The sequence below is a fragment of the Tachypleus tridentatus genome, chromosome 11, assembly GCF_004210375.1.
Source record: "Tachypleus tridentatus isolate NWPU-2018 chromosome 11, ASM421037v1, whole genome shotgun sequence".
Classification (NCBI taxonomy): Eukaryota; Metazoa; Arthropoda; class Merostomata; order Xiphosura; family Limulidae; genus Tachypleus; species Tachypleus tridentatus.
The window spans coordinates 53,336,009-53,480,187 of NC_134835.1; the positions used below are offsets into that span (position 1 = coordinate 53,336,009).

Below are 144,179 nucleotides of genomic sequence, written 5' to 3' on the forward strand. Positions count from 1 at the left end.
TGGATTTATTTTTTCTATTCCAAAACTAGAATTTAAGAAAAACGATTATTTATTCTAGTTTTCTCTTATCACTAATTTACTCGTTTTCTTTCAAAATTCAATTTTTTTTGTATGGTTGGAATATTTGTTTCACTAAATCATCAATCCAGTTAAAATGAACATTATATGTTTAATGTTACTCGTTACATTTTGTACTACATTAGTGTATGTGTGCTATCTTGTTTCACCGAAGTGTGTTTGTTTTACTTCTATCTCGCAATTTATTTATTTACCTACTCTAATTATTATTAAACATTCTTTGGGTCATTAAATTAAATATTCATCTTAAACTATCCGGGTTAAATATGACGGATTCCGATATGTTATTTTACGCATGTTGATATATTAGTGCTCTTTAAATCGTTTGATTTGAGATTCATTTTATATTCAACTCAAGTTGTTAGGTTAATGGTCTTTGTTTAAGAGGCCAAAGTGAAGTGAAATATTTTTCTGAGTATATTTTGCTTACTTTATTTTTTTAATTTTGATTTATTCAGATTTTTTCACCTACTCAAGATTGAAAATTAATTCTGCAAATTTACGTATACACATTAATTAATTATAAATCTATGACATGAACAGAATTTTTCAAACTGAACATGTCTAGTTATTCACTTCACCTGCACGATACTATTCGCTATTTATTTAAACAATGCTTTTGGTTTAATGCTTTTGTTCTCTTTTCTTTATTATTACTTCGTTACAGCTTGACATGTTCTAATTTTGCAACCTAGTAAACTATCTCTACGGTTACACTGATACGGATGAAATAGGTAGATTATTTATTATTATTTTGAATAAACATATTTATTTCTTCTGTATTCTTTGAGCTTATTTTTACTTCAACATTTGTAGACAAAACAAGTGCCAAATTTTAAATATCAAGAACAGAATATGATATTTTAACCTAAAAGTCATAAATCATAAAATCGTATTGACACTGACGAATTTCAAGTGATACATTGCAAATTTATTGCTCTATATCCTAATGTTCGGAACTTGCCCAATCGTTAATCAAACTATAATTCATGTAAAACCAAAAGCAATTTTGTCCATCATTCAATATACACTTAATTTATTTGATTAAAATACAAATAATTATCAAAATTAGTCAAAAAGGTTTAATTTTGAATATTTTGAAAACAGGACAATAATTTTCATTTTTTTACAAGCAAGTAGATTGAATATTCATTCAGAACAACTAGGTGATGCTACTGCCTCAGGTAACTACTTAACGTCGACAAGAAACTAAATATTCTTTTTCACCAATTTAAGGTTATGATAAATGTATTAAATATAACTAAAATTCTGAAAGAATTTTTATGAAATTATAGTTATTCTGAAGTGATTTTTTTCTAAAAAAATTACATTGATATCACTGACGTCTAACATTCAAAGTTGTCGCAATTATTAGTTTGTATAGCAAAGTCATATCGAGCTATAGATTATGCCCACCGAGGAAAATCGAACCCCCTGATTTTAGAGTTGTAAATCCGAAGACTTACCGCTGTTCAAGCGGCGGGGAACTTGCACATTTTCTCTGTTTATTTGCAAAAATCTATGTTTTGTTTTAATGTATATTAGATTTATTGTGTTTTAATTATATATCTAAATCGTTTCTCATGTATTCACATAAGGGCTAGAATACTTCTAAAAATATTAACTGTATTTTTCTGTAACAACTATAGATCGTTGAATATCGAAATATATATATGTTTATCAGTTTATATAAAATGATACTATTAACTTTATTTAATAATCTAAGTTTATTTATATTGAAATGTTGTGTAAAATAATTCCTTGGAAAAACGATGAAAATGTGTTTGAGAATTTTACTGCGGGAATTATGAAGGCTATCTACGCCACAAAGAAATATATGTTCAATAAGAAAATACATGTTTGCTTAAAAGTAGACACACAACCTTTTGTGGAGCAGATTTTTATAGTTCATCTATCTGTTTATACTTAACCAAATCTTTCTTCTAGGAAATGTGTTCGGTTTGAAGTTTGGAATAACAACTTAAAAAATTTTGATGATGTTTATCAAACTTTCTCTGTTCAGCAGAGTCGGTAGCTAAATTACATAATTTTGCAAAAAAAAGCAAGTATCAAAATCAATAACAATGTCAGCAGCTCGCTTTCAGACTGTAGAAAGTTCCCAGAGGGATTTGCATGTCAGTTATGTCTTTTCGATGTGCATGAATAACTTTCTTACGTGTTTAGAAATTAACCTTTTATAGTACAATTATGTATCTTGCGTAAAAATAAGCCAGTGTATGATATAAAAAGCATATTAAAGAAAACAAGTTATTATTACTCTGAAAAAAAACTTATTTATAAATCATCTCTACATAAAGGCTATCATAGACGTTAGAACATACTGTCTTGTGCGCTGAGTTAGTTGTTTTAGCACATACGGAAAGTGTGAGGAGAAAAACAATAATTTTCCTTTGTTGGTTTCTGAAACAACTCAAAGAAATTAGACAAAGATACTACGTGTCTGGCTTTATTGTGTTTTCGAATGACTTAATAGTTATAATTCGATCATAATAGGCCTGGCATGGCCTATCGCGTTAAGGCGTGCGCTTCGTAATCTGAGGGTTGCGGGTTCGCGCCCGAGTCGCGCCAAACATGCTCGCCCTCCCAGCCGTGGGGGCGTTATACTGTGACGGTCAATCCCACTTTTAGTTTGTGAAAGAGTAGATCAAGAGTTGGCGGTGGGTGGTGATGACTAGCTGCCTTCCCTCTAGTCTTACACTGCTAAATTAGGGACGGCTAGCACAGATAGCCCTCGAGTAGCTTTGTGCGAAATTCCAAAACAAACAAACAAACAATCAATCATAATAAGCTATGTACTTAGAGCAAAATTAAATCCACGTAGCCATCAGTATAAATAATTTATTACATTCTATTACACATTTATTTACAAAGATTGGAATCCATTTTTTATCAGTTATGTACCCACGCTCTTAAATATTTTGGGCCATAAATCCAATAATATCTCACGAGATTCATCCAGCTTAGTAGATTTAGATCAGCCTTAAATACAAATTCTAAGCTGTAAATGCAAAATAATATTTATAATAAAAATATCACAAACAACAAATTAAAATAAAAAGCAGTTACATTCAATATATTAACTAGTGTAAGCAACATTATCAATAAAAAGAATATCAAATAAACAAAAGAGTACACTTTAGTTTATGAATTATCAAACACTAGTTCTTGTTTTTAATCATGGTCGCTGATGTTGTTGTTTTGAATTAAGCACAAAGCTACACATTGGGCTATCTGTGCTCTGCTCACCACGGGTATCGAAACCCGGTTTTTAGCGTTGTAAGTCCGCAGGTCGCTGATGTGTAGTTCTATGGAAACCGGCTCTCTGTACAGCTCTGCACTTCAATAAATATTTTCATAACAACACATTTACTATGTAACGTCCTAACTGTGACAGTTAATGACATATCTTTTACTAAAAAGTTTTCTGGTTTGTATACATAAATTTTCTATAGCACAAATAAAAGACAAAGTCCAGAAAGGTAAAAATAAATAAATAATATCTGATCTGACTATTATTAATATAACAATGTTAAATATAACGATTAGTTAAACTTAATATGCAGTTTGTTTAAAAACCTTTTGCTATCAGTCTTAACGTACTTACCCTCTTTTGCCTTCACTCATGGATTCTTAGAAGTACTTAACTATTTCTTCTACAAAACACATAAAAGCGGATGCAGAAAATAATGAAAAAGCACTGAATACTCTCCAGAAGTCGAAAATATAATATAATATAATAACTATCTAGAATTATGAGAGTTCTATAAAAAGCAACTCATTGTATGTACAAATACACGAGATGTAATGTGACAAATAATGTAAATATAAAAATTAATCTGACTGAACTAGTCACGTGGTGTCTTACTTTGCTAATATTAACCATACAAAGTAAGATTTGTTTGTTTGTTTTGGAATTTCGCACAAAACTACTCGAGAACTATCTGCGCTAGCCGTCCCTAATTTAGCAGTGTAAGACTAGAGAGAAGGCAGCTAGTCATCACCACCCACCGCCAACTCTTGGGCTACTCTTTTACCAACGAAAAGTGGGATTGACCGTCACATTATAACGTCCCCACGGCTGGGAGGGCGAGCATGTTTGGCGCGACCGGGATGCGAACCCGCGACCCTCAGATTATGAGTCACACGCCTTAACACGCTTGTCCATGCCGGGCCTACAAAGTAAGAACTAGAACTAAAGGTTGCAGAACCATTGGTCGTGAATACACGAATTAGCTGTTTACTTTTTACTCTGAACAATATTCCAAGGAATCAGAGCGTAGACATCAATAATTTTATGAGTCTATGATATGAACGAAGCTATAAAACGCCTCGCGCCCCCCCCCCATTAGTACAGCGGTATGTCTAAGTATTTACAACGTTGGGGTTCGATTCCACTCGGTGGGCTGAGCAGATAGCCCGATGTGGCTTTGTTATAAGAAAATAATCGCATTAAAATGCTTCGTATGTAGCAAAATATTGTTGAATTTTCGATAAAATTGGATGAATTTTGTATTTAAGTCTTGCAATGATTATAAAAAAAAAGCGAGTTTACGAGCGCTGTCTACAAAATCTTGCAATGAAGAATAAATTGTATTATATCTAATAAGTTGAGAATAGTTAACGTTGTAAAACAACTTATTTAAAATATTCTTTTTTAAATATGTAAGGTTTATATCTTCAAAGTAGAAAATGCCTGTTTTATATAAAACTAAAATTGAATGTGCGATTCGTAATGATATCTGAACCTAGATAATTTGCCTTTTTGGTAATGTAAAAGTTTTCTTTAACTAAAATGAGAGTTTCCTGCTGGTTCAGCGGTAAGTCTACTGATTAACAAAGCTAAAATCCGAGGCTTGATTCCCCTCGGTGTACCCAGCAAATAACCTGATGTGTCTTTCTTGAAAGAAAACACATACCAAAGTAAACTCTGGTGAATAAAGTTTTAAAACAGTATCCGGGAAGCATTGATAATTTGGTACTATAATATCATTTATGTGTCTAAAAGTGCAATTGATGTGTAAAGCTTTACTATAATCTATCCTAGTAATGATTTTAAAATTGGTAGCTTCTACTCCCATTAAATATTGATCTGGAACTTGGGAGTTAAAGTTACCTTTCACTGTAATTCCTCGTAAGATACGTTTGAAAACACGTTGGCCAAATTGGCCAAATATATTATCACGTAAAAAAAAATCATGGTCAGTAAAAATTAACTTAATGTGAACGAATGGTAATAAGGTTAGAAAGAAGACGATCTTTGATCTCCAGGTAATAAGAAAAACTTTTCTGCCAATGTTTCACAAATGTCAGCTTCATCAGGGCAGGTAATACGTAGAAAGTGTATTGTGCTGTTAAACCTAACGAAGCCGCAATGGTAAAACGTTAGCAGAAATAAAAGATTTTTATGGCTGTCTTCAGAGTAAATTTCGGAGGGAAGAAACGAAATGTAACAACAGTAATTTTTGTTAGAGACATTGTCATAGAAAACCCTGTGATAAATTATGCAGGAAAATCAGTTATCTAAACTGTTAAACGAAACTGAAATTGCTAATGAAAAACGTGTAAAGTTTCCTGAAACCAAAACTTTTTATTGTTACAGTTTCAAAGCCTTTGATTTTTCTTTTCACTGAAGTTTTACTGAAGTTCTTGTTTAAAGATAAGCACAAAGCTACACAATGAGCTATGTGTATATTCTGTCTACCATGGGTATCGAAACCAGGTTTCTAGCGTTTGAAGTGCGAATACGTGCCTCTGTACCGCTATTGGGGATGATATTTTTTACTTAACATTACATTTGCTCAAATCGGGCAGCATATATTTCACTACATACAGAAAATACGTGTGGGTAGCAGTAACTTTAGCCTACAATTGCCGTATTAAATTTCTTCGAATTTCAATGTTCATTCATTACAAATCATAATAAGAAAAACTCTAATAAAGTTGTTCACATAAGTCGTACGTGTAGATATGATGATGATATTCTTGATGACGAGAAACCCACTTGAAATAAAAATGCATCTCAGAACGGCTGGTATGAGTATTAACACTTTTACTAATAAAACAAGGAACAAAGTTTCGACCTTCCCAGGTCGTCATCAGGTTAACAAAGAAAGAGTTTGCAATTGACCGTTGCCGAGTTAGGCATGATTTAGGGACGAGAGTATAACGGGTACGAAATTGTAAGTGACATTGACTTTAGTTGTTGTAAAAGTAGGATTTCTTTGATTTTGCGTTTGTTTATATTTGTTAAGAAAAAGAAGCCCGAATCGCATCCAACAAAATCACGTAGACAACCACAGTACAGAAAATCACGTAGACAACCACAGTACAGAAAATCACGTAGACAACCACAGTACAGAAAATCACGTAGACAACCACAGTACAGAAAATCTAGGAGACAACCACAGTACAGAAAATCACGTAGACAACCACAGTACAGAAAATCACGTAGACAACCACAGTACAGAAAATCACGTAGACAACCACAGTACAGAAAATCACGTAGACAACCACAGTACAGAAAATCACGTAGACAACCACAGTACAGAAAATCACGTAGACAACCACAGTACAGAAAATCTAGGAGACAACCACAGTACAGAAAATCACGTAGACAACCACAGTACAGAAAATCACGTAGACAACCACAGTACAGAAAATCTAGGAGACAACCACAGTACAGAAAATCTAGGAGACCCGAACTTCATCTCCGCCACTAACAAGGCGTGATGCCTTTACCTCAACCGACAGCCTTCACCTAACACCCCAAGAAACCTAGGCAAGAATCGTCAAGTAAAACCATGTAATCCAGACAGACAACGACACCAAAATGCTCACCAGATTCACCTCAAGAGTTCAACTAACCGAAGCCCAGTCAGCCGAACCTGAGCGCGTTACGAACTCATGGGAATTTTTAACCTTCAACGGGAAATAATTTATTCGCCAGATCAGACCAGATCCGTCAACAGTCGATACTGCTCCTGACTCATCCAGCTTCACAGCGGCCTTAATTCCGTCAAGTTTATTTTAAATCTAAGTTCTCGTATCTATTTACTCTTGTATACAAATCATTGTTCGTTTTTCTCCCATACAGCTGATTCCGGGAACAGTCAGAGTAATTTTATTTGGCGTCCTAGCCGTGAAAGTGTGTTTTCTCGGGTACTTCCGTCCCCTCCACACAACAAAATTTCCTTGATTGGATCCATAGATCCCAACCCTGAAAAGGACCATGTCTAGTAAACATAAACTTAACTGTTAATTCAAGTAAGTACAATCTTAATCTTGTGATCTTAAACAGCAGTCTGCTGATCATTTATGTATTTTGAATATCCTCTACTGCTTTTTGTAACTAAACAGGAGCGAACATACACAGACAGTCTGCTCACCTCGTCTCGACATGTTCTTGTCGGTCTATCTTCAGACTCACATCGAGATTCCCCTTCAGCTCTCCTCCCAGTCCCTCCAGGTCGGCTTTGCAGCTTTTCCCTCTTCTCCTTTTGTAGTTGATGAACTTAAACCAAGGAAATCTATCACTACCATCGCCAATTTCGAAGAATAAATTAAACCTTAAAGTTTCGTGCCCTATAACTATTAGTCGCGTGTGGGGTGAAGAGAAACAAAAGTTTCTGACCGTCCCTGGTTATTTTTCGTTCCCCTTCGGGGGAACGAAACAACAGTTTAATCTAAATATCTTCCAAGGCTTTGGCTTTTTCACTGCTCAAAGAACACCGCTTCACGCTGATTTTCTGTCTCAAGGGAGTGAGACAGGGGTGACGTCAGCAGAAATGACACGTCATAGTTTCAATATTTGTGTAATTTTTATAATAAAGAAGAGTTTAATTATCTGTGTAAAGTGAATATAAAACAGAATATATTATTATAAAATTATTATAGCAACCAATGTTTTTGTTACAAACACTGAATTGTTATAAAAACTTTAATCACTTTATTCTTGGACTAACTGTGTAATATTGTGAAATGTATTAGTTCATTATAGACATATTTGAGTTGTAATCTCATTCAAACATCTTATATTAAATAATGTTTTTGACAATTAATTACATCACTGAAAATCTTTAAAAACTTATTGATAATTAAAATAGTAAGTTTTAATTAGGATATCGAGCTTTTAGGACAAAAACTTTAATTAACAGATAAATTAGCATTAATTATTCTTTTAATGAATTAATGATAAGCGTCATTTTTATTATGATATAATTAAAATCAATTAATTAACTAATTATACATGATTTAATTAATTAGTCTTAAGTGTTCTTTCTGGCATGATAAATAATATATGATTTAATTAATTATCTATAAATTATTTAATGAATTAGTGTTAAGCGTCCTTTTCAGGACGAATTATAAATTAATTAACGTTAAAGGTCATTTTTAGAATGATTTAATTAATTCATTAATGATTAATTATTGGCATGATGAGACATATATTATAAGGCCCAACATGGCCAGGTGGGTAGGGCACTTGACTCGTGATATGAGGGTCGTGGGTTCGATTTCTCGTCGCATCAAACATGCTCACCCTCTCAGCCGTGGAGGCGTTATAATGTTTCAATCAATCCCATTAGTTGTTGGTAAAAGAGTAGCCCAAGAATTGGCGGTGGGTGATGATGACTAGCTACTTTCCCTCAAGTAAGTCTAGTCTTACAATGCTGAATTAGGAACGACTAGCGCAGATAGCCTTCGTGTCGCTTTGCGCGAAATTCAAAACAAAAAAACATGTATTATGGTGAGTCCATAAAGACGGGACCTCTTGTGGTAATTGTTGGACCTATGACCTCGTTGTCTTTTGATTATATCATTCCCTTTCTCCTCTCACGTAAGGCAGCTGATCAACATGAGGCGGGCTTTGTTACTAATCGATATTTTTTGTTCTACTGGATCAGTAATCACAATATTTTACTTTCCGAATAATAAACTAATTAGCTTAGATGGATTTTTCATGCTTATTTGTAATACTTATTGTTTTGTTTTTTCACTTATATTTAGGGTTATTTTCGAATAATTTTACAGTTTCTTGTCTTACGAGCTCCCTTGCTACCCACCCGATTTTCCAGGTGTGTTTTTGTAATTAAAACTAAATAAATATCTCTTTATTACATACCCATATCAAACATATAAGTAAATTGTGATATAAGTAATGCTGTAGATCTGGGAGAATTAATAAATCTATCTTTTAGCGACATAACCATTAATTTTGCACTGGCAGACTAGAGAGAAGGCATCTAGACCACAACGCCAACCGCCGGCGCATAGGTTACTGTTGTCTAGCAAAACATCGCACCTGCAGCTCGAAAGTTCTGGGCATGTACATAAGGCAAGGGATCGCGAACCATGGATACATTGATTCCGAGTCTGAGCACACTAACCACTGTCTACAACTGGCTCTTTAATAAATTATGAATGTAACTAATTAAGGTCTTTATGTATTGTAAACTTGTTTGCTTTTTTTTAACAGCCGCCAAAATCTGTAGACGTAACTTTTACTTTATATTCCTTTTAAAAACAAAAAAGGAACTTCGAATAAAGAGCTAAGCTGACTTTCTTTTCTTGTGTTTTTACACCCAATCAATCATAAGGGAATTTGTTTCAAAATCGTTGGAGAGCAAGGTTATTCTGGCAACACTTAATTTGGTACGTGTCCTTGAGCACTCATCTTTTTGTGGCAATGCCTTTTCCCTCTTGTTGTTCATAATGAAATAGTCAACTAGTAGTCTTTTCTCTTTCGTTTTACGGTTAGGACTTGATTTTCTAACCTTCAAGTACTAAACAATGTTTGGTCTGAGTTGTATTTCTAGTGCATTATAACATCACATATAAATTGTAACATTTCTGCTAGGTACTAATGAGATACGCGTAAATTGCATTTATTAAATTAGTTGGCATATGATATAAACAATGATGACAACAGCGTCGATTTCTCTGAAAAATAGAAGCTAATGTGCAACAATAATATTGTGTTTTGTAACGTCACATTTTTATAACTTTTTGTAATATTAAATATTATTGTAATATATGCCTTCTGTTCGAATTCACATATAAATGCGTGTGACAAAACCTTGCAACATGACACGAATATTTTTTATCCTTTAGTGCGCGCTTTTGTCCAAACAGACTGATATAACTTTTAATAGAAAGAAAAACTGGCATAAAATAGATGATTAAATGTATTTCTAAAAATACGACGGCTATTAAAATAACCGTAACTAGTGTACCAAAAAATTACTTAACAAAAATATTTTTCATATCTTTGTGTGGTTACATAGAACATGAATCAATACACCTGACGTTCACTGTAATCCTCTAGATATTAATACTTCCCTTGTTGACGTGTTCGAGATCGTCCTACAAAACTTCTCAGCATTCTAGTCATATCGTGGGCGTGAATTATTTAACTGAATACCACATATACTGTTGGCCAAAATCTTCAGGCCAATGAACATAGAAAAAAAAAATATGCGTTTTGCGTTGTTAGACTCAACCACTTATTTGAGTAGAGCTTCGAAAGATGAAAATAAGGAAAGGGAAAATAAAAATAAAAACTTTTTTAGTATTTAATAGGGAAAATATGAACACTGTGAAATTAGCCTAAATACCAGCTGGTCAAAAGTTTAAAACCTTACTGAAAAGAAGCGTTAATCGATAAACACGTAACGAAATTTAGTCATTTATGTTCGAGCATTAGCGTTGTCAACATCTCCCACTGACATCTCCTGTGTTACTTTGGGTAAAAACATGGCAAAGGCTAAAAGTTGATAGAGTTTGAACGTGGCAGAATTGTCGAGCTGCAAAAGCAAGATCTCTCTCAACGTGCCATCGCTGGTGAGATTGGGCGTAGTAAAACTGTTGTTGCAATTTTCTTAAAAGACCCTAAGAGATACGGAACGAGAATTTCAAGTGGTCGGCCCAAGAAAATTTCGCCGGTGTTGAACAGTAGGATTCGATAGGTTGTCCAACAAGACACCAGCCGATCGTCGAACCAAATTTAGACCTTAACGGACCCAGAATGCAGCTCAAGAACAATAAGACGGCATCTACGAGAGAAAGGCTTTAAAAACCGTAAACGTCTTCAAAGGCCACGCCTCCTTCCACACCAAGAAACAACTCGGTTAAATCTTGTTTAGAAGCACAAAACATGGGACGTAGCAAAGTGGAAGAAGGTTTTGTTCTCTGATGAAAAATAAAATAACCTGAATGGTCCAGATGGCTCTTAACGTTAGTGGCATGATAATGATATCCCACCGGAGATATTTCCTACATGACAGTGCAGGAGGTTCCATCCTGATCTGGGGTGCTTTCTCCTTCCATGGAACAATGGGACTTCAGGTTATACAGAGGCGTCAAACAGCAGCTGGCTACATTAGCATGTTGGAGAGAGCGTCCTTATTGACTGAAGGCCCTCACTTGTCTGGAAATGACTGGACCATCCAGCAGGACAACGCTTGAATTCACACTGCCCCAAAAACAAAGGACTTTTTCGTGACGAATAACATGATTCTTTTGGACCATCCAGCGTGTTTGCCCAAACAGAACCCCATTGAAAATGTTTGTGAGTGGATAACAATAAAAGTGGACGTAAATTCCAAACAATGCATGATCTTCGTGAAGCCATCTTCACCACTTGGAATAACATTCCAGCCAGCCTTCTGCAAACGCTTATATCGGCCATGCCAAAGCGAATGTTTGAAGTTAATCGCAATGACGGCCGTGCAACTCACTACTGAGACCTCTTGTTGAGCATTTCCTACTTTGTTTAGGACTTTTTTTTGGTTTGGTCTTAAAATTTTGACCAGCTTGTTTTCGGCTAATTTCATAGTGTTCACATTTTCCCTATTAAATGCTAACAAGGTTTTTTATTTTTTTTTCCTTTTTCTTATTTTCATCTTTCGAGGCTCTACTCAAATAAGTGGTTAAGTCTAACAACGCAAAATGCATATTTTTTCTTTATGTTCTTTGGCCCCATGATTTTGGCCAGCAGTGTATGATGATAAGTAATGTTAATTTGTTAGAAACGAAAACAGGATGAAAACATGAGTCTGGCTTTTAGTATGAGCTCATTGGGTGTGATAAAAATAATCCTTTTCATAAACGTACAAAAACTGAACATGGTAGTGACTAACTTTATTATATGCATATTTTTGTATTCTCAAGTTTTTAAATAGTCTAAATATTTTAAATTTTCTCTTGGAGCTACACAAAGGCAATCTGCGCGTACCCATCCCTAACTTTGCACTGGTAGATTAGGAGGAGGTTATCAAGACAATAGCACCCACCGACAGTTCATGTGTATCTGTTGCCTGACAACAGAATGGAATTTTAACAGTTCTGTTACTACGAACTCCTAGATTCAAAGTGCAAAGATTACTTTTCCAGAAATGGTTCATGCAGCATAAATATCCCACTTCGTAGTCCAGGCACAGTAACTACAATTTACCAAAACTGTCACAAGATGTATGTTTATATATAAGTGTGTGTGTGTGTGTGTGAATAATATCTATGAAGGTCAAGTGCATATTAAAACGACTTTGTTTTGTGTGAGGTAAATATATGTATATATATATTTTTTACAAACATATAAAGTTAATCTCAGTATAACACTGATAATATTCTGCATCTGTTCAAGTATTTACCGATCACAACGCATATACGATTAGTGATATAAAAAATGATAAGCTGAGTGAACAACAACTTAACAAAGATAACTTCTATGATAAGCTGGAATTTTAGTAGTGTGAACACAATGCCATATCTCATTTACTCAGGTTAGTACTTGGAACTTTTCATTCGTTTCATATTTAATGATTTTTCGAAAGTGTCCATTTGTTTCAAACTTTTCCTGCACAAGGGCCTATCTGTGAATTGCTGTTTTTTTTTTATTTTGAAGTATCAGAAAAGAGTGAAAGCTATTAGTAAACAACGCTCACCACTAATTCATGGGTTACTTCTGTCTGATCAAATAGTGACATTTGACTGTCTCTCGCTCCCCCTCCTCTCTAATGGCATAGCGGTAAGTTTGACAGTTCAGACAGTTTATACTGCTAAAATTGAGTTTCTATTCCTGCAGTCGATACAGCATAGATATACAACCGTGTAGCTTTGTGTTTAAAAGCAAAAGAAAGAAATGATCATATGTGTTGTAGTGCACCAAAAGCTTGTGTAGCTTTGTGGTTAAAAACAAAAGAAAAAAATGATTATCTGTGTTATAGTGCTCCAAAAGCCCCAAATTGTAGAGTGCGATTCTGCGGTAATGAGATGTGCAAGTTGAACCATTTGATCCACAATCAGAACCTACTAACCTCTTGACCACGGCCGATTTAATTAATTTTGTTTCGAAGTCGACAGACAAGTTAAACTTTAATTGGCGTTAAAAACATATTTAGTAGACAGATTTACACTTAATAAATGTGAGTGGAACGAAATTTAAACTATTTCATGAGGAATCATATATGTTTAAACATCATAATGGCAAAATTTCTTAATCTGAAGGTGAATATGAAAAATTTTGGTGTATAGATTGACCCACTGGATAGAAAACACAGGCTTATTAATACGTAGTATAATAAATGAAAGGTAATGCACGTGGGTTATCATAGACTGAATTATAAGATTAATTTTGATTGAATTAACCTTAATAGTGTTATGAAAGAAAATAGTTGCTCAATCTCTTGAAACATCCAAGCAATGAAATGTTGCTCGTAATAAGGCAAATAAGATCTCAGGTTGTATCTACAGAAATGATAAAAACAAGCTGAAAAGGCTAGCAAATTTGGTATGACAGGGATTGGAACTCGGTACCCTCAGATTACGAGTTGAGCGCCTCTAACTAGTAGATTTGTATTTTATTGCTAAGAATACTTTTATAAATGTGTTGTTGTTACTGAACGAGTCGTACTTCTTAACAAAAGACCTGAAAGAGACTGTGTTTCTTCTTATTTATTTTTTATGTTGGATAATCTTTCAAACAGTAATAGCTGGTTAGAACCAGCTCATAGACGTGAAAGTTAATTTTAAGTACTGGATTGTATTACATTTAGTTCTTAGCTTTGTTTTTGTTTAAAACAAAAAGTACATAAATTATTTTGTTAATTCTTATTAACATACATTTACACATCCTAAAACATGACCGAACACTCGTGACCCTAGCGTTGTTGCGACACTTTCAAATTGGCACACAACCATCATGAAAAACGGTTTTAAACATCAACTCACGAGAAACGTTAATACTAATGAACCAACCACAAACAAACTAACACTGTAGTTAACCACTTATTCCTGAAGTCAGTTCAGAAATAACTCGCATGTGGGCAAAACTTGCCAATAAACATAAACTTCCTGTTGACTTTAAAATCACTCAATAGCTCAATCCTAACTTAAAATAAGTACTAAATATAAATTATGCAGAATCACACAACAGTGACGTTATCTTTTAGAATAACGAGCGGTAACTGCTCAAAATTCTTCTTCGGAAAGGATGGAAGATCAGCAAAAACCAGCTTCACTGAACAAAATGAACCTCGACTCATATTTACTGTCGTTACTAATATAAATAATAATAATATATCTATTAAAAACTGTAACTTTAAACAAAGAGCCAGGCCCGGCATGACCAAGCGTGTTAAAGCGTGTGACTCGTTATCTGAGGGTCGCGGGTTCGCATCCCCGTCGCGCCAAACATGCTCGCCCTTTCAGCCGTGGGGGCGTTATAATGTAACGGTTACTCCCACTATTCGTTGGTAAAAGAGTAGCCCAAGAGTTGGCGGTGGGTGGTGATGACTAGCTGCTTTCCGTCTAGTCTTACACTGCTAAATTAGGGACGGCTAGCACAGATAGCCCTCGAGTAGCTTTGTGCGAAATTCAAAAACAAACAAACAAACAAAGAGCCGAACATCAAGAAACACACACAAAAAAAGAAGCAGCACTAATTGAACAACACAGTACCACTCTAAACCAGCACAGTGTGGTGCCAAGGGACTTTTACCAAGCCCGTAAGTAATTTCCGGTTATATGGCTTCTTTGTTTCATAACACACACACATGTATATATTTCTGTGCAATAAACTGCTTGTACACGATGATGATAAAACCTTGTCGTGACATTTGTTATTGTGTTAAGCGTTTAATAAAGTTTTCTTAGTTACCCATTCAAGCTGTTACTAAATATTGTTTTAACAAAATTGTGCATGAGTCGAATTAATAGAGAATTGTATTTTATAAAACTACATTAAATTTAGAATAAAAAAAGAGAAAGAAGGCTGTTATGTATATTAATCAGGTTGGTTTCACATATATCAAAATGGCAAACGTTACTTGCGTTAACCTTTGCGAAGAATGTTATTAAAGTGTATTGCGCTATTGCTGTTTAATAAATGCTTAATAAAGTTATGGCTCAGCGTAAATAATGGTGAAAATTTCGGTGGAGAAATAATGTACTTTATTAGGCACTTTATCGTGTATATATGTGATAATAACTACTACAATGATAATCATCACTATGTTTTCTACAATGATAATCGGATCTATGTTTGTGACGATGTCGAAATTACAAAACATATTTGTCAGCTTTAAAGAAATAATCCTTTAATATATAACTTATCTGTGCAGAGATGAGATTGGACCGCAAAGAACCTAAGTCATGCGAGGAATAACTGATAAATAATGGGTTCAAAGTCAAGTCATATTAGTATCTTGAAGTAATCCCAGCTTATCTTCATTATGTAACACAGATTATTAGGCACACGCTATTACGTTTAGCCCTGAGGATTCAGTTCCATTCTAAGTTACCAAAGTAATAAAACTTCTTATATATTTTGATCCTAGTGCATTCGCTTGATTACATTATATATCATTACTCGCTCTTCTCCTATCCATTTCAGTTATGATCAGTTCTGAAAAAGGCTTTTAGGTGAACGCATGTTCATTTAAGGTCGATTCATTTTAAATTGTTAAGGTTTTAATGAACGTGTAAGGCAATTAAGAATGTAACAGAATGATAATAATCAGTTGTAATCATAATTACAAGCTCAGCAGGGCGAATTTTTCTAACGAGCTGGTGCAGCAATAAGACTTTATTATCAATTATGAAAACTCATCTGCTTGTAACTATCAAGTTGCCAGGAAATATCTGAACACGTATATCTCATATTGTCTTTCTGCGTGTTTGTCATTTCAATGTATGAAATTATAATTACATAATCACGTGAATTTTTTGGTTAGCACGAATTCAAAGAAAAATGATTTTATTTTTCAATCTTCTAGGCTTTGCTGTTATTGAGAACCATAAACTTAGTATCATACAGTTACAGTTCTTCATACTTATGGTGCAGTGGACCGTATATGTGTGACCCACCTGCTCACATTGGTATTACTGATTTATTTTAAGACCCACACAGTGAAATATATAATGAAATCAATAAGTATTATTATCAATAGATTGATCAACGGAGTTCCAAACAATGGAAAACATTCATATAATGGAATCATTTTTAAACTGTCGTACAAAATTACATGTACTATTTCGATAATGTTTGTACCAGACTACTGAATTATTACTATTAAAATTTCAATATTAGGCAACAGATACGACCATAGTGTGCAATTTCCATCAAAAGCGAAGTAAGTCATCAAAACGACTTTGTATGCGCTATATCGAGTTAAAACTTTATCAAGAAAACAAATATGATGTGTTAATCTGTTCGCTGTCTTTCGCTCCAACGAAAGCCATAATTTGATAAATATGGACTTTCGCTGTTTACAACTCATTAGCTCAAGTGAAAATATGTTGCTAATGCAATCACGCTTCGCTACCTCACTAACACATTAACTCTTTAGACAATAAGAATTATATTTTTGTTCCAAGTTATGCTTTGATGACGTATTTAGATTGTTTTGTAACAACGTATTTAAATACCAAGGAAGCAAATATAGATGCGCCTTGTTCCAGTGGCTAGGAAAGAAAATTCTTCCTTTCAGATGTATTTGAATAGAAATATGAGTTGTGTCTAAATACAAGTTGTCGAACAGTTTGACGTTGATTACTGATAAATGTATTATTGTTGTTAAAATTCTAAATTAATCATTTTACTTTATTTGGGATATAATATATGAACTTCAGTCACTGTAATTATTAATTATTGAAAAATCTCTTGTTTATTTACTAAAATTAGATGAATTAGTGTGATGATTATTGTAGTTATTGTTGGTTGAGTCACTCGACTTACGTGTTAATAAAATTAACACACTTTTAAAAGAGTAGAAACTAACTCTCACTTATTTAGAAAGAAAGTTTTAACCTGGATGCTCCAGATAGCTTCCAACGTTAATAGCACGATAAGGATATCCCACCGGAGACATTTCCAACACGACACAGTGCAGGAGCTTCCATCATGATCTGGGGTGCTTTGTTCTTCCATGGAACAATGGAGCTTCAGGTTATACAGGGGCGTCAAACAGCAGCTGGCTACATTGGCATGTTAGAGAGAGTGTCCTTATTGACTGAAGGCCCTCGCTTGTATGAAAATGACTGGACCTTTCAGCAGAACAACGCTTGAATCCACACTGCCCCAAGGACAAAGGACTTTTTTATGCCAAATAACGTGATTCTTTTGGACCATCCAGCGTGTTTGCCCGAACTGAACCCCGTTGAAAATGTTTGTGGGTGGATGGCAATATAAATGGCCGTCAATTCCAAACAGTGCATGATCTTCGTGAAGTCATCTTCACCACTTGGAATAACATTCCAGCCAGCCTTCTGCAAACATTTACATCGACCATGCCAAAGCGAATGTTTGAAGTTATTCTCAATGACGGCCGTGCAACTCACTACTGAGACCTCTTGTTGAACATTTTCTACCCTGTTTAAGACTTCTTTTTGGTACGGTCTTAAACTTTTGACCAGCTAGAATTTAGACTAATGTCAGTGCTCACATTTTCATATTAAATGCTAAAAAAAGTTTTTTTTTATTTTCCTTTTTTCTTATTTTCATCTTTCGAAGCTCTACTCAAATAAGTGTTTAAGTTTAACAACGCAAAATGTAGATTTTTTCTTTATGTTCATTGGCCTTAAGATTTTGGCCATGCTGTTTAAACAGGCTGTTTAAACACCTATCAACAAGGCAAAAGGATAATCTGCAGGCAAATCAGAAGCCTGCAGAAAGGTGACCAACTCCTGATGAACGTATAATGGGAATGAGCGTCATATTGTAAAGCCCCAACAGATAAAATGGCTGTTTTGTTGGAGGGGAATTCGAACTCACAATCCTCAGATTGCTATTCGAGCGCCCTAATCATCTGGGCATGGAATCTGAATAGGGAGACGGGTAAATTATGTGTCATTCTTTGTGCTTGAAAGACATTATCAGAGTTTTCTTAACACAATAAGCATGATACATTAGTAACATAAACCAGCATGTCTAAACATCAAATTTCGTGCATCTCAGAAACTGGCCCGGCATGGCCAAGCGTGTTAAGGCGTGCGACTCGTAATCTGAGGGTCGCGGTTTCGCATCCCCGTAGCGCCAAACATGCTCGTCCTTTCAGCCGTGGGTGCGTTATAATGTGACGGTCAATTTTACTATTCGTTGGTAAAAGAGTAGCCAAAGAGTTGGCGGTGGGTAGTGATGACTAGCTGCGTTCCCTCTAGTCTTACACTGCTAAATTAGGGACGGTTAGTGCAGATAGCCCTCGAGTAGCTTTGTGCGAAATTCAAAAACAAACACACAAACAAGCATCTCAGAAACAAATGGCGTGATTTAATAATTAAGTTCTAAGAATGTTAATATCACGGAAGTACAAATGACTTCAGTTAAAAAAAAAAAGAGTCCAATGTTGATATTGACAAAAATCAATTACAAGTAAGATAAAACAAATAAAAATGACTGTCGAAATTTTTCATCGTCGCTTAACTTACAACACTCTATCTTGCTGTTTGAAAGAAACTGAAATGCTTATAAACGTTTAGTGTGAGCATAGTACTTTCAATATTATGTAATATTCAAGTAGATTATACAGTAATGATTCATTTTTGTTTTTTTGTTCACTGTTGTGTATAATGCTACACCAACAGGATATCTGTGGTGTGCTCACCATGAGTATCGTTATCCGATATTTGGTCTTATGAGTCTTCAGACTCAGAGAGGTAAAAGTTTATTACGTATTTACGTTAAAACGTACGAATGAGCCACTGGTGAGCAAGTCAAAATCAACTAATAATCAAATTATCTTTGTTATTAGTTAGATACTTTTAATTCCTTATGTGATAGTAAACACTTGCAAAGTTTAAGGACCAAACTGCATCAGTGAATATAGAAAATGAAGTAAGTGATTTCATTCATACTAAGAGAGGCATAAGGCAAGGCCCTGTCTTTTAACCTAGCTTCTTTAAGTTGTACAGTGCGAAACTCCAGAGAGAAATAGAGGATTTACCAGGTAGACAGAATTTGAATAACTTTCTCTACGCTAATGACACAGTTTTAATAGTTGATTCAGACGTTAAGCTGCAAAAAATGTTGGATAACGTTTTCAGCAAGAGTAGGAATATGGGCTTTAATATAACTATAGGAAAACAGAAATTATGGTACATACTAAAAGTGGATTATGCCAACGAATAGTGGGATTTATCGCACATTATAATGTTATCACGGCTGAAAGGGCGAGCATGTTTGGTATGACGGAGATTCTAACTCATGTCCCTAAGATTAGGAATCAGGCTCCCCCTTTCAGCCATGGTGGAGTTATAACGTCGATCAATCCCACTATTCGTTGGTAAAAGAGTAGTCCAGGAATTGGCGGTGCGTAGTGATGACTAGCTGTCTTCGCTCTAGTCTTACACTGCTAAATTAGGGACAGTTAGCGCAGATAGTCCTCCTGTAGCTTTACGCGATATTTCTTGAACACACTAAAGGTGTGGCGACACAGGTATACGATACGAATGACATATCGTTAAGTCATGATGCAATTACATCGATACATCGTCCAATACCATACGAATTATGTATGTTTACGAAGCTTTTAGTAAATATTATAAGTCTTTTGTATAGAACAAATCAGGTTTCATAATAGAATATTTATAGTAAAAATCGACAATTCAATAAACGAAGATGGGTAATGAGTAGTAAATGTTGTCTTCATTTCTTTTATCAAAAAACATTACATATAAAGGATGAACATAACAAATTACCAATAACAAAATAGAGAGACAAATATTAACATTTATTTATTTTACCTTTATTGCCAGCTGCCATTTAGTTGGTCAAACCTGAGAATCTGGAAGAGCACTAAATAAGACAATGTTAGTAATATAGATAGTAAAGTACAGACGAGACTATCAAATGCTGTAACAAACCATTGGCCAGACTTCTGTATATTTTATAACTACGTTTTGTATCGCAGCATCAGCATGTAGATACGTATTGTACCAACAACTATGATGAGATACGCACTCCAAGTAATTACAAAGAAGAATATTATTAATTTATTATTATTTATCAAGTCAAATAGTGCTATCTAGAAATGTTGTAAAGAATAACAGCTTCATAAGCACAAATTCACTAAAAGAAAAAACAGAAATTTACAAAATTTGAAAATGATTACTCCGACTAGTTTGTACCAACGTCGTATGTCATTCTCAAAGCTATATTGTGTGTGTACAACGACATCTAGAGAGTGTTGTTTTCTTTGTCTTATTTCTTAATAAATATTCCAGTTGAAAAATATTTTCCATGACGATTCACTTGAATGCCCATATCATTGTTTATGAGTCTGTCTCCAATCTTGTGTATTTCAATAGCTTTTCTATTATTTATTTGGCGAAAATATTTAGGTTCTGCAATGAATTTCGTTTCTCTGGATTTGACTATGTAATGACTTTAGTATACATGAGCGGTGAAGACTGAGATTTCTATTTTCAACCTAATAAACCTAACGTTCTTTTTATTACGTTCAACGACCGTTTAGTTTAACTTATGTTTACTTTGTTACATGAACATTGGATCGAATGTATTTCTTGTTTCTAAAATCTACTGATGGGTTTTTCCCTTTATTTAGTTTAGTTAAAAGTTTTCCAATAGGTCTGGAGATTGGTTTGATTTGTTCAACAATAACCATGAAAAACGTAACATTGTAGCTCTAAACTCTAAAGAAACTCTATCAGGTTTTACCAGTAAATACTAATGGTAATCTAATCTTTTTTTCATGTGGATTATGCGTGTTATCCAGACCGCCACCATGTAACCACCACGAAGAAAAGAGATCTTTCATAGATACCTGGGTTATCAAAAAAGTTGAAAAAACAGTCGAGTGTTGATAGCAGTTAATGAGAATATACGATATTTTTAATTTTCCTGTCACATCTAGAAATCGTTTTCAGAACTGTATTGATGAATTTCTTAAAATAAAGCAGAAAAGTTCAAATTGATGCTCTAACTGTGTAGCATCGAAGGATAAACAAGATTATGTTGTTCAGTATACGAGACGATAGAAAGTAATGTTGTGAGACTAAAGGGTTTACCCTAAATTTTATCGACAGAGAACAGTTAAACTTTTCAATAATGAAATCTAAGATACCAGATATATTCATTCCTATTCAGCCTCTAACAACTGTGACTAATCATAAGAAAATTTGAAGAGATTTAAAAACTCAGACCATTAACAACAAAGAAGAAAAGAATAATTATCATTCAATTTACAATAAACAACACATCCTTCAAGACTTTAACACCCTTCTGCTTGAATACTGATTGTTTTCATTGACTGGAACTAGCTCCTATGGACTAAAAAAGGAATTTACAGGACCTTGTAGGAAAATCCCAAGTGAATTCGAACATGATCTATATAAGGTGAGTCCCATTTCACTATTTTGTTTCATTATAATTCGAAATGAATAACAGTCTACAACATCTTTTTATGTGTTTAGTATCAGGTCCAACAGGAAGTGGTAAACCACACTTGGTACGCAAAGTTTCAACTTATTATCATGAAGCTATCTATCCTATTCCTCAAAATATCATGTGATTTTAAGATAAATTTCAACCCCTATATACAAAATTAATGCAAAATATTTCCAACATTCAATTTCTCAAAGGATTACATGCAAAATTTATTATTATTTATGGTTTGATGAGGCAAATCATTCTATCATTAATGATTTTATGAATGTAACCAGAGAAAGTAATCAAGTATTTAAACTTCTTACAAGCAGAATTCACTGTTTGAGCCCTCCAGTGGCACAGTAGGATGTCTACGGATACATGTAGCGAGCAGAGCACAGATGACCAATTGTCTGGCTTTGTGCTTAATTGGAAAACAAGCACCATTTAATTTTATCAGTGTTTTGTATTCTACAGCATCTACTTCACCAGAGTAGGAAAAATATGCGTAATACTAGTTTAAATTCTTAATATTCTATTTTGTTAGAAAATGTCAGAGACAAATCTCAGATGAATGTTTTAGCGAAACAGATGTTTCCAACACGTGTTAAATATTTTAAAGAAGCTTATCAAGATGCAGTAAGACAAGTATATGGTTTACTTGGTTTGGTGAAAGACTAGGTGAAAGGCAGCTAGTCGTCACCGCCCACCGCTAACTCTTGGGCTACTCTTTTACAAATAAATAGCGGAATTAATCATCACAATAACATCTATATGGCTTAAAGGGTGAGCATGTTTGGTGAAACAGGGATTAAAACCCGCATATGGTTACTTACGCGTCCATTTGAAACTGCAAAAGCCTGAAAAGTTCGGCCTTGGGATGGGACATTTTACTGAAGATAAAGGTATAGTGTATATACCAAAGTAAGTTAAAACTAATTTTATATTCATTTGTTATCATGACTATGGCAATGGCAGAACCAGAAGGATTTTATTTGAAGGATGAAATAAGTGTAATTAAAGAGCTTCTATTTAAATGTTTAGTCGCTGGATATATGCGTGTGTTTTGTTTAAACAACTGTTTTCAAGTAAATATCTTTCAGATAATGGTTGACACGGCACATTTATCTCATTGTGTGGAAAACCAGTAATGTCAACTATCCCTACTTGTAAAGGGAGGCTAAGCTGTTGAGAGAGAACCTTACCACCATTTATACAAAGGGAAGAAAGAAACCCAGATATTGAAAAGTCTATTGGAAATTCCTTGTTATAATCTACAATTGCTTGGATACTCCAGAGATAACCAACTTCCAAAATTGATTCTATTCTGTGTATATCATATTAACATTTATAGTTACTATAGTGTAAAAAAAGCATATACTACATCTAAATGGATGTATAAATAAACATGTTTTTATATATTGTAACTATAATTTTTTTATTCATTATAACAACATCAAGAACGACTCCTTTCTTTACCTAAAGAACATGTAAACAGGAAAAAGTAATAATTGTCGGAGATACAAATTGATTTATTGTATGTATATGTGAGCACACTTTAAATGTTTTGTAGAGTAATGTTTCGATGACAAACATACAAAAGCAGAAACTTAGATGATACAGATAATTATTGAGACACTTGGCTGTCAAGTAAGAATCATTTAAACAGTAAAGACACTTGCTAATACAGAAATGAGGATTTTTACCACTATTCATACCACTAATGCATTTATTACTTAGTAGTTTGGCAGATGGGCTATTGGTAAGGCTGTTATATTCTAAAATATTTTAAACAAATAGATTTCATACCTTAAAAACCAGTACGTAGTGTATTAAACACTATAGATAATGATATGAATTCAGCCACATAAAATGGTATGTTACTCATGGATGATGAAGCAAAGATGATAAATCAGCCGCAACAACATCATCAAACCTTTCATTCACAAGTCATGGAGCCCATTAGCATTAAAATGAATCGTCAAGAAATTAGAGATAGTCAATAGTGTTCCTCAGAAATACATAAATAAAACTAAAATCCCATTACACTTGATACATTTCAGTGGGGGTCTATAATGGAATAGTCCTGAGAAGTAGGGATTAATTGAGGATCTGTAACAAACAGTAACATAATCAATCTAAGCAACGACATACTACGAGAACAAGAAAATTTTAACTCTATGGGATAGAAAGAATTTGCAAGAAATTATTGGAAATTTAGACAAATAGAAGTATATGAAACAAGATAAGTGTGTTAAAATACCTAAATGTACTGTATCTAAAGGGGATCATTTTTAATAAACTATTATTGTATTATTCGTTCATGTGTGTTTTGAGTGTAGTCATGAGTTGCTGCTAACATTTTAAGTTTAGTAATATCTTGAGTCAAATAAGAATTAATATCATCTGTTGTAAAAGTCAAATCATTACTAATGTTGAAGACAAAGCTGATGTAAAAACTAAATAAAAATAGATGGGGTAGAAAATAATGTCTAATAAAACTCCACAATATATCTGTTACAATCCTACGCATCTTGCTAGTTTTGGCGGATACAACCTTTATTCAAATCTGTGAAATTGCTTGGTAAATACATTACTCTAAAACAGTTTAAAGAGTGGCCAAGTCATCAGAATACATACACTCTACACAAACCAGTAGGATACATGTTTTCATGGAATTGAGTAGCCATTTCAAGGAGCGATGAACAATAGCAGGATCTATCTAATCTAAGTCAATAAAACAATCAGTTTAAGTATTTACTCAAATGTATCGAAGTGTTTTGTAAATATACAGAGATTGTTCCACTCAAGGAAAAAAAGCTGCAACACTTGTAAAATCTTTGAAACAGATTTTGAAACAGAGTCATAAACTCTGTAAATTTCAAACCGGTGCTGGAAAAGAATTTACTAGTCTCAAAAAACAAAACACTCACTTCTTTATTACTCGTGATAAAGAGGTATATGTTATAGAAAGATTTAATTGCACTCTGAAAACTAAAATGTACTTAACTTATTGTAAAACTTATAAATATATCACTGTGTTGAAACATTTGGTCAGAGTCTATAACCAATCGTATCATCTCAGCGTTAAAATTACACCCGTAGACGTTAATTTCTGCAATTAGTCTGTATTGTGGAAAGCATTCTACTAACCACCCACTGAAGTGATATTTCAGTTTAAAGTAGGCAATCGCGTACTTATTAGCAAAGCGAACTATCAATTTATAAAATGTCACATATCCAAATGTAGAGACAAAATATTTACGATTTACCCTAGAATAGAAAGAAATCGAGAGTGTGCAAACTGTAAAATTATCTCGGATAAAGATTAAATGGAACATTTTACGAATCTGAACTAAAAAAATTATAAAGTCTCCCAGTGACGTCTAAGCTGTAGAAAAAAATATTACGTGGGTGAGAAGGGGATAAAATAGATATTGTTTTATAAAATGTAAAGGATATCCTGGTAAATTTAATAGCTGGATCTTTCAACCAGATCTGAATCACCTGCCATCATAAAATAATATGCATAATTCTATCACTCGTTATTCGATATAGATTAGTTGTACGTCACGTTACCTAGTAACAGTTCTATGAATTATTTTGCTACTAATACCCTACTAACCTATATCACTCTTCTTCCGAGAAGTGGTCTTAGTTGAATTACAGTATTCACATAGCTGGCATAATGTGTTTTATTTTCAGACTAACTCTACTACTATAATAAATTATACTAGACCAGATAATTACAACGAACGCAAAGATTTAATTAGAATCTTAAGCCAAGTAGAATAAACACTTCCTAAATCCAACAATGAGCTTATATTCCCTCATGATTCATTCCCCCCGGAATTTAATAGTAATTACATAATAACAGAGCCCACTATACCCTCATACACTGTTAATATGCATGGCGGATTTTATTCACTATGTATTTACTCAGATATTATGGAACCTGTAATTGTTGGTGATGTCTTTGCACCACTAATGCGAATCGCTCAAGTTAAAGGTTGGGCTGGAAACATAATCACTTAAACCTTTACAAGTCTTCAATACAGATATGTTTCTAAACAAAATGTTCAGACTGAAGAGGTCGATATAAATTTCGACATTAGTCTATCTATTTTAACAGGAAAGTTATTCTAATGCTCTATCCTCGCAGTCATGAGAGCATCTTACTGCCAAGAACAAGCCACATATGACGTCCATTACGATTATCAAGTGGGAAACGATTTACCTTATTATACTGATAGCCAGCGACAATAGAGATACAAATTGGAGACGTTTCGGTAACTTGTTTCGTTTGGCTGTACTATTTCTGAAAAAAGAAGCATTAGTCTTAAGAAAACAAGCCGTTCAGTCAGGCATAAATTTAGCATCAGATGTCATACAAGGGAAACCTTTTATTGAGGCTGGAAAATGACGAGCAATACAAGGAGCTCAGAACATGACTCGAGTTTATCTATCTAATAAAAAGATGAAACAGGAGGGCCCTGTGTTCAAAATAACTAAAAAAAGAGACGAAAAAATCGAATCCAAACGTTTTTGACAAGTAAACATGACTCTTATACTAAATGAAATGTTATGTAAGTGTATAAAGTCTGAGCGAGCCTTCTTTTCTCTCCCCTACGCAAAAAGTAATTGAGGAGGGTCAGTGGACTGAATATTGTCCTCTGTCTTCAGTGACCAACAGAAGATCCATCAAATTTTGTATATTGGGATAAGGAGATGAATATGTAAATTCAGCACAACATATCTTCATGTAATGGCAGAGATTGTAAAGTCTGATGGAACTGACATAGAAAAGGATGAAGATATCCCAGGACTCGTCACTCTCTTTTTTCATTCTCTATTTTCTCAAGTGGATATACACATGAATGGCCAGCTCGTTTCTTCACTTCACAATCTTTACATCTATAAAGCCTACATACTTTAATGAATTAAAATAGGGAAGCTAAGAGAAGTCATATGACACCATTCATGTGGATAAAAGGCACGGTAAGTAGTTCTAATTATCTAAATTTTAATGATGGTAAGGTCGATGGAACCAAAGATCGACATATAGATACACGTGGTAGTCGAACAGTCAACACAATTGGTTGTCTACATTCTGATATTTTTTTACAAACTCTTGACTGATGGTGTAACATTTAAACTCCGACTCATACAAAGTAAAGAGTTGCTTTGTATTACGTTAAATGATGAAAATATATAATGTGTAAATCGCTTTCATCTCCCCAAGGAAACTTATAAGCATCTATCTATAATGATTTTTTTTTATTTCAAGTATTTACACATTTTGTTATAGGCTGTGTTGATAATTATGGATCTTGGAAGAAATATTTTTACAATTTTAAACACTAGAATATCAACTTCATGACAATAAACGTACATGAAAAACAGATTCGTTCTCAATTTTTTCCGTCAAGTTTTGTTGCTGAATTGTATGTATGAAGCTATGAAACATGATCTAGCGGAACTGGAAAACAGTTTCAATATCAAGGAATCAATATTGGAAATGAGGTAAGCTTTGGAGGATGCACACCATTTTTCTTTGATTTTACACGTGATCAGTTTGCTAGAGATTCACGTTTCAACATGGAAAAACAGGGAAATTTACAAATTGAAATATGTCTTGGCAGTGTCTTACCAAATACTTTTAATATTCTAGCTTATGGAGAATTTCAATTTAACAAAGTGATCAGTATATAACCGTCATATCTGATATTTAAGGAGCTATGAGTACTTTAGAAATTTATTCAATAGTTTCACAGGATATGTGTGTGTGTGAAAGAAGTGTATTTGTCAGAGTCCAACTATTTGATTATGCAGGAAAAAACCAATTGAACATTGTAAATCTGGATCCGAGTAACAACTCTAATAGTTAATGGGTCTGTGTCTGTATGAAAAATTAGAATATTTTGATCCATTAGAACTGCCTTAAAATAACCTCAACATAAGAATATTTATAACAAAAAAACTTCCAAACATGAATTCAAAATCCTATTCGTTTGTGTGTAGACAGTAGACAATATTGTATAGATTATGCTTATTACCATTGTCGACATGTGTTGAAACAAAAACTGTTACCTATTTGTGTATCTCACAAGGATATTAATGATATATTTGTTCGAGATTTTGTTGCAAAACGTTTTCAAGTAAATACATTCTTAATAGATAAGATTGCAATTTTTTTTACTGTGATAAAGTGTTAAAAAGAAATATTGTGTCTAGAATTTTTTTATTATGTTAAATCAATAAGATGTAAACATGTAATTAAGAAGTATTCTGTGTATGTTAACTTTAAACATCCCTGGAAATACAATACAGTTCAAGATCTTTCATTTGTAGCATATATTTGACAAGTGTGTTAGGTGAACACGCATACATCTCAATAAGAAATGTAATATTTTGTACCAAAATTGACAGAGGTCAAAAATAGAACAATCAACAACGTAGAAAATCCATGTTTGTCAGTAGAGATTTTTTTTCTCTAAAAATTTAATAAGCACGAAATCCATTCTAGTTTAGCTTACTTCAAGCCCTTGGTCAAAGTATAAGAAACATTGATCTGTCTGTTTTTTTACGTAGATACCTGTGATAGTAGTTTATTAAACGTCTACACTTATCCATTCTTTGGAAAAATACATGTAGTAATAATAATAATATATACTTTTTTTTTGTTCATTTCCAACTATTGGACTTGATATAAACTACTTACAACTCAACTATTTTACTCCATGGTATAAACATACGAAGTTAAGACAAGCAGTTTGTATACTCAGAAATCTTTGCTGTCAACATTCAAATTCATATTTGCTTATTTGGTGAACAATCATGTAATTGAAAGTAGATTTTTATTCCCCGTAGCAAAAAAGAGATAAAATAAAATAATGACTTCTGCCATACACATATAAAAGCTAGAGTAAAATCATATATTCTAAAATTATTATTTATCAGTGCTTTCTAGAATTGTATTGACAATCACTGTCATTGACTCGGCTTTGCTTTTAAAGTACGTATTATTTTTCAGAAAAGACTGAAGTTTGTTTGTAGTTAACCACAAAGCTACACAAAGAATCATCTGTGTTCTTTCTACCACTGGTATCAAAACACGATTTCTAACGTTACAAGTTTGCAGATATTCTGCTGTGCTACTGGGATGGTCAAAAACTGACATAAGAATACATTTACAACTTTTTCTCACAGCAGATAAATGTACCTATAAATGTACCTATGCACCTGCGGCTTTCAACATTACGTTTTCGCATTGTTTGGCAACGTGTAAGTATTGTGATGGTACTAAAACATTGATCCGTTTTGGAAAGGATATATAAAAACCCTTTCCTAGAAAAAATATTTAAACACATGAATTAGATCGGGAATTTATGATTCCCATATGAGGATATTCCTTGTTCCAAATGACATTCAAAAGCAAAAAAACTGTATATTAATAAATAATTAAAATAACTACCCTTATTTATTTTAGGATATATAGAGTATAATATTCATGGTTACCTCGTTTCACCAGCTTAAACTGGATTCATCAGGTACAATTACAAGTGGTGAAAACTATTATTATATAGATCTATATATCAGACGATAAAGAACACACCAAGGGAACTACTCAACATCATCAAATAAATTTTCAGCTGCTAAAGCGAAACAAGCCATACGTACGCAAGTTGCATCTCTAACAAATCCGTTAACCTGTCGCTAAATAAGGTATATATATACATATATCTACGTGTCATATCTGAACAGAAAGTTGATGGATATGGTCTTCCTTATATCTCTTCTTCTCCAGGCATAAAGAATTTTCAATGTGGATACATACATTCGTCCATTTAGGTAGACTCTCGACGTAAGTCAATTTTTTGAATTCCAAAGTCCCTACTTCCTTCAATATTTTCAAGTACAACTAGACTTTTAGTTTATTTTTTCTTCATTACTTGTCTGAAAAACTCCAACTGTCTTTTACTAATGTGAGTCAGTGGCTTCCTCCTATAACCCGCTCTTGACAAAAGATTTTAATTTGATGTGTAACTTGTTCAACATACCTTCATAGTGCATCTTAAGAACCTCAACTAACTTGCTTCAATTTTCTTTTCGGTACTTGGTGATATTGTTGGATTCATACTTGTATAATATGTAAATACAAAATTCTTAGCTTTGCCCCAAAGAAATTTTACTGATTGTATTTTTTTTCCATTTTCAGAAATAAGTATTTTACCATCCCTATTCTTTGAATGATTTATTTTACTTAAAACAATTTAAATGTTATGATGACGATTAACCTTCATCAAAATATACACATTTCAGTACACCTGGGGTCCATACGGATCCCGCATATGTTTAGTGATCATAATGTTGAAGCTGTGTGTGTATATGTTTTTCTTATAGCAAAGCCACATCGGGCTATCTAATTAGCCCAGCGAGGGGATCGAACCCCTGATTTTAGCGTTGTAATTCCCTAGTCTAACCGCTGAACTAGCGGGGCGTGATGTTGAAGTTATGACTTACGAAATTTACTTATATCCATTTACACATATTTAGGCAACAAATTGTCATCATAGACATATATTTTGATAATATAGGGCCTCTTCTTCTCTAATTGACATCTCACAATTAAAACTAATAAAATACTGAATGAAGAAACGGATTCCTCTAATATGTAACAAAAAATAACAAATTGTACAAAAATGTGCTTGGGGTCGAACTACATCAAACTTTGTTTCACTGCTAAACTAATGCCAAATTTTGGACAACATGTAAGCAAAACTTACTCTGAGTGAACATAAAGTGTTTCTCATATCTCTTACCAGTCATTTTACATACACTCATTACACCTTACACTGGGTGTGGGGTGATCAGTGCAGATATTGTTTCCACATGCTGTACAGGTTTGATGGACTTTTCTGTTCACGATTCTTGGGCAAAGATAACATCGTTTTTTTGTTGCTGGAACACCTTGACCTTGTGCCAAGCAATCCTAGATCTACAAAGGCAGATTTGACGCCTTTCTGCATTGCAACAGGATTCTGGAGACGTTTCTGAAGTAGGTTGTGCACATTACTTCACTTCAGGAGAGATCTAAATATGTAATCACTGTTTATCACAATGGATAGCCTCTGTGAGTCCATACATGCATACAAACGCCCTTTCAGCCGTGAGGACGTTATAAAGTGTCGGTCAATTCCACTATTCGTTGATAAAAGAGTAGTCCAAGTAGTAGTTGGCGGAGAGTGGTGATGACTAGCTGCCTTCCATCTAGTCTTACGATGCTAAATTAGAGGCAGGTAGAGCAGGTAGCCAATGTGTTGCTTCATGCGAGATTAAAAAATAAACAAACCTAACGGTGTACATGTTGATGTCTATATCACATTTATCATAGTTAAAGAAAAAGAGACGATACAATATTTTATTTTTTAATTACTTAAGAAAAATATATCCCGCGAACTTTCATTTAAAGTAAAATTTCTTCCTTCTTCATTTATTTTCTGTTTTACTAATACGGTTTTTGATAAAAGTCCATATTACTTTTACACCTATAACTCTATAGTTCACTTGGCATGGTAACATGAAAAAAATGCCAGTTACCCAAATAAAAATTGTCAGATTAATAATTAAACATAATTTATCTTTATAACCGATACTAAAATAGATATTTGCATATAAAACTAGAAATAAATAAATGCATATATGAAAAAACACAAAAGATTGTTAAACTAAGTTATTTTAGAAACTTGCAGAAATGGCTGTTTGAATAAAGTTAAATAAAATTGACCTTGTCTAAAAGGCATTTTTCTGCAAAGTACTACGCGGAAAATGTTCGGATTGTGCTAGTTAGTCATACGCAACTTGTTTCTTTTTTGAATTTCGCGCAAAGCTACACGAGGGCTATCTGCACTAACCGTCCCTAATTTAGCAGTGTAAGATTAGAGGAAAGGCAACTAGTCATCATCACCCACTGCCAACTATTGGGCTACTCTTTTACCAACGAATAGTGGGATTGACCGTTATATTATAACGTCCCCACAGCTGAAGGAACGAGTATATTTGGTGTGACGAAGATTCCAACCCGCGATCCTCAGATTACAAGTCGAGCGTCCTATGGAAAATTCTACTGATTACTAAAAATCAATGCCGACCACAGAACTGTTACAGAACATGTTAGTGTATATGATACTCAACATCTTTAGCTATTTATTGAAAACAGATTTTATCCAATTTACGAAAGAGTTTTTAAGAAAGACTTAATATTACTAGTTCACTTTTAACAGACATCCAATTAGTAACGACGGATGTAGGATCATTGAAATTAACCTTCTAACCTATTTTACCACCACTTTCCAACCTAATCTGCAAACTATCCAAAGAAATCATGTCTTACCGAGAAGATCTAAAGATATATGTATAATATCTTTTGACAGCCAGTCCATCCTAGTTGATCATAAGGTTTAAAACGTTTTGAGTTTATTTTCTTGTAAGCAACTACTTTATAAAACATGCAAGTCAATGCAAAAGATTTCACTCGTCATAACCTTTACAGTAAGAAAGTATTTCGACTGAAATGTCAGATTATATATACATATACACCAAAAAACAAAACATTGTTTACTGTTTGTATGGTTGTGTATGAGAAAAAAAAAATGTTATTACATAGAGAATGTATTTAGTTCTCACATTAGTAAACAGTATTCACACATAAGACTTAAATATTCTTATCTTTCTAATAATCAAAAGAAAACTAGTAATAGAATGTAATTGTTTTCTTCACATTCATCTTAATTATCTCATGCGGATTTCAACTCAAAGGCGTGAAAATAATATTTTAAATCTAAATTTGGTTTGCGAAACAGATAAGCATTCAGAACAAAGTAGGCGAGAGTGAAGCAAGTTACATATTCTCAGCAATCTACAGTGAGCAGTATGAATTGTTGAATTCAAAGCAGATAAATCGCTTATACAATCAGGGAAAACAGATAACTATGAAAGAATGTGCTTTTGTTTAAGCCAAGATATCACTAGAAAAAATGCACATGATATGAGTTACAAAGTAATGAGAATGAAAAAGAAGACAGCAAAAGTGGCGTTTAAAAATTATAATTGTACCAAAATCAGAAAAAGCATGTCTTGGTAATCCTCATACAGTAAAAGGTCAACTGGTGTGTCATGAGATAAAGAGTGAAGTAGCGCAGCACATGATGTACCGGCTGAGAAACAGGAAAAGAAAGAACCCTTGTCAGCTGAAGATACAAAATAAATGTTTTGTGTAAATTCTACCTGCGCTAAACCTAAATATCGAAAATCGTCTCTTCCACGACGGCTTCTTGGGTATCGCAGTTTTCACTCAAATCATTAAAGAGGTCGACGATATCCAATGATCCCTGACACAGCGTAATTGGAGTATCATCTGCAGATATGTTACCAAAGACACTTACCCAGTCTTGCAGACATCCCGCAAGACAGAGTGATGAGAATCAACCAATATTTACTATTATGGAGTACATATCTGTAAATATTATGCCCATCAAACCTGACTGTGGGACATTGCCAGCTCTCTTCACCGTAACAGAAAACTCTTGAAGGCGGGAACATAGTCTTTTGATTCTGTCTTTGCATCTCCACCGCCCTACTTCACCACTCCGGAAAAATTTCTGCGAAGGTTAATGAATTTTAATATAACGTTACTTGAAGCACTGAGAGGTTAGTTAGATGCTGAGTAAGAAGATAGTCAAGGAGATATTAGATGGGATTATTTCAATAAAAGAAAGTTATTTCAACTTCGAAAGTGAAGCAGTCTATTCTACCCTTTGCTGTTACATTGAACTAGCAAGTTGATTTGTTCTACAATATTTAACGTCAATTGTAGTGTCGGCTAATAGCAATTTATGGTAGCGTACAAGTGTTTATATTTATAAAAATGTTTAAGGAATAATTAAATTAGCTTTTTATCGTTACATGGAATAGAAGTTAAATTACTCTCACCAACTAATTTAAAATAACTCTTTAGCGAAAGAACTACCTACTACACGGGTGTCAGAATGGTGACATTATTTTTGTAAAAAATAAATTATAGTTTTGACTAAACATCAATTTTTAACAATTAAAAGCAATATAACGTTAAAATCTTATACAACAAATAATTATTAAAAGAAGAAACTTGTCCTAAGAAAACTCTACATATATTTCAGTGCCTATATAACACATTTAAGAGTAACATTGTAATTGAGGTTTAGACTTATAACGTCACCTAGATTGAAACTATTCAGAGTTATAGCACATCTGTCCAGAACTTTATTATTTCCGTACCTGGGCCAGCTTCCTTGTCTGTTATATATATTTTTTTTAATTTCAATTCTTTGTATTATTTTGTTAAATTACATATTTTTGTATATAAGTCTTGAACAAACTCTCATGTTATCTACTTTACATGTTCCTTCTAACATTGTACATGTTAACATTTTTTTAATTTACTGATGTGTTAATGAGCTATAAATAATTTTAAGGGTATAACCCCTATTTATGGCTACATGTTTTAAAAAAATTTAACTATGTTTTCACATCATAATCGTAAGTGCATATTTTTAAGGTTCTAAACACAAATGTGGAAAAGGCAGATGGTTTTTGTGACTATGGTTAACACTGAATAGAAATGGATAACACACTATTGTCTCGTTTGACGGTCATACCTAAAAACTTTTAGCTGACCCTCTCTTTCCATCTCTAACAGTAGGACTTATTGAATCTGTTTTCTTCTTCATCGAGACTCTGTCCATTTTTTGGACCAGGGAGGGTGAAATTCAGAGTTGACTTATTCCTCATTTCAGGAATTATTATTTTGTTTGCACTGTTAATGAACCCTATGTAATAACACTTGTTAACCTTGTTTCATTACTCACAATTTTGTACATTGTTTTAATTAACATACCCTTTATGTGCCATATCCAATTAAAGAAATAATACTAACTAGTATATATTAAAAAGATAATATTAACTAGTATACTTTTATTAGCTTTATTTATACATGATCGCACTGTTAGTACATGTTCGCAATACGGTTACCCTTAGTAGTCACACACCCACACACATACAAATACTTCTATCTTCACATAGAAAGCTCTTTTAAAATAGAGCTACATTCTTGTTTAGGAATAAGTTAACCTAGCCCTGTTTGGACTGTAAGATTTTTATTTATGATGTTTAGAGGGGAGAGGTACTTATGACTTGGTTCATCATGAATTATGAGACTCTATATGCTTTTGTTAAAATATAGTTTTGAAATAGTTATAGTTTGTTGATATGCATTTTTGATATATTTATTTATGTTATATTCTAAGACTTGTCTTATGTATGTTCTGTAAATATTTAATATGTTTTCTAGTGAAGCTCCTTGTTTGTTGCCGCTCAGACTCATAATGTAGCTTGTTTGTTTTCAGATTCTGGTTTTTATGCTATACATGTATGGCACCCTGATTAATTTTGAGTGAAATGTAATCACTAAAATTTTTTACTGATGTAGCTATTTTTAAGAAAGTTCCATCTAGATATAACTGTGGTACTAATTTGTTTCTTTTCTACAATTTTGTAAATAATATAACTTGTGTCTTGTTTGCATTAATTTTAATTCTCCATTTATTGCAATACAAGTCTATTTCGTTTAGTAATGGTTGTATATTGTATGTTGCTATTGTTGGGTTAAAAGAACTCTTCTAGATTGCAACATAATCTAGAAACTGTTGGCTAAAAAGTGCGGTTTGAGTCTTTAAGAGGCATTGTCGCTTACATATAATGGAGGGCTAAGTACTTCTTTATTAGGAACACTCGCCTCCGTAGTATAAAATCAGATTTGGTTTTGTTAGTTTTTTTTATAATTTCTCTCAAAACTATTCGAGAGCTATCTGCATTAACTGCCCCTAATTTAGAAGTGATAGACTAGATGAAAGGCAGTTAGTAAACGTTACTCATCGCCAACTCTTAGACTACTCTTTTACCAACGAACAATGGGAATGACTATTACATTATAACCCTCCACCACTTAATGAGTGAGCATGTTTAGTTACAGGAATTAGAACCCGCAACTCACAGGTTGCAAGTTGAACGCCCTAATCATCAAGTCATACAAAGCCAACAAGATTACAATAAAAAAGAAGACTAAAGTTAAAAGAATGATACAGAAAATTTAGAGAAAATCAAGATAAAAATATAAAAAAAACTAAGAATAAGTTTATAAAACATTAAAAGTGGACCAAGTAGAAGGAGATAGAAAAGGAAAAGAAAAGGGAAGGAATATAAGAGAAGAATTAAAATATTAGACATAAAAAGCAAAAATTAATTTCATCCAAGACAGGACTGACAAGACTATTGATGACATAAAGAGGAATTACAGCAACAAGTTTAAAAAAGTGCAAAATGACATAAAAGAAGTACACAAAATGTTTTGATGATAAAAATTAAGATGTACAAAAACATAAGTGAACTAAAGAAAGACATCAATAAAATAGAAAAGTACAGAAATAAGATAGAGAAGAACATCAGTGAATTTGAAAATAAGATTTGTGACAAAATAAAATATCTGGAAAAGGAATTATTAAATGCAAAAATAAAACCATCTACACCTCTTTCTGCACGAGCTCAGGAGTTCCAGTTTGAAACATTATCTAGAACAATTTATAGAAGACAAAAAATGATTTGGTCTACATCTATTATCACTACTTCTGTGACAAGTTATTCAAAAACTTTCTGGACTACTCTAGAAATGAGAGAACCAAATCCAGTTCCAGAACATAATTGGTCATTTTAACATCGGGTAGTATAGAAACCAATGAACTATGATGATAAAATACTATAAGAATCATACCAATCTCAGTTTGAAATCATTTCATGAGTGAACGGGTGGAATAGCAACCAAAAAGCCACCTATTGTATGGCCAATCTAAAAGAACAAGCTTTTACAACATTAAGTGACCTCTTAATTGAGAGTTCTAACAAAATTACGAATTGGCAGTTGCCTTATTCAACAGGTTTGAAATGTCTGACCAGAAAAAAGTATCAAGGGCAAAGTTACAGAAGAAGATATGTAGGAAGGAATAGAACTTAGCTGAACATGTGGAAGATTTGTGAAGGTGTGTCCAATTACCTTATCTACACGTTCGTCACAAAATAACAAATAATTGGCATATGGTCAATTTATATATACCATGACGATGAGGATTTGAGAATTAATCTGAAACAAAGCGAGAGTATTTCTTTTAAAAAGCTCTTTAGTTAGCAGTGTAACTAAATTTCTTTATGCTTGAGGAAAAAATACTAAAGGCATCATCTAAAAATTATCAAAATATTAGAATCTCTAGTACTGAAACATAAACTCCATTTACAATGGTTAAGAATAAATTGGACAGTTAGTTATAAAAAAGGACATAAATCACAAAAAATAAGTGTTTCACGTGCCAGTTGAAAGGAAATATTGCAAAGCCAGTTTGAAATTAGAACTCTCAAAATAATCCTGAAAAAATAACCGTTGCATTTGTGAGAAATCTCACCAGTATAGCAGTGAAACTAAGAAATAAACATATTTTATTAAGCCAAGAAAACTAAGCCTATTCAGATCAAAGGAAAATCATAGAGCAAATGAAATATAAACAACACAGAGTTTGTTGAATTTGTGAGGTGTAGTTCTAATGAAAATACGATATCTATCATAAATGAAAATAAAAAAGTCTTTACTTGAAGAAAATCGTCCACGAATTCATGGGCTTACTGGTTGAACAGTTCTCGTCGCATAAGGACAAACTTTAAAGTTAAATAGAAGTTTGGAGAGGAGACACTTCAAGCCAAAGATAACCTACCATGATTGTTCTCAGAAGTACGTCAGTGTTAGATATACACGACTGTTTCTATTTTAGCTTAATGCAATTTTTATGGTTCAGATAGCGCCATTGCTAAATTTTGTTTTTACTAAAGGCAGCAGTTATTCGCAAGTTTGTTTGTGTAATTGTTTATGCATCATATATTGTGTAGTTCAATAGCTGTGAATTGGTGATTGTCATATTATTGCATCATGTTACAAGAAACTTTTAAGTTCCTCTCGTTGTTTCAATTGAATATTGTTGCATCATAATGTGTAGCAGTGTATAGAAAATTGCAAACCTCTGTCAGGGTATGAATACCCGTCGAAACTTTTGTTTGACAGATAGACCAAGATTGCATGATAGCCAGTTTACCTATGAAGAATGTATAGTAGGTGGCAACTTTAGTAGTTTCACTACCACAGATCGTATTGCAATAACAGATTATATTGTCAGTTTTGTTCTAAAATAATTGAAACAGCTTGTGTGGAGTTTGGTGACAAAAAGAGACATTTATTTAAACCTATGGATACAACTGTGTTAACAAACAGTTATAGAAGTGATTTTAAGGTCAATTTATTATATACTGTACTGTAATAAAAGATTCAATTTGCGCTATGATGTCACTATATCAGCCTGTGTAGACTCTAATAAAAACGAGAGACAATGATGTAAAACTCTGAATAAATTGTGATAACAACAGTGTAACAAACGTTTATATATACGTTCGACTTATTTCAATACATTAATTTAAAGCAAGTGGAGTATGTGCTGTTTGTTCATTGTTGACCTTTATCATCAAAACGTATCAAACACATATTTGGCCAATACCTTAAAATTGACAGTCAGTGAAAAAGCGACCAACTAGGTTATTCCAGAGAAGAACTTATCAGCAAAACTTCAACATGTGAAGGATTCTGGCATTCCTGATGATACTATTTCCAAAGGATCATTTAGGTTGGAGCCGTAAACGGATTTATCCACTTATTTACCCAGGGAAATCTTTTTCAGTAACAGACTCGCCAGTAATAACAGAGGATAAATCTGATTCATGTGCCTTTGTGAATGCAGTAGTTTAATATTTTATTATATAAAGGATTTCACAACTCAGGATGGGAGCAATTTTATAAGCTATATTAAATTAATATCAAAATTAAAATATTGTTTTAGTAAGTTTCATTGCACTCCAGTATATGTGTTGTTTCATATTAAAAGCTAGTTGGCATTACAGATGACAGTGATAAAAACAAAACTTTATCATGAATCAAATTAATAATAATATCATACATTGTTTTTGTTTTTGAATTTCACACAAAGCTACTCGAGGGCTATCTGACTAGAGGGAAGGCAGCTAGTCATCACCATTTACCGCCAACTTTGGGCTACTCTTTTACTAACGAATAGTGGGATTGACCGTCACATTTTAACGCTACCACCGCTGAAAGGACGAGCATTACGAGTTGCACGCCTTAACACGCTTGGCCATGCCGGGCCAATTGTTAACGAAATCTTAACATTATAAATCATGTTTTGCCTAGTTCAAGAAAATGTGAATAGAGAAGCATTATACTATAAGTACTAAAATTTTAAAATATTAAAAGATCATGTAGATGATAACCCAGTCATAAGCCTAGTGTACAATAAACAGTTTCAGATCATGTCGATTGTTTGATCCTTGTGTCTTATTTATATTCAATTGTGTTATTGACGGATTCTAAAGGTGGTGTAAAAATATACTATTGTAAATGTTATTATATTTCAAAACCATTTTATTAAAAGTCGCTTACCTTTTGTTAATATATATCACATAATATCAAGACTGAAACACCATTAAATAACTTTTTAACATTAATAAAGAAATTGAAAATTAATATTTAATGTGTAGCTTCACCAGATTTTTCATTCTTCAACAGAAATACACCTTGTATGAAGTAGTTTCAATTAGATAAAAGTTAATTGATTCGTTAATAATTTTTACATTTGTTAAAGTTTGTTTGGCAAATGAGGTCTCCGAAGAGAATCATCTATTAATATTTATTTACATTTGTTTATAGCTTACATTTTAAATTATAGAGGCCGCTCTATTCAAAGTGATGATACCCGCTCTAAATTGAAAGGTAGTAGTGTAAGAATTAGGAGAGATGTATACTTACTTTAGTACGAAGTATAATATTAACACTAATAGTGAAGGTAAGCACCACAGATAATGACAAAAATCAAACGACTGTGATTACTTGCAAATTTTTATAGATAGTGAAACTTTTTCGAATTGTGGTATTAATGTTTAAAATTGTAATTTGACCAGAGTAAAGAGAATATGGCCAATATTTCTATTAACACATAGTGAGGATATTTACTGAGTTAGTACTATATTAATATGACGGTATATAGCAATACTACTATATAATACTAACTCAATAACATACGTTTATTAGTTTTGTAGTAACAAGATAATTAAAAAATGTTAATTTGGAAAAGCGAATACAGATCGTCGAAAAGGTACAGAAACAAACAAGTTGAATCAAAATGCAAAGATTACATTTCCTCCAACTAGGGACTCAAACTAATTAGGCTAAATATAATGTATGTACTATTTTGTTTAGCTACATATCCCTATTTTCACCCCATACAACACTTGCCAATTTTAGTTGAGTCAAACTCAAAATAGTCCCTAGTTGTAGGTTTGGAAATATTTTTTGATTTAACTTGTTTTTGCATTTTTGGTGATGATCTCTATCTTTTTTAAATTAACAATTTTTAATTTTATTTTTTGTAAGTTTTTCTTTCCATTGATGGAAAATAAATTTTAAGCTACCTACATGCATTCAATTCAATGTTGTGTGCTTTTCAACAATTTACTGCTGCATGGGCATTTTTTCCATCCAATCATTATTTACTGAGCCTTTTCTTCAATAGTTCATATTATGGCTGGATATTGTCTAATATTATATATTGGTAAGTCTATCAGTATGCTGCAAAATCCCACACTTTCTAGAATGAAAGTCATAATCCTTTGACTATAATGCACATTACTGTGACACAAGTAAAGCTTAAAAATTCAATGTTTTGATGTGACATTATAGACCTAGACTTGCACTACACCCATTCTGATGAAATATACAATCTTTCCTTCAATCCATTTGGATAGGTGTGCAGAATTAGTAGATTAACTCAGTCTGTTTTAAAGACTTAAACTGATTTGAACATAGTGGTATCATGTGAGATAAGATATAGATAGGTGATAGGCTTTGGAAGATGACATCATATTAGGATATGGATTATAAGGTCTAAGATTTCAGCTGACATTATGCTGTTGAACAAATATACTGAACTTTCAGCTGTGTGCTTGTTATAAAGGTGATAGTTATTCCTGTTATTCAGTTAAGGGCAGCAGTCTAGGTGGTGGTTGATACTGACTGGTTTCTCTTTATTCATTTCTGCCCAGCAGTTTTAAATCGGCTGTGGATATTCCTGAACATTGCAATGTTTTACTTGGCTGTTTAGCTTGCTTGTTGCATAAACTATCATTCTGGTTGAAAATACCACAAATTTTTAAACTAACTCTGCCAATATTGTCTAAAACTAAAATTTATTTTAAGATTTTTTAAATATTTTTGTAGTTTAGTAAGTTATACTGTACTATTTACTTTTGTCATTTTAAGTAAAAAGTACCTGGCATTCCAATAGACAGTGATAAAAATTTTTTTCACTTGTCAATTTAATAAGTAAAGCCATAAACTGTTCAATAGACTTTTGACATTATGAATGATATATAGTGTGTTTCAAGCATAACAGAAACTGAAAACTGAATGACAGAAGTACTATATTTTAAATGATAAATTCAAGGTAGGCATGATAGCTTAATGTGTTGAGAAGCTAATGTGTATATATTACACTCTACAGCAGTTGCTTGTACTATATGGTATGCACTGGTGTTTATCTAATAAACCTAAGACATACAGGTTAGCATAATTGAAACAGTTCTATTATAACTTGCTGAAAAACATAGATACAATTTTTTTACTTTGAAATTAATACTGCATGTGGCATTTAAAATTAATTTAGCTATAGAAATTGTATCCCATTGTAATTGTTTTATTATATTGTTAATGTAATAACAGTTGATTTGGTTAACCCTTGTTAATATAATTACATAAATAACAATTCATATCCTTCAGTATGTTGAATACAAGCAACATAAGTTCAGCTTATGAGAAAAGTTTGATTATTAAAATTTTACACAGGAATATGACATAACATTTTTGTTACTGCAAAACATTATTTGATAAGCAATAGTTATAACTGATTATTTGGCACATTAAATAAAAGCATAAATAGTGAGAAATGTGATAGTGTAATAAATGTAAGTAGCTCAGTTATTGAAAGTGTATTAGTAGAAGCCACAGCCATATAAAGAAAATTTTAACATGAAATTTTACTACATTTTTTTCCAAGCCTGACTTGGGTCTCAGGGTCATCCTGTACATTTTTTTGGAGTGTCAAATTTTTGCAAATTTCCTAATTTTTCTTCAGAATTTGTCATTTTCTGTGATTTAAAAAAATATCTAGTAAAAAAATATGAGGGGGGCTATGCTACCATAATGTTCCATGTGCTTACAGTGTTTTGTAAATAAAAGGTCCAACATATAATTACAATGGGGTCATTCCATGTCAAATCATCCAGATTTTGGAAAATTTTCCAGGTGACCCCCTCAGACTACCTTGAAAAAATTCACATGTGCTTATCTACTTATATAATGAAAAACTACCAAAGATTAGATCAATATCTAATAGTTTCTGATTTACATACCTGTATATTTTAGTTATTTTTTTTTATTTTTGGCGAATTCATTTTTGGGCAACTTTGGCTGCTTAAAGCTGCAAGAGTAATGGTGGTAGAAGGCTGAAAATTGCATCACTGACTGAATTAATCTTACAGAATTCAAAAATGGTCTCAAACCAAGTTTATCTCTCTTAGGATTTGCATAGTGAGGTTGTAAAATCACCTGAAAACCCAAAATCGTGTAAAAAACATTGGTTTATTTAATAAGCCATAGCTCCAAGACTTAATGATACAAAGTTGAATATTGTTTTCAAATTTTCTATAACATATCAGTTGATAAACCAGCAATTGTTGTAATTAAAAGTCTTAGATCTCCTGTAAAAAAACTTAGTTGTATGCAACTTTTTATGATTTAACTAAAAATAGCCTTACTTCAGGCCACAGTTTGACCATGTCACCAGTTATTCAGCCTTTTCAGTTTTTTACCATATATTCTTACATTTCTGAATATGATCTACAAACAAAATCAGGATGGTGTTCAACCCACTTTTTGAGTTATAATTATTTAAAGCATCCTCTGACCATACGTTTTTTATTTAAAAAAAATTCAGTTCAGGTGTGTTACTGTGTGCAAATATATCAATACAATTTTATGAATCCCATTGAAATATTCTAACCAGCCTTTCACAATGTTAAAAAATGAAGTTGTAAGAAACAAGAAAGAATTAATTCATTTCTGAACAAATTTATTGGCATAACTAGTTAGATCACATGGCAATGCAAATATATTGTGTATGCATTACAGTTATGCAGATACATCTGAGTTTAAGATTCATAATATAATAAATACAAAGGTAAATCAGACATAAAAAGCACAGTGCTACAACAGGGAATAACTGAGAAAGATTATAGTTATACCAAACTGCAATAATCATGACAATGAAATGTTTCAAAAACTGCTTTGGCAATAAATTAGCCTTAACAACATCAAATAAACATTGCTTTGTTCAGACAGCTTGGGTAAATTTCTGAAATTCGAGTCTGATTATGTTGAAATCACTTTGAATTAGAACACAGTGGCAAGCACTACTGCCTTGCATGGTAGGTGCACTTATCAGACAAAGAATATGTTGGAAAGGAATCCAGCTTTCATCTTTACGTGACCTTGCAGGCCATGAGAACAGTTCGTTTCTTGATTTTTCCATAAATGACACCAACACATCGGAATGTTCATCTGATCTATCTTTTATGTTTCCCACATACAATTCATGATCGTATATGTATGCCACATATTTTCATGGCTGATAATTATCATTGCTATCATTAGACCCTATTTGAGCTGCTGCAGCATCACTTTCACTTCTACTACCAACAGTTACAACTGTGTACACATCATCATCTGATAGCCTTCTCATATAAGATTTGTTGGTAGGGTGGGGAATAAAGCTATGATGTGACCTAATACCTGCCGCAGTTTTGCATTTTTCAAAGTGCTCAAGTAGATCTAACTTTACACAATTCTGCAGAACTGATTCCTGATTGACAAGAAAGAATTGAATGCCCTGAATGTGGTCGTTTGCCCAATGGTACATATCAGAGACACTAAAATTTGATAAGTTATTATTTTTCACAACGTTGAATTTTTTGAAGATCATGTTCAGAGATGTAAGAATATATGGTAAGGCTGATTAGAATATTTCAATGGGATTCATAAATTATTTCAAATTTGTATGTATATATTTGCACACAGTAACACACCTGAACTGAATTTTTTTTTAAATAAAAAACATATGGTTAGAGGATACTTTAAAAAATTATAACTCAAGAAATAGATTGAACACCATCCTGATTTCTTTTGTAGATCATATTCAGACATGTAAGAATGTATGGTTAAAATTTGAAAAGGCTGAATAACTGGTGACATGGTCAAACTGTGGCCTGAAGTAGGGCTATTTTTAGCTAAATCATAAAAAGTTGCATGCAACTAAATTTTTTTACAGGAGATCAATTAGACTTTTAACACTCCTACGAAAAGATGTTTCTAGTCCTCATTTCTCCAAGCCCATTCCCCTGGCTGTGGTTTCGCTAGACAGTAGATAGGGACAGTGGGAATCTTGTTAATCCGTTCATTAATGGATTTAAATGGCAATTTCATTTAAATACAAAATTATTAGCCTAATATTAATAACATTTCAAGTTGCTCTGGGGCCTATTAGGCCCCACTTTTCATAGGAGTGTTAATTACAATTGCTGATTTATCAACTGATATGTTATAGGAAATTTGAAAACTATATTCAGCTTTGTATCATATTAAGTCTTAGAGCTATGGCTTTTTAAATAAACCAATGTTTTATACGAGTTTGGGTTTTCAGGTGATTTTACAACCTATCTATGCAAATCCTAAGAGAGATAAACTTGGTTTGAGACCATTTTTGAATTCTCTGAGATTAATTAAGTCAGTGTAGCAAATTTCAGCCTTCTACCACCATTACTCTTTCAGCTTTAAACAGCCAAAGTTGCCCAAAAATGAAGTTGCCAAAAATAAAAAAAACACTAAAATTTATAGGTCTGTAAATCAGAAACTATTAGAGATATTGATCTAATCTGTGGCAGTTTTTTATTATATGGGTAAATGAATGTGAATTTTTCAAGGTATTCCGAGGGGGTCACCTGGAAAATTTTCCAAACTCTGAATGATTTGACATGGAATGATCCTTCACCATATGTGGACAACTGACTTCTTTTAACTCTATCCCAACTGGACTCCTTTGACCATACACTTATTCTTCAGGAGGTGGCTTGACTGTGTTGGCTGGCTCAGCTAGAGGACTCTCATCTCACATCCACCCAGTATCTGAATTATTTGGGTGTGTTTTTCAAATCCATCTTGGTAGAGTACACCCTTTTTTGCTGCATATGTGGGCTCTGAAGAGTTAGGTTCCTACAGCTGTATCTTCTCTTGCATGAGAGATTCTCTCTTTCTCTTGGGCACTTGAGTTTCCCTGGAACCTTTTGTTCTCTCAGATTATACTTAAATGCATCTTTTACAGTAGACTGTACATGGTGAGTGAACCTTTCTTGGGATCCTTTTCCCTTCTCCATATGATAACAGGACAGATAATATGAATGGTGTTTTTCTTCATTCATGTTTGATCTCTGCTTTTTTACAAATGTTTCCATTGATAGACTAAGAACTTGTCTCAACTATTGCAACTTTTTCTATTCTTGGAAGCAGGATAAATTAACTCTTTATATCAACCTTTTCTAGTTTTGAATGGTTTGTCAGGCTTTGGTTCATTTTCTTCCAGTTGTACATGACTATCTGCTGATGATTTACTTGGTAAATTCAACTATCACATCATATATCAGTTGCCAGTGGGGAGCATTTGGTTTCACTCTGATTTTCCAAACCCTACGAGTCTCTCTGGTTCCAGATGCCTTGAATTTTTGTCTCAGATCATTTTTGAGACGCAAACAGATAATTCCCATGAAGAGTTCCATTAATACATGTTATTTTTTATGATGTTTCTAGCATCTTGGCACTACTCAGATATACTTTTCCTACTTACAACAATGCCAAACTTCCCCTATTCTGGTTTCCTGTTTAACATCCATCATTGGTTGTGGATCCATTTAGCCAAAATTGGTCTAATTTCTTCTTTTTTGTTCTCCATCTATTCATCTCCTCCCTCATTTGGGATACTGTTGACTCCTTCTGGTAATACACTACCAGCTGGTTATGTTGTGGTTTTCTCTGCTTAACCTCTTTTACCACTTTTCTGCTTCCTTCTTCATCTTTGTACTGCTCTCCAATTCAACCATGTTGTCACTCTAATTTCTTGAATAGAAATTTTTCTGTTCCTGTCAGGACTCTCTTTGTATGTAACATTCTTCCCGTTTCACTCTGTTTGCTCATTTTTCTTAGAAGTTTATCAGCAAAAGTCACATATTTATCACTGATGGTCTCTGCATTTACCCTTCTCACCTTCTTTTACATCCATTTCCCATTTGTACAAGTTTCTCACATGGCTTTTTAGCCAGAGATTGTCTATTTCAACTATTGCTGGTTACCAGGCAGCTCTTTGGCTGCCTTTTACTTTCCTTATTTCCATTAGGTTTCTCCTCTCCAAACCTCCATCTTATTTTTCATTTCTTTCACCTACGTTGCTCTCCCTATTTTTCTAGTCCACTTAACTGGGATCTTAATGTTCTTCATGCTCTTGCCCTACTTCCCTTTTAACCTTTGGCTTTATCTTCCTTGTATCATTGGTCCTAATCTTAAAAAACAGGCAGGAATTTCGAAAAGAACAATCTGACAATTAGCATTGAAAAAATTTCAGTCACAAAACAGTAAATATTTGGGGTGCTCGAAGATAGATTGATCTTCCTTCATCCCACTAGAAGAATTAATGTTTATCTAAAATTTAAGTATATTAACTGTAGTGGAGTAATAATTTTGATCACCATAAGTATGAAATTTTAATGTACAAGATAGGTAAGATAGATATGGAGTGAAGTGAAAAAGGCAAATTTTCCAGCAATGTTGAGGGGAAGAGTGGATAAGGAGAAATAGTAAAACATTAAAACCCAAACTCTCAACAAATGGACCTTTTTAGGGCCTATCATAAATCTGTAAAACCAAATGCTCTAAGATTTATATATCCAGTGCCTAGTGTGGGAGAGGAAATGGGTCATGCTTAATCAACTACCTTCAAACTTAAAAAAAACTAATAGCAATTACAATTAATCATTTGATGGAGTAATCAGAAACTAATTGTGATTTCTGGATTATTTTTGTTATATTAATATTTATTTGTGATTTCCATTCATGTCATGGAGCATTTATTAAAGCAATTGCTGCTCACAAATAATCAGTTTTATCAATTAGCTATAATTTTATATAAAAAAATGACAGTTTAGAACAAGTTTTTTGCAGCTTCTTTTGTAATTCCAAAACTTTGATGAAATTTTTCCATATGTTTTTACCTTTAAGTAGAAGGTACATGTAGGATTCATTGACACAGCATAGATGATACTACATATTTATTAAATTCACTACTTAGTTGAGGAAATTAAAGATTTGTTGATCATTAAAATATTTTCTTTTGCTAACTTAAAATGTTAAATTCTTCCCTTTTCAAAAACCAGTATTGTTTGAATTACCCCTTGGTGTGTGTTTCTGTACATGGTGAGGGGACTTCCCAGAGAATGTTCTTTCCTTTCAGTTTACCTCCACTGAGATCTAAATATCTACCCATATGTTTGCCATGAGTGGTGATCCATGAAGGAAAGGATCCTGATCATTGAGGGGTCCAACCCTAATACACCACTTTGGCATTGAATATCTGTAGATGAACAGCCTTGAGGCACCCCCAGGGTCAGTTGGCTGGTCCACATTGGCTAGGGTCAACCAAGTGCCAGTATTGGATGTTCTCAATGTATATTGTGGACATTGTATCTAATGCTGGTGTATGGGTATAGTGCTCACAAAACCATGGCATTGTTAAAATGTCTTTGTTCAGCATTGTAATGCATCCATTTGTAGGGCTGGATTTCTTTATTATTGATCCCCCTAATCAAATTTAAAAACAAATAGTGAAAAACAGAGCATTGGTAAATGACCATATCTTGAAGATTCTGAACAGCAATGTTCAACTTCTTCAACATATGTATTTCATTTTCTGATATAACACTCTATCAGACAAATCTGAATGATTTCTGTTTCTTATTCAGAAGGGACTTGCTAGCACTCCTAAGTCACTCAAAAAGCTTCTTTCTGGTGACATTGTTGAAAACATCCACTCCTAAACACAGTGAACTCTTGCATTCAAAGGCCATTTGGGATGTATCCATTGAGGTTACTCCTCATTCTACTTTGAATTCGTCATGAGTAGTTATTGTTGAGAGGGACTTGAAAAACATCCCTGAATCAGAAATCCTCGCTGGTTTCTCCACATCTCAACATAGTGAACTCCTCTTGAATTCAAAGGCAATTAGGGATTTACCTATGAGGTTACACCTCATGCTACTTTGAATTCTTCACAAGGAGTTATTGTTGAGAGGGATTTCAAGAACATCCCCGAGTCAAAGATTCTCGCTGGTTTCTCCACTCAAGGAGTTTCTGCAGTGAGGCATATCTTCACTCACAAAGATGGAGTTACATTGCTGACCAATATTCTTGTTCTCACATTTACATCACCACGTGCACCTGCCACCATCAAGGCAGGTTATCTTAATTGCAGGGCATGGCTGTACATTTCAAACCCTCTCCAATGTTTCCAGTGTCAGAGGTTCGGTCACTCAAAAACGTCATGTCGTGGTTCCCTGACATGCACTTGTGTTGGCAAGGGACATGCTGCTTATGAGTGTGAAATAGACCCACATTGTGTCATTTGCAATGGCTCTCACCCATCGTACTTTCATTCTTGCCCTAAATAGTTGGAAGAAAAAGAGGTGCAGTGTTTGAAAATGATTCATAACTACTTATCCTGAGGCTTGAAAATTGCTGTCCACCACTTTCTCTCAGACGTATGCTGCTGCACTTTGTTCCACAACTACAGTGGGAGTGCAGACAGATCTCTGTGCCTCCAAGAGAAATGTTCTCAAACCAAATGAAAAACCTTTTTACCTCCGTTGTTAAAAAGTTGAATCAATTTTTACACTCATCACTGTCCTTTCAATACATTCTAACAAACCCCAAGATCTACATCCTTTGGTTCCAGGTATAGGCATTTTTTTGGATACATCTTCTTCTTCCACCCCAAGATACAAAACAATCATTTGTTCATGCCCTCAGTCACTGGATTCCCCTTCCAACAACAAAGACGCACCCAATCAATCCAGGGCAGGATCCATGGATGTCGATTGACCTCCCTTGAATAAGGACAATAAGGAAAAAAGATGTGGTCATAAACAGAAGGGTTCTCCAACCAATTCACCTACACATCATTAAAAATGGCCACCTTCATACAATGGAACTGTTGAGTTTTATGTTCTAATCTGAATGACATCAAAACAGTGATCACTTCCTACCATCCTGTATCTTTCCTTATAGGAAACATTTCTGAAACCTGCCGATACAGGCAGTTTTCTTTGCACAGAAATGACAGACTGTGTGATGGATGAGTACATGGAGGGGTGGCATTGTTGGTTGCTCAGCATGTGCCTACCCTGTCTTTGTCACTCAACACACCCTTGGAGGCCATAACCATCCGTGTTTCCTTGGGTCATACCATTACTGTTTGTCCTCTCTACAAGTCACATGGAGAGACATATGATCAATTAGACCTTGATGCTCTCGTTGAACAGTTGCTGTCTCCCTTTCTAATCCTGGGGAACTTTAATGGACATCATCCTCTTTGGGAAAGTGCTGTTATAGATAGGAGGAGTCGCTCTGTAGAGCGTATGCTCTCTGATCACAACCTTTCTCTTTTAAATACTGGTTCTTCCACTTATTTTCATGTACCTAGTCAGTCCTTTACTGCTATTGATCTCTCAGTTTGCTCTCCTTCATTGTTCTCCCATTTTTTGTGGAGGGTTGACAGTAATCCACTAGGCAATTATCATTTTCCTATACTTTTGAGAGAGACTGGTTATTGTCGATGCTACCCTACCTGCATGCCCTGGTGGAAGCTGGATCAGGCAGACTGATTCACTTGCACTGCTCTTGCAGATCTTGATCCTGCCATCATCTGTCAGCCATTAGTAGACGACTGTGTGGCAGCAGTAACTGACTGTATTATACAAGCAGCCACTCAATGTATTCCTAAAACCTTGACACGTTTTCCACTGTATCCTCGTCCATGGTGGAATCCTGCCTGCCACATGACATGGAAGGCTTGAAAACGGGCTGGGGATACTTTCCATAGATATCCCACACTTTCAAACTGCATCGCTTTTCATCAGGCCTGTGCACATGCTAAGTGGGTGAGCTGTCAAAGCGAGAAAGAATCTTGGATTAAGTTCACAACTAGTGTATCTTTTACCACCAGTTCCAAGGTCATATAGGACAGGGTTCGAAAGGTCAGTGGGCACTAGAACTTTGTCCCCCTCTCGATTTTACTCTCTGATGGCCACACAGTAACTGATGTCTGGAGCATCGCCAATACTCTAGGTGAAAACTTTTGCCAGGTATCTAGCACTTTTGCTTGTTCCTCCACCTTCATGACTATCAAGACTTGGGTAGAGCATTCCCCTCTTTCTGAAACTGAAACTAGCCCTTCATCGTTCTAGCAGTACATTTATTGGACCAGATGATGTACACTATGACATGCTGTGCCCTCCATCTTCTGCTTCTTTTGATATTCTTCTCATTGATTTTAACCACGTCTGGCAGGAGAATGTTTTTCCAACTGCTTGGTGCCAAGCTATTGTCTGTTCTTTTCAACAGGAACTTGTAGTCCCTCAGAGCTGTGTTTTGAGTGTCACATTTTTCAGTATAAAGATTAATGCCATCACTGAATAATTCCCTCTCACTGTTGCAAACAGGCTCTATGTCAACAACTTTCAAATCTCATGTTAGTTGTCAAACTTGAGGTATATTGAGCGGCAGCTACAAACTGCCCTCAGTCGTATACTGAAGTGGACCATGGCAAGCAGCTTTAATTTCTCTCTCTCTAAAACTGTTTGCATGCACTTTTGCCACCAACGAGGGGTATTCACCCTGATCCTGAACTCTGTATCAGTGATGTTTCACTGCTTGTGGTCCATGATACCAAGTTCTTGAGGCTTATCTTTGACTGTAAGCTGACCTTTATACCACACTTAAAGCAGCTAGGGTAAAATGCACAAGAACATCATACCCTCTCTACCACCAGTTGGGGAGTGGATCGATGTTCCATTTTAAAGATATATCATGCTCTTATTCGATCGAAACTCGAACATGGATCACTGGTCTATGGCTCTGCCAGACCCTTGGCCTTAAAGCTGCTGGACCCATTCATCATCAAGGACTTCAACTCTGCACTGGAGCTTTCTGCACCTCCTCAGTTCAGAACTTATACTAGAATCTCATGAACCTTCTCTGCACTTTTGCTGTTTGCAACTGTCTTTACTATATTTTTCGAAACTTTGTTCCTTGCCAAAGCATCCCGCCACGGGATGTGTTTTCCTTCCTTGTTGGCCATACCATTTCAGAACAGACGATCTGCCATTCCTCCTTTTGTCCTTCACGTCCAGGTGCAATTGGATGAATTGTCTCTGTTCTTGGATAACATTGCAGAATCCACTGGTCAGCCCATCCCACCATGGCTTATTACAGTCCCCAAATGTGATCTTTCTTTAAGTCATCTGAAAAACCAGATACTCCCGATTGGAAGTATTGTCTTTTATTTACTGAACATCTTTCGAACAATCTTTCCATTCCAATTTATACAGATGGTTCCAAATGAGGTGACTCTGTGGGCTCTGCCATGGTTTGTTGCAGTTTGGTGGTTGTGCACAGAATCCCCTCTATGGCTTCTGTGTTCACTGCTGAACTGTATGCCATTTCTCTTGCTCTGGATCATATTGAAGCTAAGTAGTATTCCAACTGCACTATTTATACTGACTCACTTAGTTCTCTACTGGCCTTGGAATTGCTTCACATTGGCTCACACTTTGTTCTCACTGATATTCAAAACCAACTGGCCCATTTCTCATTAACATCTACTTCTATCCAGTTTTTCTGGATACCAGGCCATGTTGGTATCACGGGAACGAGCTTGCAGACACGGCAGCTAAATCTATCTGCTCTGGCACTATCGCCACTGTGCCTATTCCATACGTGGGCGATGGTCCTGTATTCAAGGCTCAGCTCCGTGCTAGCTGGTAGTCAACTTGGAGCGAGCAACGCAACAACAAGCTTTTCCAAATAAAACCCTATATTGAACTTTGGCTGTTTAGCTTCCATAAGGTTTGGAAGGAGGAAGTTGTTCTAACTAGACTATGCATTGGTCACAGTGTTTATACTAATTGTTTTTTTTTATCTGGAACTGATGCTTCAGTGTGTAGTTTGTGTAACACTCAGATCACTGTAAGCCACATTTTACTTTCTTGCCATCGTTACAACTCTCAATGACAGCACTATTTTAAACATGTTCTGTCCCATTAGACAGTGTTATTGGTGACGGTGACACTGTCCACCTTGATAAAGTTTTTAGTTTTTTAAGAGCCATTGATCTTTTTAATGTCATTTAAGTGTTTGATATTTATTCATTACATCTTCTTAATTGTTGTTCCCTTTTAAGAATCACAATCTCTCTAGTTCGATTTGAAATTGGAAAATGGCCATGACATTAAATAACTCAACACCAGGACTGGAAAGACCAACTTCAGGTGACTAATACTGCTGTTTGAACTGTCCGTTTGAACTACCTGTTAGTCATCCTGGCGAGTTATTATTACAATTTTGCTGCATGTCTTTTAACACTTTTATTACTTTACTTTTTGATCCTGCCATAATGACACATAACCTGGAACCAGGACTGGAAAGGCCAACTTCAGGTGACTGATGGTGTTTCTTGTACTTACCTGTTAGTCTTCCTTGCATGTTATGATCATTACCATTATGCTACAAAAAGTCCTTTACAACTTCTATTACTGTAGTTTCTTTCTTAACATTGTAGACTGGATGTCAACATTGGTTTTATGCCATTTATGTTTTTAATTGTTTTTACCTTCATTTTCTTTTATGAATTTTACTACATTTACTTTTCTTTTACCTTTTTACCAGACATTTGGCAAATTATTATTACAGTTTTGCTACATGTCTTTTAAAACTTTTATTACTTTACCTTTTTATAATAGCTGTATTGACAGATGACAAGGAACTGGAACTGGTAAGGCCGACTTTAGGTGACTGACGGTGGTTCTTGTACTTACCTTTTAGTCTTCCTGGTGGGTATGATAATTACCATTATGCTACAGAAAGTCTTTTACAACTTCTCTTACTCTGGTCTCTCTCTTAACATTGTAGACAAGATTCCAACATTGGTTTTATTCTTTTTCTGTTTTTCAATGCCGTTTTGTTTTACCTTCGTTTCCTTTTATGAATTTTACTACATTTACTTTATTTTTACCGGACGTTTGGCACAGACAGCCTAGCTGCTTGGTGCCATGAAACAATCAACCAACCAACCAATCTATGTCAATGACTTTTCACATCTCATGTCAGTTGTTGAACTTGAGGTATATTGAGCAGCAGCTACAATCTGCTCTCAGTTGTGTACTGAAGTGGACCACTGCAAATGGCTTTAATTTCTCTCTCTCTAAAACTGTTTGCTTGCACTTTTGCCACCAATGGAGTATTCACCCAGATCCTGAACTCCGTATCAGTGAAGTTGTGCTGCCTGTGGTCCCTGAGACCAAGCTCTTGGGACTTATCTTTGACCATAAGCTGATCTTTATACCACACATTATGCAGCTATGGGTCAAATGTACAAGAGCACTGACCATTCTTTGTGCTCTCTCTACCACCACTTGAGGAATGGATTGAGGTTCTATGCTAAAAATATATCGTGCTCATATTCCATTGAAACTCAACTATGGATTACTGGTCTGTAGCTCTGCCAGACCCTTGGGCTTAAAGATGCTGGACCCCATTCATCATCAAGAACTTTGACTCCGCATTTGGGCTTTCTGCACCTCTCCAGTTTAGAGCTTATACATAGAGTCTCATGAACCTTCTTTGCACCTTCGCTGTTTGCAATTGTCTTTACTATATGCTTCAAAACTTCGTTCCTCATCAAAGCATCCTTCCTGGGGTTGTGTTTTCCATCCTTGTTTGGCCATACTTTTTCAAAACAGATGATCTGCCATTGCTCTCCAGGAGCAGTTGGATATATTGGGGCAGTCCTTGGATAACGTTGTAGTATCCACTGGTCAGCCCATTTCACTATAGCTTATTACAGTCCCCAAATGTGACCTTTCTTTCAGTCATCTGAGAAAAGCAGATACTCCTGATTGGAAGTACCATCTTTTATTTACTGAAAATCTTTCACGCAACATTTCCATTACTATTTATACGGATGATTCAAAATCAGGTAACTCTGTGGGCTCTGTCATGGTTTGTTGCAGTGCAGTGGTTGCGTGCAGAATCCTCTCTATGGCTTCTGTGTTTACTGCTGAACTGTACAGCATTTTTCTTGCCCTGGATCACATAGAAGCTAAGCAATACTCTAAATGCAATGTTTATACTGACTTGCTTAGTTCTCTACTGGCCCTGGATTTGCTTCACTTTGGTTCACATCCTGTTCTCACCAATATTTTAAACAGACTGGCCCATTTCTCTTTAACATCTACTTCTATCCAGATTTTCTGTATACCAGGCCAAGTTGGTATTCACGGGAACACGCTTGCAGACCCCACAGCTAAATCTATCTGTTCTGGCACTATCACTGCTGTACCTATTCCATACATGTACTATGGTCCTGTATTCAAGGCTCAGCTCTGTGCCAGCTGGCAGTCGACTTGGAGTGAGCAACGTGAAAACAAGCTTTTCCAAATAAAACCCCATATTGAACTTTGGCCGTTTTGCTTCTGTAAGGATCAGAAGGAGCTAGTTGTTCTAACTAGACTATGCATTGGTCACAGTTTTTTTAACCCATCATTTTCTTTTATTTGGAACTGATGCACCAGTGTGTAATCTGTGTAACACTCAAATCACAATAAGCCACATTTTACTTTCTTGCCATCATTTCGTCTCTCAACGACAGCACATTTTAGACATCTTTTGTCCCAAGGTGTACTCCTGTCATTGACAATGGTGACACTGTTTACCTTACAAATGTTTTTTTTTTTATTTTTTAAGGGCTGTTGGCCTTTTTAACACTATTTAAATTTTTAATTCAAAGTTTAGACTGTTTTGTTTTGACATGATTTCTTATCATGAATTTTAATAATTTTACCTTTTTTACAGATAACAGAGTTGTTTTGTGAATAAAATTCCAACCAATCAATCATTTGAACAATATTATAATTACATTGCTAGGGAGCATGTGGACTTTTCATTAGAAAGTATATTAATATATATGTATAAAGATTGTATGAAAGTCCCAGAACTTTAAATGCCAACACATGAATATACTTTAAGTTCTAAAGTATATTTCATTGTAATATTTTGAATAAGCAATTGTATTTTGAAATCTGAATCATATTCTTAAAAATAGTTTTAAATACTTGATTTTAGAATTTATATTTCATGTTATAAATTTATGGTTTTGAACCATCTATAAAGAAAGTATTGTTAAGTTTAATTGAATTATTGATTTCAAACTGCCATGTCAAATGACCTCTTGCTTTCTTCCCTAAAAGGTGAGCAAAGTTATTTATATTAATGAATCTTAAAATCACCAAAGAGGTTTTTTACACAGTGTTTTTAAGTGTTTTCAGATATCAGAGCATATTTTCACAGTTTAGTGTAAATTTACTGGTTTAATTTTACAACTATCTCTTCTGAAATTAGTTTTTCCATTTAAATAGAAATGTTTTTATTTGCTTTCAGTAGTATTTAAAAGTGGTTAAAACAATCAGTATAAAACATTTGTATGATTATTTCACTTTTTAGTTAAAGGAGGTTAAGTTTTAGAATAACTGGAATCTGACACCATAGTGCATCAGTTTTATGATAGTAATTCAATAAAATGATTTATACTCTAATATTTAACGAGAAGCTTAATTGTAACAGATGATGTGAAAAATATTTCTGAGCAGAAGGATATTCAGTTTAATGTTTTAAAAGTTAATTAGTACTAATTCATACCTCCACTTGTTTCTAGTTCTTATTGTTCTGTAAAAATGAAGCGTGTTACATCACCAAAAGCAAACTCTTCTAAGAGACCAAAGAAGAGTCAAGAACCACAGAAGGTCCCTACAATTGACTCTGTCCATGAAGCACTGGACTTTCTGGAGTCAGGTATGTATGATTTCAAAAGAAAAGGGAAGAGTATTATAAATGTGATGCATTTAAATTATTTTGTAAAGTGTGTTCATGATATATTTTGATATAGTGTCAAAGAGCCAGCATGGTTTTACTAAAGGAAAGTATTGTTCAACAAATGTTTTGATATTTTTTAAGGATATTACTGTAAGAGTTGATAAAGGAGATACTATGGATTTGGTTTACCTTGATTTTCTAAAAATTTTTGATAAAGACTTGTAAAAATTAAACCTGTGGGAAATTAAGGAAATGTTATTAAATGGAATAGAAAAGTGACTGGAGAGTGGAAAGCATAGTAATAATAAGTGGAGTTAGATCTGTTTGAATCACAATTACCATCTAGGTGCCCACTGGATGGTATTATCTCAGTATTGTGGATTATCATGGGTAAAGCTAAAGTAGATCCTGCCAGTCCATGCCAATCTTCAGTTTGAATGAAATGGGATCACATTGCTGTTAAAAATGTAGGGAATGTGGTTGGTTAATTGCACATCTTTCAGAGCTTTCATAATCCTGGCTCCGAGTTGACACAAAACTTTCTGTTTATGAGTGCATGGCCCTTCTCTTTGATCAATGTCAATTTTGTATATTGTTCGTGGAAGGAGATCCAATATCTCCTCATAATTCTAAACATGAAGTGGTCCAATCCTAAGTCCTTGGTTGAACACAGGTTGCACATCCTTTCAATAATTCCAGGGGTAAGCTCACTCTGGCTCAGCTATCTTCTATTTTGCTCACTGCTATGGAGTAGGATGCCACTCTTACTCACCTTTCCTTCTTCCACTATGCAGATGGTTCTTTCTCTTCTGGAAATGTGGGCATCACTTGAATCCTTTGTGCCTTTAGGATGATATTACAAACCAATTATTGGTCCGTAACCAATCAGGAATCATATACATCTATGTACTGGATTCTGCAGTTTCCTTAGTCAAGAATATTCTTTGATCTCAAGAGGATAATTGGTGTGGTACAACAAATTGTGTTCCTCTATTTCAACCTCTTCCCCCAGAATTTCATTCTTTCCAAGACATTCTAAATGTCTTGTTTCATGGATAATGTACATATACCAATGGTCAGAATTCTAGAATATACACGGACAACTTGAATTTCCTACATAATGTTTTTGTGGTTCTTTCTCTTCAACAACCAACATCTCATGGTTTGGGCTTCATTCTGATCATTCTACAGTGATGTCTTATGTATCTCATCAAGAAGGTGTGTGGGTTAGCACTCCTTATTCTTGAATTTTGGTCCTCCTTTCTCAGGACTAGTTTTTGTCTTGTTACTCTTCCAGATTATCATGTTTTATGGGTGATGTATGTAGTAACAGGTTTATTGTCTCAATTCAGACAGACTCTCCTAAGAGAATTAATGTTGCATTGCAAAGTTCAGTTGGACATCACCAAGCAAAGCAATTTGCACTTTTTGTCCACAGACCACTTTCACACTTGATGTTCTCAGACCAGTTTTTCTTACCTGATACCATAAACAGGGTTCAGTCCTTTTTTTAAAATCTGCTCACTCATTTTATGTCCAATCAGATTTTGATCTTAGTCATGTTCAATGAGGTTCATGAAGGTTTTGTTGCCTGCACTTATACCTTTATTCTGGGTTCTCTTTGAAGACAAGGTACCTTCTGTGAGTCACATATTATAATAATTCTCTTTTCTATGTCCTTAGCAGCTCAGTCATATTGTCTGTTGGAGGTCACTATGTGAACTAGTATGTCTCCTCAATACCTGAATCTCACATTATTTGCCTAATCTGGCAGTCTCTTCATCTAAAGGCTTTTGTCTATCCCCTGTAGCTATCTAAACTATTTCTGCTAGATTATCTGGAGGGATAAGTATTTTTATTTCTACCTTTCAGAGTCCCTTACCTTATTTTTATAGGATCTCACTCAGAAGGTACTGTTGCCCAGAAGTGTGCTTTTATCAAACCAGTTCTGCACTATCAACCACTATTTCACCATAACTATTACTGATTGCAGCAGGCTGGATGGAAATGAAATGTTTTATAACACCATCAAGAAGCTCACTCGGTAGTATTGCCATAGTATGCTGGAACATCACTTCTGAGTACCATGATTAAAGCTAAAATTGATCCTTCATGTCCCTGATTATCTTCAGATTGAATAAATCAGAGTCATTTTTCTTTTAAAAATTTCTGAACTTTATTTACCTGTTGCACTCTTTCCAAAGTACTGTTCTTCATGAATTCCCAATGTGCATTACCTTCTACTAGTGAACCTATTAAGTCTTTAGTACACCTAGTTTCTAGTCACTGACTTGGTGGGTAGAGGCTTTTCCTCCACTCTTGGAGAAGAGAGTGAAATTGGGGGGCCCTCATATCTGAGTCCCTCAATTTCTCCCCAAATGTCAGAAGGTGTGGCACCAGTCCACACAGGAGCTTGTTTATAATACCACTTCAGATCTGATGCTTAGCTCTCTGTATGGGTGGCCCTTTTTGATCAGTTCAGTATATTGTTCATGGAAGGGTTTCACAATCTCCTCATTTGAAATGTGGAGAAGTCTCATTCTGGGTCTTTGGTTGAGCACAGATATCACATTCTCTTCATAATTCAAGGGGCAAGCAGAATATTACTTGTCCATTTAGTGGGGAGTTAGGATGAATGTTCATAATTTTGGATCAGATGAGTTTTGTATTTTTGTACTCTGGTTGAGTACAATGTACACAATCCCATCATTTCAAGCCTAAAGTGATTTCAACCCAAATTTGTGGAACCTCAACTGGAATGGTTGAGGCTACCCTGTCATGCTGATTACTTATATAATTCCTCTCTTCATACAGAAACAAAGTTCAGGGTGAAGAACATGTCTGTTCTGGATATAGTGTAATTTCTCCACTCAGGTACCATTCTTATCACAGTATACCCAGGATTTATGCAGTTCTGGATATAGTGTAATTCCTCCACTCAGGTTCCATTCTTATCATAGTATACCCAGGATTTATGCAGGTGCTTTCTGTGTGGATAATACCCTTACTGGCCCCTCTACCTTTTCAGATGTGGTGTTCTAGCTATAAGTGTCAGTAGAGGTGAATATGTTTTGTCAGTTAATATTTTTCTAAACTGAAAATATATTTCTAATAATACCACTAACTCTCTCCCAACCTTCCTCTTTACTGAGAGCTGGTGTTTAAAGACCAGGATGGAATCAGCCTTGAAAAAGTGCTAAAATTATCTGAATAAGGGAATTATTTACTGTACCAAGATAAAGGGTGCATTGATGTAGGTGGGACAGTATCACGAGAAATATCACCAAGAGCAATTGAATGGGGTGTAAAAGGCTGGAGCAAGCAAGAAAAAATTCAGACTCATGCTTAGAAGGGCAAAGAAGAACACCCATGCCTGGCAGTTAAATCAGAGTCTGGCAGTTAAATAGTAGCTATAAGTGTTAATGGAGGAATAGTAGTATTGGAAATATAATTTCTAATTCAGGAGAATTTTAAATTTTTTTGGAAAGTCAGAATGTAGTATTTTGATCTCTGGTTATATTCTTTTTTTTTTTCTCTACTTCTTAATCCTAACCCTAACTTATTTCTTTTCCCTTTCCTAAACCATTTTATTTTTCTTCCCCTTTCCTCTCTGAGTCTTACATCCTTGATTTTAGTGTTTCTCCAACCACTTTTGCATTTCTTACATTTGGGTGAGGACTATAGATGTTGGTTTCACTCTCTAGTACCCACTACTCCTGTCTTTACCTGATTCATTTTTATCACACTTCTTACCACTCTTCTCTACATCTTTAGTCTAAAGCACTCCACAGAGCCACAGTGAAATTTTCAAGTGATGATTATTCCTTTCACTCTTCCACTAAGGCCATTCTCTTCTAATTCATCTCCTTATTCCTATAGGTTGTTGGATAAGGATAGTTTCTCACCTTACATTTCACATCTTTATTTTCTTTTCTTAGCCCTTTTCTTTGCACTGAAGTTTGGTGGTATTCCTGATTTAATTCAGTCACAAGCTAGGGCTGGCTGTCATCAATCCCCACTCTCATATATTGTTTCCACACTGTCCCCAACTCTACCTTCACTTTTGTACTTCATCTCAGTCCCTAGTTTTCTGTCTTTTGATTCCCTGTGTCAGACTCATTGAGCTCATTTGTACTGTTTCTATTTTATTTGATCCTGTTGCTGTCAAGCTGTCAAAGTTTGAGCTTTTGTGACTATACTTTTAATTTTTGCTACCTTCACTTTTGTACTTCATCTCAGTCCCTGGTTTCTGTCTTTTGATTCCTAACTTTCTTTCACTTAGTGTCAAACTCATTGAGCTCATCTGTACTGTTTCTATTTTATTTGATCCTGTTGCTGTCAAACTGTCAAAGTTTGAGCTTTTGTGACTATACTTTTATGTTCACACTCTTTTGTTTTTTTGCTTTCTGCCCACAAATATTTTCTCCCTTTTTTTTTTCTGTTTCCTGCATTCAGGCTAAATAGCTGCATTCTCATTAACTTTCACTTATTACAGAAGTCATTTGGCTGATTATATGATTCACTTGCTATTTTTGGTATGGATGAAAAGAGGTGTTGTCTGTAGAGTACTTTATCATAATGTGTGTGTTGGTTTCTCCCCTAGAAGTAGTTTATTAAAATGCTTACATATAACTTAATTATATTAACTTTATGATAAGTATGGGAGAAACAAAATTGCAAGAAATTCATCTCTGAAATTTCCTTATTGATTTTTCCAGTCAGAACTTTTGCATGCTCTATGACTTTTGTGTTTCTCTTAGATAACTTGAGCATTTCTGTGCTGTTAAGAAACCCCTATTTACAAATCTAAGGGTGTTTAAAATTTATAATTTTTTTACTACATATAACCAGAAAAAAGTGATACTCTTGCATTTTATAAATACTTCTGCATTTGCCCTAGACAAAAATACACCCTGTATGCTGAAGTTCCATGAGAGGGTTTTGCCCTTTGGAAGTTGATAGAAGACTGATGATGCCTCAGCTGGTACTTTTTTCATCTCCATTTGCTCATCCTTGTAATACCATTGAAAATGTATTGGAGCAGAACTGCCATTCTCACTAAGTTTTTCATCTTCAAGCAAGACTGGGATTATAGTGAATCTATTCTTATTTCTTCATTGCTTTATTTTTTGGTGTTCCCATTGCACTGACTTTGGGATGTTGAGCCCATCTTTGAGGCCTTCTTGGGTCTTGACTTGGTTCTCATTAAGTACCCACTAATTTAGCTGATCGTGTAACTCATTAGCCATTTTTGATACAGATGATAAGAGGCAATTGCTTCTGGAATATGCTTTTTCATAATGTGTCTGGGCTTCTCCAAGAAACTTCTACTACAGGTGCAGGATATAATATTTATGCCACTACCTGTGTCCTATAGTTGACTCCTTGGGATTGATATGCCATTAAATTTCACAAAGTAGACACTTTTTCTGAAATTGAGGGATGTCATGTGTAAAATAGTACCCTGCCTAAAAGAATTTCTGAATGTCCTCTAGGTCCAGTCTTTTTATAAGACTGGTCCCTTCAATCCTTCATCAAATCCAGTTTTGTAAAATGTTTTCAGATTATGGATTGTATTCTGACTCTGATTGACTGCATATTCCTTTTAATTTAATTATTATTTTCCTATCTATAGCTTGTAGTGAGTTTCACATTTTTAATTTTTTATATTCATCTGTTCTATCCTTCTTTAGGATATGAGTATTCTGACTTTTAGTATTTCAGAGCTAAGCATACATGTTTTGAATTTTAAAGTTTTTTGGAAGTAAATGAATTTTAAACAGGTACATTAGAATCTCAATTAATGATACCTTGTCATTAAGGGCAGACCTTTCCATTCTTTCTTTTTTTTTTACTATTTGTAACCAAAATATATTTTGCACCTCCATATTCTGTATAAAGGGCAATATCTTTAGTCTTGTTCTCTATACAGGCACTTGATAAAACAAGCAGTTAATTCTTTTGCTGTGGACAGATTAAAGTGCACATGCCATGATCTTTTAGTTATTTTCAAATAGTATTGAATAACTATTATTAGTCATAACACTGTAAGTACTTTGAAATTTTTGTTTCATTTATTTTTGTATGTTTTAATAAAAAAAAATTTAAGCATTTGGGAATAAAGAGTATTTATTGGTTCATGAACACATTTGAAATGGAAATAGAATTTGACAAATGTGTGCAAAATAAATATATTTGTATGCTTGTACAGAATACTGCTAAATTCCAAATATCCCAGGAAGATGACCAATATTCAAACACTTGTGATATTTATATATTATTGGATTGGTTCCAAACCATATACTGTAATAAATGTTTTCACAGATCCAAAGTGCAATCTTATTATTCTGTGGAATTTTCATTGTAAACACTGTTGAATACTCAAGCTGGTAAAGTCCACATTGAGTTCTCTGAACAGGTGTCGAGTCAACTTGTTTCTGTGCATGTGCTTTATTGCTCTCTGGAGGATTATTTACAGTGTCACATAAAGAGTCCAATGAAACAAGTAATAACCTGTATATCTTGCCTCCCCACTATTAAATTTTGTATCATAACTGGATATTATGTCAATAAAACAGAACCCACAACACTTCTGCAGTGAGTCACCTGGAAGATAGAGAAGTGGAAAACTAGGTAATTGGTGCCTGCTCTGTAATGACTAAAAGACATTTGGAAAATTTTATAGTTATATGATTTATGGAAAGCATGAGTTGAAACTCAACAAGGATAGACTTTCCAAATTTTATAGTTAAGTACCTGTTTGAAATACATTTTAAAATTATAAATGTAAACAATTGGTGGGATTATTGTTTGATATAAATCTGGCTTTCAACATTTGTTTTATACTTTGGAAAGCTCAATGATTAATTGCAGTTTTGTCAAATTTAACAATCTATCATAAATGATTAGTCAGTTCCTTAAATATTATAATATATTTGTTACCATAGAAAGCATCAATGAGTATGCAAATCTTTCTAAAACTGAGTATTTTATTACACTTGCTTGTATATGAATTAGTCATTAGTTTTATGATTATTACAGAAAGCACAGAATTGCAAAAAAAATTAATCATTAAAACTTTGTTTATGAAAAACAGGTATGAAAAAAAAATTACATATGAATATAACGACACTAGTCCCATGCTGTTTCTTCTTGTGTTTTTTTTTTATTTATGGTCTACATAATTAATTACATGCTGAAATGAGGTTTTTGAAACAATGCTGCTGCAAATATACAAACTATATTCCTCAAAAGATTGATAATTTTGCATGTGGAACTATAGTATATTTTATGTTTGATCCAGACATGTCATAGAGCTGCAAGATTAATTTCTATACATAGTAAACTGAACAAACTAGAATATTTCTTAAATTACTAATCTTCTTTTTTAATTCAGCAACATTTTACAGTTACTTTCAGATATTTCATGTGTTTTTTGTAGCATTCATAATTTATTTTGTATTCACTTTTTGAACCCAGTTCCATGGTAATCTGATGTCTGAAGTTTTTTGAGAAGGTTCAATAATACTTTTAACAAACAATATTGTAAAGATTAAACTACATAGTAAATTGTTTTAAGAGCTTTTGTTTCTGTTGATAGCCACAAAAACACGAAGTTTACCTGTTCAGTTGAGTGTGAATTTAATACAGAGAACAGCAAGAAGTGAAGGTCTACCTGGTGATATTTTAATTAAATTAATTGCTGTCATTGGAAGAAAGAAGTTTTGTAAGTACATGTTACATTTAAATGTATGTAATACACAGTTATATCATCAAATTTACTGTATATCAGCCTGTATAACTAACATCAGTAATGGCTATTAAAAAACTATAGACAGTATTAAATACAATTGAATAGAATATACTGAATATATGAGTAATAGAAAAAAACATTCTGGAATAAAAAATGCAGTAAATTTTAAGTATAATACACGCTACTTTGAGTGTGACTTTAGTCCATAAAGAGTAACAGAGAAAGTTGAATATTTTTATTAATTGAAAATGTTGACTTTATAGTGGTTTACAAGTTATAACAACATTGTTAATAGCATTTAGTTCCAGATTAATCCCATTTTGATGACAGTATATCATGAATGAATGGTCATCAGTACATTGTATAATTAGAGAAAATTTGTATGAAAAAAATATCTTTATTAAAAATTAGTATGTAAAGTAACCAGAACATCTTTACAACAACTATAAGCAAATGTGGATGAAATATTAGTTATATGCATTTAAATATAATGTATGATATTCTGGTTTTGGTAAACTTTAGCTGAAGCAGTCTGCCGTCGATTGATCAGGAGTTTACTCCCATTTGATGTGGTACCTGTTATTGCAGTTTTGAAAACTATTTCATGGATGGGTGTTGGAAACATATCCATTGCACTCCAAGTAGGAATTTATTATGTAATGATTTTTATTTTTCAGTAAGGTGATCTATAAGTATAACCATCAGTTATTAAAAAAATAATAACTTATTAAACATAAAGATATATCAGTTCATTCATAGGTGTACATTTACAATAAGTTGTACTTTTCCATGAAAATCAAATTATGTTGTATTACCTCAGCTCTTTCTTTACCATGATCACATGGATGTTCCCTTTTATAAAACTGTTACATGAGTTTGGAAGATTGTAATGCAAAAAATAAAGTATGTTTTCTTTCAAAGTTTCACAAGTTTACCAATATTTAAGCTTCAAGTAAATAATTAAATACTAAAATATGCATATTTTGTTTCTTATTTCATAGATAACACTAAACTTTGTAAACGTTATCTATAAAATTGACAGTCAGAGTAACAATTACAAAAAATGACATGTTATGGCACAATAATTACAATTATTTAATATAACTTAGAGCCAACTATTTTTGGTTAACATTATCATCATCATCAGGGCAAAATTCTACTTTTAGATTGCTTAGTTTACCAAAACAATTCACTATTCCAACCAAAGTAAAGATTGAAAATTGTTTTAAAATCAAACCATCTAGTATTACTTTACTTCTTTGTGTACTTCTTATTGCAGAATTTATTTCATTTTGGATATATTTTATAACACATCTACAAATAACAAACAATCTACTTTAATTTTTTCCTGTTTTTTGGATGGAAAACCTAATGCCAATTTAGCCTTTCCCACTTTTCTATAGCATTATTTTAAACTGTATAATTCTTGTTTTTGATATCTAAAGTTCTTAAATTGAATAATGCCAGATATCAGCCTTGGATGATTGTTACTGTGTTATGTATAATTAAACATAAGAAGACACTATAATCATATTAAATATACAGATAATTGTTTGACTTTCAATAAATATTTGGAATTTAAGGTGGTTGTTTAGCATAAAGATGCCAATAAAAAATTTTTAGAGTTCTTTCCAGAATGAAGACTTTTTATGTATTGGTATCCATTAACAAACAACAATTAGTACAAAGGAAAGTAATGCCAAGATTAATTATATTAATAATAACAGATTTTTGTGTCACTGACCTTGCTGGTATTGCTAATATATTTGATGATTATTTTTCTAGTCAGGCTATGTCTAGAACTCAATCTATTTATCTTGCACTTGTAACTGTGGCTGAAATTCGTGCAACTATTAAAACACAGTAGCTATCTTGCTGGATTGGTTGATAATTTATCATCAGTGATTACATATGTTGGCAATACAGTTATTGAACCATTAACTATACTTATTAGTATAGTATGTATTACTGGTAAATTTCCTGAGATTCTTCAAACTGGTAAGGTTGTATCCATCTATATGGATGGTGATCCTGATCATGTGGAAAAGTATCAGCCTATTTCTATCTTTTTTTCATACACTTGTATTATTGAGTGTATACTTTACAATAAAAATGTTTTTTCAAAAAAAATGAGATTTTATGTACCTTGCTGTTTGGTTTCAGTAATCACTGCAACAGGTGGGCTGTGTCAGTCACAACTAATTGGTATTAAATTGAGATATGTAGTTGAGAAAGAAACACACAAATCACCAACTTGAGGAAGTTTATGGTTAGAATAAATAATTTGACTTAGACTTAGGTTGAGAATACACTTCAATGTTTAGTGTAACAATTTCTGAATGAGCTTACACTTTCCAATTTCATAATTCACTTCAGTAACACTCTTTAAATGTTACTATTCTAAGCTCAAACAATGACACTTCTGAGTTTCTATATGTTTCATATCAGTTTTTAATTATGTTTTTTGATTCAAGACAGATAGCATTGATTATTTACTTGAAGCTCAAGCAATGCACTTTTTCCAAATCATGCAGAAGAAACACTGGCATAGCTGTTTTATACATTATAGTTTGGGTTACCAACTTTTTCAGGAGACTGGAAGCAGTTTTCATTGGCAGATAAATATTTGATCTTAGCAGCTATGGCAACACAGAATGAACTCCATGTCTGTTAACTATCTGGCCAAAAACCTGGGTTCTTATATCAGTTCTATTTGGTATTCTTGCAGCTTCAAAAATACTTTACATATCCATCCACAAGTGGATCTGTCACTTAGTTGGTTGATTTTTTTTGCAGCTCATCATAATTCTCAGAATAAAAGACAAAACTTCACAAGTGGCTAAACTAGAAAATGATAAATCAGCTGCCTGTTTTCATGTATCTATCCTCATCTTTTGGTAATCAATCCTAATTCAAATGTTCTGTCCAACCCCTCATTCAAAGTTTTCCAAGTAATGTTATCTCTCATAGTTTTCTACGTACTGTGTTAGTCTGTCAACATCATTCTCAAGTTTAAGTAAACAATCTGTTGTGTCAGCATTAGTCTGAAAATAACATAAATTTCTATTTCTTACCGTTGACTTCAATACAGCTTTGGTTTACCCATGACCTACTTTCTTCTTGGTTAGTCATCATCACCACATTCAAATGCATAAGCTAATTATTACATAAATTTTATCATACTGGGTTATACATGAAGCACTGTAAATAACTAAAAGTGACAATGATTCATCACAAATCTACTAAAATGTGTTTATTGGCTGTTGCTACAAAGCATATTAAAGTTTTTGAGGCCAAACAACCTGTTTCAATTTGTGTTTTAGATATTGCCAAGACATTTGGCAGCATTAATTGTGCAATTTTGCTTTATAAATTTTATTATTGTCTATGTGGTAATATTTATGACGTTCTTAAAAAAAAACTTGATAAATAGTATTTAGTTGCACTTTTTGTTCTTCATGTACTACTGGCCTCTTTATGCTCTTTCTTAACAGGAATCACCCTGTCATAATCACCAGTTCCTTCTCAAAGCTACTCATGTAGGCTGGTTGATCAACTTGGCAAAGTCCTTCCTTTGTCCTACCTGGTTCCTTGTTTGTTTAGTTGTTTTCTTTGACATCCATCTCGATTAACCTTATCTTCTTTGGCTTTGGTCTGTGGCATAAGCTGTTTGGAAAGCCCTCTTTGCTCCCTCACTTTCTACTTGCAAAGACCTATCACTTCTGGGGATGTGGTCTTTTCTGATTCTTTTCATACCCCTTGGTTGGGCTTGTATGAGTTTCCTTGTTTGGAATCCTTTGGCTTATCCCAACACTCTTCCTTTCTACCTTATGGTTGGTCTTCTTTGATGGTAAGCCACAACTCATCCTTTGGTGAGTGCCTTGCTTCCTCCTCCCTGGCACAATTTACATCTGTTCATGGATGCATCCTTTCAGGGTTGAAGTGCATGGGTTGACCACTGTGTGGCTCAGATTTTATTGGCCTTTTGTGGAATGCTCTCTTCCTATCAAATTCCTCAAACTCCTTGCTGTTCATTAAGCTTAGGAACATTTCTTTTGTTTCCCAGAGATCATTTGGTCAAGATTCACTCTGTCAATTCTCCAGGGGAGGCACATATTTTTTCCAAGGGTGCACCTAGTCAAGATCCCTGTGTTCTGTTTCTCCCTTTGGATCATCTTCTTGGGTCTTTTGTCATAATCTTCATTTGATGGTGTGTTGCATATTGGGTTCTTTCACCTGGTTGACTGGTTCCTTCATCCCCATGTTTTTGGTGGCTTTGCAACTGGTAGTGTATCCCTCATATCATTACATTTACTGCTTACTTCATTCAGCAGATACTTTTGTTTTGGATATGGCTGCCTTTATTCAGGTTGAACCAGTTTCCTTTGTAAATCTTCCTATTCCATTACTTCTTCAGGTGGTTTCTTTCATGCATACAACTCCATGGATGGTCCTTGTGATTACTCCAACTGGCCTGCTTAACTGCAGTTTCTTTGCATGTCCAATTGTGATTGTTCCTCCCCTCTTCTTTTAGTCACTGACTTCCTTCATCAACTATAGTTGCCAGTTCTGCTTCCTGCACATCACATCCTCTATCTTCACACCTGGCTTTTTGTCTGATTCCTGGCAGGGAGGTCTGGTTTCTCATTTCAGTGCTGTTTCCTTTACCTCACTTCTTCACTACCACATGGTTTTATCTTTTCTTAACATTCTTTCCAAATACATCAGCCACATCTGCATTCTGTACTTCCAGATCAGGACATACCATTGTTTGAATGCACTGCTTCATGTTCTTTGTTTTGTCTTTCCTATAAAGAGTATTTCTTTCCCTCTTGACCTGTGGGGGGCAGTGATCATGTATATATTTACTACAGCTGTCCTTCATACACTGTACCACTCTACATGACTTCTTCCTTCCTTCAGTTGACCTGTGTGACTGTTCAGGGTAACTCACCTATTTTTCCCATTTTCCTTCCTGCTCTCTTTCATTTTATCCTCATCCAGCTAGAGTTCTATGCCCTGTGCATGCTCTTTGTTATTATATTGCCCACATGGTTCCTTAATGGTTTCCTGTTCCAGGCTATTTATTCCTGGGCTACTCTCTTTCTCTTTAAATCTTTCTCCCTTTACCCAGTTGGAATCATCATTTCCTTCTGATGGCTTATTCCTCTTGTCCCCTTCTTTTCTTCTGTTCTACTTACAGTCCTCTTCACCTTTTCCTATCCTTCTTACCTCTGTTAGCATTTGGAAGAGATTTTGTAATTGGGCAGTGTTGGCCACCAAATTATGTTCATCTCCCATTATCTACATTGCATCATTGGGGTATTGCCTACCACCTGTGATTTACTTCACACTTCAATGCAGCTCTGAAACTAGATAAATCTATATTCATGGTTTCTTTTCTTATGGGGGCCTTTGCTTTGATTTTCTCTTGGATTGTGCTTTGTGACGAGTGATGCCTGGTCAGATGTTCTTTAACAACAAAATCTGCAATGTTGACCATGCACTCTTGTCCTTGGCTCTGCATTGTCACCATAGAAAAAGGTGTTCCATAAGATCACTAGGTTTTTTTACCTCATGATAATTGTTTCATATACATGTCTGTTTTGGACTGTACCACCTATGGATGGCATTGGTAAAACAAAGGGGGATAGCTGCTCATTCCTGCCAAAGCTTGAGTGAAGAATTCTGTGTGGTCTGCTTTTCAAAATAGGGTTATGTGGTCACCCATTGCACTGTCTCCAGTGTCCTCCAAACTCTACAACTCATTGTTCCTCCCTTCCTTGAGTTTACACATGCATACTGTTACATATTTCATAACATCTGGTGTTGATCCATTGAACATGCAGTTTCAACCCTTTGATTGGGTGTCCTCATCCTACCCTTGTGGGATATCAGTTCCCCATGGAGAAAGTTTGGATTAGAGTGCACAAGTTAAATCCATCTGTCCAAGCTATATGACAAGTCCCAGATTACTTTAGAATGTAGATTCTTGTGTAATTCCCAGTTATTGGTGTGGATCTTGATCTCCACTTCTTGGGTTGGAGGTGAATATGGTATGGTCCTTATCCTACCCTCACAAGATGTTGATGGCCAGTAGAGAAGGTTTTGGATGCAGTTAACCTACCAGATACAGTTCAATGCATCCTAGCTGCTCTGCATCTCACTTTTTTGCCCTTGTATTTACCAGATTATTCACAATGTCTTGCTCCTCCTACTAAACTTTAAAGTGGGGTGTAAAGGGAGCCACATGCATTTCATGAGCATGTCTTTCTCCTATTGTTTAATTAGAGATGCTTGATGATCTGCATGAGATGCATGTTCAATCTCCCAATTGCAACAGCAGGGAGCAGAAGGCTTGTGGCAGGTATAAAAGAAAAGTGCATATAGAGGGCAGTACTGGACAAGGAAAGTGCCAATTGGAAATACATTTTCAATGCAGGAAAATTATATCTTTCTAGGAAAAATCCTTTATCAAATCAATTGTCATATTCTACAGTTAAATGACTTTAAGTTTATGAGGCTCACTTTAGTATGATAAGCCCAATATGGCTGTTGCCAAAGAGAGAGTTGAGACTTGCACCTTTTTTCATAGAGCATTTGTTTGTAACAGATTTAGGGAATTAGGACTTTTAACTATTTATTAGGTCATGTTTACTGCTTCGTATTGTTTTGTTGAAGATATCATTTTGTTTAATCTTGAATTGAATTTGTTAATCTCTAGAGAAAGTTTATATTGCTTTCATCACAGAAATATCTATTTTTTTTCAAGAAGTATTTAAGCTTTGAGTTCTTAAGTTTTTATTATTTATTTCCAGCTATTTTAAATCACTTAAACTGATCATATGACCAATGTCCATTAATAAAACTACACTTGTATTTGCTTCTGAAGGAATCACCTTTTGAAAGCACTTGGGTTACAGGGTTTTTATTCATTTCTATCAAGACTTCTTGAACCTATGTTTTTCTGACATCTTGAATGTATATAAGTTTATAATGGTCAAATTCATAATATTTTGTTGAAACTATTTCAACTCCATCAAGGTATTCATGAGTGTTGTTGTATGTTTAGATAAAATTCAAAGGATTCAGAAATATTAACACACTTGTTTGGAAGATGCTGAAATCAACCCAGATTCAAAATGTTTAAAAAATTATCTATACAATTAAATAACTTTTTAGTTAATAAATTTTATCTCTAAAAATGTTTGTCTTAAAGAAGTATTACAAGTTTATTCTTTTAATATTCTTAATTCTGTGCTGTAATTTTGCCCTATGACAAGGAGTGAACCTGCTAGATCTTCTTCAGAATAATATCTTTCATCAGTAGCAAACTACTTTCATGCTGATAACTTTCAGATTTTCTGTTTGTCATTAAATATAAAGATAATTGTGAAGCAATTGAAGGCTTGAGTTGAATATATGAAGGAAGCATTGCAAATTGGTTCTTATGTTTCTTACAAAGGATCTCCACTTGTGGTGGCTGAAACAAAGTTTTTTTGACTAATTCTTGAAAGTAAGTTGAATTCTATTTCACACATACAGCATTTTAAGTTTAAATGTATAAGAGTTTAACATCTTGCAGGTTCTGGGTTTATTATGGCCTAATCTTCTCAAATCTAAATGAATTTTGTCTAGTTTTAACCAGTGATTTTGTATTACAAAAACTCAATGTTGTATAGCATTAGGGTCTAAAACTCTGCACAATTATTTTGAAATTTTCCAGACCAGTGTTTGTGTACTGAGTCTTTTGAACTACCACTTCAACTTTGATATATGAAATTATTTTTGGAGAATACTGCATACTTTCATCAGTTTTATTCTTATCATTGTGTTCTCATATTTTGATGGACCATGATTTCTGCATGATGTCTAGGCATTTATTGATTAATTATTCTGCTGCAGCTGGCCACTGTTCTCACTTTGAATTGCTGTAAGATTTTGGATCTGTCTAAAAATTATAATTCATTTTCTATTAATGCTGTTGAAATTGTTTTTTTTTTTCAGAGGGTATCACCTCATAACCTTTGATTCAGTCATGGTTTGTGTGTGTCTGTGATTACCTACATGACATCTTTTGTGGTTTCTGTTTCTACTGAATAGTTAAATGTAATATTTTTTGCAATAACTGACTTTGAGACTATGCATTACAGCCATTTTTCCACTTGCATCAACTTGCATAGCTCCTAGATAGTTCAGAAAACAGAAACTAGTAATACCTCTCATGTTCTTTCCTAATCTTTAAGAAACTAGCTTCTGAATCTTATTTTGACTATTTAGCTTTATTGGATTCTTGAATGTGTTAATATTAGAGGAATGATTTGCTTGGTAGATTAAAATCATTCTTTTCTGTTGCCATTGATCTTTTTATCCATACAGGAAGGGATTTCTTACTCTTGACAGAAGTAAAGTAGCTTGCATAATGATTGTAGAGTAGTTTGGTAAGGTTCCACATCAGGCATTGCTTTTTGAGCTACGCAGTATATTTGATAATGATAATTCACTGTGTGAGCAATGTGATACTGACGTGAATAATACCCATCTTAACACACTTTTGCTGCTACTTTGACAATTATCAGTAACAATGTTCCAGACATATTGATTTACATTTTGGCATAAAGACAGTGAAAATTAACCATGTTTTTAAAATTGTATATTATTGTATTTTATGTAGATTTTTCTTCCTGTAATTTAACAATTGTTTGTTTTCATTTTACTGTTTTTACTTTTTATTTAAATCTTGTTGAGTATGAACAGCTTTAGGTCCTTGCACTTTAAAATTTGAAACCTGATCATTTTTTTTCATTTTTTTGCCTATTTCTACTCTGCTTCACAAGTCCTAAATTGATATTCAAAGTTATATATCTTATATTTTGGTTTAAAGCTAACTAGTTATAAAATTTACTAAATTAGCTCAAAGATTCTACATTTGTAACATATCACAGTAATATAATTTTCACTGAGTGCAAGAGATGTAATTATATGTTTTGCAGTAACTCTTGATTTAGAAATTAAATTAGCTATTGTAAAAAAATAATAGACCCAGTAAAATATGATTTAAAATTTTAAATTAAACAGTTTTAAAATAATTTCAATAAGCATAAATGTTACTTTTTTACATTTTCCCAAAAAGTTGTATATTAGTGAATTTAACCTTAGAAATTGGATATTGTTTTGGTTTAGTTACAGTGTAAGTTCTAATTTACCAATACTTTGTCAGGCAGATCTGATGAGGTGGATAGTAGCAGTGTATGATCATATAGATAAGAAAGATGACCTACATTCTATTTATGGCATAATTTTCCATTATATCGAATGTGATATTATAGTAAGTATGAACTGTTTTATAGAAGTAGAATATTGAAGACAAATCTAAAAAAACGTATTTAATTTTGTTTTGTGTTCTTATTTACTTGCTTGTTATTTTAATCATATTCATGTATTTTTGTTTGATAATAAATTTTTATGTATATATTAAATAACACTTTTTGAACATGGTGGTGCCATCATAATATACTTTGAAAGTTGTTGTATTTAAAAGTAGATATATCTCAGTAAAACCTATTTATAAAGTACTTATGAAAGACATTCTGTCTTCAAGTGTGTATTAGGAGTGTATGGAAAAGCTTAAAGTTTGCTAACATATCTTCAATGACATTGTGGAAGTGTTTTTATTATGGTTTGGAAAAATATTACTGATCATTCGTGATGAAATGACAATGTGGAAGTGTTTTTATATGGTTTGAAAAAAGATTACTGAAAATTTGTGATGACAGGAAACCTACTTGAAGTAAAAATGTATATTAGAGTGGCTGGTATGGGTATTAACATTTACCAAAATAAAGCAGAGAACTTTATATGCAAAAACGGCTCGTTTGGGTTGAGAAAATATTTTTTTTACATAGAAGAGCGAACAACGTTTCGACCTTCTTCGGTCATCGTCAGGTTCACCAAGAAAGAGGTAACTGAACGGAAGCTGACCACATGTTTGAAAGGGGTTGTGTAACTGTGTGTTGAAATGTAGAGGGCGGTATTAGATGTTTGAATATATAATTTTATTTATTTTATTATATTAATATAGGTATAAAGGTGTTCCTTTATATTGGTTTATTTTGGGTTTAAATTGTTGTATAAGTAAGGTTTCTTTAATTTTGCGTTTGTTTATGTTTGTTTCTTTATTTAGACACAACTGAACAAATTACTACTACAAATGAAAAAAGCCAACACAATTTCACAAACACTTTATTCCTACCTACGTAAAACTGACTCACGCACACCTCAAATATACGGCATCCCCAAACCTCATAAACCAGATTGTCCATTACGACCAATAATGTCCACATATGAATCGTTTAATTACAATCTTGGTAAATACATAGCATGGGCATTCTCCAAATATGTAACATCAGCCAGCTCATTCATCAAAGACTCTTTTAATTTCAAGTCTAATCTAAATGAACTTAATCATAAAGCCTTAATGGCCAGTTTTGATGTTATATCCCTCTTTACAGAAGTTCCAACCACTGAAGCCTGCAAGATAGCCTTAGAACTCTATATCCGAGACCCTAACCCAACTATAGAAATTCCCAGTAACCAGTTAGCAACCCTCATAGAATTCACCACGATAAAGACAAACTTCATGTTCAACAACCTAAACTATATACCAACAAATGGCCTAAGCATGGCCAACCCAGTATCACCAGTTCTAGTCAATATTTTTATGACACAAGTTGAAACACAAGCAATTAACACAGCATTACATCCACCACTATACTGGTACAGATATGTAGATGACACGGTTGCAGGATTCAAATCTACAGAACACATACTTAATTTTTTCAATCGCATTAACTCTATACATCCCAACATTAACTTCACATGTGAACAGGAAGAAAGCAATTAAATATCATTTCTTAACCTCAAAGTTACAAGAACTGACACACAATTCAAAACAGAAATCTACCGAAAAATCACCCATACTGGACTATACATTCCTTGGGACTCAGCACATGAAACAAAACAAAAACTCAACATACTAAGAAACCAAATAAACACAGCCATAAAACTATGCTCACCAGATAAAATTAACGATGAATTAGACAAAATAAAACAATACTTCATCAACATCAATAAGTTTCCTCCACAAACCGTAGAAAACATTATAATGCACACACCTAGACAAAAAGCAAAATCAACCACCAACTAAAGTAAATACAGCTCACGAATCAAAACCACGAAACCATATACTGCTGTATACCATATATTCCTGACATCAGCAAACAAATAACCAACATTTGGCAAAATTAGTAACAAAATATGACATTCCAGTTAATACCAAATTTATTCAAAACCAGGCACAAAACTGAGGTCTATACTATGTAAAACTACACTGACAAACACCACACCAACATTATTTATAAAATACAATGTGATAACTGCCACGACTTCTATATTGGAGAAACAAGTAGAAAATGGAAACCAGATTCAAAGAACATAAAAAGTCACCTTCACACATTTTCGAACACTGCAAGTCAAATAAACACAACATAACCATAGAAAACACTCAAATACTAAATAAAGAAACAAACATAAACAAACGCAAAATTAAAGAAGCCTTACTTATACAACAACTTAAACCCAAAATAAACCAATATAAAGGAACGCCTTTATACCTATATTAATATAATAAAATAAATAAAATTATATATTCAAACATCTAATACTGCCCTCTACATTTCGACACACAGTTACACAACCCATTTCAAACATGTGGTCAGCTTCCGGTCAGTTACCTCTTTCTTTGTGAACCTGACGATGACCGAAGAAGGTCAAAACGTTGTTCGCTCTTCTATGTAAAATATTTTCTCAACCCAAACGAGCTGTTTTTGCATATAAAAGGAAAAAAGAAAGTACCCAAAATAGAAATTAATGACAAAAAGGAGAGAATTAAAGAAATATTTTAAAGAAGTTATTCTTATGTACTTTGTTTACATTTCAGTTTTGAGAAAAAGTTAGATTCTATCTTCATAATATTGTGCGGCTTTGAAAGAGTTTACAAAGCTATAAAGATATTTGAACAGTTGAATTGATTAGCATTTAAATAACATTTTTGTTCAATTAAATGTAATTCAAATGCTACTATTTTCTAGATTTTAATATTGATAATATTAATAATACATGATTAAATCCAGATTGTTTAATTTTCTTTATTTAACCCCTTGACTGCTGGTTTGCCATATATGGTGTGGTATACTTTCAGCAGTTGAATACAAGTGTGCTGTAGGCAGTAGATAACTCACAAAATTTCCACATATATTGAAAGTAACTTTAGTCAAAGGATTAAAACATTTGTTGCAAAAGTGTCCAGCTATGGTTCGTTTGATGGGTGTAGTAGTTTTATTGCATCGTTGTTTCAAGTCTTTCATTGGACATTATTCTCATGCATTTTTGATCCCCCAAGGTTAAAGTAAAGAATAAGGAATAGTGCTCAAATGTGTGAGTCTCTATAGATTTTTTAAAATTTTATATTAAGAAATGTATTGTTAAAAAATGCATCTAGAATCTTTATGTTAAAAAATATGAATTTGAAATAATTCTAGAAATTCATTCAGCTGACTGTTTCTATTAAGAGCAGGAATTGTTTTTGTTAGTATTTTGCAAGTAATTGATTTGTTTTAGTTTGGAGGCTGCTATGACTGTTGGGACACCAAGGATGCTGATGCATCGTTGACGATTTTCAGGCAGATTTACCTGGTAATTCCCATCTCTCTAGGTTGCTGTCCCTATTTTAACATTGAAATAATAGTAAAGGCAGTTAGTCAATACCACTCACCACTGACTCTTAAGCTGCTATTTTACCAATGAATAGTGAGATTGACCATCTCATTATAGTGCCCCACAACTGAATGGGTGATTATGTTCAATGATGGGGATTTAAATTCTCAACTCAGATTGCAAGTCAAACATCCTAACGACCAAACCATGTCAGACCTAAGTTTGTTTCAAGCACTGTAATGACATCATGTGAGAAAAATGTGTATGAGTGTAAGCAAACTATTGAACTAATATGTCCTGTACCTATATAGCACTGCAGTTTTATATTCTATAAACTTGGGAGAAACAAAATTAAATTGATCCTATGTATATTATTTCTTTTTTAGTCACGTTCCTCATAGTTTTTTTCATGATACTTATAATTGCTTTATTCTCATAGTAAAATTATTAGTTTTCGTGCAGTAAATCTGTAAATAAGGTTATATTTAACTTTTTAAAGCTTCAAAATTGTGATTTAATTTTTCATACATAAAACCTTATTAGAAAATTTACAGGTTTTCTCCTCATTTAAGTAAAAATATAGAAAATTATTTATAGATAATAAGAGTCAGAAATCTACACTTAATTTTTCCGACATGTTTTTTTTTTATATGTGGAGTACGTGAAAAGGAGTAATAATTGTTCATCTAAGGAATAAACAGGAACATAAATTTCAAAGATTAAGTATCGTGTCGTTTGATTTAAAGTTTTTATGCTATTGGCACATCCATCTTAATGAAATCAGTCTTTCTAACAATATAATAATACTTGTAGTTTAATTTTTAGATTAATTTTCACACATACAAACAAAGTTTATTTCTTTTTGCTCCTGAATTAATAGTAGAATATTAAAGTTAGGGATATTATAAACATGTATATATGTCTTCCATGAAAATTATAATGCAGAAAGTTGTAACTCCTAAGAGTTTATGCTGCTGTTTCATTTCTCAGAGCCCTTTTGCATGTCATCTTCTCTACCTGTTAACTCGGAAAGAGGATGTTCTGCCTTTTAGAGTTCGACGTGTTATAGCATTGCAGAGTAAAGTGGTGAGTGATTTGTTTTGGCATTTTTTTTATATTATATATTTTTTTTTAATGAAAAGTACTTTTAATTGTATTTTGTTCAATGACAGTTGTGATGGTAGTTGTACTAGTTATCATCTAATCCTTCTTTATTTTTAAATGTTAGTAATAATATAAAAATAATATGGCATTTTGTGAGATTTCCACTTATTTTGGTTGCATGGCCATTTGCCAATTTGTATTAAACTTTTTTTTAATGGGCAAGCAATTCCAAGTTCTTGTGGGTTTACCAATTGGTGTGGATTCCTGTATGTGGTGAGAGGTGAGTGAAGGTACTGTTCTTTCAGTTTACCTCCTCTGGGATCTAAACATCCATCCACGTGTTTGCCATTTGTGTCAACCCGTGAAGGGGAGGAGAGGATTCTGGTGGTTGAGGGGTTGCACCCTAACACACCACTTTGGCTTTGAATTCTATAGATGGGCAGCCTTTGGGTGGCCCCTTTTGGGTCAATCAGCTAGTCCACTTGTGTTAGGGTCAACCAAGTACCAGTGTTGGAAGTTCTCAGCAGTTGTTGTGGACATTGTGTCTGATGCTGGTGTTTGGGTATAGTGATCATGAAACCCTGGCGTTGCTGCAGTATCCTTGCTTGATGTTGTATTGTGTCCCCTCATAGGGCTCCATGGTGGGTGGGGTCAGTGGGAACAGAAATTCTTTTATCCTATGGATTCTCCTAATAAAAATTTAAATAAAATAGTGAAAAAACAGTCAATAGGTAAATGACCACATCTTGAAGACTGATCAGCAATCTTCAACACCTGTACCACCAGTTGTGCCTCATATTCTCATCCTACATTCTCTTTCAGAGGGACTGGAGGGACTTGTTCGCTCTCCAAAGTCAGTAAAGAAGCTTTGATCTGGAGACATATTGGTTGAAACATCCACATTCCAACACAGTGAACTCCTTGGATTCAAAGGCAATTGGGGATATACCTATTGAGGTTTGAATGAATCATGAGGAGTTATTATTGAGAGGGATTTGAAGAATGTCCCTAAGTCAGAGATTCTCGCTGGATTCTCCACTCAATAAGTTTCAGCAGCAAGGAGCATCTCCACTCGCAAAGATGGAGTTATTCTGCCGACAAATATCTTTGTTTTGACATTCACATCACCATGTGCACCTCCCACCATCAAAGCAGGTTATCTAAATTGCAGAGTACGGCCGTACATTCCAAACCCTCTCCAATGTTTCTAGTGTCAGAGGTTTGGTCACTCAAAAATGTCATGTCATGGTTCCCTGACATGTGCTTGTTGTGGTGACAAGAACCACAATGCTAATGAGTGTGAAACAGGCCCACATTGTGTCAACTGCAATGGTTCTCACCCTTCCCACTTTCATTCTTGCCTTAAGTGGTTGGAGGAAAAAGAGGTGCAACATTTGAAAACGACTCATTACTTATCCTGAGGCTCGGAAATTGCTGTTATCCATTTCATCTCAGACACATGCTGCTGCACTTCATTCCACAACTACAGTAGGAGTGCAGACAGATCTCTCTGTGCCTTCAAGAGAATTGTTCTCAAAACAAATGAAAAGCCTTTTTACCTCCATGGTTAAAAAAGTTGATGAATCAACTTGTACACTCATCTCTGTTCCTCCCATACATTCTAACAAACCCCATGATGTACATCCTTTGGTTCCAGGAATAGGCATTTTTTTGGATACATCTTCTTCTTCCACCCCAAGATGCAAAACAATCATTTGTTTGTGCCCTCAGTCACTGGATTCCCCTTCCGACAACAAAGACTTACCCAATCAATCCAGGGCAGGATCCATGGATGCCGATTGACCTCCCTCGAATAAGGAAAAAAAGATGTGGTCGTAAACAGAAGGGTTCTTCAACCAATTCACCTACACGTCATTAGAAATAGCCACCTTGATACAATGGAACTGTCGAGGTTTACGTTTTAATCTGGATGACATCAAAACACTGATTGCTTCCTACCATCCTGTATGTCTTTCCTTTCAAGAAACATTTCTGAAACCTGCCGATACAGTTATTTTTTGGCAGTTTTCTCTGTACTGAAATGACAGGCTGTGTGATGGATGAGTACTTGGAGGGGTGGCACTGTTGGTTGATCAGCATGTGCCCATCCTGTCTTTGTCACTCAACACACCCTTGGAGGCTGTAGTTATCTGTGTTTCCTTGGGTCATACCATCACTGTTTGTTCTCTCTATCTGTCTCTGGACAGACATATGAACAATCAGACCTTGCTGCTCTCATTGAACAGTTACCGTCTCCCTTTCTTATCCTAGGGGACTTTAATGGACATCATCCCTTCTGGGGAAGTGCTGTTATTGATAGGATGAGTAGCTCTGTAGAGCATATGCTGTCTGATCACAACCTTTCTCTTTTCAATACTGGTTCTTCCATTTATATTCATGCACCTAGTCAGTCCTTTACTGCTATTAATCTTTCAGTTTGCTCCCCTTCATTATTCTCCCAATTTCATAGAGAGTTGACAATAATTCACGAGGCAGTGATCATTTTGCTATACTTTTGAGAGAGACTGGTTGTGGTCAATGTTACCCAACCTGCATGCCCCAGTGGAAGCTGGATCAGGCAGATTGGTTCACTTTCACTACTCTTGCAGAACTTGATCCTGCTGTCATCTTTCAGCCATCTGTGTGGAAGCAGTAATTGACAAGCAGCTGCTCAATGTATTCCTAACACCTTGACACATTTTCCACTATATCCTCTTCCATGGTGGAATCCTGCCTGCCACATGGGATGGAAGGCTCAAAAACAAGCCTGGGATACTTTCTGTAGATATCCCACACTTTCAAACCTCATCGATTTCCAGCAGGCCCATGCACATGCTAGGTGGGTAAGACATCAAAGCCAGAAGGAATCATGGATTAAGTTCACAACTGGCATATCTTCTACCACCAGTTCCAAAGTCATATAGGACAGGGTTCAAAAGGTCAGTGGGCACTACAATTCTGTCCCCTCTCGATCTTACTCTCTGATGGCCAAGAAGTAGCTGATATCCGGAGCATCACTGATACTCTAGGTGAAAGCTTTTCCTGGGTATCTAGCACTTCTGCTTGTTCCTCCACCTTTTTTGCCATCAAGACTTGGGCAGAGTGTTCACCTCTCTCCTTTCAAACTGACTGTCTCTATGACTATAATTGTCTCTTTACACTGGTGGAACTGGATCTGGCCCTTCATCGGTCTCACAGTACATCTGTTGGACCAGATGATGTACACTATGACATGCTGTGCCCTCCATCTACTGCTTCTTTTGATATTCTTCTAATTGTTTTTAACAGGATCTGGCACGAGAATATTTTTCCTAATGCCTGGCACCAGTCTATTATCTTACCTTTCTCTAAGTCTGAGAAAGATCCCAAGATTCTTTCAAACTACTATCCAATTGCTTTGACGAACTGTCTCTGTAAGACCTTAGAGAGGATGGTTGATGCTCATCTTGTTTGGTTCCTCGAATCACCCAATGTGGGCTCCGACGACAGCACTCCACCATGGACAACCTGATTCGACTTGAAACATCAATCAGAGAAGCCTTTCTCAAACAACAACATCTTGTATCAATATTCTTTGACATTGAGAAGGCTTATGACACAACATTGAGGTATAGCATTTTGCAAGACTTCCATACATTTGGATTACATGGCAATTTTTTAACGGTCAGGAAATTCCAATTTCATGTTGGTTCGATACTTTCCCATACTTTTCTAACAGGAACTTGGAGTCCTTCAGGGCTGCGTTTTGAGTGTCACACTTTTCAGTATAAAGATAAATGCCATCACAGAACAACTCCCTCTCACTGTTGCAAACGGGCTGTATGTCAATGACTTTCACATCTCGTGTCAGTTGTCAAATATGAGATATATTGAGCAGCAAGTACAAACTGCCCTCGATCATGTACTGAAGAGGATCACGGCAAACAACTTTAATATCTCTCTCTCTAAAACCATTTGCATGCACTTTTGCCACCAAAGGGGTATTTACCCTGATCCCAAACTTCGTATTGGTGAAGTTTTGCTGCCTGTGGTCCCTGAGACCAAGTTCTTGGGGCTTATCTTTGACCTAAGCTGACCTTTATACCACACATTAAGCAGCTACAGGTCAAATGCACAAAAGTTCTGAACATCCGTGTCCTCTCTATCACCAGTTGGGGAGCAGATCAATGTTCTATGTTAAAGATATATCGTGCTCTTAATCGATAGAAACTCTACTATGGATCACTGTTCTATGACTCTGCCAGACGTCAACATTAAACATACTGGACCCCATTCATCATCAAGGACTTTGATTCTGTACTGGGGCTTTCTGCACCTCCCCAGTTCAGAGCTTATACATAGAATCTCATGAACCTTCTTTGCACCTTCGCCATTTGCGAAGTTGAGGAACTTCGTTCCTTACCAAAGCATCCCACCTGGGATTGTGTTTTCCTTTCTTGGTGGGCCATACTTTTTCAGAACAGACAATCTGCCATTGCTCCTTTTGGTCTTTGCATCCAGTCACAATTAGATGTATTGGGTCTGTTCTTGGATAACATTGCAGAATCCACTGCCAGCCAATCCCACCATGGCTTAATACAGTCCCCAAATGTGATCTTTCTTTAAGTCATCTGAGAAAAGCAGATACTCCTGATTGGATGTACCGTCTTTTATTTACTGAACATCTTTTGAACAATCTTTCCATTCCAAATTATACTGATGGTTCCAAATGAGGTGACTCTGTGGGCTCTGCCATGGTTTGTTTGCAGTTCGGTTGTTGCGTGCAGAATCCCCTCTACAGCTGCTGTGTTCGCTGCTGAACTGTTTGCCATTTCTGTTGCCCTGGATCATATTGAAGCTGAGCAGTACTCCAACTGCACTATTTATACTGATTCACTTAGTTCTCTACTAGCCCTGGAATTGCTTCACATTGGTTCACACCCTGTTCTCACTGATATTCAGAACCAACTGGCCCATTTCTCATTAACATCTACTTCTATCCAGTTTTTCTGGATACAATAGCAAAATGCACATTAATGCATTGTCTTCCTTCCTAGTTTGACATCATAATGATGTGGATGATGTGATGTTACATGCATAACATCATGCCTGATCTGGTCATGGAAACTCCTTTGAGATTTTATATAGCAGAAAAATGCCCAAATTTAGGAACCATTTATGCCTGTGTTAGCAATTAAATCCAACTAAAGTGGAAACAGTCAGTAAAAAGAGGAAATGTGGAATTAAACTTGCGCAACTTACGAAATTAGGAGAAATTGAGCATAATGGACTTCATTCTTATGGTTATGATTATCTATATTTCTTCAGTGAGTGGTTTATTAATCAAATGGGTGTCAAATCTAAATTATGTCATTAAGTTTGACTTTTTCATTTAGGAAAGGCCATTTTTTTTGCAACTGGAAAACTTTTTCTGGCATAACTTGACAATTTAACAAAGATATGTTTACAAATTGTGAAAAAGGTGCAATTGTTTTACAGTTTAGTTCAAGTATGTCATTAATTTTCAATAATGTTGTAGATTACTTTTTTCTACTTTATGAGAAGCCAAACTAAGTTATTTAACAACTTGCTATGACATCAGGGCATGACCAAGAGACAAACTGACACATAATGTTTTATAGTATTAGATAAGCAGTACAAATAATATTATCAAACTACTGGAATCCTGTTTTGTTTTTTAACTGTATCATAACTGGTGAGCACCTTTTGTGTTTCAAATGCATGCTTGTGTATAAAATGTTAAAATAATTATTCTGTTTTTATTTTGACAACTTTATGTTGAAAAATAGTTTAAAATATTTCTCATTTTGTAACATTTATTTAGTGTAACTTGCAAATAAAAATTTAAGAAATCTTTAAACTTACCTTTTTGCACAACTCTAAGGAATCTCACCTATAAATAACACACATACTGGTTTGTTTAGAATATTTCTCCACATCCTATGAAGTATATTTTTATTTGCTAGTAAAGTATAATCCCATGAGAATACAATAAACTAAATTCTATTTTTCTTATGCTTTCCTTCTTTTTGTGAAAATTTATTATTATCAGATTTTTTTTCACATCACATGCTGAAGATAAAAGGGTGGGAATTACTAATGAAGAACAACTTTAAAAACATCTATTGGCAAATCAAATAATAAAACTAATAATTAGGAAGTATAATGTCCAAGGCATTTTGCAAAGTAATCGATTTGTTATTTTAACAAAAATTTGTTCTCTAACAGTATAATCTGCAAATATGACAAGCATTTTAGATTAGTATGAATGAGTAGAAGTGTTCCAGTTTTTCTTCATATTTTTTCCTACAACACAATTCCAAGTTATTTCAATGTCACTTTCAGAGGATGTAAAATATGTTTTGAATTAGTTATTTTAAAATATCATAAACAGATATATAAATGATAAAATTAAATACTTGGATGTTTTTTATGGAAAGACAGAGTCCTTTCCTTGGACAAATTGTATGACTGACAGAAGTGACAGCCACTTGTTTAATAAATTAATATTAAGCAAATAATATGTACTTTAACCTTCTAAACACTGGTTAGTCAAAGTGCATTTTTCATATTGTTTTTCTCTATGGAGTTACGTTGGAAGTTTAAACTAATTACCAAATATATTGCATTTAACAAAATTTATAGTTAATAAAGCAAATGTTAATATTATATAAGTTTTATTATCATAATTTCAAAAGGAAAGGTTTGAATAACCTCTCACTTTTCATTTCTCTGTATCACATAAATGTTTGCTCCAAAGTGTCCACTTTAGAACTTTTTACTACCACTGACATGTCCTGAGTTTACTGTAAATTACACATTTATAGCATAGATATTGCTGAGACTAAATCTAAATTTGCAACTTGTAATCTTGCTTTACAGAAATATAAACCAGGAAGTCAAATCTATGTGACATATCCTCCAATCAGATTCTATCTTTCAAAAAGTGTTAGTAATATTCTCTACATTTATACTTTTAGGAAAAAAAGAATTCTGCTCACTGGCTTTTGTATAAGACTAACTCGTTCTTATGGCAGTTTTTTAATTACTTAGCCTGACAAGTAAATTATTTTAATCCACTTGTAGTTTAATTAGAAATCCAACTATAACATTTTTAGGTCCTTGTATTTTTTGTGCTAATATTTTGTTTTCTTAATTGCATATTGGAAATGATTGTTTTGAATACTACCACCATCATTACAAAAAACTGCTTAAGTACTGTGGGAGTTGAGCAAAAATGAGGGGTCAAGCATGAGTACTAAATTCCTCATTTTCATGTATATTTTTTATTTATTTTGAAAGTAACTAAAATGTAAAATATAAAAAATTACTTAGGTTAGATAGGAAAAACTCAACTAGAAAAACATTTAAATATAATATGAGTGCAAGCTGCTCATGTGTAACATAATTCAATACTTTGTTTCTAAACTTGAGCCATGCATTTGCTGGTTGATTTATAGCTTTGTTACCTGGGTTTAGTGTTTAGAGATTATTCAGATAACAATAAACAGTAATATTAAATGGAGAGATGTAAACTCATTAAAATCTGAGACAGTTTAGGATTAATAGAGATAAATTTCTGTTACAGTTTATATTTTAATTTTTTTATAATATCTTCAAGTTCACTCAGTTTTTATCTGTTTTAATATTACTATTTATTTGTTTTAAAAGTTATGTCAAAAATTCAGAAAATAGAAATTTGATTTCTGTGTAAAATAAAAAAGTCTTAAAAATATTAATAGTATGGGTACCCCACTGATGAAACAATGCATTCTAATCATTAATCTTTATAAGTAGGAACATGAAAGTATAATTACGTAGCTTCACTTATTACTAGTTGAGTTTTATGTTTTGCTGTTATTATTATTATTTTTTTAAATGTTGATAAATAAGGTATTTGTATGTGTATTTTATTATTAATAAATTATTTATTGAACAGAGTTTATAGGTGGTTCACCCTACATACCATTATTGGAAAACTGATATCATTGTTATTTTCACACAGAGCGCTTCTCAACACTTAAAAAGCTGTGAGCAACTGTAATGAGTGAATGATTTTTTAATAATGCAGTCAGTAGAGTTAGGCAAAATACTGTAAAATGTTGTTGAAACTCTTAATCCATTCCTTGCATATCAGTACAAGTTGCTTGCGATTGGAGTTCTAAATATTTTTCTATGAGTCAAACATGTAAAAGAAAAATTTTGAAAGTAAAGTCCTTTACTATAACTTTTGAGAATTCTACAGGGAGCATTTAGTTTAATAAATTAATATTGAAATCTAGTAGTTAATTAAAAAGTTATTTGATATACATAAATTTGTAAATCTTAATTTTAATGTTAATTTATGATACAAATTTTGTTTATATTTCATTTTTACACAGGGAGCACAGCCATACCTAACAGGACTTCTGACACTGTACAAAACATATAGACCTGATCTTGTAACAGTTCAACCAAAACAGAAAGTATGGAAATATAGAAGTTCAACTCTTGTAATTTTTTTTAGATTTACATAATATTTACATAATCATAATTTATAATTTCATAGCTAAGATCAAGCAAGTCTCTTGTTATAAAATGCCTGTCATTTCTTTCATATTATGTCATGGAAATCATGAATTTGATGATTAAATATCATTTTATATGAGAATTATTGGTCATTCATCCTATACCATACATAGTTGATCACTATACTCTATAATGAAGTGAATCCTAAAGGTTTAAAACCATCTTTACCAAATGCTTATCCACAAGTGTAAGTTGAATAAGTCATCATTTGAGTTTTTTGGCCACAGGTACTTGATTTGCATAAAAAGTAATTGAAGGGGTTATTTTATAATGATAACTTTACATGATTATAATAAAATTTAAAATATTTAAATTTGAAAGTTAAGTTTAATTAAGAAATTAACTTAGATATAATATTAAAGTTTGAATTATAATCTACAAGTTGATACAAAACTTATTGACATAAATTCATAAAATAGTAGTTCAATAAAGTTTTGAATGCAAGTGAACAATCATGATGACATGGCCTTTGACCCTTAACCTGCTTGAAAGGGTTAATAGTTAATATTTTAATATGCAGTGAAAAGGATATGTTCATAGAATCTGAAGTAGATGGTATTTTGAATCGCTGGTTTACATTTTAAGAATGGGTGATACGCCAACACTATTTAAGTTTATATGTTATTATGAAAATGGATTATCCAAAATTAAAAAGTGAGTCAGTTATAACCTATATCATAAAAAAAACAGATTTATGGGCATGATAATGCACACATATAAAACGTCTTGAGTGTATATCAATTATAATTATAGCATTTGTGTATATTTTAAATTATTGATCAGAAAATATTTGATATTATTTTAACCTCATATTATGTGTTTTTATATTCATTTTGTAAATATTCTTGATTCTTTAGAAGTATGTGTTATTCTGTCAGTGTTTCAGAGTAACAAGTTCTCAGTCATATATTACATTTTGTGTAAATTTATTTTTATTTTTATATGTAGATTGTAAGTAAAATAAACTTAAGAACCAGACTTCAAAAAACGGTTTAAAATTATTTTCAAAAATCTGAAGAGATTTGTTTTTGGACAGTTTATTTAATAATTGATGTTATTACGTACTTTATTTTTAAAGACTAATTACTCTGACATGTTGTAAAGATAAATATATACTCAATGCAGCAAAAGTTTTTCCGTTCTCTTGGAGGATGGGATTCCTTGATTAAAGAAGTAAAGAGTCGGACCCTCCATATTTTAACCCCAAGTGTACCAGAAATACAATATACAATGGTACATCAGGAAGAGGTAATTAGTTTTTCTTTTCTTATATTCTCTTTATCTCTACTTAATGTTTTATCAGGCCCCGCACGACCAGGTGATTAAGGCACTCAACTCGTAACCAGAGGGTCACAAGTTCGTATCCCCATCACACCAAACATGCTCATCCTTTCAGTCGTGAAGACATTAAATAGTGGTAGTCAATCCCACTATTTGTTGGTAAAAGAGTAGCCCAAAAGTTGGCAGTGGGTAGTGATGACTAACTGTCCTCCCTCTAGGTCTTGCACTACTAAACTAGGGACGGGTAGTGCAAATAACCCTTGTGTAGCTTTGTGCAAAATTGAAAAACAAATATTTTATCAACTCACTCTAATATATATACACACACATTGTGAGAAGAACTTATTCTAACTTCAGACTTGATTCAAGTACACTTTATGCTATTACTATGTACATAAACCACTTTTATGAACATATTTCAGCTCTTAATGTATTTAACAAAGAGCAAGTACAGTCTTTTCATTATTTGCAGTTAACACCTAATCTACCAATGTCTTAAAATAATTGGAGGTAGGGCCTGATATACCCTGATGGTGGTTAGGGTGTTCAATGTGTATTTTGCAGGTCATGGGCTCATATTCCCATCACCCAGCATGCCTACTCATTCAGCCATGGAGGCATTATGATGTGGCTGTTAAGCACACAATTTATTGATAAAATAGTAGCCCAAGAATTTGCAGCAGGTGATCTTTCCTTTAGTCTATCATTGCTAAATTAGGGGGATGACTAGCAAAATAACCCTCAAGTCGTTTTGCATAAAATTCAAAAAACAAACCAAACAATTTTCTTATAAATTGTTTGACTAACATTTAATCAGTGTAGTGTGTAGGCATAAAGGCAGCAAAAAGCTATAAAACAAAAACGTTTATATTCTTAAAGAAAATCTAAGTGTACTTTCTAATAGTAAAATGAATGTGTCACTAACCCTTAAACAGCAGCCATCATCAGTTGATGGTGCTGTCTACAGCATTCCCACTGTTTAAGGATTAATAGGGTCATAGCATAAATATATTAATTCTTGTATATTGCTTTCAAATCTAAACCTTATGTTTTATTAGTCATTATTGTTCGTTTATTTGTTAGAAATGAAAGAAGAAAAAATTACAAGATATCTTTTTGACAACTAGGCTTGAGCAAGTAATTTTAATGCAATATCTGATAGCCAGTCTTTTGTTAAGAATTTTTCAGTAGTTTTTTTTTAGCTTTGAAATGGTTTGAAATTACCAATAATAACAGTGGCAAACATTCAACCTTATTTTGCACAATTACACCTGACTGCATTTCCAAAGAATTTCATATATTATTGATATTTATGTTAAAGCTTCATATATCCTTTGGTTATTTGATTATTTTGCTGTTTCATGATTGCTCAAAATTTGGGTAGTGTTTTCTTATAACCGTGTGACAGTATATGTTACTATTATTAGCCTGAGGTTCTTCACAATAGCATAAGTAGTCAGAGCTGTTAAAATACCAGAAGCCCATCATTGACAGTGACAGCTTACAATGGGGTGATCAGTTTCTTTATGGGAAGGCTGCAGACAAGTTATCGGACAGTCTATAAACTGTACATTCTAATTTAAGTCATGAAAGGTCACTATGCTACATAATGCCCACTGCCAGTACAACATGACTGTTTGGTACAGTGGGTTCTTGTTATACATTGCATCTCTTTGCATTGTTTCATTATTACAGCATTGACCAGTTACTGCCCAAGTATCAAAAAATGTTGCTTTGTTTCATTACTAAAGCAGATTAATATTGTCAGCTACTTTTCTAGGTGTAGTGTTTACCAATTACTAACAGTATGTTTCATTGCTAATATTAATTCTCTCTGACAAGGCATTCCTTAATGAAGATGGCACAAAGCTATTGCTGAGTTAAATTCAAAATTTAATTAAACTACTTTTTGTTCATGTTATATCAATTCGTATATCATAACATTGTAGCTAATAATGTGCACTTTAACAGTATATAAGTTTTAAGTTCTAAATTTTATAAAATAATATTTTTTTTTTAAATTCTGAATTTCCTTTAGTGTGTAAAAAATATGAAACAACATAAATTACTCACTATAATTCTATAATCACTGCATAATTTTATAAGTCTTTAATCTTGTTTGTTTACAAGTTTTGTTCCCACAGGAAAGATCACATAGTTGGTCAATTCAACTAAGTCCCAAGTAATTTACCAATACTGTACTACCAATATGTGTGTATGAAGCAGCGTTTCTTTGTCAAGACAGCAGAGGACAAACATATTGTATTTGAATGCATGTGTTGTATAGCACATGGTAGTTAGAGAAGCCATGATACTCCCTTAAAAAGGTCATTCAAGAGTGGATCAAAATTTTTCAGGAATGCATTCATATATACATCTCACTTTTTAGGAATGCATCATGATGTATAATGGGAACTTGCTGTATTACTGTTTTATTGCTGATGAACTACATATGGTCCTTGCCACCATGCATTATCAAAGAGTTTGGCATTGCACTGAATAAGAAATAAGACAGGATTCACATTGTTGTTTGTTAATTAATCAGACCTATAAATACAGTAACTACTTTAGTGTCAGAAGGGTTCATACTCATTATTATTGAGAATATCTTTTTTTTAATTGCCAGAAATATTATAAATATAAAATAAAATAAAAATATCTGTTTTTTTTTATTTTGTTTTTATTGCCAGAGTGACTTCAAATTATAAAAGTGAGTAAAATTATTTATCTTAAAGGGCTTTAGGCCCTCTAACTTTTCACAAATACTTTAGTTTAATTCTATTACTCTTTGAGCCACTTCTAACTATCTTAACAATCAATAAATTACTGGGTAGTGTGGTGCAATAAACAAGTAGATCAGATTACGTCATGCATTTATAACTGGTTGTGTGTTGCTCGACAGGTGCTGTTAAAAGTATTCTTTGTTTTATTTTTCATTTAAATCTTGTTATCTAACATAATTTTTTTTTAATATTGCATTTGTTTCTTTTAAAAGTTAAATATTAATAAATAAGAAAATGTACATAAAAATAAGAAACCTACCATGTACTTCAGTAAGAACTTTTTCACACTGTTGATTGTCCAAACATTCATATAACTCAGAAATATGCACATCAAAACAGAAACAGTAATCCAGTCATTAAAATAGAATGCTGCAAAGCTACTTTAATGTATCTAGCTTTCTGTGCAACCTATAAATAGACTAAAGAAATCTCATTACCTAATAGATCACTTATTTCTGTCTACAAATAATAAAAGCTGCTTGAAAAATGGTACCTTTTACCAAGATAAAGTAATATACAGTCATTGTAATCATGGAGTATGACAAAATAGTCCTTCAATTACTTTTAAACATGTTCCATTGAAAAGTAGGCATGGAAAATAAGTGATTTGAAAAGTGCAGAGCTGGAAGGAACTTCTATGGTGAATGTAGCAAATTTATTGATATCTCATAAAATAAAAAAGTTGGGAGGTTCTTATTTCAAATTCTTGCCTGTTAATATTCAATAATTGGTGTATCTAATTGTGGTGGACATTGGTGAAACCTATATAAGAGAAGAAAGAAAATCTAAAGAGAGTAATTCAGAGCAGAAATATCACATGGAATAAAGAAGTGAAGTTTTGATAATTAAATATTTACTTTTAAAGTTAAGAAATTCAAATTTGAATTATAAACTATATTTTGATTTTGAATGTAACTGTGAAAAGACTGTGGCATTGTATACTTTGACATTCCATTATACACACCAAGTCAAACCATAAATCTCCTATTTTGAGGAGATTCATGTTCCACAAGTTGTAATTAGTAATGTGTTTTTAATGAAACTGGTTCATTGAATGTTTGGTGCTCCTGAAATAACTATTGTTTCACTCAATTGTTCATTTGGATCAACAATTTAAAATCCTACATCCCATAATTTCTTAGAGTAGTTTGTTTTTATTAAAAGTTTGTTATTCAGTTTTGTCAGAAAAGAAAAAAAACAATAAGTAATTGATTTACATTTGTTTTTACTATATAGATGACACATTGACTGTAACAGCAAAGTTAATACTGTATGTTGTTAGCAATTCTATATACATCTGTGTAAATTTTCAAAATAGAACTTAACACTTTGATTCATTTATATTAGTATAATATCAAATAAGTACAATGATTCTATTTTTTGTTGCTAATTTTATCCAAAAGTTACTTAAACATTAATCATTAAACTTTAGTTATTATTACAACTAAAATATTTTTTTTTATGTTCATTAGGATTTTGTTAGGCCAGAGATTCAGTATCAGTCAGTTCTTGGAAAAAGTGGGATTAAAACATTTCAAGAACTGCAAAGTTTGTTGGAGAACTTGAAAGTAAGTAAAAATAAAGTCTAAAAATAGGTTATCGTAGTAACCATTGTCCCAAACTCCAGTAGGAACTATATTGATATAAATTTCCATCTTTCTCGAGTATTAGATGTTACACTGTTGTTGTTTCTATAAAGTATCATTTGAATTTAGAATAACAGTGTACAAGAATTAATTAGATATCAATTCTGTCAAGAGTTGGAGTTATGCACTAAAAGTTTGTACTTTAAAAAAAAAACTTGGTCATTCTATGAGCCCCTTGGCTGCAGCTAAATAACTGTTCTAGTTAAAACTTGCATCTACTCAGTATGAATGTTAAGACATATGCAGTTACAGAATATTTGTCAATAAACATACAATGATATATAGTTTTTAATGACTTCAGTTATTCATTTTCTGAAATAATTGTTTATTTTTCAAAAAAAAAAATTAACAATTTCTTTCAAGCCACCCAATGGAATACTGTCCGTTCTTCGTTCCCCAGTTCGTCGAATAATTCTCTCCAGTTGCACTGACCGAACACTACTAGTAAGGATGAAGTTTCTTTTGAGAGTGTTATTGTTTGATGGTATGTACATACTTGATTATGTTGTAGATGATAAAGACAGACTCTGCAGGTATATAAGAAGGGTGTTAATTTATATTATTTTTTGTTTTTGCATTATAAAAGGAAAAAGGAAATTAAATGTATGTATGTTTGTTATCATTCCTTTGTGTTTGAACAAAATTTAACTTACGAAGTAAAGGAAAGATAGATTTATTTAGAAAGTTGCAGTGTTATTTAAAAACTAAGATACTGTTTTCTTGCTGTAGTTTCAACATAAATAAAAATAGAAGTTACAATATTTGAATGCTTTTAGCCTGTTATTATAAACAGCACTATAGTAAACTCTAATACTAGAAATAAATCACTTTATAACACAAACTGTTGTTTTTCTTTACTTGGACACTTAGTATTTTGCTTTACATCTTTTTGAGGAACATTGTACTGAAACACAAACTGTACAAGTGGTTTAAATAATAAATTATAATAGAACTTGGTGTGCATTTCTACAGAATGTTTGAAATAATAAGTAGTAAACTTTATTGTTCAAATAAATAACTGTAACATGTAATAAAGAAAAGTTTTATCAAAGGTATAGATTGAAATAACAAGTACATATAATTCTAAATATTTTATTTTTTCATCGCATCTTTTCGTTATTCATCTGTGATTGTTGCTGTTAAGTGAGAAGAGCTTTTCTGAATTTTCTTTCACTGTACTTGGTGGTTTTGGTGAGGATTTATACTTTCTTTCAACAATTAGCTGTGCTACTTAATATGTCAAACATATGCTGCAGAAATGCATCCTTTATGTTTGATTAGAACTTCTTATTTAAATCATTTGAAACTTTGTACTTTTAATTACAATTTGTGTTTTAGTGGAACACTTTGAAGAAGCTGTAAAATGAAATGCCAAGCATCCAATTAAATAAAAACAAGTTGGTGCTGTAAGGTCATTTATTTCTTATACATAAGAATACAACGATTATTCTTGCATAGGAATTAAGAATAATATATGATTTATAAATTAATCCTTAAAAGGGTTACAATGAACTAACATAACTGTGTTTCTTCAAGCATCTGGAGTTTTGCACTTAGTTTTCTGTTGGTATATTACAACTGTTTACAGGCTTATGACTTTCACAGTACATCAAATTGATCAGTAGTAGCATGTGTTATTGACTATATCCTATTAAAACATAGGAGATAAATTGTCTGTATTTCATACTAGATTTGATTATATTTAACATTAAATATCATAAAGAAATCTGTGAATTTATAATATTGCCACAAATTGTTATTTTATCCTTCATCAGTACACATTAAAATATCCACCTTTCAGTACACCTGGGGTCCATACAGACCCTGCATATATTTAATGATCATTATGTGGAAGTTATTTAGGTGTTGAAAAGCATACTGGCTTTTTATAGCATTGTGCAGATAAACTGTAAGAAAGACTTACTACCATAAGTATATAATGTGATTTATAATACAAAATATGAAATTTACTTATATCCATCTCATATTTAGACAAAAAATTGTCATCATAGACATATTTTAATATTATAGGGCCACTTCTTCTCTAATTGACTTCTTATAGTTAAAATTAATAAACTGGTGAATGAAGAAACAGATTTCTCGAGTATGTAACAAAAAACACCAAACTATATGAAAGTATGCTTAGGGTCCAAATGGAATCAAAGGGGTCGAACTACATCAAACTTTGTTTCACAGCTAAACTAACTCCAAATGTAAGTGAAACTTATTCTGAGTGAATGTAAAGTGTGTCTCATATCTTTTATCAGTCATTTTACAAACACTCATTACACCATATACTAGGTGTGGAGTGATCAGTGTAGACATGGTTTCCACATGCTGTACAGGTTTGACAGACTTTTCTGTCCATGATTTTTGGGCAAAGATAACATAGATTTTTTGTTGCTGGAACACCTTGACCAGCATGCTGTCTTGTGTCAAGCAATTCTAGATTTATAAAGGCAGATTTGATGCCTTCTGCTTTGCGTGGGAATTCTGGAGACATCTCTGAAATAGGTTGTGCACATCACTTCAGGAGAGATCTAAATATGTAATCACAATGGATAACCTGTGTGAGTCCATACACACACTGCCTGATGTAGACACAGAGTTCCAAATCTATACATTAATTGGGTTCTACATGGACCCCATGCAAATTTTTATTTACAAAAATTATTCAACTGCAAAACAGAAGTACTGGTGAAGGTTAATACATATATCAGCTAAATTTCTTGCTGTTAAATTAAAATACTGCATATTGACATGGCCATTTTCATTATTTTTTTTTTCCAAAACTAAGTGCTCAATAGATTTAGTGATGCTGTTCTTTTTAAATAGTCACGTCCTGTTTTTATCCTTCCCAGATGACATTTTAACTGTACAATATGTAATTTCTTGCTTGTATCAAGAACAACTTATTAACAGATATTATTTATCTTAACCATCGTCTGGAAAAGCTTAAGCTTGGACAGAGTGACACCAATGTATCTATTAATGATTTATTTTAAAATATAACTGGTCAAAAAAAAATATAAAGAAATATTTATCTTTGGGGTCCATATAGACCCCAGGTGTACTGATGAAGGTTAAACAGTAGTGAACCACTTTGACTTATAAAAACCCTCAATCACCAGAAAACAATTAAAGTGTGTATGGGATAACCTCACAACTAAGATAATTAGCTATTAAAAGCTTTTTTAGTAGCTGAATCAAGTTATAGTAATTATCAGGTCATTTTTAACCACAAGAAAATAGAACAACTTAAAACTGCAATATGAATGATTCTTTCTTAAGTAAATCAACAGAGTATGTAATAATGCTGTGGCATGTATTCTTTTATCTAGAGCCATTTCATTTTGCTGAAGGGAAAAAACGGCGAGGAAGGCATATTCTGAGAACACTTACAGATGTTACTGAAGAATTACAGGTTTTACATGCATTTGTGTGTGTGTGTGTGTGTGTGTTATTAATGTTTGCTTTGAATAGGTGTTACCAAACATTTTCTCCATTCAAATATATATGTGTGAATGTATATTGCTCAGAGAATATTTGTACATAACAACCCCCTTTTTAAAGCAGGGAACTAATATGAATAGATTTTGTTAATTTTATCTTAAAGTACCATAAGATCTTACTTGACTGATACCAAAAATGTGTGAATAATTTACTATAAGTTATTGTAAAATATTGTTTGCTTATAATGCAGAAAACTGAGTTATTATAAATTGGTGCAAATATCCATATATTGTGTGTCTGAAATTATGTATGAAACAATATTCCGTGGTAGTAATTTTCCATCATAATTCTTGGGAATGGTGTATCAGATTTGTTGGTTAATCCTATATATAGTAATTTTTACTGATTATTCTAAAAAATGTATTGTAAATCTGCTCTTTCATGCCTTGAAATTAAATTTTTATGCTCTTATTGAAACAGTGTTATTACCTTATTACACTACAAATATTCAACTTGAATTCCATTTTTTGCACACAAGATGCTATAAAATGTTTACATTTTAATTACTAATTAACTATTTATTGCATGTATAATGAAAATATAGTTGGAAAAAAAATATTTGATTTGATTTCTTACTTAAGTAGGTTTGTATTGCACAAACAAGTATTACTATGAAACATTGTGGTAAGTCATGATTAGGTTACCTAGAAATAACAATGCTCATTTGAGGAACCAAGAGAAATAATTACTTACCTGAAAAATAAGAGCATTCAATTACAAAACTGAAGCATTTGTGTGCATATTAAGAAGAAAACAAAATGGTTACCTCTTACAATATGCAATAAGTAAAAAATTGTACGTATTCAGTATTATCAGAGATATAAATATTTATCTAAAAATTTCTCATGTCAGCATACAGGTTAGAATATAATGAAATATAGTGCAGTTGGTACCTACTAATAAAACATTTACCTGCTGATGTCAAAATGTTGTACATTTGTCATGGTGTTAAATATGTAATAAAGTTCTTTCTGTTCCTCATTCAAGCTTTCTCTAACTTTTTAATATTCTCTGAGTATCTTGAAGTTAATAATTAGTAGCAATAAAAATTTTCATACATTTTACTTTTTTTTCATGAAATTACCTGCTATAGATGTCATTAAAAAAAATTGGACTTCGTCATGACATTGTAGCATCTATCTATATTTATATTATTCGTTTCTACATATTTTGTGTTCATTTTCACTACTTTAAAATTTAGAGTTTCAATGCTGGGATATATTGTTTTCTGTACAGGAAGGGATACCAGAAGTTGAAAGCTTTTTGATTCACTACTTACAAGTTTGGAATGGGCTTCAGTGGAGGTCTTCTGTTTTAACATTGATCAGTCGTTGGCCTTTACGACCATTTGTAGAACTTAAAGAATTTGTTTTAAAGCCACTTCATAAATTATTATGTTCTTCGTCACTGGAATTCCAGGTTAGCAGTAAAATGTTTTGTCTATAATTTTGTCTCAAGAAGTTTAGTTAGGTTTACTTGAAATAACAATTAGGTACTTAATATTGCCATTGTAATGCATTCCTTGAACATAATTAATGCATTTGTTATTTTATTATTTAGTGTAATCGAACCAACATTTTAATTTATGACTTTCTAAGATAAAACTGAATAACTTAGATATATTTCAATTTCAATGTTGGTTTTTTTACAGTGTTCCATCTTGGAATGTCTTACTCAGCTGTGTAAAAACTGGGCTGTAGTGGAGCTTCCCCGATACAAACAAACCAAAATGAGGCAGGAAATTAATGTGAATGACTCTGTCCCAGTGATGTATGTCACTAATTTTTTTTTGTAGTTTTCAAGAAGATAAATTATTTTCAACATGCAGAGATACCTAAATATTTTTAAGAATTTATAGATGGAAGTAAAAAAGTAAAAAGAAGTATAACAGTATACTGACCACACTAATCTGCTACATCTAGTGCTGATGAGGCTTTCCTTCCAATACCAGAGCTCATTGGGTCGGCAAGGATAAATGGACAAACTTGCAAGAGAATGAACTAGATTAAGTTTTTGAAACAATTTTTATCAATTCCAGATGAATCATTTATGAGTCAAAATTAAAGTAAAGATTAATAGCACATTATTATTTATTTATTTTAATATTGTTGTTTATTTCTACTTGAACTAATTCATCATTTTGAAGAGCTGGCAAAACAGCAAGTTATTTTATGTAATGGCTTTGAGTTCACTAATATAATATCTATAATATTTGTCATGTTGAAACTTCACAAAGGGAAAATAAGATCTTAGGATTTTGTTTCCTGACTACAGCCTCAACCAACCAGTGAAACAAAAATCCATATAACAGCCAGTTCATTTAATACAGGAATAACATACTGTTATTATGCATATGAGAACAGCTGTTTGAAAATATAATATTTTTATTCATTCACCTTTGGTTGATGTTAACAGTAACACTAATACCTTTTTTCTTTTTTAAGTAAGTATTGAAGGATTACAGAATGCTTTTGTCAAAAATGTCATTCATATATAATTAATTTATTTACCATTGAAAGTTAGTTTTAAAGTTGATCTTGTTTGATTAGTACGTTTTCTACTGAAGACATTTTGCCTTTTTATATTTGACAACCTATTTTGTTATTATTCTTTGCAAACTAAAAAAGAAAAAGAAGTTAGTTCTGGTGTGAATAATGTTGTTATTAACCTCTAAAGTTATCTCTCTTACGGAAATCCAGTGATACATTGTAGAGCTTAAGTACAGTGGAGTAAACTGCAGACCAGTAAACCGCGAAATCGCTTAAGCTGCTGTAGCAAGTCTTGTGAGCTAGGATTATCGTGTCAGAACGTGTAAAAACACAGCTTACGAATTTAGTCCTGGTTTTATAACTTCAAGGGGATATTTAAAAAGGATTTGCTTTAATTTGAGAAATAAAAAAAATATATTACAATAGAAATCGACCGTTAATCTACCTTATCCGCTCTCTATGTCAGCTTTATGGAGGCCGCCATTGTTACTGAATCACACCTCTCCATACATTAAAGTTAATCTGCGGTAAATCCGTGAAAAAAGTGATCAATAATTAAAGTATTATTTTTAATTCGATAATCCGATATAATGATCTTGCAATGGCCAGGATGAGGCTCCTCGGCGGAGCTGTTGGCGACTTCTGCTATTCAGTCACAAAGGCTTAAGCCGCGATTAAGCTGGTTGACCCCATCCAAATACTGCAGCTTAACAGTGCTCCACTGTACAGGGTAAACTAAGAATAACAGCCAATAGGAGATAACATTAGATGACTAACGTATGATACATACTCTAAGCTTTGAACACTATACAATCAGTGTCTTTAGGAAGCCAACTCCTATATTATATCCAAAGTGAAGGAGTAGTATCTAAAAGAAAATGCTACACACACGTCATCAGAAGCTACTTGGCATAGTTTTTCTAGCTCCTGTGTATATACATCACTTGTGAACTATCCACAGTGTCCCAAGGTCAAAAACCAGCAAATAGCCAAAACTAAACTTTCTTATTTTTATTCCTCATCATCTTTCTTCAACAGGTGTAGCACCTATCCTGTTCTAGCAGTAACTACAATTTTATCAGTTGATAGAGCAAAACAGTCTTCATAATATTTGACTAACTATTGTATTATTATTATTATAAGCAAAATTTTTAAAGCTTTAGAATACACTCTATAATCTAGTAGCCCATGTATGTCATCTTATTAAAGGCAGGAACCAATTAAGACAGGGATGGAAGTGGACATATCATTTGATCTGCTAAGGATCACATGACAGACTTAGCTGTCTTGACCTTCATGGAGAATAAAACCCTACGTTACTGAATTTTTCATTGGCAAAACAAACAGAACCAGAATTTCCAATCATAAAATGTTTATTGTAAAAAAAAGTCATAAAAAGTAGTATTCTAAAGTTAACTAAAGGAAAAGTGTAATGATGAAAGCTGAGGTTCTGTTCAAATACCAAGCTTTCAATGGACAAAGTGGGGAAGCCAGTAATGTAAGGATTTTATTTTCCGTGTAAAGTCAAGATGACTTAGTTTGCTAGGTGATCATTAGCTGATCAAGTAGTATTTTCACTTCCATCTATATATATTATTTTTACTATATGCTTCTTCTGGTTATGCCTAGCTAACAATGCAAAAGTTAGAACAATAAATTGCACATGCATTCATGTTATGTATCCAGTTATATAAAAGTGACCTCTAGTTTTTTACAAAATGGCATGTCTTGGCTATGTTTCAGTGGAATAGTAAGTTGTAAGATACAATCCCATTTGAGTTGTTATGCTTCATGTATATATAATTACTATTTACCAACAATTTCTTAAACTTATTTGTCTTAAAACATAGAATGGTAAATGAAGAATTAAAGCAAACAATTATCTCTTGTTTATAACCTTTGTACTCGATCACTGCGTCTTGTAGCTTGCTAACTCTTAAGAAATTTTGCATTTTGATGATGTGAAACAAAATATCTTTTGGGTTTTATATATACATTTGAATAACCAAAAAAATCATGTTACTATAATAATACCATAGAATTTCATTATAATTTATCAAGTTTAGTAACTAAGCTGTATTTCACTCTTAAAAAATATGATATTGAGCAGACTAAAGGTACAAACCCATTTTCTTGAAATCTTGTTTAGAAAGAATGAGATGGCACCTTAACACAAGAAGATGGCAGTGAAAGCCAAAGGGGGGGATGCATTCTGAGCTTTCAATTGATTGTTGCAATGTCACACATTCACAAATAAGTGTATATATGGGCTATTCCTAAAAAATGAAAAAAGTTAGAGGCTAATGTGTTTAATTCAGTACATGAGCAATATCTGAGGAAATAGAAAAGATAGGAGGTTCTTATTTTATATTCTGGCTTATTAATGTGGGTAATGAGAGTTCTTAAGTTATATGAAACTATAGTCACCATACGTGATTATGATGTGCTGAATTATGAAACCTTTCTTATAATCACCATGTATATAGAAATGATTAAAAATGTATATATATTATTTAATATTCTATGGTAGGGAATTTCTTATAGCTATATGAAAGCTAAAGATCATGCAATATTCATACTTAGATTAATTTTTAATTGGTAACTGCATGATGTGGGTGTGTTCCCAATTCTTTTAGGGTGGAAATTTTTTATATTATTTTGTTTAAGAGGTGAAAATGTTTAAGTCTATTTATTGTTTAGTTTGTTTTGTTGATGAAGGTGAACAAGAATGAGCCTTTTATTTGCTTCTACTAGATGGGAGAAGCATCGAATCCAAATTTTAAAAAAGTAACAATACTTGTAAATGTTATCAGTTACACACTTTTTTGTAGAACAAAATTTAATCTATACAAATATACATTTGTTTTGCATAATTTTTGTAAACAAATTGCTGACTGGTTAAAGTAATAAGGAGTTTAATCAATTTTTAAATAGTCTAAATAAAAAATCATTGACCAGTTGTTTTTAGTTACTCAAAATTAATAAATTCACAGTAAAATTTTATTTTCTATATAATTATCAATGAGAAATAATTTGTTACTAGAAAAAAAAAATGAAATGGCTTCTCCCTCCACTTTTGCATGCATCTTTTGAAACACATAGCTCCAATGGCTCACATTAATGGTAATTGTTTATAGGGATGGAAATTATAACTGGAGAAATAAAATTTAATATTTTTACAATATTTTTTTCTTAATTCAAAATTAAAGCAACGTTTATAGTAGGCAAGGTTTTATTTTAATAATTACAGCATTCTACCAATAGTGTTGTCATCATGTGAAAATGATTTGATACTGAGGGTCAAAAGTTGTAATTATCCAAACAAAAACATGCATACAGTAAACCTTGTGTATATTTTATTTGAAATCATTATTCAGTTCAGTAACTTCCTCATTAAACATTAATGTTTTATTCTGGTTGCCAATGTAAGAGAAGACCAGTAAGTTGATATACTTAATGGACCAGGCAAACCCTTAAAGATTACTTATGTGCAAGTTTCAAACACTGACTGGATTTCAATATGACATGAATATTAGTATCTATGGCTTCATTGTTCTAATTTAGTGTACAAACAATGGACTTTCATGATTTAGATGAAATCTTTTTAGGCACATATTTCATTTTAGCAGTATTCAGAGTAGGAACAACATGTAACAACATTCCTAATTCCAACAAATTTCCCACAACATTCTCCAGTAATATGCAATTATTAATAAAGGACTTGTCTTCTCCTTACTAGCACTTCTAATGTTGGTAAACTAATGAAAAAATACATGAATGATGTAGAGGCCTAAGCTATTACTTGATTCTCTAGCTCCTCTGCAGTAATTATTATGTATAGTTCAGTAGAGAGTAGTAAAGAACTTTACAGTAAACCTAAAATATTCAGTTCCTTCTGTTTAAACTCATATGGCAAATATATGTGCAAAAGGTATAAAATTAAATTACCGTGTAACTTTTTTTAATGTAATACCCAATTTTAATGGAAGTATTATGTAAGGAGACATAAATAAGTTAACCCTGTTCATTCTGGATGGCTAAAAATACACATCAATCACTATTGAGCAAAAGGCTTCACATTACAGTAAATATTTTAACAAATTACTTGTGTAGTTAACTTACAAATTTCTTCTGTGTTTATTGTATCCCAAATGAGCTGAATTCTGGTATTGAGTAAAATTTGTTTAGGCAATAAACATCAGTGTGGTTTAAAATATTATTATACACTTTTCATCTTGGGAAATACTGTAAGGGAATAAATAATGTAACATTTAAAATACAGTAATGCTAATACTATTGTCTTATACGTATAATAATCTATTATAATCTCTTATATAAATAGTGTGTTAGCCACTACTGTGTTTGTTGTTGTATATAATATACAAATAACATTTAATAATGTTTCTAAGTTCTATTTATAGTTTGTTTAATGACTCACTAGTTTCATGTTAAAAATGTTTGACAAAATGTTTTTTGTATTAATTATTTTTGAAATAGTCAGAAAGAGAACTAGTACTCTATTAGCTGAACATTTTAAATTATTAAAAAATTGTATTATGTAATTAACTCTGATTTATTAAAGTGAATAAGAGGATACACACGTCATTTGTTATACTGGCTATGAAAATAACACTACCAGTGTACAAAACTCAAATATGTCATAACTTCTATTGTGTGAAGTATCTGAGCTCTTATTTACATATAAGTGTGCTGCTGTTACCTGTGAAAGTTAGGATATCAAGAAATGGCTGAAAGAAACATTTGTGATACATTGTTTGAGTTAAAAAAGAGAATATTATGTTTCACTTTTAATATTGTAAACTTTGAGTAACATCTCTGTCAAGTTAAATTCTCCACTTTATGACTTGTATAATGATTAACCAAGATTATTTTTACCATAATTTTTTTGTAATAATGTGAATGGTATACATTCATAATTTTTTGTTTGTATTATTTGGAAATATCTGATATTTAAGTTCATTAACATTTATATTTTGTCTAATTTATGTTGGTGTTTTTAAAACTGGGTCAATGAATTGCTGTGATATCTCCATCTTTGCATTTTTGTGCTTTGAGCTGAACTCAAGATATCTTAATGAGAGAAGTCCTCTATCAACTGAGCCAAAAATTATCACTGATGAGGCACTTTTTAACAACTCGACCGATCAGAGTGTGCTTTGCCTTACATATTCTGTCACTTTTCACAACATGAATACTGTGTATATGTTTTACATTTTCCACATCACAATATAAGGATCACTGATACACAAATTTAGAGACCATAATGTCATTTTTATATAAGATCATGGTGCTGTTTATTGTATATATTTATCTTACTGCTAATATTATGCAAATTTTCAACAAAGTGTGTTTGTGCTAATGTTTGTTTTGGGCTAAAACATAGCCTGTTAATAAGAATATATGGAAACCATAGCTACATAATTGTGTCTTTTGTTATTAATATAAAAATTATGTATTCTAGAAATATTTTGAAGAATGATTTTCTAAAACATCAGTTAAATTTTATTTTTACTTTAACCTTATTAAATCTATTTTAATTATGCAAAATTATATGTAACATTTTCATGTACACTTGTAAGTTCATTTTATCTTATGGCAACCTAGATCTTCTGTGTTTGATCAGGAAGTAGAGGAATTAGATGCAGAAGAATGTTTAATGGAACTAGCAGCTTACATTGGACACATTTGTATCACTGCTTTGATGCTGAATCCCACCAGTCCACCTTTGCTAATATATCATATTTTACGGTTTTATCACATGGTAAGTCATAAAGCTGTATTATATATAATGAATAACTTTCTAAAAATGGCTGTTATACGATTTACGAACATAACAGATAATCTCATAATGTTTGTATTCAAAGTTATTTTATGTATTAGCAAACTTAATGTTTGGGTACAATCATTTCAGTGACGTGACTGATGTTATGCAACACAGCAAAAGTTTTAAACAGGTTTTTAATATATTTAAAGAGTATATTTAGTGCTAATTATGAAAACTGGTTTTACCTAATGTTCAGTAGTTGATAAAAGCATTTTGGTGTGCTGTGAAATTGTATTTGCTAATATCAAGATTTGAATTCAATGTAATTTTCTGTTTATAAATACAAGATAAATTTTATGATTACTAGAACATTTAAAAATGATATGGAAATCATTATTTTCACAATATAATTTCTGCTAGTTTCAGGTAACTTAAATTTTGCTACATATTGGTTACATTTTAATTAACTTTTGTAATGATAGTTTTTAGTACAAAGAATCATCTGGTTGTATTAAAACTTGGATGTTATTTTCTCCATAAGCTGTCATAAATATAACATTCTAATGAGACGCATGCATACCTGCAAGTTTATCATGAAATAATAGGTCTTTTGTTTGAGTTAAATAACTGAACTTTATAAGAAAACATTTTGTAAAAATGTTACAAATAACCTCAACTGATGTTAGTTTTCAAATAATTAGTCATATATTTTCTAAACATTGGTAATTTTACTGCATAGTTCTTGCAGTTTCTCTTATTGAAAAATGTGTGACAAATAGGCTTCAAAACTAGTACTTAGTATATGTTATATCATTTTTAATGTTATTGATAATGTCACATTTCAGCTTCTGTTGCTGAAAAATATATTTCAAGTTTTGTATAGAATGTTTTAGACAAATGGTTTTGTTTTTTATCTCAGATATTTATATCATGTAAGAAAAAGTTAAAATAGTAATTTGTAACATTTTCTATGATTGATTTGTACATGTAACTGTAACGAAGTGAATAGTCAGGTTTTACCTTGAAACTTGTGTGTGATCCCTAATACTGAAAATTCAGTTTTTTAAAGTTGGTTACTAATTTGATAAGAAATAACCTTATTGTATGATATTTTATTACTTATAGAAATCAATTTTACCCAAAGTGTTGCTAATGAACTGTTATTTTAGTTAATTTACTAGCCATAAGCAAAAGTTTAACATAACGTAATATACACTGCTTTTTACGAACTAGCTAGTTTCTGATGGCACTTTTAGTTTTTGTTGTGCAAATTTTTTAGTATATTTTTAGATGGTATTGAACAATAGATAATGTTAGAAAATGATGTTAGTTATTATGTTAATATCATTAAATATGAGAATGAGGTGTATTTGATATAACATATATATAAGCATGTGAAATACTATGATTTATAGCAGTAAAATGCATGAAAAATTTAAATATAAAGCTGTACCTGTTTAAACAACAGTTACTTTAATAGGGGAATTTAATGTATTTACTTTTTTATTGTATGTTTAGATCATTTTATGTAGCAAATGTTTAGGTCTTACAGTTAAGAGTGTGTTTATCTTTCTAGACAGTCGACTTTTATTATACCCATGATACTACTCTCCTGGCTCTACCTTCTGCACCTGTTGTGTATTCTTGTCTGTTTTCTACCAATGTCTTTTGTTTGTCAGAGATTTGTCGTTTGATTACAAGGTATGTTTGATTCAGTAAATGCTACATGTAATGACCAAAATTAATTTTAATAATAATTTATTTCAGACATGCTACTTACTTTACTACTACTAAATAAATTCCAAAAACTTGGATTAATTAAAGTCACACACAGTTTTAAACATAAAATCAGTATTTTACTTTTAAAGAAGGTTAATCAACAATTTTGAAAGCACTCACATTTTTGGTTCTTTTGAATACTGTTTGATTATTTAATGATCCTTTGTGCAAAATGTTTATTTCGTTTAAGATCAATGCAAGTAGGATTTTTTCACCCAGTATCTTTCAAAATGCTTTATTTGTTCTTATTTACCATTATTTCAGATCACTGCTGTTCATAATACAACTTTAAATTGTAAGTCTTGATGTAGTCATTATAAGTTATGTTTCGTTCTTCAGAAATCTCTCTCTAATACTTGTATCATTTTTTTGTACAAAGTGTCTGTGCTTTATGAGCATTATATATATATGTAATATTAAAGTATAAGTAATACTTATTAAATCTGTAGGTACAGAGGAATGATTCAATTACTCAAACAAAGGATTGGTGTTCAACTCCAGAGGCACATTGATGAATTGAATAATTATATTCTTGACATCAGTAACACCATCTGGCTCAACAAAGCCTTTAAGCCAGAAAGTGAGTCTGTGCTGTTTAAGGTTCCTATTCCAGTATCTATTTCTCATTCTATAGACAATCCATCTGAAACTTTCTTATTGTTGTACCATCCTGCATTAACTGCAATGACTCAAAACTTTCTGAAGAAAGCTGGTGATCGGGTACAGCACCCTCACCAGGTGATATCTGTAAGTACATGTCTTTTTTTTTTTCATATAAGGCTTAGTAGTATTGGATATTTATATAGTGCTTTTTTAGACACACATTTTTCATTAAACCTTTATCAACTGACAGCGCCTGTAAAACAAATTTCTACTTTATCATTAAATAGGACTTAAAAATTGTTTAACCATAATAAAGTGAAGTTTAGGCTGAACAGTAAAATTACACTTAATTTATGGGTACAGCTTCTAAAGATTTAATACCAATAAAATAAATCAGATGACTTAGTATTATATTGTTTTCCCTGTATGGCTAATCATACTGAAAAATAAAATGCAAAGAAACAAAAGAAGAGATCTAATCATTATTCAGTTTTCATTATATGTGTAAAGTAACAAAAAATTAAACCTTTATTCATTGGTGGAAAAATGACCAAAAAACATGTGAGCAATAAAAAACACATTAAAATGAAACTCATTTACAATTAGGAATCAGAAATTTTATGTTATGTAATGTTTATAACAACAACCAAGTTTGCAGAATTGTTTGTATATTCTAGGAGGTTTCTTTACAGCCTTATAAAGAGTGATAAAATTGAGCATTGATTAGTATCAAAGAGCAAGATAGGTTTATCCTTCATGACTGTAAATATATATATTTTTGATTAACTATTGAACTGTTTGGAGGTAAAAAAACATGTATCCCAAGCACTTTGGGTAGGATGCACATGTATAAGCACTTAACTACTTGAATCAGCTGCATAAGGCTTATTTAGACAACTAAATGTTTTAGCAGAAAATAAGGTTTTAACTTGTATATCAAGTTATACAATTCATTTCTAAAGAATAGAAGAACTGCTTATATTTTACATATATACATCAATAAATAATGGGTCTACTGATTTATTTTTCAGGATCGTGCAGTCAGAAATGCCTACCTTCAATATTTAAGTAGTCATTATATGAGTGGAATCACTGGTTTTCTACAAACTTTTATCAAAATGTCATGAAAAGATATAAGTGTAATAGGAATGCTACTTACATGGAATTATCTTTTCACTCCCTCGTGTTTTTTTTTTAACTTGCTAATTGTTAAGATTGAAATAATATAGATAAATCCATATGCACTCATGGGAAAAATGTTTGTGCACTGACTAAAATTCCTTATATCCAATGTTGTTGACACCAAAAAAAAATTATGCAAAAATTATTTGTTGTACTTTTTTATTTAGAAGTTTGAAACTTCTGTTTAATGTAATCTAAAATTTTGTAAAATCCATATTCCCATTTGTATAAAATAACATTTGCAAAGAGTATATTCAGTTTTATATAAATTGAAAAAGAACACTTGTACGGTCCTAGATATTTATATTTTGTCAAAATGTGAGGAAAATTCTGTTCTACAAGTATTCGTTATTCAGTAATGGAAAATGCATTTTACATGTGTATTCTTCGGTACATTTTTTAATGCTGACATACATTTAGATATTAATGTAGCCTCATAGTTTTGTCAAGAAATAAAACTTGTTTATCAGATCATAGGGATTACTTGTTTAACACAGAATTACTAAAAACATTTAATAGTGCATTTACTTGTTTACAGTTTAATGTGATTTTATGTAACAATTTTGACAATTATTGAAAATGGAAGTACTAAAGGATTACATGATCTTTATATTAAAAGCCAACTTCTTATAATCGTATAAAAGTATTTTATCATATCATTCCAAGTCTATTCAAGTTACATATTTGGTTTCATGTATATTTTAATTGTTTTCTTTTGTACCAGATTAATTTTTCAAGCTTTAAATAAAAAAATAACTTTTTTACTGAATATTTTAACCAACTTCATTGATTCTTTCTAAAATTAATCATTTCATATGTCATTCAGATTAAATATTTGTTACTGGAAACACTGTAAACTTCCTATAATATACCTATATACACAGGTAAGTTAGTGTGTAGCTTTATGCTTAACTACAAATACATAAACAATATGTATTGTTTATACATATAACATATGACTTACACAGGTAAGTCAGTGTGTAGCTTTATGCTTAACTACAAATACATGACGAAGACAGTACAAAAACGTTTATTTGTGAATTCAGTAACATGAATTAGTAACAAATAGCCATATGGTCAATACTTTCTTAGTGCTCAAGGTAGTGCTTAGTTCTCAAGGTATTTTCTGTATAACTGATGTTATTAATATTTGCTGAACTTTAAGAATATAATGTCTATTTTCCACACTTCTGGGACACCTTCTACATTTTTGCAATTAGTTGTTTTCTTTTGCTAGTCTTAGTAACCAAATTGTTTATATGAGACATTTATTACCTCGTTAATGTATGTTGAAAGTGGAATTAAAAAGTTAGACTATAAGCATTAAAAAATCCTTTTCAAAAGTAGATCAAGAAAAATTTAATTAATATGTACTTCTAGTAATGAAACTGTTGAAATCTTGAATTTTGTCATGCATATCAATCGTGAAATTCATATTGACAGAATAATAAAAAGAAAGTAATCCACAAAAACATTTTTATTCCTGTGAAAAACACATGAATGGCACAGAGACCTATTTAACATTCTAACTCAGTTGTTTGAGTTCAGGAAGATGAGTCAATTTGACACATTCATGGTTTAATTAATCAAACTCAAGAAAATATACATTTTCTTTAATCTTATCTTTTATTTATTTATTATGAGTAATTATGAAGAAGGCTGGGAGCTACAAGTTTCTTCAATTTATTTTTTCAATGGTGGAACAATCAGTGTCCATCAAAATAGGTTTATAGATTTTACTTTGTATAACATGACATTCTATTCTTCTACAACTTGGTTAATGATTTTGTAGCTGTGATTTGTCAACTTAGTGTTTAAATTTCTAACAAAATTAAAACTGTAGTTCTAGTGAAATTTCAGCCTACTACTTATACTGGTGTGCCTGTCTAGTCAAACAGGGCATAGGTTTCAATTTATATTGGTTTTAGTTTTTAGTTTTATTAACCCTGCCAAAGCTAATTTATTTCTAGGAAATGTGAACTAAAATGATTAAATGTAGATTAGGTAACCTCATATTTCCATGCATCAAGTCAAACATGATAACATTTATTGTATCTAAGTTTCCAAATATACTGGTAAAAAATACGAAGTTTTATAGAAATATTTGCACAGCCATACTGGCCTATTAAAAAGTACAGATAACATATAGCACCTAGTTAATTAGGCAACTAGACTTTGTACAGTATTTTTTACACACTAATCTTTAGGTTTTATCACTGACATAGGAGAACCATTCACTTTAACATTTTGCTGTTATGAAACTATACTGTTTAATGTAAACTTTGGTGGTGTGAAGTCTCAAAATTTTGCATAAACTAAAACCTTTGGTATTTTATAGCAAGAACAAAAACATTAATAATCTGATCTATAAGGAAAATAACCTAACAGCTACATTAACTTGTACACATTGTTTTGCTGACAGGTCAAACAAAATGAAATTTGAGAAGAGTACATTTTGTGTGTTGAGACTCTTGCACATTAAAATATTTGGTGTTAAAAAAAACTTAACTTGAACCTTGTGTATGCAACTGCAGGTGATAAGAAACATTAAAGGTTTTTAGTTATCTCTTTCAAACAAGTTGTTTCATCGAATTTATAACATGGATGTATAAGGCTGTGTTTCATCGAACTAAGACCATGGTAATACACACCAATGCAACATGTACTTAAACTTTGAAGTGATATATCAAAACCAGCAGTTGAAAGCTTTCACTAAAATAAATCTTAAATCTGCATCTTAGAATTGTTAATCAAGATGTTTAAATTAGTTTTACTTCAATCGCTTATAATCAGAAAATGCACAATACAACTATGCACAATCTAACTTAAGTGTCAAATAACTAAAAAGTTTATTGTTAACTAAGTGCACATAAAGAAAGTGTTTTAAAGAAAGGGAGCTTAAAAGGTTAAAAATGTTTGTTCATCTTCTAACATCATTATTATTATACTTGTTATAACGTCTGAAGTATAATATTATACACACCAAAAATATATATATAAACAGTTAACTATAAAAAGAGGAACATACACAATGTAACTGATTACAGCAAACACGATAATCTCTGAGGCAAATGTTTTTGTATTACCTAACGGTAAAAAAAAAACAGAACTAGGAACTGCATCCAAAGTGGAATGTGCATGTTACAAAAAAAAAGTATTTTGTTGGATCCTCTACTTACTCAAAATCCAGTTTGGTTATTGCAATTAAAAAGTAAAAATATCAACATATTCTGAAAGGAACCAAAATAATTAAGTATATATCAGTGTCTTAATCAGAACACAAGGGTATTATAACAAACAAAGGGATCAAGGGTAAATGAATTTTTTTCAATACCAAAAAAAAGTTAAAAGTAAAGACATTTGTACATGTACTATATCATAAATGTTTTCGTGGAAAAAAATAATTCGTAAAGAAGCCATCGAACAAAGAAACAATTTGTTTATTATAAACATAGAGGTTCATGACCTTCTTTTCGCCCTGAAAATTCAACCAATATGACCTGCAACAAAAGAACTCCGAAGACGAAAGCACCAAAGGTCACCATGATACATGAAAGGGCCAACATTACGTAACTCTTCCACTTTTGTAGATCTGGATCATTCATATTTGTCATCGAAAGTAGACATAAGCCTAGAAAATAAGTAATATAAAAGTTTATGATTATAGTATAACGGTTGGCCTTAGGAATTTATTATACACTCTTCAACAGAGACGATAAAAATTAGTTATTATTAGTATCACTATTTAATAAACTTACTGTATGTGTTGCGTATAAAGTTAAGAATACGGAGATACCAAGAAATGAGACTGACCAAGTCCAAGGTTTATGTATATATATTGTATCAGGAGTTTCACTAGACACACGAATTTAAATCCGAATTCTTATAAGAAAATACCTCTTCGTTAAAGATATAATGTTTTAACTGTTAAAGTTAGAACTAAAGTGTGTAACTGTTCTTAAAGCTGTATGTATTTTAATAATAATAATAATTTTATTACAAGTTTTATAGACATTATGAAATAGTTTGAATTACTTAAAACACGAAAATAATTTCAGAAGTAAATAATGTCAGACAATCAACATTTTTGGAGTTTACGGCTAAAAATATTGTTAAAAACGAATGTACCTAAATGGTGACCCAATATATTTTACTCTATATAAATAAGTTTCGTATATTTCAGTGGTTATACTCAGTACAGTGTTCATTTTTATTTTAGATCTAAGTAGGTAACGTTTCAGAGCGGAAATTAACATTAATGAAATACATAACACACCAAATGTTAGTTCTCAATAAGATTCGAGATTTTGAGAAAAGACTGTTTGTGCTTTTATGTGTGTGTGTTTTCTTATAGTAAAGCAGCACTGGGCTGTCTACTGAGTTCACCGAGGGGAATCGAAACCCTGGCTTTTATGTGTTACTGCCGTGTATCTTTGTTTTTGAATTTCACGCAAAACTACACGAAGGCTATCTGCGCTAGCCGTTCTTAATTTAGCAGTGTACGACTAGAGGGGAAAGTTAGCTTGTCATCACTACCCACCGTCAACCCTTAGGCTACTCTTTTACCAACGAATAGTGGGATTCACCGTAAAAATTATGACGTCGCTGTGGCTGAAAGGGCGAGCATATTTGGCGTGACGGGGATTACGGACCCGCGACCCTCGGATTACGAGTAGAATGCCTTAACCACCTGGCCATGCCGGACCTGTATTTTTGGAGGATTAATGCATAGTAATAATAATAATATTATTATTATTGCAATTATATATATAATAATACATGCATCGAGACCACACATTTGAAGCTGATACATATTCATCTTACACAAACAAAGCAACCTTCACAAAAATCGCTGTGTGTAGATTCCAATAAAAATATATATATTAAATCGTTTATGCTTTTCATATTCAAATTTAATTTCATTTTTATTAAGTTTAGCATGTGATCCGTTTATGCTGAGAACAATATAACAAATTAACATTGTGTTACAGTTGTCCTTGAACACTTTTCTTTTTTACCCAAGGTTCTCAAAATTATTATTACCAATTTCAGTGAATATTTTTGTGTTTATAATTTAATATACATTTTTTTTAAACTGTGTATGGTGATAATTAATTAAACAATAACGTAATAAATAGTTGAACAATCAACTATAGCAGTGGTGCACAAACTTTTTGAGTCAGGGGCCACAAACAGACTTCTCGTAACTGTTGGGGGCCACAAAAAAGTGAAGATTAAAATCGTCCCACAGTTGTTTTACACAAGATGGACATCACATTTAAGAACACACAAATAACGATTACATCAAAGAGTTTACACATTATTCTAAGAACTGTTATGATACGTCAACTGTCACAAAGTCAGTGCAATGGATGGTGCTGCATGTCATATACGAGCTTAGAAATGTCCGGCTTGATGTTTGAGGTTGAAAGACGAAAGACTGCTTCCAGATGATTATCAGTCAGCTGATTGCGAGTGTTGTTTTTGTTCAGTTTCATATGCGAGAAAGCCTGTTCGCAGCAGTACGTGCTGCCAAACATGCTGGTGTGGACAAGTGTGTTCTCTTTCAGATTAGCAAATGTATCAGGCAACATTTTGTAGAAGTCAAGCAAACTGTTTTCTCGCTAAATAGCACGCAGTTCATCAGATGCCTGGAGATCAGTAAGTTCGAGCTGACAGTCATCCACTGACACACTGAACGGATCAGCAAAAAGTTTAATCAACAATCTGCATTGGTCAAAGTCATAAAACCGTGAGTTGAAGAATTGAATCAAGGTATCTAGCTTCCCAGCATAAACTTGTGTGTCAATGTCCTGATTCTTCTGTAGCTGTGACTGAAAAGTGGGAAAGTGCACGAAGTTGCCTGATGCTGCTTGCTGCCGGAACAACTGCAACTTTGTCCTGACAGCTGAGACGTGATTTGCAAGCTGACAGACAAGCTGATTTTTGCCTTGCAACTTCAAATTCCGATCATTCAAGTGTTGTGTCATATCGACCAGAAAGGTCAAATCAACTTGCCATGCTGGATCAGTCATGGAAATCACTTTTGTATCTTTGTTCTTGCTTCTGAGGAATTCTATCACCTCATCAATCAACTCCCAGCATCTTTCCTCGACTCAGCCAGCGTACTTCACAGTGATACACAAGGTCACCATAGTCTGAATCAATTTCTTCAAGAAGACTTCGAAACTGACGGTGATTGAGCTCTCATGATTTGATGAAATTAATGGTTTTCGTCACTAATGCCATCAGTGCCTGAAAACCAAGTTCTTTACTGCACAGGTTCTATTGGTGAATAATATAGTGCAACTTCACCAACTGTCTGTTCTGCTTTCCTCGATGCTTCATCAACAGTACTACCAGCCCGCTAAATTCTCTGGTCATGGCTAGTGCTCCATCAGTTGTCACACTTACTAGTTTTGTGAAATCCAATGAAACACTACCACACAGTCGTACTGTCTCCTCGAATAGAGCAGACCCAGTTGTCTGACCCTTCATGGAACCCATGCCGATTAGTTCCTCTGTGATATCAAACGATGACGACACACCACGAACAAAAACTAGTAGCTGTGCTATTGAACTGATGTCAGTCGACTCGTCTGCTGCCAAAGAGAAGTAGACAAAGTTGGCTGCTTTATTTGTAAACTGCCTTGTCACGTCTGCTGAGAGGTGTGAAATTCTTCGTTGAACTGTCACACGATTCAAAGCCACCGTCTGTAGCTTGCAAACTGCTTCCGGACACAACTTTTCCGATGCAGTAATCATGCATTGCTTGACAAAATAACCATCAGTGAACGGTCGGCCAGATTTCGCTATCATCAACGAAATATCGTAACTGACCTCACATGCTGCACCTAAATCTGGTGGCTGCTTTGAGAAAACGTTCTGCTGGTGATTCAGCGACTGCCGCAGAGATTCAATTCAAGCTGTTCGTTCATCACTAACAACGTTGTAGAAATCTTTATGCTTCGACTCATGATGACGCTTTATATTGGATACCTTCGCCACTGCTACTGTCGAATGACACAGCAGATAAATCACGTTCTTCTGTTGTTGAACAAAACAGTATTGCGCAGTCCAATCGTCATGAAACTGTCAACTTTTCTTTTACGACTAGCTGCCATTTTTGTTACGAAATAATATCAAAATAGGGCTCGTAAGTAAATCTCGAAGAACAACTGGAACGCGTGAAATTTCGTAATTACGGAAATATTACGTCATTGCGCCAATAATTAAATGCTTATGCATTAACAAGATTTGCTAATTAAATTTTCCTTATTGCTCTACACAAATATGGAACCATCCAGTAGCTGATCTAATGCATATTCTTGTATAGTGCTTAATCTTCGCGCAGGCGCGAACTCTCTATGTTTGACTTTCCCGTTGCAAATCACGGGCCAATCGGCGACTCTTCGTGGGCCGAACTTTGTGCATCACTGAACTATAGATTCAAGTTTTTAACTACAAGGTTAGACTCATTCAAAGTGAATATGTAAATTAAGTGAAATCGTAATCAATGTTTTACTCACCATCGATAAAAACGTATTTGTTTTTACACCTAGAAAAAAATTAAAACCGACGTACTCAACTCAAGAGTTTATATACATTTGGTCACTATAAGTTTTTATTTTTCTAATATCTTTTATTTGTGAATATACTATATATTTTGTATAACATGCATAGTTTGTTTGTTTGGGAATTTCGCACAAAGCTACTCGAGGGCTATCTGTGCTAGCCGTCCCTAATTTAGCAGTGTAAGACTAGAGGGAAGGCAGCTAGTCATCACCACCCACCGCCAACTCTTGGGCTACTCTTTTACCAACGAATAGTGGGATTGACCGTCACATTATACACCCCCACGGCTGGGAGGGCGAGCATGTTTTAGCGCGACGCGGGCGCGAACCCGCGACCCTCGGATAACGAGTTGCACGCCTTACGCGCTAGGCCATGCCGAGCCATAACATGCATAGACATTTATGTATAAGTGTAAAAAAATGTATGTATACAATACTGATTATCTGCAATATATTGTTTAGAAATCATTAACTTGTTTGTTTTGGAATTTCGCACAAAGCTACTCGAGGGCTATCTGTGCTAGCCGTCCCTAATTTAGCAGTGTAAGACTAGAGGGAAGGCAGCTAGTCATCACCACCCACCGCCAACTCTTGCGCTACTCTTACCAACGAATAGTGGGATTGACTGTCACATTATAACGCCCCCACGGCTGGGAGGGCGAGCATGTTTGGCGCGACGCGGGCGCGAACCCGCGACCCTCAGATTACGAGTCACACGCCTTAAAACGCTTGGCCATGCCGGACCTTTAGATTTTGATAACGCTGTCAACGTTAAACAATTATTTTACGCTCCATAATCAGTTCATAAGATTAAGGGTTTATTTATAACCTAACTCTGACGGATTTACTATCATATCTTTTCTTTAATATCAGTTTTTGTTTAAGTTAAATGCATATTTTAAAATGTAAATAACTTGTACTGTTAATACTTGTATTATGAAATTCCCGCCTATTCACTAAAATTGTAGAAGATTCTCAAGTGTAATAATCAAGAATATATGCGCTGTCAGTAAACACTAGCGTATTGTCTATATTGTTGTGAAGGCTGAAATTACTATAATCTCTCTTCTCACGCCTATAAATGTAACCAACGCGACGCGTCAAGAGACAATTCATATTATTGGTTTGCTACAGTTGGTACACTATAATCCTCGAAAACTATGATTATGCTTAATGCTTATTAATCGGAAACTTCAAATATTTGACCAGGAACATTTATAGATTTCGAACACTACAATCCGTTTAACTTCAGCGGATTAACGTCGAACGTTAATATTTTTACGAAAACATTACATAATTTCAGCTGTAAAAAATTCACACGTTAACAGCGAAGGGATAGCTGGTTACCTTTTAAGTGAATTGTACCGATATCAAATCAAAATTAATTTGCTCATCATAAAGCTTCGAAATAATATCAAGAAAGTTCCAGATCAGATAGAGGACTCAATATTGTTTGTAAGTTTGTAAAACTTTTATATATAAATCATTATTTGTAATAACTGTTATTATAAATTGTATTTTGTTCGTATATTAAAATATATTTGTATCAAAAAGAAAACTGTGTGTACCAGTATTGTTTGAAAATATTATAAATTTGATACATATCGATATTTATTTAACTTCTAAATCTGAATTACGATTTAACTCAGTTTCAGGCTATTTGAAACTGTAATGCATGACAATAAATTGGAGTTTTGTTCGAAATCAATCGCAACACGTAACATAATCTAAACCCAAAATTCAAACCTGGGAAGATGAAAACATTGGCTGAAGCTAAACATCCAAGAAGCTCTATGACAACGGTTATGTTAGGTGTAAAAATCGACAGCAGGACAGTAGTAATGAACCAGAATGTAGTGATTATAATTCTCCGCTTTTTTTCGCCTCTGATAAATTTTTCTGTGGAAATCTTGGAGAATTCTGCATAAAAACCATCCAAAGCTCCCCTGTAATTAAATATAAAATATAGAGTTCATAAAAACTGAGATGCATAACGCCAAAAATGTGCTACATGTCTTAAATAAAATTTTGTATTCATCAACATTGTGGAATGAACAGATAGTTTCTTAAATAATTTTACTTCCTGGTTTTCATTTAATTCATTTATTCCAGGCACATGGAATAACGGAGATGAAATTCCAAAGCGCCTTTTTAAGTGTTGTAAAACATAACATCCATCACAAGTAAAATTTCAATGAAATATGGCTTAGGGGGCTGCTGTGCTAAACGACTGATGGTAGACATGGCAAAATTGTTTTTATTTTTCAAAACTTGTGCAACCTGCACACAACCATTTTGATCTGACAAACTAGATGGAAGACATAGTCAACAACACCCATGGTCCAAAATTATGAAGCATATTTGTATAACAAGGGATACAAACTGTGAACACGCAAATTTATACTCTGGGCATACTAACCACTAGGTCACATCCACCGCACAGCATGGAGGCACCAAAATATATCTGTAAAATTATTTTGGTAGTATATAAAAATTGCTCTTTATCTGTTTGCTGAATTTCGCACACAGCTCCTTTGAGGACTATCTGCATTAGCTGTTCATAATTTAGAAGTGATGGGCTAGAAAGGAGGAAACAAGCCAACACTACCTCCTCGTGGACTACCCTTTTATCAACTAAATATGGAATTCAACTTCATTTTATAAAGCTCCCATGGTTGAAAGGGCAAGCATGCTCAGTGAAAGAATTCGAACTCGTGGTTTAAGAGTCAAGTGTCCTAACCATCAGACCCAATTACTGTTAACAACAACAAAAATAAACTATTTTTGTCGAAATGTATTTATACTGATTTGTAATCACAAGCTTTTACTAAAGCAGATAGTTATTTTTCGTTATTTTGTGTCTATTAAAATATTATAATCTACTATGAAAAGAAGAAAAGCCCTGTAACGCCGATATTTTGCACGAAATGAAGGCACTTTCTGCCGCGACAAGCAGGTTTAACATTTTAAAATTATTCTAGCCATATATGTGTATACATAAATATATATATATTACGGACGATGCGTTAGGTTGGGCATATAATTAGATTTGAGAGTAAATTGGTAGAGATCATGATAATAAAAGTAAATTAAGTATAGGCGCACACTATACTTAATTTTGCTGACGAAAAAAAAATCGCACACATCGATTGAAACACCTAATTACGTTTGATTTGTTGTTTAGAAGGCACAATGATGCAACACCACGAAGCTTTGTCCAATCGGAACCCTCGGTTACAATTATATAATAACCTGTATGTTTTACCCGCAGCACATTTCAGTTTTTTAAAATGTCCACTTCTTCAACTCTGCAAGCTACCAAAGCCTAAATCAGAAAGATAGATCAAATAGACGAACCCGAAATTCACAATAAAATTCACTGCCTTTACCATCGTAATTAATAATTCGAGTTTTCGCAAGTTTCAATCGATAAGAATTATAAAAAAAAGCATTTGAACTTAAAAATATACAGAAATCAAAATATTAATCAAGCAATATTTAAAGGAGATGATCACATATACATAAAAAGTTATTTTCGTGTAATACTAAAAACAGGATAGTAATTCATCATAATTATTAAATTATAATTAATTTTTGAAAGTAAGTTCGTAACACATTTATTTAGATATAATTTTGAGAAGAAACATTAATCATTATTTCTCATCATGTGATGGGCATTCAACGTGTTTATACTAAAATAAAAATCTAGTGAAAAGAAATATTTATTCTGAAATTTAACCATTTTTTCATTTGTTTTGAATATGAAAGATTTGTGTTTTAAAATATTTTTGCGTTTCTGACTTTAAGTCTGATATGATTGTTTTATATAGGGTACATTATACGAATTACATGTACATATATTCTCTTTTTCTTAAATTTAAATTCGTATATTTATTTTACCACCTTTTACAATAAAATAGGACAGAAAAACAATTTAGAGATGACTAAAGTATGCTTCAATCTGCTCATTCTTGAAAATGTTTTTCCTAAAGTTGTATCGCTTTTTAAAATTCATTTTCTGACTGTGTTTAGATACATAGTGCCTTGTATTTTGGCGCTATGCTTTAATAATTTATATTCAAGGGAGAAGGTCGGGCTACTTTTGATTACGTATGATTGGATATTATAATTCTTTTTTTTTTGCCTTATTCTTTATTCTATTTTGTTTCATTTGCCTTTTGCACATTGTATTTTATTCCTTTACTATTTTTATTCTGATACCTTTGGGTTTATTTGTGGTTAGATTGTTGTGTTGTTTTTCTCTGATTATATCACTGTGCCATTACTTCTCATAAATGAAGGTAGACATTAGATGCATAACTGAGATAAGAACATTATTGGTATAAGCACCTGAATCTAAGCGTCGAATAATTTAAATTTTGTTCATCTGTTATTGCATAGCAGGTTCCCATCCGCGTTGGTGTACAATTGAAGACGGTCACTTCAATGCTATTTGGATACTGAAAAGGCATTTATACACCTCTTGTGTCTTTACAGTTCTTTGTTTTGTCATTTATCCTTCTATATTTATGTATATTTTGTCTTTGCTTATTTCGTCTAAATTTTAGGATGTATATTATTTATTTTAAGCAGTATATAAAGAGTAACCTTAAAACAAATATCACCATAAACATTATCGTTACATGCTTATCATCACAATAAAACTTATTTCAATAATCAAATTGTACAAAATTCATTATTTTATATATCTCACCTTCCACAAAGAAGAATCTGAGGGTATGTAGTAACCATTTTGATCACCAGAGCTCCGATGCAAATAAGAACAACAGGATCTTTGCCTCCATATCCTTGCATAATGTCTGGTGGTACTTTGGTTCCGAAGGTCAAATAACCAAAGGAACCGGCCATACAGTAGATGAAGAAAAGAATAATCATGGATAAACATGTAGCTTTGGTGAATTCTCTCAAATTTCGATTTTTCATGCAGCTGTATACCGGAACAACGATTTCGTGTGTCTGATAACAGAAGTGTTTGATAGAAATGTAAATATATATATATATGTATGTGTGTGTACACTGATCAGCTATTAAATACCTCTAATATCCTGTAATAGAAATTTTTATTTTTGCTGAATTGTTAAAAAAGTCTTAACAAAATACGTGTTTTGAAGTTATTTTTTGATAACAAACACAAGAAGAAACATCACTATTAATAATTAGTACAAATAAATTAATAAGTAAACAGTGTAATAGGAAATCACGTTGAACTTGCCAAAGAAATTTAGTTGATAATTTGAATGATAAATATAAAATATTCATATAAATTATATATTATTTGAAATTTTCAATTAGTGATCAGTAACTTCATTGATAAAACGTAAGGTAAGTTGTAATAAAACTGCGTACTAAGTTGGTTATAATAAATGGAAAAAATTGAATTACTACATAAAAATTATTTCAAATATTTTCATATAAACATTATCACAAATTACGATTATTATTTAATAGACAGATTAGCCACTATCACATATTAACAAAGTATATATAATATTTTGAATGTAAATAAACTATATTCAATGTTGTTGTATAACAGTCATAATTTCATATACTAAATATTCAATATAACTCATGTTTATTATGAGTGTTTGAATTCATTATTATAGTTCTAATGAAGTGAAAACCTTAACGTGATATAAATTTTAATGGGGTATGAAGAAATAAGTTATTGAGTTAATCGTTTTCGCTTATTATAATTAAATACCAGTATAACTGAAAAAAGAAAATAATACCGATACTAAAATAATTATCGGCGAAAAAAAAAAGATTAATTGAATTAGTATTTAAATTTCTAAACATACTATTTAGTAATAAAAGATTCTATAAAATGATCAGTTTTTTATTGTAATGAAATTTGTATGTCTACTCTCACCAAAGATGTTAAAACTCATTTAGTTCGTCATAAATAACTTTACAGATATTTCTTAGAAATGTTAATAAAGTATTCATCTCAGATTTCCGCAAGAACTGCACGTGGGCTATTTGCACACTGCCTTTCCTAATTTTAAGTTGTATGTAGATGGAAGACACCTTCTGCCTTCTCTTGTTTGATTTATAGTGCCAAAAGAACTGGGCATGCTAATTACTAAGATCAGTTTTTATTTGTTTGTTTGTTGAATTTTTGCACAAAACTAAACGAGAGTTATCTGGGCTCGCCGTTCATAATTTAGTAGTGTAAGGCTTGAGAGCTAACTAGTAATCACCACCCATCGCTAACTCTTGGGCTACTTTTTTACCAATCAACAGTAGTATTGTAATTTTATAATGCCCCCACAGCTAAAAGAGCGAAGATGTTTGATGGGACGAGGATTTGAACCCGCTACCTCAGGATTACGAGTTGAGCGCCCTAATCACGTGACCATGTCGGGCCGTACTAGGATTAACTGATTACATAAATCAATGCATCCCGCTAGCACAGCGGTAGGTCTACGGATTTACAACGCTAAAATCTGGGGTTCGATTGCTCTAGGTGGGTTCAGGAAATAGCCCGATATGACTTTGTTATAAGGAAACACACACACAGATCAAATGGCTATAGTCTGCAATTCGGTATTGTGATTTTGGTCTTGTCAGAGAACTATATAGTTGGAAAGTGGATCTCATTAACTGTTTTATACTTGTTCAATGAACAAAATAAGATTGTAAGAAAATAGTTATTTCAGCTGTTTCATCATAAACCCACATTTGAACACAACCAAAGATTCTTTCTAATGCTGTGAATATTTGTGGAAATGGCATTTCATGTTTTGTATTTTCAAACAATTAAAACATTTTACTGTAAAGTTGTTTACAACACTAGATTTAATCATCCAATGTAGTCTAGGAGGAGCCGGTTTTTTAAACTTTGTTCAGTATCCTTCAAGAAATGGATTTTGGTTGTACTGGATTATGGAAAAGATGACATCCACAGGAAGTTTAAGGTATATAAACATGAATTGCGATACTTTTTTATTATGTTGTGAAAGCGCAGATTCATTCAGTAATATCCAGCTAGAAATTACCTGATACACCAGTCTCTTTCTTAGCATATAAAACATTTATAAAGCTATGATATTTCATAAACCCTATTAGGCTTCGTATGTAGATGTATTTAAACACATTATGTGTAAATTGAAAGTATTCTTCAGCTTTGAAGTGTTAACAATTCTGTATGCATGTTGCTTTAAAATGTTACTTGAATTTAATATAAAACGTTTAGAGAATATGTATTATAATTTTTCAGTGTTAAATAGTACGAATTTACCCATTCACAAAGTACACTAAATATAAAAGTACGTTATACCAAATGTCCGTCATAAGCTTGACATACACTCAGGGATCACTTTATTAGGCAGACCTACCTAGTACCGGGTAGGACCCCCTTTTGCCTCCAGAACAGATTGAATTCTTTGCATAATGGATTCAAGAAGGTGCTGAAATATTTCTTAGGGTCACCCGCTGGTTCAGCTGTAAGTCTACAGATTTACAAAGCTAAAATTAGGGGTTAGATTCCACTTGGTGGACTCAGCAGATAGCCCAATGTGGCTTTTCTATAAGAAAACACACACACACATACATTTCTTAGGGATTTTGGTCCATGCTGAGTCGACAGCAGCAAGAAATCCCTGTACATTTGTTAGCCACACATTCATGCTTAGAACCTCTCATTCTACCTCATCTCAAAGATACTCTATTGTATTGAGATCTGGACACTGTGCAGAGCACTGGAATACACTGGTCACTGTTATGTTCGTGGAACCAGCTTGAGATGATTCGTTCTTTGTGACATGGCATATTATCCTGCTGGAAGTAGCCATTGGAGCACATAATCAGCAACAATGCTCAATTATGCTGTGCATTTAAATTATGCTCATTTGGTATGCGGAAGCTTAATGTGTGGCAAGATAACTCTTCCCATACCATTGCACTACCACCACCTGTATCAAGGCAGGATGAATCCATGGATTCATCCTGTTTACCCCAAGTTCTGATTTTACCATCTGCAAGTGGCAGGGGAAATTGAGATTCCTCAAACCATGCGACGTTTTTCCATTCTTCAATCGTCCAGTTTTGGTGATATCATGCCCACTGTAGCTTCATCTTGCTGTTCTTAGCTGACAAAAGTGGAACCCGGCGTGGTCTTCTGCTGCTGTAGCCCATCCACTTCAAGATTCGACGCGTTGTTCGTTCAGAAATGCCCTTCTGTACACCATTGTTGTAAAGAGTGGTTATTTGAGTATTTGTGGCTTTCCTGTCAGCTTGAACGAGTCTGGTCATTCTCTTCTGACCTCTCTCATTTGTTTACGGCCACAGAACTGCCGCTCACTGGATGTTTTATTGTTTTTCGCACCATCCTCTGCAAACTCTAGAGACTATAGTTTGTGAAAATCCCAGGAGGTCAGTAGTTTCTGAGATGCTGGAACAAACACGTCTGGCGCCAGCAATCATTCCACAGTCAAAATCGCTTAGATCACGCATCTTCCCCATTCTAATGTTTGGTGGAACAACAACTGAATCTCTTGACCATATCAGCATGCTTAATATATATTGAGCAACGTGATTGGCTGTTTGGCTATTTGCGTTAATTAGCAGGTGTACCTAATAAAGTGGTTACTGAGTGTAATAAATCTGATGAAACTGTAGTCTATATATCATTCAGGTTCGAATTAGACATGATTTAAAATACGTACAACATGTTACTAGCACTTTAATTCTATAGCCATTTGTTATTACACTTTTACAGACAGAATAATGCTAAGTCAACAAGACAGCTTTCAGCAATGTTAATATATAATTCGTACGACATTTATTATTATTTATTAGATTATCTTTCTGGTCAACGTAGATAATACATCAGGAAGGAGATGCTTACATTCGTATTTGGTTATTTTTAGTTGAGAATATGGGCCCTGCGCTAAAATTAATTGATAATGTAGCAAATTTGCTAGCTGTACCTATGACAATAAAAATTGTGGAGTCAGATGAAATTACTTAAAGCCTTTTCGTGTTAAAAAAGACTGTTTTGACTATAGCTAATAAAGTTAGTCAAGTGCTGATTAAAATTAATGTAAATCACAATTCTTCCATATTTAGAAAAGTCTCTTAAGTTTGTTTTTTTGTAACTAAGCAAAAACTACACACAGCTCTATCCGTGTTCTGCCCACCACAAGTATCAAAATCCACTTTGTGGTATTGTAAGTTCGCAGACATACTGCTGTGCCATTTGGATGACAAGTCTTGTAAGTTCGAAAATGAAGTTGTGAGATAGAAATAACTTTTGGATACAATATTTTTATTCATGGATTTTGATTGATTAAGAATGGGTGTTTATAACTCCTCACAAAATGTTATGTCAGTGCTAAATATTTCAAACCTACAAAAGATTTAGTTAAGGTTTTATAGTTAATAGAAAAAGGGTTGGTAATGCGTCAACACAACTACAGTTCCAAGAAAAAAACTGACACAGAAATAAAACGGACTGATAACAAAAAAAACTTAGGAGAGTTTTCTATAATAACAGATTAAGTCAGACCTTTTGTTAAGAGTTCTGAAAGAGTCTCGAAAGATAAACTCCTTTGATAATCTCCATTTAGACTGATAAGACCCATATCGCCGAAAACTTAAATACAGTTTATTTAGTTTCTTCATAAAAAAAAACTAACACAAAAAACAACAATTTACCTGATACGCGAAACTGAATACTGGAATTACGATGAACACGTCCACTACAGTGTGAGGACTGCGTTAAAAATTAGAGAAAATTATTTTTTTAAATCAGAATAACATAAAAACATAAAAGAGTACTGTAATAGGTGCGGTGTAAAAAAATGACTTTTTTTTAAACCATCGTTATTCAGAGAATTTATTATATTGGTTTAATATGTAATACAACACAGCTAAGCAGAATGTGTTAAAGTATATTAAATCAAACATGCCCAATTATAAGGTAATAATACCCATAATAATAAATCAAAAACTACGAAAACAGTGAATAAATAACAGAAAAAATTGTACACAGCGAAGCAACATCTTTATTAGCATACGTTCTTGATGTTTTCGTTACTGTAAGATATAAACCGTTAGAAATTAAAATAACATCTTAAACTAAGAACGTGATTTACTTACGATGGTGTTCTCTTACTCTTAGTACAATGTGTTTCATAAACAACACTTAAACAGTACTATAAAATGTATTGTATATGTTAAATATATATGGTGATGTTCCTTACAAGAAAAACAAAGATCGTAAACTGTATATGAGGATTTATAAAAAGAAAAACAACTCTAACTTACACTACTTTGATCCGACCTGGAACAACATCTAACATGTAGTATTCATAAACTGTAAGGAATACTGGATAAAGCATAGCAAAAAGTCCCAATGTACTGTAAAAAACAACGAAGTACAACTGTAAAATTATAAAATAACCAAAACATTCTTGAAGAAAAAATACAAAACAAAAATGAAACTCAAGAAACTATATATAACTATTTAATTGTTTAGAATTAAGCACAAAACTACACAGTGGGCTATTTGTACTCTGTTCATCATGAGTATCGAAACCTGGTTTTTGGCGGTGTCAGTACGCACACCTGTCGCCGTGCTACTGTGGGACGATAAATATTATGTATTTAATTTACTTTTAATCTGTGTCAAAAGTGAATAAAATATGTTTGTGTGTGTAGAAACATTATTTGAACAGTTAAGTAAATATTAACATCAAAATAAAAGAAAAAGTTAAAAAAGCAAGACCAAACGTGTGACGGAAAATATCTTAATTAACAATACAAGTCTTAAAAACTACTACAGAGATGCTGTACATCTTAAATAAAAATATTACGAGGATACAGGCTATAATGCTAGATATAAAATGTGACCTTGGTTTTGGTGGTAATTGCAGAAGTAGAACCCATATTCAGGTGGAGATAACGTCTGGCAGTCTTAACCTCTGTTTGCAAGTCTCACACGTTAAAGAAAGAAGAATAAATACAAGACAAACAAGAAAAATATGAATACGTTAGAAGAGCAATATGTGGGTACTCTTCTAGCATGTGTATATATGTATATATGGGGAAATTTTCTGGTTTTATCACTGGGAGAAGCCCGTTTTTCGTCTAGATAAACGAACAAAACATCGTTTTGTGGTTAACGTGTGTAAGACGGTAAAACGTGTAATGAAAAATACTTGATAATTTGTTGGATACAGAATGCAGACTGGAAAGAAATGGTTACTAAAATTCTAATCTGAAAGTATTTTGGTCTACGGCACAGCGGCTCAGAGAACAGTTCTGAGTTTGTTTGTTTTTTTTACAAGTACAAAGTTCTTAGCTCATAGCTCCGTCATTCCTTAACCGATTTGAGATATAGTTGCAGTTTTTGACTCAAGAGGCCAAACCCTTTCGATTGATGTATTTTATCACATTCAAGGGCTTGTAGATTAATTTATTCTAATCCTACCTAAAATAATTTCAATTTGAGGGCAGGCTGGTAGAGGTCCTGATGAGTAATAAACTCTAATCAGGTATACGCGCGCCCCAAATATAGTATTGCTAGTGTATTAAAAAATGTGTCATAGATTAGTTAACTATATTCAAATATTAAAATCTTTATTAAAAGTTTCAAGTGCTGCAGCTATAGAGGATTCTCTTTTGTTAAAGCACAGTTTTGATTATAAAATCACAGAATTTTTTTCAATGAAATCAAACCAACCCAAGATACTTATTAAAGGGAAAAATGAGTTTCTTGTTTTGAATTTTCGCGCAAAGCTACTCAAAGGCTATTTGCGCTAGCTGTCCCTAATTTAGCAGTGTAAGATTAGAGGGAAGGTAGCTAGTCATCACTACCCGCTGCCAACTCTTGGGCTACTCTTTTACCAACGAATAGTGGGATTGACCGTTACTTTATAACGCCCCACGGATGAAAGGACGAGCATGTTTGGTGCGACGGGGATTCGAGCCCGCGATCCTCAGATCACGAGTCGAACACCTTAACCCACCTGGCCATTTATTTCTTAATACGAGTTGTAAACTAGTGTAAATATATGTTTATCAATATAAAATATCACGCAAATATCATGAAAATACGTGTAATTAACTGCTGCTTTTCTACGAATGTCGCAATGGTTTTAAAACCCAAATCACGTGATTAAGAATAGGACTTCCATATAAAAAAACAAATCACGCTGCTGACGGGCTTGTAAAATGATTCTGAAACTTGATCGATGGCTAGTAGGGTATGACACCAGTCTTTCGTGAAAACAGTGTTCACAGATCGACATATAACTAAACAACGTAAAGCCAAACAACATTTTCAGAGAAGTAAATCCTCTGTAGCCTCAGTGGACGCAGAAAAATCAATGGGATCCGAAATTATATGAAGCCAGTCTACGCCAACGCTATCACCTCGAAGTTATAACAACATGACATAAAGTTTCGGGACATCATGGGGCCTCTTGGCCCATCTCGATTGTTTCATCCTCTAAGCCAAAAAATTAACCCAACCTTTATCATTCATATATATCTATTAAGTTTTCTTTTAACTCGGTCAGATTTACTGCCTTCACAACATGCGAAGCCAACTAATTCCACAGGCCAACCACCTTCTTTGTAAACTAAAGTTGTCTTAGTTGAAGATGACTTCTATCTTGCCTAAATCTATATTTGTATCAAAGGTTAATTTTATATAAAAAAACGATATACCCAAATCCCAAATAAAGTAGAATTACGGGAATACCACTCGACCTCATATCTGTGAAGTCCACGATATAGATCCACTGTATTCTGTGCATTTGATTTGTTTAAAATAATATGTGGAAGGCGTAAAAGTAAGACATTAACTCAGTTATGGAAAGTTACGTAGTAGGAATGGGACAACACTGAAAGGATGTTCTCAGATGAAGTCTTTGCTTCATGGAGGCATGCCTGCAAAGCCATTGTGCCGGAGAAAGCAAATAAAGAGTGATCGTCAGGGTAAATGTGGTCTTCGATAGTAGATTGTCACATTTAATCGTAGTCTCCAAAAAAGTGTAACTGACTTTCCACAATACGAATTTAGTAAGCAAAAAAAAGAAAAGAAAAAGGAAACGAATGTTTTATCGGTGATAATAATTACGTTTACCTCAAACCTTTATTTTACCCTTATAATTATTTCACTTGGTAAAGAATTTTAGAATATAACTTCATGGTCTCTTACCGGTTATTAATAACATGTGTGCAGTTTGTTCAGACAGTTCATTGGCATTCAGTCTTATTGCGATTAAATCATAATTACTATGTATATCACTCAAACCCTTTAGATTTGGCTTCACATTTATGGGAATTTTTTAAATTTATTTTGACAATAAAAAATATTTTTTCTGATTATATGATTATAATTTTCGGATAGGCAAACATTTAATTTAAAGTGTAAGTAATTAGTTGCAGATACTCTAACTACAAGGTAAAAATAACAGATTTACCTAGCGTATCTAAGGAAGTCCAGCCTCTGGAAATATGACATCGGAAGAATGCAGACCACTGCTGTTATTAAAATTGTAAAATCCCGGTTGAGGTACCAGGTGTGACAGAAAGTATTTCCAAAAATTGACGCAAAGACTAGAACAAAAAGAAAACATCAGGATATGTGTATGTATTAAAGAATGAAAACTTTTATACTTTGTATTTCATTTTGTACCTACCAACAAAGGTCACATGTAGTTTATTTGGTACTCTATTCTTATCTGCATTTATTAAATTATTGTATATAAATAAATCATGCATAGAAAATATCAATAAGGAACAGAATATTTGAAATAACGCTGTAATAAAGAGAATAGGATTCTATACAAGATGTTCTACCAGTAAGAAACATTTTTACATTAAAGTCTATTTCGACATCAGTTTGTTTAATCCATAAAAAATAAACGTATTTCAGCACCTGATGCAGTTGCCAGAGTCGATAAAAATTCGCTAATAAGAGCGGGAGGGTTGACCTTTTAGTATAGCTAATAAAACACTCACATAGCATGCAAGAGGTCTCGGGTTCGTATCCGAGCCGAGGGAATATAAAAAGAAGAGGTTACCTTAGAAAAGAAAAATTACAACAAGACTAATTGGCGTCTAATGTGGGATAGTCCAGAGAAAAGCTGCGAGGACTTAATAACCTCTTCTTTTTTTTTTTTTTTTTTTTGACAGGACAAGAGTGTTGTATTTGTTAAAAAGTGCCTTACTAGCAAACACTAGTGGGTTACCCCATTAGTACAGTTGAAATTATCTCAGTAATACACAGGAATCTGCTTGAAGAATTTGTATAAACCTCCAATATTATAAATAAAGAAAATTAAATTATTACCTCAAGTCCAATGGTGTATAACACCTTAGTGTTGTACCTGAATGAGTAATAATAAATGTTACACGACTACACAGTTAGTACAATAATATTTGTTATTACATCACCTTTTTCTATATTTATACGGGCTTTTAGTAATCATCTATATATTTATATATAATTTTAATTGAAATGGTATTATATATATATATACTTACGTCTGTCATATTGGTCTCCGACAATAACCAGGAAAGTTATACAAATACCGTAACAGGAAAACAGGATAGATAAAGCTGAGAGTTGCTGAGCCCGTTTTCCACACATCGACAACAATACGTCATGATATGTGTTGTCACAGTTGAGATCAGAACAGCGAGCTAAAACTAACATTGTTGCCCCTAACAATAGCAGTATCACCTAGAGTAGTTTGAATAAATGTTACACAATCATATCGTTGCGTATAGAATTGTATATAATTATACAGGTACACGAGTTAAGTGAGTTTTAATAGAAATACGTATAAATTGTGGCTATATGATGTTATTGATATTTTTTTCGTATTAAGATTTCCAAATTTAAAAAAAAAACAACGAATTGTCTAAAGAAAGGATAATTACCTAAACCCATGTTTTTAAAGAAGCACCAAAGCTAACGAAGCTTTCACACACACAAAAAAAAAAGATTTACACAAAAACATAGTTTAATTGACGAATTATACTTACAACCTGTAAACCAGCGGCAACATAAACGCCACCTGCTCTGTTGTACGCGGCTGGATAGTTAAGTACCCCTGCACCAAGAGCCGTGTTTACCAATAAAAACGTTGCTACACCCCAACTTGCCCCTAAAAAAATAAATGAATAAATGTGTCAATCATTATTCTTTAAATGTCAGTTTCAAATTTTTGTTTCAATATGAATCCGTTTTTGCATAAGATTAAATATTTCAAGTACACCCGTCAAATTTTAAAGAACTATGTAACCAAGTAAAAAAGCTCTCCGACAAAAATATCTCACGTTATATTCTTGCTTTGGAAAACAATACTTTCTCACCTTATATTTATTATTTACTAAACATTAGTTTTAACAAACAATATTAGAGATTATAGTATAAGAACTTATAATATTATCTTTATGAGCTTTTCAGTGATGTCGAGAAAACCCACTTGTAGAAAAATATGTATGCAAAAACGGCTCGTTTGGGTTGAGAAAATATTTTACGTAAAAGAGCGAACAACGTTTCGACCTTCTTCGGTCATCGTCAGGTTCACAAAGAAAGAAAGAGGTAACTGACCGGAAGCTGACCACATGTTTGGAAGGTACTATGTAACTGAGTGTCGGAATGTAGAGGGCGGTGTTAGATGTTTGAATATATAATTTTATTTTATTATATTTAATATAGATATAAAGGCGTTCCTTTATATTGGTTTATTTTAGGTTTAAGTTGTTGTGTAAGTAAGGCTTCTTTAATTTTGCGTTTGTTTATGTTTGTTTCTTTATTTAGTATTTGAGTGTTTTCTATGCTAATGTTGTGTTTATTTGACTTGCAGTGTTCGAAAACGTGTGAAGGTGACTTTTTATGTTCTTTGAATCTGGTTTCCATTTTTCTACATGTTTCTCCAATATAGAAGTCGTGGCAGTTATCACATTGTATTTTTAAATAATGTTGGTGTGGTGTTTGTCAGTGTAGTTTTTACATAGTATAGACATCAGTTTTGTGCCTGGTTTTTGAATAAATTTGGTATTAACTGGAATGTCATATTTTGTTACTAGTTTATGCCTAATGTTGGTTATTTGTCTGCTGATGTCGGGAATATATGGTATGCAGCAGTATATGGTTTCGTGATTTTTTTATTCGTGAGATATATTTACTTTTGTTGGTTGATTTTGCTTTCTGTCTAGGTGTCTACGTATAATGTTTCCTACGGTTTGTGGAGGAAACTTATTGATGTTGATGAAGTATTGTTTTATTTTGTCTAATTCATCGTTAATTTTATCTGGTGAGCATAGTTTTATGGCTGTGTTTATTTGGTTTCTTAGTATGTTGAGTTTTTGTTTTGTTTCATGTGCTGAGTTCCAAGGAATGTATAGTCCAGTATGGGTGATTTTTCGGTGGATTTCTGTTTTGAATTGTGTGTCGGTTCTTGTAATTTTGAGGTTAAGAAATGATATTTGATTGCTTTCTTCCTGTTCACATGTGAAGTTAATGTTGGGATGTATAGAGTTAATGTGATTGAAAAAATTAAGTGTGTGTTCTGTAGATCTGAATTCCGCAACCGTGTCATCTACATATCTGTACCAGTATAGTGGTGGATGTAATGCTGTGTTAATTGCTTGTGTTTCAACTTGTGTCATAAAAATATTGGCTAGAACTGGTGATACTGGGTTGCCCATGCTTAGGTCATTTATTTGTATATAGTTGTGGTTGTTGAACATGTGGTTGTATATAGACGTTTCCAGCAATCAATTTGCAACCCTCATAGAATTCACCACGATAAAGACAAACTTTATGTTTGAAAAACGCGGAAAAACGTATATATACAAGTGATTTTGATACAAAATTTGACGTTTTATGTCTATTGTCTATTTATGTCTATTATACGCAAATATAATCTCAAACAATTAAATTATTTTAACAATTTAGCAAGATAGCCAATCACATTTTATATATTTATAAAGCATTATTACGTATAACCTAATTGTACAGGGCTTCACTAACAGTTTAGTGAAACTAAGTTATCTTTTTAATTATCTTATAATTTGAAAATTATCTTTGCAGGAGATAATGTGCTAATTTTGTTTTAGCTTGGGTGGGAAACCAAATTGATCACTTCTTTTCCAACTTATTTAATCGTCATTCAACCACTTAGTTCACCTTTGCACTTCAACTACGTTACAGTTTAGATCTGTTAATCCGATAGGCAGATAGCCCAGAATGCACGTCAAAGCATCTTAAATTCTTGAGCTTTCAGGGGCCAACAGAGGTCCCTGAATTCCCCATCTCATAGGGGTTGTGAAACTGATCTCCACCTGATATCTTTACAAATCTCAAGCTCTGAGTTCTAATACAATGAGATGCATTCTTTGAAAACTAATTGCTTCAGTAAAGTACGGCTTTTATGATGTTAACGTCACTTGTCAACGATAAAGTAAACTCGAGTTTTATTATATTACTATAACTTTTAACTCGGGAAGCAAACAACGTTTCACCATTTTATCAGTTCCCATACATTGCACTATACTATATTGCAAGTTACAAAAACAAATTTCAGGGTTGACGATTCAATACCCTCATTTGGTGGCTTATGTAATTTTAAGACCTTATGAACGAAAGTAATAGCACATAATTCAGTCTTGACGAATATCCGAACTCTTCAAGCCGGCTGGCATTGGATAGACATAGCAGTAATCTAGGAGCTACTTAATCATCACTTTCGTGAAGAGAAAACATTTCATAATCATAAAAGCATGTGCATTCCACATGGTCTATGCGCTTTTAAGTTTATCTTTGTTTTTTATGTGAAGAGGGCAAGGTTGTTTGTGGTTGAGAACAAGCGATTGCATAAGATCCAAGGTTATTTGATGCCTTTTTAATGCTCGACTGAATTAGTTAAATACTGTATAGAGCACAGAGACCGAAAACAAAACAAAAAAGATTTAAATTGTTGTAGTTCTTTCTTTGTCTGTATTACTAACCCATAGCTGTAAATACCTTAATTTTTTTTAATAGATCGTTTTGGCTTAGATTCAAGAAAGGTAAAAACTTCATTCATTTTAATTCCTTTAAAATATTTAATACTCAGGTACATCCACTATTCAGCTACGTTGTCATTAGAACTTTGAACTGACCAGAAAGAATCTTTTAATTAGAACGACTCTATGAAATTTCATGTACAGAACCATATTATATTGATACGATGTTCTGAAGCTAATCCCATTGCTTGGTTAGAAACATGTTTCTTCGTTTCATGTATAAATGAACAGTTAAACAAAAATCTGTTTCACTTTCAACACAATCTATTTTGTACAAAAACGACATCAATTTTTATTTAGCAGACTCAAAACTCGAATTGTAAATATTTAATAAGTATATGTTCTCCATTAATAGTTTAGTTAGTTAGTTATCACCATTAGATTCCATCAAGGAACATAGGGCCGCAATCGCTTGCGGATTCTTCAACAGGTATTTAAGTGAGTAGGTTGTTAGCCCACTGCACCAAGCCGTCCCTAATTTAGCAGTGTAAGACTAGAGGGAAGGCAGCTAGTCATCACCATCCACCGCCAACTCTTGGGCTACTCTTTTACCAACGAATAGTGGGTTGACCGTCACTTTATAACGCCCCCTCGGCTGGGAGAGCGAGAATGTTTGGCGCGACGCGAGCGCGAACCTGCGACCCTCGGATTACGAGTCGCACGCCTTACGCGCTTGGCCATGCCAGGCCCCTCTCTATTAATATCTATATGTAAACTAAGTAGTTAATTACATGAGACTGCATACCGATAGCAAACATTTTTCCTCCTTTTTTGAATTTTTATCGCAAATTTTTTAAATTAAAATTTTAATCGGGTCTTTTTTAATTAGCCTCAATTGGTGTTGATCGTTAATAATTCTTAATAGCTGAACCTTAGCCTTATTTCCCTGAGGAAGGGTTTCAATTCTGCAGTCTCTGCAAAGCCGGCGTCTGTTGAACGCAGGGTACCAAAATAGAGCGTTTTAATTTTAAAGTTACATGATACACAATGGAAACTCACAATGGTTCCATTGGATAAAATATAAAATATATTTATTCAGTTTTTTATTTTCTTGATTTTTCGATTGTAAAAAAGACTTGTGAATTTCAGCCTATACATCATATAAATTAAAAACAGACAGATCCCGGTATGACCAAGTGGTTAAGGCTCTCGACTCCTAATTTGAGGGGCGCGGGTTCGAATACCCGTCACACCAAACATGCTCGCACTTTAGCCGTGGGTGCATTATAATGTGACGGTCAATTCCATTATTCGTTGGTAAAAGAGTAGTCCAAGATTCGCCGGTAGGTGGTAATGACTAGCTGCCTTCTCTCTAGTCTTGCACTGTTAAATTAGCGCAGATAGCCATCGTGTAGCTTTGTGCGACATTCAAAAAATTAAACAAACAAGCTTTGCTGGTTCTCCTTCTCTCTCATGACTCGACCAGTGAGATTGCAGATTTACCACGCTAAAAATCAGATTTCGATACCCGTGGTGGGAAGAGCACAGATAGCTCATCCTATATCTTTGGCTTAAGAACTACTTAGCCACGCTTTACTAAAGCTTGCAGCAGCACATAATAAATGGTGTAATATGTCCATCAGTAGAATATTCTTTCTAAAGTAGATAACGCACATATCAGGCATTTTAACACTGTTCCCGTTTTTGTTGCTTTTAAGTAGTTACCAAATAATATACTAAAAACTATCTTAATATGATTATTTTAAAATGTTATTCGAAAATCGCCAACTTTTAGATTGTGGCCTAATTATTACTATATTAGACTACTAGAATATTATGTTTCTGGTGGTCAGTCCTCCTACTAACTGATTGCCCTCCCCTCTAGCGAGAAGTCTTAAATTAGGGATGGTTGTATCAGAACTTTACGAACTTATATACCTTATAAGCCTGTTTAGCCCATGTGTCAAACAAAGTGCTGTTCAGGTTAAAAAAAAAATTAACTTGTATACGTGATATATTATCAGCTTTTCTCGAACTTGCTTATAGGTAATTTTAAAGTCAAAGGCTCAAAGATTATATCCTAAGATATCGTAGACCAGAAAAGGCCTAACAGCTAATATAATTATCAAAATTTATAATTATAAAAAGATGTATTTTCATAATTCATAGTGGCAATATAATTATAATATGCACAATCATATAAGCATGATGTTTATGGGTTTTTGTCTACAATTTATTACATTGCTATTTAAAAGTTATATTCTTACCTCCATGAACAGCTTCAGTTTTTACTGAACTTGTGCTATCTTGATCATCAATCAATGGAACCCTTTCTCCTTCTTCGTGGATAGTGGTATATTCAACCCTATTACTTCGGCTTATTCGAATAGAACCATGTTTCAGTTTCTCTGATAAATCGGAAGATAGGGTCTGCCATGGGATGTAAGTAGGGAAGTCTACACTGCTAGTAAAACTTTCGTGAATAAATGATGACGACATTTCACTTAAGCTCTGTTGCCGAGTTCTTCCCACACGAGACCTTGGTTCATTCACATCTTTTCCAAGTCCCGGCATGTTGGTTTGTATTCGGAATATAAAAGCACGGATATCAGTAAGTAGTACACAGTTTTTGGACCTAAATTAATGAAAAGTTTGAGTAAAAAAATAAACTGCAACTCAAAGTTGTTATCTCACAACAAGTAGTACAGAACCACAGTTATTATAAGTTACATAGGTTTTGTTAAAGAACATTGTATCAGGGACGCAGTGTTTGTCCTTTCTTGTCTCTTTGATTCTTTCTTGAATAAATTTGGAAATTTCAAATTTTAAGAAAATGTTTGTAATTACTAATTTACTGCCCTGACAAGATATTAATTTGTACTTTTAATAAAAGAACACTAATGCAGTGACTCGAATACACTTCATACAGTGATACACTGAAAACCGCTGTCTGTGATCTGTGTTTTCTGCGCCCCTTATTAAAGCAGTTTCTACTTCATCCTCACATAAACTTCAAGCGAATTCAAATAAAGCGAGATCTTTAGGTCAGTCGCAAAAACTCGATGGAAAAAAAATCATCTGGAGCGAGAGAACCAAACTCGTTGATCTTGCTCTAACCCATACTGCACTCGAATGTATCGGTATCCAAAGAATATTACGTCATTGAACGGAATGAAATGCGAGATGTGTCGTTTTGACCTATTTCACTCTTGAAGTACTACTGACGTACCAGTCTAGTTAGTCCAAGGAGCGTATCATAGTGCATTTTCACAAGCTGGAAAAATTTGACCTTCAAGAGGCAACTGAAAGAAATGTTTGCTACTAACTGCCTGGTCAAAATCTTCAATATTAAACCAAATTAGGCGACGCATCCAGATGAGTGAAAATAATTACGTTTAAGATGAAACATGGCAACTTTTACTGGATTAAGACGCACGTGGAGCTTTTCAACGCCACATGTGACCCTTCCATCTGACATGCCTGGTGATCGTCAACTAAAATGTATTAGACAAAGGTTAAAGTCGACATCTAATTTTTTATGTAGATGTAATTTTAATTATAAGTAGTTATTAGAAAAAGCAAAGAAGAACATGCAATAATATATTAAACCCAACAATATTTTTCGTATTCAGAAGCTACAGCATATATTTATAGACACCATTTCATATTTGAATATTCATAAATAATCATCCCTTTTCAAATTAATGTAATCAAATACTTTATCAAAATTGCCTGTTGTATCAATCCATTACGTTCAACGATATCATTTCTTATAACTCTGTTAATAAAGGATCGCTAATTGAATTTTTCTACTGAAAATACATTATGAGTTACTTTAGAATCGTGATATTCAAATATACTGTTTTCTGAAAGAGAAAGATATTTACAATACCTTGTAGGTTGTGAAAGTGTAAACAGAACACTAACAACAAAATAAAACATGCAAAATCAAGAAGACGATTTAATATAATCATTATATACAAGTAACTGAATCTTAATTCTATATCAACCTGACTGATTTTTATATATTGTTCTGTATGGGAAAAGTCTAACTGCCAGTTCTGCAACAAAGACATGTCTACACGAAAAAGACCAGAAATATAATACTACTATACATTCAAGTCAGTCAAAAGTCCTTGTGTGGTATAACATCCTTTTAAATGAGTAAGACATTTTTCACAATGACATGACACAGAAACAGGGTCGAGCAAATGTAAGCTTTATTGAACAATTGCTGTGGTCTTGTCTGAACGATTAATGGAAGCTCACCTCCTTTATCAGAAACATGACATGCAAAAAATCTACATAAATATTTGGAACAAATCACCTACATTTATCTGACTAAAGATATATCTATGGTTATTATAGAAGGGAGCAATTAACAATTAGTTCAAATTAAGTCTTAACTAAAAAACTAAAGACAAAAATTACTTGCCAATCAACTTGTAAGTTCCAGTAATCACTTTTTAGACTGTGCACAAGTAACCCACACACCAAAAACAAGTACAAGGGAATGAAAATAATACTAATCCACGAAATGAACTAACCAAAATCAAATAAGAGGGAACCTTTAATAGCTGCAGCACTTGAAATTCTTTAGGCAGAATTAAAGTAAATATTAAATTATTCTATGAGACTTTTTCCCCCTTTATATTGACTATATTTTGTGCGCCAGAAATACAAAATTTGGAGCATGCGTATATCCGATTCGATTTTATTATTCATAATGATCTCTATATCATCTTAATTTAAATCTGAAAATTTTTAAACAGGATTAGAGTAAATTAATCTATAAAAACTCTAGGCATAGTCAAATATATCAATCGAAAACGTTTGGCCTCCTGAATCCAAAACTGTGATTAGACCTCAAATGCTGTAGCTTAAAAAGGAAATACAAAGATACTTACAACTGAATGTACACGGAATCGGTACTTGGGACCATGCTGAATAATTAATGTTAACTGTAACGCCGAATTTATATAGTGAATGCTCACAAATTGTGGCAAGTTGTCACCTAACAGTTCACGTCTATTTTACGAAACAAATCAGATGTTTTACAAAAGCTTTTGTACTAAAGATACGTCTCTGAAATGTCGAAATGAATCTGACCCAGTCTTGAGCAAGTGAAATTCAAAAACTTCCTAAATTCATATCTCAAGTGTTTTCCAATGTCCATGTAAATTATATCTGGTATTTTCTCAATTCTAACACAAATTGTCGCAAAATCAGCGATTTAGGATAATATCAAAAGTTGATAATTCTAACATCAAACTCATAATACCTTGTTGATTAACATTCTACAAGGTCGGAACATGGACACCTAGACTCTCACTCAAGCACATAATGACATGGATAAACAAGAACTGGCCACATGTATTAAGAAGTAATAAACAACATAATTAACATGAATTTCTATCAGGAGCTCCCTCCCCTCGAGTGACACAGTAATATGTCTTCAGACTTACAACGCTAGAAACCAGGCTTAGATACCCGTGTTTGGTAGAGAAAACTCTAACTGACAAACAGCATAACTCATGTGTACACAAGCTGCTTCCATGTTGTATCCTTTCAGTTGTTGCACATATCAAGCAGCTTCAGAAAAGAATATTTATACTCTGGCATAACAAAGACAAACTAGTCAAGTCGCTGGATTCACCTACTATGAATTTCTGTGGAATGGGCTGTTGAAACAGATAATGAGAAACATATTCTCGTACACTAAATAGATTCTGGAAAGCAAGCAGGGAGGATGTACTCTGGACATGAAAGCCTTGCGACAGATCTTGTTTTTCTTTTATCTGAAGCTAAGCACAAAGGTACACAATGGGTTATCTGTGCTATGCCCACGTATACCCGAAACCTGGTTCTTAACGTTGTAAGCCTGGAGACATAGCGCTGTGTCACTGATTCCTTTTAATACAACATATTCAACATTCACTTTGATTAACTCAAAACTTTTAAACTAGTTGCTTGTCAGAAATATGCATATTATATTTCCAGCTAATGACAATTACATTGTCTCCATAGCTGAAGGGCTCGGAATGGCCAAGCGTGTTAAGGCGTGCGACTTGTAATCTGAGTGTCTTATAATGTGACGGTCAATCCCACTATTCGTTGGTAAAAGAGTAGCCCAAGAGTTGGCGGTGGATGGTGATGACTAGCTGCCTTCCCTCTAGTCTTACACTGCTAAATTAGGAACGGCTAGTACAGATAGCCCTCGAGTAGCTTTGTGCGAAATTAAAAAAAAAAAAAAAACCATAGCTGAAAAATGAACACATTCAGTGATGAAATTGCGAGTCGAGCCCTTAGCAACTGGACCCTAACCTAGTTGAGGGTATTTCAAGACTACAAAATGTCAAATTGCATCTACTTTTGCTTATTTATGAATGGAGACAGTAAAGACATGTTGCGCTAATTCCCAGCTAATTTTACTCTTGTATTAATATGAATGATGAAAAAAATTATAGTTTTTGTATCTCTAAGCGCAACCACCGCTAGTGCAACGATATGTTTCTGGATTTACAAAACTAACATGAGGGGTTCGATCCCCCTCGTCAGTTCAGCAGATAACCCGCTGTGGCTTTTCTATAAAAAAAAAAAACACACACACACACTTTCAGCGCTTTCTACGCCTCGAATTTATCTGCAAAAATTTAAAATACACACAACCAAAAACCATTTACAAATAAAATCAATCAATTACGTACGAAAATTATACAACGCATATATTAAGGGTACCGCATGTGTTTTTCAGGGTTAGTACGCTAGACTGCATGTGTTCAGTTATGGAAGATTGTTAAAATAACAGCCAGTCCTTCTTATCAGCTACGTGTAATCTTCATGTTAACGGGTAAGGATGGTGGCTGATTATACTTACTTAACTACAGTTTTATTTCAACCCTAAGATCTTTGACCATACCGTTTATCTCATGCTGTAAAAATGGTTTTCTGGGTATGCACACAAAAACTATAACTTAGTAATAAGATAATAAAAGTGAAATAACACGTGGTAAAACGAAACTAACACACGCAAAAAAGGATAAAAAGTATTTTAAATTTCCTAAAGAAATTTTCTTCGTAGCAAAATCTTATGTTTACTTTAATGAAAAGCTACACAATAGGCTATCTGACCATGAAGGGATATCGAACACAGGAATTAGCGTTGTCAGACTTCAGACTTACATCGAACCCTGGGCCCGGCATGGCCAAGCGTGTTAAGGCGTGCGACTTGTAATCCGAGAGTCGCGGGTTCGCATCCCCGTCACGCCAAACATGCTCGCCCTCCCACCCGTGAGGGCGTTATAATGTTACGGTCAATCCCACTATTCGTTGGTAAAAGAGTAGCCCAAGAGTTGGCGGTGGGTGGTAATGACTAGCTGCCTTCCCTCTAGTCTTACACTACTAAATTAGGGACGGCTAGCACAGATAGCCCTCGAGTAGCTTTGTGCGAAATTACAAAACAAACAAACAAACAAGACTCTAATCGCCTCTTTACACTGGTGGAACTCAAACTTGCTACTCATCTATCTGGCAGTACATCAGTCAGACGCGATGAGGTTCACTATGAGATACTGTGCCATCTCTCTCATGTTTCTCTTGTAGTTCTTCTGGTTGTTTTTAACTGGATGTGACAGGATAATATTTTTCTTGATGCTTGGCCCTGGGCTATTTTCCTCGCTTTTTCTAAACCTGGAAAGAATCCCAAAATACCTTCCAACTAACTTCCATTTACTTTGACTAGTTACCTTTGTAAGGTCTTAGAGAGATAGTTAGTGCTCATCTTGTTTGGTTCCTCGAATCAAACAACCTTCTCTCGTCCACCCAGTGTGGTTACCGTCGACATTACTCCATCGCAGATTACCTGATTTGGCTTGAAACATCAGGGAAGCCTTCCTCGATAAAGAACAACTTGTTTCTGTGTTTATAACCTTGAAAAGTCTTATGACACTACATGGAGGTACGGCATCCAGTGGGATCTCCACTCCTATGGAATGCGTAGCCATTTACCCACTTTTATCAAGAACTTTTTACAGGAAAGACGATTTCAAGCCCGTGTGGGTTCGACACTTTCGTGTTTTTTTTTCCACAGGAACATGCATGTTCTTTTGTAACCACTCTTTGCACTATGATCCCCAGCTCTGTCTTGGTAATGTATCTCTTCCGTAGCCCCTGAGTTTTGGGGACTTATCTTTGTCCATAAGCTTTCTTTAATTCCTCATATCAAGCAGCTACGTGTATAGTATATGAGAGCGCTGAACACCCTCACTGTCCTTGCTTTCACCTCTTGGGAAGTGACTCAATGTTCTATGCTCAAGATCTATCGTGCCCTCATACACTACAAACTGTTCTATGGGTCTCTGGTTATAATACACTGGACCCCATTCCCCATTTAGGACTTCAAGTCTGCACTTCTCTAGTCCAAAATTTGTACATCGAGTCCCACAAACCTCCTTTTCATCTCCACTATTTGCAACTTTTTGCCATTAAACTTCGATACTTACCACATTATCCAATATGGAGTTGTGTCTTTCTTCCTCGATGGATTATGCTCTTTCGGAATAAACGGTCTGATAGTCTTTCTTTTGGCTGAACTGGGTCTGTCATTGGATGACGTTGCTGTCTCTACTTATAATTACATCCTGCCATGGCTTATTACAATCCCCACCCATGACCTTTCCATGAAATATCGGAAGAAAGCGAATACCCCCAATTGGAAGTACCATATTTTCTTTGCTGAACATCTTTCGAACCATCCTTCTGTTTCGATTTATACGGATAGTTGGAAATTATATTTCTCCGTGTGTTCTGCCAATATCTGTTATGACTCGTTGATTGCTCACAGAATCCTTTACAGCTTCTGTGTTCATTGCCAAGTTGTGTGTCAGTGTCATTAACGATAGTAACACTGTCCATCTAACTTGTGTTTTTAACTTTTAATGAGCCATTGGCTTTTTTAATTCTATTTAAATCTTTTATATGAATTTTGAACATTGTTTTGTTTTACCTCAATTTATTCTTACTTTTATATTTGTTACCGATTGTTTGCTGCAGAACCCGCAGCAAACCCGCGACCCTCAGATTACGAAGCGCACGCCTTAACGCGCTAGGCCATGCCAGGCCCACGCGATTATAGTCATAGGAACAATTGGCTCGAAAGGCAAGAGGTGATCACTTCACTCAAAACTTGATGACCAAGAAGGTGGAGGGAGAAGAACAGAGGTGCTGAATGCACGAGAAAAGCTCTCGCCGAGAGTTTTAGTTTTCTTCTGTACATCAGAAAATTCCTGGTTATTCGAGAGCAAGATGAAAAGAAGCTGGATGGCATAACTTTCATTGACTTTCCGAATTTTGTCCTAGATGATTTTCTTACTAGTTGTACAAGAGATGCTAGTTGTAAACATAATCCGAGATTCTTTTTGGCTTTGATACCTGACCTGCAGGGCGTAGACACTGGCCTACTGATAAAGGAAGCAGATAAAAAGAGAAGGTTCCCGTCATAAGGTATCCCACGCCCTTTTCTGAGCCTTCTGTGCCTCCTGGCAGGCAGGACTCCACCATGGACGAGGATGCCATGGAAACGTTTAGAGGTCTTAGAAATAGATTGAGCAGTTACCTGGATGATACAGTCAGTTACTTCTCCCACATGGTCTTCTATCGATGGCAAGCAGACGAGAGAAGGTAAATTTTCAAGAGAGCATTGAAATTGAGCCGAGCCACGCAAGTCGGGTGGCATCTACTACGGCCGATCTTCTTCAAAACAATAGGGAAATTATCACTGCCAACCATTTAAGAAAAGCTAACAAAAAGTGAAAGGAAGCAGATACAGAGATCAATAGCAATAAAATACTGACTGGTTGCATAAAAATAAGTATAAGAACCAGTTTTGAAGGTACAAACGTTGTGATCTATGCAGCGATTCCTCCCATCAATATCAGCACCTCCTCGGGGAGGATTATGCCCATTAAAGTCTCCCAGGATTAAGAAGGCAGATGGCAATTGTTCAATGAAAGCATCATGGTCTGATTGAAAACAAGTCTCTCCAGGAGACAGGTAGAGAGACCAAACAATGATGGTCAAACCAAGAAAAATGGATGTCGATGGCCTGTTACGACATATCGAGCTGCAAAGAAAAGGTGGTTGGGCAGGTGCTGGTTAACTAGCAGTGTCACTCCTCCATGCAATTGTCTATCACACACTCTGTCAATTCTGTATAACGAAAACTGCCGAAAGATGTTTTGGCAGGTTCAGAAATTTTTCCTGTAAGGAAAAACACACAGGATGATAGAAAATAATCAAGGCCTCAATGTCATACAGATTAGAATGGAAACTTCGACAGTTACAATGTATCAAAGCGGCTATTTTTACCTAGGTGGAGAAGACCTGAGTGAAGAACTCTTCAGTTTACGACTACGCCATCTTTTTATTAGAAGGAGGTCTATTGACATCCATAGATTCTGTCCTGAGTCGAGTGGGCAAATCTCTATCAGTAGATGTAGATCGTAGCGACTGAAGATGTGAACTAATAACCTCAGCAGAAGCTTGGGCCAAAATAAGTGGACCTGGACAGTCATTAGAAAGAATGGTGGGTACAGAGACAGGAGAGGACGATGACTTGTCAAATTGCTTAATCATAGAGGGCAAAGGACTTTTCATATGTTTTAAGAAAAACTCTATTAAAGGAACGGAAAAATCCGTCTGCACTCCCACTGTAGCAGTGACCCTTAGTGCAGTAGTATATATTCCAGATGGAGTTGAGGACAATAACTTCCAAGCCTCAGAGTAAGAAATGTTGTTAATAATTTTCAAATGCTGCACCTATTTCTCCTCCA

At 33.4% G+C, this 144,179-nt stretch overlaps 2 protein-coding genes and 1 long non-coding RNA gene across 7 annotated transcripts; 2 read left to right on the top strand and 1 right to left on the bottom strand.

Moving 5' to 3' along the window:
• The first annotated feature begins 12,832 nt into the window (after nt 1–12,832).
• LOC143231492 (uncharacterized) lies at nt 12,833–23,378 on the top strand. 2 transcript variants are annotated; one of them, XR_013016945.1, is made up of 4 exons: nt 12,833–12,878; nt 13,001–13,123; nt 21,327–21,946; nt 23,080–23,378. It is a non-coding gene; the product is annotated as an uncharacterized LOC143231492 (long non-coding RNA). The 2 variants fall into 2 exon arrangements; XR_013016944.1 differs by lacking the exon at nt 12,833–12,878 and having other exon boundaries at nt 12,901–13,123.
• Nucleotides 23,379–39,888: 16,510 nt separating this feature from the next.
• LOC143232172 (centromere protein I-like) lies at nt 39,889–108,549 on the top strand. 4 transcript variants are annotated; one of them, XM_076467279.1, is made up of 18 exons: nt 39,889–40,017; nt 56,365–56,501; nt 64,123–64,248; nt 64,798–64,931; nt 73,496–73,603; nt 76,954–77,028; nt 78,040–78,135; nt 86,535–86,618; nt 87,847–87,969; nt 92,258–92,353; nt 92,795–92,915; nt 95,773–95,855; nt 97,181–97,363; nt 97,596–97,714; nt 104,059–104,215; nt 105,795–105,919; nt 106,447–106,744; nt 107,632–108,549. In XM_076467279.1, exons 2-18 carry the CDS (start codon nt 56,384–56,386, stop codon nt 107,725–107,727), a joined length of 2,142 nt encoding a protein of 713 aa, XP_076323394.1. In that variant the 5' UTR covers nt 39,889–40,017; nt 56,365–56,383; the 3' UTR covers nt 107,728–108,549. The 4 variants fall into 4 exon arrangements, with proteins under 4 accessions (XP_076323394.1, XP_076323395.1, XP_076323396.1 ...); XM_076467280.1 differs by having other exon boundaries at nt 64,798–64,916; XM_076467281.1 differs by lacking the exon at nt 76,954–77,028.
• A 692-nt stretch (nt 108,550–109,241) lies between these two features.
• Nucleotides 109,242–136,487, bottom strand: LOC143232173 (sodium-coupled neutral amino acid transporter 7-like). Its single transcript, XM_076467283.1, has 9 exons — nt 135,618–136,487; nt 130,381–130,502; nt 129,877–130,075; nt 128,811–128,946; nt 125,647–125,739; nt 125,035–125,092; nt 120,071–120,333; nt 117,103–117,302; nt 109,242–111,413 (listed from the first exon to the last, which is right to left on the bottom strand). The coding sequence occupies exons 1-9, from the start codon at nt 135,922–135,924 to the stop codon at nt 111,226–111,228; spliced, it is 1,566 nt and encodes a 521-aa protein (XP_076323398.1). The 5' UTR covers nt 135,925–136,487; the 3' UTR covers nt 109,242–111,225.
• Nucleotides 136,488–144,179: the final 7,692 nt, after the last annotated feature.

Coding starts and splice junctions, on each gene's coding strand:
- LOC143232172 (XM_076467279.1), top strand. CDS start 56,384: ATGAAGCGTGTTACATCACCAAAAGCAAACTCTTCTAAGAGACCAAAG. Junction 73,604..76,953: donor ATATCGAATGTGATATTATA/GTAAGTATGAAC, acceptor GATTTGTTTTAG/TTTGGAGGCTGCTATGACTG. Junction 86,619..87,846: donor CAGTTCAACCAAAACAGAAA/GTATGGAAATAT, acceptor TACTCAATGCAG/CAAAAGTTTTTCCGTTCTCT.
- LOC143232173 (XM_076467283.1), bottom strand. CDS start 135,924: ATGCCGGGACTTGGAAAAGATGTGAATGAACCAAGGTCTCGTGTGGGA. Junction 120,334..125,034: donor TATTCAGTTTCGCGTATCAG/GTAAATTGTTGT, acceptor TTCTGTTATCAG/ACACACGAAATCGTTGTTCC. Junction 111,414..117,102: donor CAATGTTTTCATCTTCCCAG/GTTTGAATTTTG, acceptor CTTATTTTCTAG/GCTTATGTCTACTTTCGATG.